The sequence below is a fragment of the Haematobia irritans genome, chromosome 4, assembly GCF_050003625.1.
Source record: "Haematobia irritans isolate KBUSLIRL chromosome 4, ASM5000362v1, whole genome shotgun sequence".
NCBI classification, from domain to species: Eukaryota; Metazoa; Arthropoda; class Insecta; order Diptera; family Muscidae; genus Haematobia; species Haematobia irritans.
In genome coordinates, this window is record NC_134400.1 from 81,882,603 (window position 1) to 82,011,596 (window position 128,994).

The 128,994-nt window shown below is 34.7% G+C and overlaps 2 protein-coding genes across 4 annotated transcripts; both read right to left on the minus strand.

The window, feature by feature from the left end:
* Positions 1 to 14,060: 14,060 nt before the first annotated feature.
* Positions 14,061 to 118,251, minus strand: Ank2 (Ankyrin 2). 3 transcript variants are annotated; one of them, XM_075303920.1, is made up of 10 exons: positions 118,093 to 118,251; positions 117,167 to 118,008; positions 114,959 to 117,100; positions 113,878 to 113,985; positions 105,380 to 105,460; positions 45,165 to 45,227; positions 39,787 to 40,380; positions 32,252 to 32,560; positions 19,307 to 24,568; positions 14,061 to 15,256 (listed from the first exon to the last, which is right to left on the minus strand). In XM_075303920.1, exons 1-9 carry the CDS (start codon positions 118,143 to 118,145, stop codon positions 19,398 to 19,400), a joined length of 9,363 nt encoding a protein of 3,120 aa, XP_075160035.1. In that variant the 5' UTR covers positions 118,146 to 118,251; the 3' UTR covers positions 14,061 to 15,256; positions 19,307 to 19,397. The 3 variants fall into 3 exon arrangements, with proteins under 3 accessions (XP_075160035.1, XP_075160036.1, XP_075160037.1); XM_075303921.1 differs by lacking the exon at positions 32,252 to 32,560; XM_075303922.1 differs by lacking the exons at positions 32,252 to 32,560; positions 39,787 to 40,380.
* On the minus strand, positions 45,753 to 48,458 carry LOC142233127 (uncharacterized). Its single transcript, XM_075303923.1, has 2 exons — positions 48,329 to 48,458; positions 45,753 to 48,011 (listed from the first exon to the last, which is right to left on the minus strand). The coding sequence occupies exon 2, from the start codon at positions 47,954 to 47,956 to the stop codon at positions 45,836 to 45,838; it is 2,121 nt and encodes a 706-aa protein (XP_075160038.1). The 5' UTR covers positions 47,957 to 48,011; positions 48,329 to 48,458; the 3' UTR covers positions 45,753 to 45,835.
* Positions 118,252 to 128,994: the final 10,743 nt, after the last annotated feature.

A 128,994-nucleotide genomic window follows, 5' to 3' on the forward strand; every position in this document is an offset into this window, starting at 1 on the left:
TTAGCGGTAAGTAGCATAGAAATGCATAATTCAAACTCAATTTAATAATTAAACTTTCCTTATTTCCACTAGAACCCATCATTATCAGTGAAGGAATAAATGGAAACTTGGAATAAAAGTGTTAAATGGCTGTTTGAGGACGAAGATATTGGGAAATACACTTAAGCCTTTTGGACTTCCTTGACGAATGTCACTTCCATTCAGTGTGCGTCATTACAAAAGTACACCCTCAAAAAAAAAAATAGCTTCTCTAACATATGTTCCAAACATATTTTGCAGGAAGCACATATATTATTGGATACTGCCGAAACATTAATATGTTTGTTTTATGTGAGCATATTATATGTTTGGAAGCATTTTGAATCCAAAAATAGTATATGCTTGGAAGAATTCCTCAAAGAAGATTGTGCTCATTTCCTCAGATAATTTTCACTTCCACGAAATTTTTGAGTTCTTCGCATCTTTTTCTGTAATACAAATATGCTGTTTTTTTCAAATGTCTATTCTCTTGGTTCCGAATGCCTATTCTCTTTATTCCGAATACTCATTCTAATATTCAAATTAAATAATATTTAGACTTAAGCATATTACATTTTTGGCCTTATCATGAAACAGTTTTCCGAAACTACATACAAGCGGTTTCACAGAAATTGCTCTCATTTCATTCTCGCTGTGTTATGTTGATATCTTTTTATTCAACCCTCCTGGCTTACATCTCTATTTCTTTCTCTATACTAACTCTCTCTCTCTCTGTCGCTCTCTGAATAAAGTATCACAACATATATATGTTTACTCGAAATTTGTAAATTTATATATGTATACATTCACACATATTATTTTTATGAAACATTCATGCCCCAAACATAATATATTCTAACATATTAACATATGTGTCCCAAACATTTTGTCTTAGTTTAGGAACATTACATGTTTGCACTTAAATATATTGTGTTTAAAAATTGTGCCCGAAACACATTTTGTTTATATCGGAACATATGAAAAACATATTTTTCTAACAGTGTAGGTACAACTCTCTCTGAGTTAAACGAGAAAATTAACACAACACTCAAACTCAAGACAAGATGAACTCAACTAATATTTTCCGAATTTTTACTTACGTTATATTTTATTTATTGTAAAATAATTTAAAAAAAAACTGAATTGTTATTATTTTTTAATTAATTCAAAATAAAATGAATCAAAAATAATAAAACAAAAAAAAAAATTATTATCCACAAAGAACTCACCATAATCTAATCAGTTAAGAGCTAACTCATAGTATGCTCATATATTATCAGCCTAAAGCTAACTCACTTTGAGCTAACTTTTGGTTAGCTGAAGTTTATGCAGGTTTGAGTGAGGACTGACTCGTTCCAATGACAACACGTGTTAAAACTGAATAGGATTTTACATGGAAAATGAGTTAGGTTTTGAGTCACCTGTGACTCAGTTATGGCTAACAATTTATTAACTTAAAGTCACCTCAATTTCCTACACACCCTCAACAAAATCGCTTCTTTAACATATGTTCCAAACATATTTTGCAGGAAGAACATATATTACTGGATACTTCCGAAACATTAATATGTTTGTTTTATGTGAACATATTATATGTTTGGAAGCATTTTGAGCCCAAAAATAGTATATGCTTGGAAGAATTTTTCCCAAAGACGATTGTGCTCATTCCCTAACATACTCGTTATTTTCACTTCCACGAAATATTATAATTTTTGGTACCTTTTTCTGTAATACAAATAATGTTGAAGAAATTATTCACTTTTATAAATTTTTTAAATTTTACCTTTTGCCTGCACGGAGAATCGAACCGAGTACCATACAATTTGTAAGCCAACACACTATCCACTGGGCTACGTAGCTGTTATGGTCACCAGCAGATAATTATCGTTATAAGTTACATTTATATAGCATAGTTTGCAGCGCCCACGAGCCCATGCAAACATAACACTATTTAACAGAAACATACATTTGTTTGCCACGTGGAGCAGTGGTTAGCATGTCTGCCTTGCATGCAAAGGGTCGTGGGTTCAATCCCTGCTCCGACCGAAAACTTGTTTTTTTTTTAAATTTGCACATTTATATTTATACTATATTAAATTTTTATAATGAAACTTCGATTTCATTCAAATTTTTGGCCTTATCATACAACAGTTTTCCGAAACAACATACCAGCGGTTTCACAGAAATTGTTGTCTTTTGATTCTTTCGCTGTGTTATGTTGATATCTTTCGTCAACTCTCCCGGTTTCCATCTCTATTTCTTTCTCTATACTCTGTCGCTTTGGATAAAATATCACAACATATGTATGTTTAGTCGAAATTTGTAAATTTATATATGTTTGCATTCACACATATGATTTTTATGAAACATTTATGCCCCAAACATAATATATTCTAACATATTGACATAGATGTCCCAAACATTTAGTGTTAGTTTAGGAACATTACATGTTTGCACTTAAATATATTGTGTTTTAAAATTGTGCCCGAAACACACTTTGTTTATATCGGAACATATGAAAAACATATTTTTCTAAGAGTGCAGGGTTATGATATCTTGTAAGTGTTTTTGTTCTGTAAGTTTGGGTATGTAGGGAATCCCAAAATATTTGATGTTGCCAGATTGGTTCTTTTCTGTTTGTTTTGTTGGATTTATATTAAGTTTTCGGTCAATTAGATTATTTGTAATGTTTATAGGGAAACAATTATTAGTTAATATATTCCTAATTATCTTAACATTTTTGTGTAGAAATTTTTTATCACTCAGAGTGATAACTTTGGACATTAGTTGATTTGCTGTGTTTATTTTTTGCCTTATAGGCTGAGTTGAATGAAAATTGATTAAACGACCAGATGCAATGGGTTTTGCGTACCAATCCGTTATTATTTTGTTTTTCTCTCTATAAATTTTTATATCCAAATATGGAATGCATTGATTTTCTTCCTTTTCAAGTGTGAATTGTATTTTTTGTGATAGTTGTTGAATGTTTTTAGTATTTTATGCTCATCCTTCTTCTTTATTATGGCAAATAGATCATCTACATATTTTGTGATCATTTTTATGTGTATATTTTGTTGATCCAATTCTGCCAAACACGATTCCAATAAAGTGTCGAGGATAATATCGGCTATCGTAGAAGTTTCTACACCAATTACGAAAGTAATTGGTTCACATCGGTCCATAATTATATATAGCCCCCATATAAACCGATCCCCAGATTTGGCTTGCGGAGCCTCAAAGAGAAGCAAATTTCATCCGATCCGGCTGAAATTTGGTACATGATGTTGGTATATGGTCTCTAACAACCATGCAAAAATTGGTCCACATCGGTTCATAATTATATATAGCCCCCATATAAACCGATCCCCAGATTTGGCTTGCGAAGTCTCCAAGAAAAGCAAATTTCATCCAATCCGGTTGTAATTTGGAACATGGTGTTAGTATATGATCTTTAACAACAGTGCCAGAATTGGTCCATATCGGTCCATAATTATATATAGCCCCCATATAAAACATTCTCCAGATTTGACCTCCGGAGCCTCTTGGAGGAGCAAAATTCATCCGATCCGGTTCAAATTAGGCACGTGGTGTAATTATATATTTGCTAACAACCATACCAAAATTGGTCCAATCACACAAAAATTGGTCCATATCGGTTCATAATCATGGTTGCCACTAGAGCCAAAAATAATCTACAAAAATTTTATTTCTATAGAAAATTTTGTCAACATTTTATTTCTAGACAAAATTTTGTTAAAATTTTATTCGGTTCATAATAAAATTTTCATCATTGTCAAAATTTTATTTCTATAGAAAATTTTGTCAAAATTTTATTTCTATAGAAAATTTTGTTAAAATTTTATTCGGTTCATAATCATGGTTGCCACTCGAGTCAAAAGTAATCTACCAAGATTTTATTTCTATAGAAAATTTTGTCAAAAGTTTATTTCTATAGAAAATTTTGTTAAAATTTTATTTCTGTAGAAATTTTTGTCAAAATTTTCTTTCTATAGAAAATTTTGTGAAAATTTTATTTCTATAGAAAATTTTGTTAAAATTTTATTTCTGTAGAAAATTTTGTCAAAATTGTATGTCTACTTTGTCAAACTGAATTATATACGTATTGGATCGATCTTTTTTGATTTAATATATACCACGTATGGACTTACATACAATTTAGAAGATGGTGTTAGAAGGTTTTAAGATACATTGCCATCGGCAAGCGTTACCGCAACTTAAGTAATTCGATTGTGGATGGCAGTGTTTAGATGAAGTTTCTACGCAATCCATGATGGAGGGTACATAAGCTTCGACCGCTCAGGGATCCGGAGCGGTCCATTTTTTCGCTCCGCTCCGGAGAAAAAAAAACCGCTCCGCTCCTCGCTTCGCTCCGAGAAAAAATAATCGCTCCTCTTCGAGAAAATTATAGTACAAACATTGTATTATTTGTTCAATTGAGCTTTATTTTATTTAGAAAAATCGGGCGGTACATATATGGGAGCTATAGCTAAATCTGAACCGATTTCGATGAGTTTTTGCACATATAGTTAGTGCTATAGAAGATTACATTTCGCCAACTTTGAGTAAGATCGGTTGATAAATAAAGGTTTATGACCTAATTTGACAAAATCGGGCGATACATATATATGGGACCTATATCTAAATCTGAACCGATTTCGATGAAATTTTCAGACTTAAAGGGTGATACAGAAGATTATTTTGTGCTAAATTTGACGACGATCGGTTAGTAAAAAAAGTGCAACGTGACCCCAAAACTCCCTGTGCCAAATTTCATCAAAATCGGTTAATAATTGCGACCGAAATTCTGTGAACAACAAATACATGGACAGACGGACGGATGGACGGACGGACGCCAAGCGCTAGATCGACTCAGGAGGTGATTCTGAGTCGATCGGTATATATTTTATGGGGTCTAAAATCAATATTTCTTATTATTATTATTATAATTATTATTATTATTATTATTATTATTATTATTATTATTATTATTATTATTATTATTATTATTATTATTATTATTATTATTATTATTATTATTATTATTATTATTATTATTATTATTATTATTATTATTATTATTATTATTATTATTATTATTATTATTATTATTATTATTATTATTATTATTATTATTATTATTATTATTATTATTATTATTATTATTATTATTATTATTATTATTATTATTATTATTATTATTATTATTATTATTATTATTATTATTATTATTATTATTATTATTATTATTATTATTATTATTATTATTATTATTATTATTATTATTATTATTATTATTATTATTATTATTATTATTATTATTATTATTATTATTATTATTATTATTATTATTATTATTATTATTATTATTATTATTATTATTATTATTATTATTATTATTATTATTATTATTATTATTATTATTATTATTATTATTATTATTATTATTATTATTATTATTATTATTATTATTATTATTATTATTATTATTATTATTATTATTATTATTATTATTATTATTATTATTATTATTATTATTATTATTATTATTATTATTATTATTATTATTATTATTATTATTATTATTATTATTATTATTATTATTATTATTATTATTATTATTATTATTATTATTATTATTATTATTATTATTATTATTATTATTATTATTATTATTATTATTATTATTATTATTATTATTATTATTATTATTATTATTATTATTATTATTATTATTATTATTATTATTATTATTATTATTATTATTATTATTATTATTATTATTATTATTATTATTATTATTATTATTATTATTATTATTATTATTATTATTATTATTATTATTATTATTATTATTATTATTATTATTATTATTATTATTATTATTATTATTATTATTATTATTATTATTATTATTATTATTATTATTATTATTATTATTATTATTATTATTATTATTATTATTATTATTATTATTATTATTATTATTATTATTATTATTATTATTATTATTATTATTATTATTATTATTATTATTATTATTATTATTATTATTATTATTATTATTATTATTATTATTATTATTATTATTATTATTATTATTATTATTATTATTATTATTATTATTATTATTATTATTATTATTATTATTATTATTATTATTATTATTATTATTATTATTATTATTATTATTATTATTATTATTATTATTATTATTATTATTATTATTATTATTATTATTATTATTATTATTATTATTATTATTATTATTATTATTATTATTATTATTATTATTATTATTATTATTATTATTATTATTATTATTATTATTATTATTATTATTATTATTATTATTATTATTATTATTATTATTATTATTATTATTATTATTATTATTATTATTATTATTATTATTATTATTATTATTATTATTATTATTATTATTATTATTATTATTATTATTATTATTATTATTATTATTATTATTATTATTATTATTATTATTATTATTATTATTATTATTATTATTATTATTATTATTATTATTATTATTATTATTATTATTATTATTATTATTATTATTATTATTATTATTATTATTATTATTATTATTATTATTATTATTATTATTATTATTATTATTATTATTATTATTATTATTATTATTATTATTATTATTATTATTATTATTATTATTATTATTATTATTATTATTATTATTATTATTATTATTATTATTATTATTATTATTATTATTATTATTATTATTATTATTATTATTATTATTATTATTATTATTATTATTATTATTATTATTATTATTATTATTATTATTATTATTATTATTATTATTATTATTATTATTATTATTATTATTATTATTATTATTATTATTATTATTATTATTATTATTATTATTATTATTATTATTATTATTATTATTATTATTATTATTATTATTATTATTATTATTATTATTATTATTATTATTATTATTATTATTATTATTATTATTATTATTATTATTATTATTATTATTATTATTATTATTATTATTATTATTATTATTATTATTATTATTATTATTATTATTATTATTATTATTATTATTATTATTATTATTATTATTATTATTATTATTATTATTATTATTATTATTATTATTATTATTATTATTATTATTATTATTATTATTATTATTATTATTATTATTATTATTATTATTATTATTATTATTATTATTATTATTATTATTATTATTATTATTATTATTATTATTATTATTATTATTATTATTATTATTATTATTATTATTATTATTATTATTATTATTATTATTATTATTATTATTATTATTATTATTATTATTATTATTATTATTATTATTATTATTATTATTATTATTATTATTATTATTATTATTATTATTATTATTATTATTATTATTATTATTATTATTATTATTATTATTTTTTTCTTTAGTTTAGAAGGCACTTTTTTAAATTTTTGCTCCTCAGAAAAGAAAAAATTTGCATATACAATGCACCGACATCTACCATCAGTAGATGTCGGTATATTCAACGTCAAGTTTCATAAACAAATAAACGAAAACGAAGTACCTTATCGGCATTAAATTTTTCTATCGCACAGGAAGTACAGCAAGATTTAATCGTTAGTTTCTTTTAAAATGTTCATTTTATTCTAATGTATTGGTAATTCTTTATTTGTTAGAATAAAATGTTTGTTTAAAACTCATGTTAACCAAAATATGTTTTTTGCAATGGCTGGATTTGTTTTGAGCGTGCTTCCTCTTTCTCCAATAGTTTTGTTTTGTTATTGATGATTTCTTCTTCAATCATTATTGTTTGGATTTCAGCTTAAAATCATGCGTTGACTAAACTAGCAGAGAAAAATAATATATAAGACGATTCATGATTAAATTAAAAACCAAACTGGATATGTTTAGCAGTGAAACCATAGACCAAGAAAATATAGAGACATACCTTGATAATTCACCATGGTTTGGTTTATTTGCAGTGCGCAGTCATTCCACTCAATTGCGCAGTCAAGTGACTCAATTTCTTTTTGGAAAACGAGAATAACCATATAAATTAGTCAATTTGCATTACAAACCAGTAAGGAAAGTCTAAAGTCGGGCGGGGCCGACTATATTATACCCTGCACCACTTTGTAGATCTAAATTTTCGATACCATATCACATCCGTCAAATGTGTTTGGGGCTATATATAAAGGTTTGTCCCAAATACATACATTTAAATATCACTCGATCTGGAAGAATTTGATAGACTTCTACAAAATCTACAGACTCAAAATTTAAGTCGGCTAATGCACTAGGGTGGAACACAATGTTAGTAAAAAACCAGTAAGGAAAGTCTAAAGTCGGGCGGGGCCGACTATATTATACCCTGCACCACTTTGTAGATCTAAATTTTCGATACCATATCACATCCGTCAAATGTGTTTGGGGCTATATATAAAGGTTTGTCCCAAATACATACATTTAAATATCACTCGATCTGGAAGAATTTGATAGATTTCTACAAAATCTACAGACTCAAAATTTAAGTCGGCTAATGCACTAGGGTGGAACACAATGTTAGTAAAAAAATATGGGAAACATTTAAATCTGAAGCAATTTTAAGGAAACTTTGCAAAAGTTTATTTATGATTTATCGCTCGATATATATGTATTAGAAGTTTAGAAAATTAGAGTCATTTTTACAACTTTGCGACTAAGCAGTGGCGATTTTACAAGGAAATTGTTGGTATTTTGACCATTTTTGTCGAAATCAGAAAAACATATATATGGGAGATATATCTAAATCTGAACCGTTTTCAACCAAATTTGGCACGCATAGCTACAATGCTAATTCTACTCGCTGTGCAAAATTTCAACTAAATCGGAGCAAAAAATTGGCCGCTGTGGTCATATGAGTGTAAATCGGGCGAAAGCTATATATGGGAGATATATCCAAATCTGAACCGATTTCAACAAAATTTGGCACGCATAGTTTCAATGCTAATTCTACTTCCTGTGCAAAATTTCAACTAAATCGGAGTTAAAAATTGACCTCTGTGGTCATATGAGTGTAAATCGGGCGAAAGCTATATATGGGAGATATATCCAAATCTGAACCGATTTCAACCAAATTTGGCATGCATAGTTACAATGCTAATTCTACTCCCTGTGCAAAATTTCAACCAAATCGGAGTTAAAAATTGGCCTCGTTGGGCAAATGAGTGTAAATCGGGCGAAAGCTATATATGAGAGCTATATCTAAATCTGAACCGATTTGGCTGGTATTTTGCAAGTTTTTCGAGACCCATAAAATATTCGGATGTACGGAATTTGAGGAAGATCGGTTGATATACACGCCAATTATGACCAGATCGGCGAAAAATATATATGGCAGCTATATCTAAATCTGAACCGATTTTTTCCAAAATCAATAGGGATCGTCTTTGAGCCGAAACAGAATCCTATACCAAATTTTAGGACAATCGGACTAAAACTGCGAGCTGTACTTTGCACACAAAAATACATCAACAGACAGACAGACGGACAGACAGACGGACAGACAGACAGACGGACATCGCTAAATCGACTCAGAATTTAATTCTAAGTCGATCCGTATACTAAAAGGTTGGTCTATGATTACTCCTTCTTGGCGTTACATACAAATGCACAAACTTATTATACCCTGTACCACAGTAGTGGTGAAGGGTATAAATATGGGAAACATTTAAATCTGAAGCAATTTTAAGGAAACTTTGCAAAACTTTATTTATGATTTATCGCTCGATATATATGTATTAGAAGTTTAGAAAATTAGAGTCATTTTTACAACTTTGCGACTAAGCAGTGGCGATTTTACAAGGAAATTGTTGGTATTTTGACCATTTTTGTCGAAATCAGAAAAACATATATATGGGAGCTATATCTAAATCTGAACCGATTTCAACCAAATTTGGCACGCATAGCAACAATGCTAATTCTACTCTCTGTGCAAAATTTCAACTAAATCGGAGTTAAAAATTTGCCTCTGTGGTCATATGAGTGTAAATCGGGCGAAAGATATATATGGGAGATATATCTAAATCTGAACCGATTTCAACCAAATTTGGCACGCATAGCTACAATGCTAATTCTACTCGCTGTGCAAAATTTCAACTAAATCGGAGCAAAAAATTGGCCTCTGTGGTCATATGAGTGTAAATCGGGCGAAAGCTATATATGGGAGATATATCCAAATCTGAACCGATTTCAACAAAATTTGGCACGCATAGTTTCAATGCTAATTCTACTTCCTGTGCAAAATTTCAACTAAATCGGAGTTAAAAATTGACCTCTGTGGTCATATGAGTGTAAATCGGGCGAAAGCTATATATGGGAGATATATCCAAATCTGAACCGATTTCAACCAAATTTGGCATGCATAGTTACAATGCTAATTCTACTCCCTGTGCAAAATTTCAACCAAATCGGAGTTAAAAATTGGCCTCTTTGGGCAAATGAGTGTAAATCGGGCGAAAGCTATATATGAGAGCTATATCTAAATCTGAACCGATTTGGCTGGTATTTTGCAAGTTTTTCGAGACCCATAAAATATTCGGATGTACGGAATTTGAGGAAGATCGGTTGATATACACGCCAATTATGACCAGATCGGCGAAAAATATATATGGCAGCTATATCTAAATCTGAACCGATTTTTTCCAAAATCAATAGGGATCGTCTTTGAGCCGAAACAGAATCCTATACCAAATTTTAGGACAATCGGACTAAAACTGCGAGCTGTACTTTGCACACAAAAATACATCAACAGACAGACAGACGGACAGACAGACGGACAGACAGACGGACAGACAGACAGACGGACATCGCTAAATCGACTCAGAATTTAATTCTAAGTCGATCCGTATACTAAAAGGTTGGTCTATGATTACTCCTTCTTGGCGTTACATACAAATGCACAAACTTATTATACCCTGTACCACAGTAGTGGTGAAGGGTATAAATATGGGAAACATTTAAATCTGAAGCAATTTTAAGGAAACTTTGCAAAACTTTATTTATGATTTATCGCTCGATATATATGTATTAGAAGTTTAGAAAATTAGAGTCATTTTTACAACTTTGCGACTAAGCAGTGGCGATTTTACAAGGAAATTGTTGGTATTTTGACCATTTTTGTCGAAATCAGAAAAACATATATATGGGAGCTATATCTAAATCTGAACCGATTTCAACCAAATTTGGCACGCATAGCAACAATGCTAATTCTACTCTCTGTGCAAAATTTCAACTAAATCGGAGTTAAAAATTTGCCTCTGTGGTCATATGAGTGTAAATCGGGCGAAAGATATATATGGGAGATATATCTAAATCTGAACCGATTTCAACCAAATTTGGCACGCATAGCTACAATGCTAATTCTACTCGCTGTGCAAAATTTCAACTAAATCGGAGCAAAAAATTGGCCTCTGTGGTCATATGAGTGTAAATCGGGCGAAAGCTATATATGGGAGATATATCCAAATCTGAACCGATTTCAACAAAATTTGGCACGCATAGTTTCAATGCTAATTCTACTTCCTGTGCAAAATTTCAACTAAATCGGAGTTAAAAATTGACCTCTGTGGTCATATGAGTGTAAATCGGGCGAAAGCTATATATGGGAGATATATCCAAATCTGAACCGATTTCAACCAAATTTGGCATGCATAGTTACAATGCTAATTCTACTCCCTGTGCAAAATTTCAACCAAATCGGAGTTAAAAATTGGCCTCTTTGGGCAAATGAGTGTAAATCGGGCGAAAGCTATATATGAGAGCTATATCTAAATCTGAACCGATTTGGCTGGTATTTTGCAAGTTTTTCGAGACCCATAAAATATTCGGATGTACGGAATTTGAGGAAGATCGGTTGATATACACGCCAATTATGACCAGATCGGCGAAAAATATATATGGCAGCTATATCTAAATCTGAACCGATTTTTTCCAAAATCAATAGGGATCGTCTTTGAGCCGAAACAGAATCCTATACCAAATTTTAGGACAATCGGACTAAAACTGCGAGCTGTACTTTGCACACAAAAATACATCAACAGACAGACAGACGGACAGACAGACGGACAGACAGACAGACGGACAGACAGACGGACAGACAGACAGACGGACATCGCTAAATCGACTCAGAATTTAATTCTAAGCCGATCCGTATACTAAAAGGTTGGTCTATGATTACTCCTTCTTGGCGTTACATACAAATGCACAAACTTATTATACCCTGTACCACAGTAGTGGTGAAGGGTATAAAAAGGTGTGGATGAATAGTATTTTATAAACTTTCACAATATTTGGTGTTTCAACGAGAGCATAAAGGAAAGAAAACAAATTAAAGCCAAATTAAAAAATCACTCAATTGCAGACGAAAAAGAGCCATCTACAGTGTGCAGACAAACTACAGCGCTGTGAATTCACTTGAGATGTCTATACCTTCCTTGGTCTATGGTGAAACCATAGACCAAGAAAATATAGAGACATACCTTGATAATTCACCATGATTTTGTTTATTTGCAGTGCGCAGTCATTCCACTCAATTGCGCAGTCAAGTGACTCAATTTCTTTTTTAAAAACGAGAATTACCGTACAAATCAGTGAATTTGCATTACAAAAAAGGTGTGGATGTATAGAATTTTATATGCTTTTACAATATTTGGTGTTTCATCAAGAAAACAAAGGAAAAACAACAAATTAAAGCCAAATTAAAAAATCACTCAATTGCAGACGAAAAAGAGCCATCTACGGTGTGCAGACAAACTACAGCGCTGTGAATCATAGACCAAAAAATATAGAGACATACCTTGATAATTCACCATGATTTTGTTTATTTGCAGTGCGCAGTCATTCCACTCAATTGCGCAGTCAAGTGACTCAATTTCTTTTTTAAAAACGAGAATTACCGTACAAATCAGTGAATTTGCATTACAAAAAAGGTGTGGATGTATAGAATTTTATATGCTTTTACAATATTTGGTGTGTGAAGTTCTTTCATCAACATGCAGGGTGCTAATAACGATTATATTGCTTTAGGTTTAAACCAAATTTGAATTGACAAGAAATTAAATTTTCTTTTTCCACTGTTGTTTGTTTGGTTTTCACTCGATCTTGTGTTGTTCCGGAACGATTTTTCAAATGGAATAACCGGTACTAGTTCCATCATTTTCGCTCCTATAGTTCTCCACTTCCTTTTCTTATTTCATATCTCTTTCCATTAGCATAGACTAAGAAAATGTATAGACGTCTTATGTTAATTCACAGCGTTGTGGTTTGTCTGCACACCGTAGATGACACTTTTCCTCTGCAAATGAGTGGTTTTTTAATTTGGTTTTCTTTCCTTTGTTCTTTTGATGAAACACCAAATATTGTAAAAACATATAAAATTCTGTACGTCCATAATTTTTTGGAGTGCAAATTGACTGTTTTTTTTCAAAAAGAAATTGATTCACGTGACTGCGCAATTGAGTGCGATGACTGCGCAGTGCAAACATAGACCAAGAAAATATAGAGACATACCTTGATAATTCACCATGGTTTTGTTTATTTGCAGTGCGCAGTCATTTCACTCAATTGCGCAGTCAAGTGACTCAATTTCTTTTTTAAAAACGAGAATTACCGTACAAATCAGTGAATTTGCATTACAAAAAAGGTGTGGATGTATAGAATTTTATATGCTTTTACAATATTTGGTGTTTTATCAAGAAAACAAAGGAAAAACAACAAATTAAAGCCAAATTAAAAAATCACTCAATTGCAGACGAAAAAGAGCCATCTACGGTGTGCAGACAAACTACAGCGCTGTGAATTCACTTTCGTTGTCTATACCTTCCTTGGTCTATGCAGTGTTGCCAAAAAGTTAATATATAAAAATCACTCTTTTTATGAACATTGTCCATTCCATCTCGTTGATTGAAATAATGTGAATAAATAAAAGTCATTATTTATTATTTTTATTCAAGCATTTATTTGATTAATTAAATATGCGTGGCTATCATTACATTTAATTTTTGTTGTTAAATGTTTGTGTATGAATTAATTGTAGTTTATTTTTTTCTTAAATAATTTCAAATGTAGTACATCTAATAAAAATGGAATATTTTTTATTTCCTCATCTGTTTCATTTGTTAATATTATTATTATTATATTGAGTATAATGAAAATAATTTTCATTCTGGTTTATTTATTATTATTATTAATTTGAATGTGCCTGTGAGAAGAATATGAAATGAAGCATGTCCACGTTTGTGTACGTTCCATATGCTTATTACGATTCTCTGAGGATACTACCCTACGTCGGGAGCAATACCCTGCGACGGCTTATCTTGGAATTTTAAAAGATTTATTGTTTATTGGTATAAAAGAAAACAAAAAATTATTTTAAAAACATGTTTTGTTTTTGTTTTTTTTTCCTTAATATAGCATAAATGTGAAAGAGTTTACATCTGTGAAGTCATTATTTATTCATGTGGTTCCTTGTGGGATGTATAAGAGATACACTTCTCTAAGTATTTCACTGATGAAAGCTACAAGTGATGTGACTTTTCTTCTGTATGTGCATGCTTTTGAAGACCCATTCAATGTTCTCGCCTGAGGAGAAAATAATACTGGCGACGCCTCCTCAACTGGATGTAAGCGCAGTGGTATGACAGTAAATTAAGCGAAATGATTTCAATATTTTTCCGTAGCTATCCTGAGGGGATTTTTTTTGCTTTTTTTTATCCATATTTAAAACATCTAAGATATCGAATATGGAAAAATAGATCACATAAACATACACTTAAATATTTTATATGAGTACTAGTGAATGTGAATCCGTGTCTGATTGCGAATAATTTTCGCTTTTTGTTTGGCAAGATTTGTTTAGCTTGCTTCTTCCGAGTCGATGTTACAAAAATTCTCAATTGCATTAGAATATGTCTCGTAGATATTTGAAAATTTAATAGGGTGAGTAGTTAAAACTCTTTGTAATGTCAATGTTTCAGCTACACTTCCGATGGTGAACCACCCAGTGGTTTTGAGAGTCTCCAGCTATGTTGGAGACAACTTCAGCATCGGTTTTCGGCAGTTCCATTGTCTAAATTACTATTAGGAAAAATGATCAGGGATTTCATTGTAATTCCTAATTTTTGAAATCTGAAAAGAAAGGAGAATACCATTTTCAAGATTATTCCATCGTTGCATGTGATTTGTGTTATTTATCTAATAAAGAGTGTATAATTCTACGGATGACGATTAATATACATTAAAATCCAATACTAAAGATATTTTGCAATCACATCTGACTTATGCTCCGTTGAAATTTTTATTTTATCCGTACGAAATTTCTGTGTTTGTACAAAACCTTACAGTGTGGTCATACGCTAAGAACTTTCGGCGATAAATAATAAATCGATTAATATGTAATCGATCACATTAATAAAGGGCACCTTATACGGTCGGATAAACCCTGCGACACAACACGTTGCGGCGACAAATCCGATTGTATAAGGTCGTGTTCGGCTGTCGCGGGGACGTGTTGGCATAAAATCAAAACAACTTTGATTTTTTCTGGTTGGGTGGTACAAATCATTGAGTGTAAGGGGATGTTCGGCGAACATTATCAAAGACAAATTTATTATTGCAATGTATTTATTTATGCAATGAAATTAATGATGGATCGCCACTTCTGGTTGAAAATTAAAGACATATATAAATCTAAACCAGTATTGTGGCAAAAACGTGGAAAAATTCCACTTCCAATCAATGGGAAACCAGGCGACAAGTATTTTGAAATTCAAGTAATTTGTAATATATTAAATGTGGATTACTTCAGGAATCATTGTTTTGACACATATACCAGGATTTTTTTTTATTATCTTCTTCCAGTTTTTCAGTAAAAAATGGTTTCACCCATAAATCTTCGTACAACTTCATTGTTTGTTTATGCTTCTTCTTATTTTTTCATGTTGTCATCACATTTGTTCGTGCAGTGTAAGTGCAAAACTTGAACGAACACACAACAAATAGACGAACCTCTGTCGGAGTGTTTATCCGACCGTCTAAGGTCCGCTTAAGCTGCAGTATCGAACATAAACACTTTTGCCACCATATTCATAAAAGTTAAAGTAAACTTTAATACTAAACAATTGAAATGCTTCTTCTTGGTAAATTAATCAGCTGTGGTGAAGAAATTGAAAAGCTTCCACAATACACGTGTCATACACTTTCTTTTGTATTTTCAACAACGCTATTATTTTGGTCGACGAATAAAAGTAGTTTGAAATTGTAACCACCTGCACCGTAGACTAGCTACAGTGCAAAATCGGTTACACTTTTAGTCTTGCGATGGGTAACACCCAGTCAATTGAAAGTGAACATTATTGGTAGGCTGCACTGGATTTTCCAAACGAACAAAAGTTTTCGTTTAATGGGGGTAAGGTGTAAAATAAACAACACATTTTTTAACAATCGAAATCGCTATAAGCTTTACGATAAAATACCTGTTTCCCGTACTCAACGATGAATAAATCGTTTTCTTCTACAGTAGATAATGGATATAAGCACATATAATAAAATACGCATACAATAGAATCTGGGAAAACACCATGTATTTTTGGTGATTTATGGTAGGAGAAAAAGTTTCGTTTAAGAAACACGTTTATAAGAAAACAAATATATACGGCCGTAAGTTCGACCAGGCCGAATCTTATGTACCCTCCACCATGGATTGCGTAGAATCTTCTACGAAAGACTATCATCCACAATCGAATTACTTGGGTTGTGGTATCTTAAAACTTCTTAACATCGTTTTCTAAATTGTGAGTTAGTCCATACGTGGTATATATTAGACAAAAAAGGTATCTATAGATAAGTCTGCAAATAATTACGAATCGACATGGAAATTGAAATATGGGGGCCGCTTATATGTGGGCTATATAGAATTATGAACTTGATATGGACCAATTTTTGTGTGATTGGGGATCGATTTATCTGAGGGCTATATATAAGTACAGACCGATATGGACCTAGCTAGGCATGGTTGTTAACGGTCATATACTAGCACAATGTACCAAATTTCAACTCGGATGAAATTTGCTCCTCCAAGAGGCTCCAAACCCAAATCTCGGGATCGGTTTATATGGGGGCTATATATGATTGTGGACTGATATGGACCACTTTTAGAATGGTTGTTAAATATCATATACTACCACCACGTACCAAATTTCAACCAGATCGGATGAATTTTGCTTCTCCAAAAGGCACAGGAGGTCAAATCTGGGGATCGGTTTATATGGGGGCTATATATAATTATAAATTGATATGAACCAAATCCTGCATGGTTGGTGGATACCATATACTAACATCACGTACCAAATTTCAACCGTAGCGGATGAATTTTGGTCTTCCAAGAGGCTCCGGAGGTCAAATCTGGTGATCGGTTTATATGGGGGATATATATAATTATGGACCGATGTGGACCAATTTTTGCATGGTTGTTAGAGACCATACACTAACACCATGTACCAAATTTCAGCCGGATCGGATGAAATTTGCTTTTGTTAGAGCAATCGCAAGCCAAATTTGGGGGTCACGCCAGACTACAATCCCATTACAAATATATTGCCTATAAGAAAATTAGGTTGTGCTACGACAACTAATCAGTGCTCGTTTTGAAAGACAAGATTATAAAACACCTATATTAATTTTCATTGAGGTAAAACGAAGTTATTATATTTTCATTATGTTAATATATAATTGTTATATAGTTTAAATATTTTAAACCTATAAAAGTAGATTTTTATTTCTCTTTCAAAAAACGATCTTTTATGACATATATGAATTTTCTAATAAATACATGCTTATAAGACACTTTTTCTTATAAACAATAATTGTCTATAGAAAAAAATGATATCCGTTTCCTATATCCGTTTTCTATTGTAGTTGAAGAAACATGCTTCAACATAAGTATTTTTTGTTTAAGAAAATGTTTATGTTTTTAAAATTATTTAAGCCAAGTTGACTTTCATCTAACAATATTTTCTTTCATGTAAAGATACCCATTTTTAAATCGAATACTTAATCTAATCTAATCAAAACTCGCATTCGTATTTTAAGGACAAGAAATCGTTGGCCTAACGACAACATTTTTTCAGTGTACATTGGTTTTTAAAATCAGTCTATTAGATTGATTTTCATTTATGCCTGCGAATCTTTATAGAAATAAAATAAGATGTTATTTTTAATATCGATTTTCGCTATAGTCCTATGGCAACGAGTAACTGCCAAAACATACATGCATATATAAAAGTCGATTTTTAATATCATTTAAAATCTCCAATAAACGAAAAAAGTGATTTTCGAAATATCGACATGGTGTTTTAGAGCCATATATAGGAATAGCGAAAATGTGATATAGTTTCGGAACAAGTTTTGTATTCAGAGCTCTGGTTTCTTATTATTCTGATAATTGATTATTATTCAAAAAAAGTTTTTCTAATGTCATGAACAAATTAAAATTTGGACCACAGTGGGGAGAAGATAGCAGGTTCGCATCGCCATCAGTTCTCTTTGGTGGACAAACCACTGGTTAAAAATACTAGACATATATAGTTTCATAAATACAATGAAATTTTGGTTTGTGTAATTTTTTTTATTAATCAGCAGTCTCAGTGACCATTTTTCGTTTTGCCAATGTATGTACATTTTGTAGGCTCAACTTTTAATGGATTTCATTTTTGGTGTAGTCACTACTAATTACTGGAATCGAGCTTCGAAATATATGACTGTAAAAATTTTAATGTTTATCAAGAGTTGGCTTTTGAAAATTTATTAAGCCATGAAAAATGTTCTTTTCTATCGTCGTTCAAAACAAAATTCGTTACAACAATGAACAAATTCGTTATATTTGGTCTATATGGCCTGCCACATAAATTACTGAATGAATATGTCATAGAAACGAATATGTATGAAATTCGATTCAAAAATATAGTAAAATATATATATTTTTTTATAACTTAATAAAAAGAATTATAAGAGGTTTTGGTGCACGCACAGTGTTCTCAATTGGGAATTTCGTGGAAGGATTGACAAATATATGTATATGAAAAATGCTTGATAACGAATTGGATGTTAGCGATACTTAAATGCATACATATCTTGCTATATATAAATTTAAATAGATCTTAAGAAGGGAAACTAGCTTACCTAATTGTGTTTATCAAAGTATAAAAACTAAAATAAATTATTTGGAATCAAATAATCAATCCTGTGATCATTTTCTAGGTTTTGGTTTCTTTTAGCGTTTAGACTCGTCTCGTTTATGGAGGCCATCATCGGCATGAGTGGATGGTGATTGGTGATCAGATGTATATTGTATAACGGTTACATTTGATGTGGTAATGCTGGTGGTGGAGTCTTCCATTAGGGTACTCGATGCACAACTTGTGATACTGCCAGACATTTGTGAATTTCCACCACTGGTTTGGTATGTAGCTGTGGTACCCGCAGAGCTGGTCGTGGTCGGGTCCATGGCACTGATCTGATTCAATGAGTCAGCCGAAATATCTTTGGGCATTGGCTGAGGGAGATGCTGTTCGAGTGATGTTGAGCTGGGCCCGCTCCCTGTTAATGTGGTTGTGGTTACGACTCTTTTGGTAACGGTTGTATGCTCATGACCATCGGCATCGGTACTGGTGGTGGTGGTTGTAGTGGTAGTTGTAAGACCATCGCCGATTGTAACTCCAAATTTAGATATGAGGTCATCCATTTGTTGCATATCGGTTGACTCGATGCTTTCCTCGCGAGTTGTATGAGGTCTATCCACTTCCAATGAATCAATATCGGATTTAGTGGCATCTTTGGAGATGTCGAAACTTTCATCAGCGCTACTGGACGCCAGGTCTAGACTCCTATTCATTTCGAAGCTATCTATACTGCCACGATCAGAGTCAGTTTTGAATTGTGTGTCTAGGATCTGGGTTATTTTGGAACTAGCTTGACCTCGTTCACATTCCTGAAGCTTTTGTTTTAGCAGGGCCTCGATGTCTGGAGATTGTTGGCCCGTAAGTACTTCGGTATGAGTTACAGTTCGTGTCACTTTTGAGACGACAACGTTGCTGGGATCTCCAGATGACTCGCGATCACTACCATTTGATTTATTCGATTCATCTGAGCGGGATAAAAGAGCTGCTTCTTCTTTGGCCTTGATTTCGATAAGATGTGCTTCAATACACGCGTTTTCTAGGCCCTCAAATTCTTTCAGACTTGAAATTGAGATATCGTCTCCGGGGGCAGTTCCACTGCCACTGTATCGAACCTGATATCGCCTTTGGAAACTACCATTGCTAGAATCGGTAGATCCTTGGTGCGTCCGATTACGATTTTCTAATGAAATGGCCTGTTCCAAGGATTCAAATTCCTGCAGACTGCTCATGGATACATCGTCATGTTCTCCACGATTATAATAGCGACGAGCAGCCATAACATCATATTCTGGCGTACTTGAAAATGAATCTTTAAAGCTGCTTATGCGGCTACTGCCTACTTCGAATTCACCATCTTCCTCTTTGATGTCTTCCAACACACCACCAGTTAGTTCATAGGGGTAGCGTAGTTGGTTGTCGGTCAATTGCATTTCTACCCACCGCTTGTTGGTCGCTGCCAAATCAGAGCCCGAATCGCTTTCTTCATGTGCCTCACTGCCGGTACCACCACTGCTTGCAGTAGGTGGACTTTCTTCAAATTCAAAGTTCAAATCGTCCCTGAAAATTTGGGAACCTAACATTGGGTCGGCAGGAGCAGATTTGATTATCATTTTTTCAACTTCTTCATCGTGTTTCGGTTCGTACTTTGTAGGCTGTATACGTATACTCTTGCCACCCAATTCATCTTCGTTGGCCTCTTTTGCCACCTCCTCTATAATTACAAAATCATCTGAGATGTCCGGTTGATCTACCATTTCGAATGAATCCGGCGAATCAGGAGCTTTGTTTTCGTCATAATCAGAGTCTCCAATTTCGGCCTTTTTCAGTTCGGCCAGCTTCTGTTTATACTGCTCTTGAACAAGTTTCTGGAAGTTTTCCTCTTTAGCATCGGTTTTTGGTTCTTGATAAATGGGTCGGTCATCAGTTACCTTATGCAATTCTTCCTGAGTTTTTACTTTATAGAGGATTTTTTCTTCAAATGTGTCTGTTTCTTCCTCTAATATGGGTGACTTATGCTGAATATCCTCAGTTACTGTGATGTCTGGAATATTTGAATAGTCCAACATATTTTGTGAGGGCCGTCGATCTTCTATCATACATGCTTCAGCCTCTAGCTCTTCGGTTGCAACATCTTCTACTATGACCTCTGCCACCAATTGTGATGGCGTAAACGGACGCTTTTCAGTTTCAAAACTATGGTCCATTTCTGCAGCGGCTTGTTTCTTTTTCTTAGATTTTCTGTCTGTTGGTGAACGGAATTGTCTGGCATATTCTGTTTCATAAGGGTCAGTGTCTGATTCGCTTCCAGATTCCTTTCCCTCTCCTACAATGGGAATGCCTTCCTTCTCGGGAGTCTGTTTAATTTCATCGGCTGAAGGGGCACTGCTTTCAGAACGCTTATGGCAGCGGTTAATACTGGGATCGTCTGTGAGTGAACTACCTTCGGTCTCTTGAGGTGACTGGTCCCTACTCCCGTCCATATCTAAAACGAAGGTTGTCTCCTCAGGTAAGGAGGAGGCACCAAAACCTTCTATGCCTGCCAAAGAAGAAGCACCAAACGATCCCGCCACATCATCGACATTTTCAACTACGGTATCAATATTCGATGCACTTGACATACTAACAGACAATATGCTGCCGTCATCCAAACTGGATGCGTATTTGGATTCATCAATGGAACGTCTGACATCTCCATGATATAAGAGTATGTCGTCATTTTCCTTCATCTCATCAGGTTTGCTATCCTCTATGGGATACGTCAATCCCCATGTCCTCTCCGCCTCTTTAGGTTTTGCATATTCCTCAATTTGCACATTTTCAATGCGAATTTCTTTAGGTTTTTCTTCCTCATTCTCTCTAGTTGCTATGGCCTCATCCGATTTTGGCTTAAATATCATTTCTTGTGACCGTTTCATCATGGACTGTTGCTGAATTTTGCTGTCAGTAGCTGCATAATCAGCAGCTTCCAAATCGAGGCTTTCTTCACTATCATCTTCGTCGAGTAAATCACGTAGATGATCATCGACATCGTCCGTAGAAGAAGCGACCAAGGTTTCGGTTAACTCTGAACTGTCCATGCTAATCAAATTTGCCGATGTCTCTGAGTGGGAATCAAAACTGCGCATGCTATCATGGGAACTTATGGTCTTTCCGGATAGACTGTCCAAAGTGCTTGCAGCACTCATGTACTCGGTGGTTTCGCGGTAAGTGGAGGATCCTTCTGCAGCTGTTTTGTACTCTGATGTTCCTTGAGTAGTTAGATTGTCAACATCGGTGGACAAGGGTCGACTTCCGCTTCTTTCGAGGCTTTTATAGTAGCTTTCACTGGAGCTAGATTGATCGACATCGGGTACAGACCAACGGTTGGTCGTTACATCACCTCCATTATCCGGCTTCACTCGATGAATTACGTCATCGAAAGGTTTCATTGTTCGTTCCGATGATATCTCGTCGAAAGAAGCGGATGTATCAGTGATCGGGTTATCTCTATCTTCAGATGATTTAGCACCAACAATTTCCGATTTTGCCAATTTTTCTTGAAAATAGTCCTCCATTGAGCTAAATTCTTCTACAGTTTCATTGGAAACAAAGCCCAACGAAATTTGTTCTCGTTTTGGAGCATTTTCTTCAAGAAATTCTTCGGCTCCTGTTGATACGAAACCCAGAGAAGCCCGATCGTCTCTCTCAATATCAACTTTAATATCCTTTACGTCTTGCTGGGCATAATGCATCATAATGGCTTCCCGATCTAGACTTTCGGGAACTCTACTCTCCCATACACCTTCGACTAGTGGTGCTTGGTGTTGTATAGCTTCAGGTATGCCAATGAACGTTGAAATATCTTGGGTTTCCACCATTTCTAAGCATTCTTCAATAATTTTTCCAGTTTTAATGCCGCTTTCTGCAATATCGCTTACTCCACTAGTTGCAAGAGTTTGCGAAAATGATCGGAACTCGAATTCTGATGGAGATTCCTTAATGGATTTTCCATCTCTTAACACCGATTTAAGTTCATTTTTCGCAGCTTCCAGAGATTCTTGGACTTCATCTAGGGTTTGAGCCACTAGCTCTTTTGTAATTGTTTCCTTGGTCAAGACAGTGTGTGTAGGTTGTTGGGGAGAATGTTCAACTTTACTCTTCCCGATCGGAGGAATTTCCTTTTCTGTTGTTTCCCATTCACTTTTCTCCAGCGAAAGATCCAATTCTGTTGGTCTTTCATTTGATACCTCCTCAGATGGTAGATCCCTTTTGCATATGGACTCATCTTCTTGCAATTTCTTCGCCGGTGCTGGTGTTGTACTTGTTATCACCTCACTTTGGTCTATACTTTTTGCGCTGGGCGTCTCGTTTTCAGCTTCACGTGGGAGCACTGATTTCTCAGTAACAGATGCGCTGCTTTCAAGGGCTACTTCTTTAGAGACTGCATCTTCCTCCAAAAGATCGTTCCGAGTCTCTGAACTCTGTCGCCGAATTCTTGTGCCACCCTGTTCTTCGGCAGATTTTATAGTTACATACTCCTTGAACACATCATTATCTTCTTCTGAATCTACAGAAAACTCCTTCATTAATGATATATCAGTAGCAGCAATTAGATCAGAGTTATTGCCGGGCAATGAACCCTCAATATTGTCAATATCCTCGTCATCATCACTAACACTAAGTTTAGTTGGAGTTGTTTTCACAATTATGTTCTGACTGGACTCGCCAATGTAGAAACTTGTTTTGCGTTCACCTGTACTGGCACCATTTCCACTATCTATGGGCAATTCACTGGCCGGATCTAGCGATTCCGTTTGTGGATCTTCCGATGTAGTCGTTGTGGTAGCATTGTCAAAATTCTGTGACCTGACAGACATTTCTATCGAGGTTTCATCAGTGTTCGATGTCTCCTCAGTGCAGTCGAAATTACGTACAGTAGCACTGTCCAATTGTGGCATTCGGATCTGTTCGGATTTCTGCTCAATTGGTTCGTCTAAAATTGTAAGGTTTTTATACGATTCGGAAGGTTTCATTTGGGAGCGGGGCTTGGGAACAGGGATTAAATCTTCATTCCCTTTGAGTTCATGTTGATCTACTATTGGGGGTACTTCAGTTCCAGGCGAAGAGGCAATCACAGAACGAGGCTTAGGCTTCGGAGTATCATCGGTTATCTCACTAACGACTGTTGTGCTTGATGTTGTCATCGTCGTGGTCTCTGTTGTGGCTGTGACCGAGGGCGGCACGGGTGTGATTTCTGTTGATTTCAAAAAATCACCACCTGTTTCTATAAAAAAACAATGATTGTGAGAACAAAAGAAAAGCATCGTAAAAAGTGTCGTAGTGATGGGAAACAAGTTGTTGAAGAAGGACAAGAAGAGAATGAAAAAAGTAAATCATATAAAAATAATATAGATAGTGATAGAAAGGACAGCATATAAGTCGACTATGCGTATGTGATAGAGAGGATGCAATTAATAGCAAACCAAAAAAACAAAAAAAAAAAACATTACATTATGTCAAAGGTACCAACATTGAGATCAAATAAACCATGATTAAACATACATGTGATTGACGTAGCGAATGATTACTATGAGGATTTGTTCATGCAGGTTTGAATGTATATGTGTGATGTGAATTACATTTAGATAACTTGGGAAACAGACTCATAGGCTTTAAAAGAAGGTTTCGGGGTATTTTAACACCTTAAATTGATTCACACAATTGTTTTTCTGTAAAATTCATTGGTTACTCATCTGAAGGAATGTTTTCGAAAAACAAAACAATTTCTTAAATTTAATGGTTATTAAAAGAGTGATTTTTTAGCTAATAACTTCTTGGTAACACTGGTTTAAATAGCTGACGCACGTTTCACATCAAACATCTTCAGTTTGGTCTATAATTTAACCAGGCTTCGTCTTACAAACCAGCAATTCTGGCAACGAAGCTCATTTTTTGCTTAAAGGGTACGTACATAAGTGAAGATCAGCCAGCAACATGGCAAAAGCTACCAATGCATCTACAAAAAGTCATAATTTGGCACGGTTTATAGACTGGTGACATAATTGGACCGTACTTCTACAGAGATGGGAATCGCAACTTAACTGTGAATTGTGGGCTCTACCGTGAGAAGATACCCAACAGCACGCATAACAATGGACATATTCTAGTTCGGTGAACATTTTATTTCATGTTCGGAAACGGTCATTTGGCCGCGTAGATCGTGTGATTTAACGCTTTTCGACTAGTTTTTGTTGGTCTATGTTAATACTCTATACAGACACGCCCCATTCAATTGACGCATTGGAAGACAGTATTGAAGAATTTATTTGTAAGATACCGGTCGAAGTGTACGCCAAAATTTAACTAAGCGGACTAAAAATTTAATTATATGGACCTTACTGTCGATTTAAATAAAAACTTCATGCATTTTTCTGAATTTTACGTGTTTCTTTTTCTTTTCGCGTACTTTTTCGCTAATTTTAGCAAAGATAGTAAATTCAAATGTTACTCTCTTGCAAGTTTTTACTGGAAAACCTATTATGGATGTGACCAGTGTTAACATTGCGGCACTTTACATTTTTGTGCCACATTTGTGCCTCTTTTTATTTAATCACCTTTAGTTGTAACATTTCTTTGTAAATACATATAATAGAACTTATTCGTCAAATATAAAATGGCATTTACCTTGAAGATGCTGTATCCTCGTAAAGGGTGATACGGTCAAAATTGGGTCAATATAAACTTGACGTATTTCTTCCAATTTTGCATTTAAAAACCCTGAACACCCCTCATTTTGAAGGTGTGTGTGTGTAGAATGTTGCTCCTATTTTGATTTTGGAATTCACTCTTCAGTTGTCAAAATGCCGTCCAAGCAAGAAGAGCAGCGTATCAAAATTTTGCTCGCGCATCGCGAAAATCCGAGCTACTCGCACGCAAAGCTGGCAAAATCGCTAAGAGTTGCCAAATCAACCGTTACAAATGCAATTAAAGTGTTTGGGGAACGTTTGTCGACAGCCAGGAAGTCTGGATCGGGGGGAAATCGAAAACCGGAAGCCGCTGAGACGACAAAGAGAGTTGCCGGTAGTTTCAAGCGAAACCCTAACCTCTCTCTCCGAGATGCCGCAAATAAGCTGGGTGCATCGTCTACAACCGTGCATCGAGCCGAACTATCGACTTACAAGAAGGTAGTGACTCCAAATCGCGATGATATACAAAATATGACGGCCAAAGCGCGATCCCGGAGGCTGTACACGACGATGTTGACGAAGTTTGACTGCGTGGTAATGGACGACGAAACTTACGTCAAAGCCGACTACAAGCAGCTTCCGGGACAGGAGTTTTATAAGGCAAAAGGAAGGGGAAAGGTAGCAGATATTTTCAAGCACATAAAACTGTCAAAGTTCGCAAAGAAATATCTGGTTTGGCAAACCATCTGTACCTGTGGCTTGAAAAGCAGCATGTGTTTGAATAAACGTCTGCTGCCTTTCCTGAAGGAACACGGTTGTTCCGTACTGTTTTGGCCGGATTTCGCATCTTGCCATTACGGTAAAAAGGCCATGGTGGTACGCCGCCAACAACGTGCAGGTGGTTCCCAAGGACAAGAACCCTCCCAACACGCCAGAGCTCCGCCCAATTGAGAAATACTGGGCTATTATCAAGCGGAACCTAAAGAAGACTAAAAAAACTGCTAAGGACGAGCATCAGTTCAAGGCAAACTGGCTTTCTGCGGCGAAGAAGGTGGACAAGGTGGCTGTACAAAATCTGATGGCAGGTGTCAAGCGTGAGGCCCGGCAATACGGATTTGGAAAAGCGAAAGCCTAACTGAATATTTATAAAGGGTGATTCTTTTGAGGTTAGGATTTTCATGCATTAGTATTTGACAGATCACGTGGGATTTCAGACATGGTGTCAAAGAGAAAGATGCTCAGTATGCTTTGACATTTCATCATGAATAGACTTACTAACGAGCCAAAACGTCGAATTTTCAGTGAATGGGCCCTAGAAAAGTTGGCAGAAAATCCGCTTTTTTATCGACAAATTTTGTTCAGCGATAAGGCTCATTTCTGGTTGAATGGCTACGTAAATAAGCAAAATTGCCGCATTTGGAGTGAAGAGCAACCAGAAGCCGTTCAAGAACTGCCCATGCATCCCGAAAAATGCACTGTTTGGTGTGGTTTGTACGCTGGTGGAATCATTGGACCGTATTTTTTCAAAGATGCTGTTGGACGCAACGTTACGGTGAATGGCGATCGCTATCGTTCGATGCTAACAAACTTTTTGTTGCCAAAAATGGAAGAACTGAACTTGGTTGACATGTGGTTTCAACAAGATGGCGCTACATGCCACACAGCTCGCGATTCTATGGCCATTTTGAGGGAAAACTTCGGAGAACAATTCATCTCAAGAAATGGACCGGTAAGTTGGCCACCAAGATCATGCGATTTGACGCCTTTAGACTATTATTATTGAACTTGAAAAAGAAATTTAATTTGATTTATTAAATAAACGATTTCACCGATTTACACGCGTTTTCCCTTGACCAAATTTTGATCGTATCACCCTTTATTAACGTTTTATGTTTGTGAAATGCTTTTCAATTTGTTTGTAAAATATTATGTACAGATCTGTATAAGCTATTGATTTAAGTTTCGCTGCTTGAAATAGGTTTATATAAAAGAGAATGGGTCTTTTTGGTATCAATACCAAAATGCCTCATTTAAAAAAATATTAAAATACTTCCTTCGAATATGTCTTAAGAAATTCGAATCACAGAGGAATTTCTATATGTATGTAACATAGTTTGGATAAAAATTGTCCAGGTTAGCGCAATAGAGTATGATGAATACGTGAATGTGTACAGATGCAAAGTCTTGCGTGTATATATATATATATAGATATATAGAAATAATCAATGCAACCATGCCATTAATAAAATCTACCAGAACATTTGTGTAGGAGAACTCGCACTCGATTGTAAGCAAACTAAAGATAAAAAGGATCCTTCAAAATAAATATATGTGTTATTTTTGTTGTTTTTTTTTTTTTTTTTTGTTTACGTACATTAAACAGGTCGAAAACAAGTTTGTAATCCTGAACGAAAGTTGATATATTTTAAGATTTTTTCTGAGTTAATGACTTAATAATGAGACATTGCTTGAATCGAATATGTAGAGAGGCTTTATTTTGGAAGTTGAAACGATTAGAAATCGAAGAACAGCATCTCAAAACTCAAGGTCACATCCGAAGATTCCCAGCAAATATTACACCTGAAAGCGTATATATCGAAACTTCCTAATCAGTGAAATTAATCTTGTAAATTGAGGATAAAATATATCATAAAATGATAAAAAAAAAAACTAACAAAAATTTGTATGGCAAAATGTTGTATATTTTTTACGTTTTGTTACAATCTAAGTATTTGTATTGCGACGTATTTGACATATAGTAAGATACGTGGTATATGTATGTCAAATGCGTCGTAGTTTTGGCAGGCCATCTCGGTCATGAACAACTGGAAAAACATGTTCAACACTAATATCAGCTGGTTAGGTTAGGTTAGGTGGCAGCCCGATGTATCAGGCTCACTTAGACTATTCAGTCCATTGTGATACCACATTGGTGAACTTCTCTCTTATCACTGAGTGCTGCCCGATTCCATGTTAAGCTCAATGACAAGGGACCTCCTTTTTATAGCCGAGTCCGAACGGCGTTCCACATTGCAGTGAAACCACTTACAGAAACTTTGAAACCCTCAGAAATGTCACCAGCATTACTGAGGTGGGATAATCCACCGCTGAAAAACTTTTTGATGTTCGGTCGAAGCACGAATCGAACCCACGACCTTGTGTATGCAAGGCGGTCATGCTAACCATTGCACCACGCTGGTTAAATATAATCACAGGAAGTAAATGAAATCGAAACTTCTATATGCCATAGATTAGGGTGACTTTGTGTTTCATGGAAAAAACTAGTCTTGGGCAAAATTGTCATCCATAATGAACTTATATATTTTCAGAATTTGTTCAAACAAAAAATTGTTTGTACTGTGCAAACATATTATATTTCACCCGAAGCATATCTTTATTTTAAGGCCCATATAATTAATTCCAGTTTCAAAACGAAAATGTTTGTAATTAATTTGAATATTACACCCCAAGCATTTGAAGACAAAATATGTAAGACGATATGTTAATCAGCAACCTACTTTTTTATTTGTTGTAATTAAACTGCAGGTTTAGGTATCTTTACATGTCTTTCGTTATCTATATCCGTCTCCGCCTTTATCTGTTTTTTATATTCTCTGACATTTCTAAACATTTGTATGTTTATACGAAATTTCTTAATTAATATATGTTTGAATCCAGAGACATTATTTTCAGAAAAATGTAATATATGTTTGGGATGCTCTAACATATACACAAAAAAAAAAGTCTGTTGTAAAACTGATGCTAAAATGAACTGCAAAAAAATTATTTTGTTTTAGTTTATTTTTAAAATTTTGTAAGAAATTTTCCTCAGCCCAACCATTTTTTCTTTTTTCAAAGTATGTCTCAAAAATGTTATGAACTAAATGGCAATTCTAACTAAAACAGAAGAAGCTTTTCGTATACTTCTCAAAAATAGTAAGAATGAACTACTGCGTGGTTAAAGTGGAAATAATTTGGCGCCTAAGATTTTTTATTTTTTTTAGTTCATTTTTTCTTTGAATTTCGTAAGTGGTAATTAAAAATCCAAAAATGTCGGAAAATTTTCGTTAATTTAATTAATCTCAAAATTATATTCCAAAATTTATTTCAGTTTTCGCACGAGATGGTTCATTTTTCCCATAATGTAGTTTACTTTTTTTCTGTGTATGTTCTAAACATGATATACTAGTTTATGAACATTATATAGGCAGCCCGATTTATTTTCAGGATAACTTAGACTATTCAGTCCATTGTGATGACATTAACATTGTGTGAACATTATATGCTTGCACTTAAAAATTATGTGCTAAAAATTTGAGTTTCAAACATATAATTTTTACAAAACTAGCTAAATTCTGTAAAAAAAATAGCCAAATGAAATTTAGAAGTCATTGTTGTTTCAACAGACCGACATGGCTCGATCGATTCGGAATTTCACTATGACCCAAAATATACTATACTTATGTTATATTTTATAGGGTCTTTCAGCGACACTTTTTACTAACTATGTATATTGATGCAAATATTGCTTATATGGAAATCATAGTGCCAGTAATTTGCGGTAAGCGGTAAACACACTCGATATATAATGGCCGGTAATCGATATTCTAAATAAAGCAAAAATTGCAGAATTGAAATCAAAAATAGCAAGATTTATAGCTAATAGCAAATTTTACAAATTTTCTAGCAACCCAACATAAAAATAGCCGGATCTAGCTATAAAATATCTAAAATGACAGCTGATGGCATTGACCGAGAAAATGTATAGGCGTCTTATGTCAATTCACAATGATTTTGTTTATTTGCACCATAGACCAAGGAAGGTATAGACAACGAAAGTGAATTCACAGCGCTGTAGTTTGTCTGCACACCGTATATGGCTCTTTTTCGTCTGCAATTGAGTGATTTTTTAATTTGGCTTTAATTTGTTGTTTTTCCTTTGTTTTCTTGATAAAACACCAAATATTGTAAAAGCATATAAAATTCTATACATCCACACCTTTTTTGTAATGCAAATTCACTGATTTGTACGGTAATTCTCGTTTTTAAAAAAGAAATTGAGTCACTTGACTGCGCAATTGAGTGGAATGACTGCGCACTGCAAATAAACAAAACCATGGTGAATTATCAAGGTATGTCTCTATATTTTCTTGGTCTATGTTTGCACTGCGCAGTCATCGCACTCAATTGCGCAGTCACGTGAATCAATTTCTTTTTGAAAAAAACCAGTCAATTTGCACTCCAAAAAATTATGGACGTACAGAATTTTATATGTTTTTACAATATTTGGTGTTTCATCAAAAGAACAAAGGAAAGAAAACCAAATTAAAAAACCACTCATTTGCAGAGGAAAAGTGTCATCTACGGTGTGCAGACAAACCACAACGCTGTGAATTAACATAAGACGTCTATACATTTTCTTAGTCTATGCTGATGGAAAGAGATAAGAAATAAGAAAAGGAAGTGGAGAACTATAGGAGCGAAAATGATGGAACTAGTACCGGTTATTCCATTTGAAAAATCGTTCCGGAACAACACAAGATCGAGTGAAAACCAAACAAACAACAGTGGAAAAAGAAAATTTAATTTCTTGTCAATTCAAATTTGGTTTAAACCTAAAGCAATATAATCGTTATTAGCACCCTGCATGTTGATGAAAGAACTTCATTAAATTGTATAAACATGAATGCTATGAAATACGTAAATGTATTTTGCAGCAAAAATTGTTACTACAAAATCAAAAATTAGTGTGCACTTTGCACTCTGTAAAATTGTAAAATATTCTGGATATACATTAGCAACTTGTTTCGACGTCTTTTGATGTACATATACACAAAAAATTCTTTTCTCCGGAACGAAATTCAACTTCGTTATAAAGTATTTTCTTTCTTATAAGCCCAACTCTTTAAAACAAAATGGTTAGCGTCAAAAGAAAACAATTGTTTGTTTGAAATTTCGTTCCTCAGAAAAAAAACCTCATCTCTCAGTAAAATGTCAATGTGTCTAGAACTCAACGCCTTATCAATTGATAGTCAACAGAAATATATAAAGATATATATAAGATAAAAAGATATTTAAGTTTACAATTTAAATGGAATTAACAAATGGAGCTTGAGAAATAATCGTCCTTGTTAAGTGAACAGTATTACTGAATTGTTACACTACATTGTACGTTAATTGTAGCTGGTTCATCACATACGCGTTAATTTGTTATTAAAAGTATGTATGTGTTAGGCATTTTATGATTAGAATAACAGATGTTTGGATGGAGTTTGGAATACCTGTAACAATGTCTAGTATATCATTGTCTGGCGTACTTTGACCAATGTCAGCCAATGTATTGGTTGTGGGCGATAAACTATCATCCCAGCTTAATTTGGAAAATTCTCCTTGCAAATTACTTATTTCGTCATCTGCCACAACAGATCCAAATTGCTCATCAAATTTGTCCGCTTCTACGTTTATATCATCGACCTTCGATGATAACTTCTCAAATTTATGGTCAATACGACGACTTTGTACTGCAGTTCGTTCTTCCATTGCATCGCATTGTTGTGTAGAATTGTCGACATTTTTTGTAAGACTACTCACTACAGGATGATTTCGATACATAGGTTTTTGTTTTGATTGCGAAATAATTATATTCGTATAATATAAAGATAATAATAGTAAGTAATTAAGAAATATTTATTGGCATATATACATTTTAATTGTTGTTCTTTGTGAATAGCTCTATATGGGTATATGTACGTAAACTCAACTACTGCTTTTGTACTCTAACGCCTGCTATGTAAAATCGCATGTCGACGAGATTACATGTTTGCATAGGACAAATGTGGGTTCTAAACCTATAAAGCTTTTCATCGACTAAATCTATTCACTTTGAACAATTTATATATCGCCAAAAACTCGTGGGTATCGTTTTTACTCAATCATTCGCCGAATTCTTGAAATTATTCATAATTTCTCTTTCATTGACGAACATTTTGTCTCTTCGTAATTTACACAAAATTTATAAAGTTAATTTGATTAATCAAAAATTCAAACGGGTTTTAATAGAAATTCAAAAACTACGGTACATTATTATTTTGGTGTATTGTTATTCCATTTGTTTCTTATCTATCCAATATTGCACAGGTTACATTAAATTGTTTTCAGAGGAGTAATTGAACCATTAAACCTTTTGATACGAAATTTCTAAAATAGTAAAATATCAAAATTATAATTTTTATTTAAAGGTGAGTATTATGTTCGAGTTTAGCCGCTAAAATCGCTAAAGTGAAAAAAAAAAATCAGTAAGAAAAATGCATGAAATTATACATATTTGGTGCAAATTTTATTATAACTTGATGGGGAAAAGCCCAAAGCAAATTTTCACAAAGTTTGTATTCCTTAAAATGGATTACTAAAGAAAAGTAATCGTGAAAAAATTACGTTTTTAGCGGCTAAACTCGAACTTAATACCCACCTTAAGGGATGACTAAAAGTAGAACTAGTTCTTATTTCACAGGTGAAAAATAAAAATTATCGCTGTTTTCTTTGCTGTGTTACCTTAAGAGGGTAACATTTGAATATATACCGAGCGAAAAAAAGTTATAAAAATTAGATACTAAGAAAATAAAAGTTTTTATTTTTTAACCTTATCATCCATAGTTCCGCTTTAAGACAAGCCCATTGGAGATGATCAAAATTGGTAGTAAATCTTTCTTGACTTAGAAAGTTGATACAATAACTTTTGGTTGGAGTTAGTACACACTTATACATTTTAACTCTTAACTTCCGATATTTCAGGCTCACTTAGACTATTCAGTCCATTGTGATACCCCAGTGGTGAACTTCTTTCTTATCAGTGAGTACTGCCCGATTCTATGTTAAGCTCAATGACAAGGGACCTCCTTTTTATAGCCGAGTCCGAACGGCGTTCTATTTAGAGAAGCTTTGAAACATTCAGAAATGTCACCAGCATTACTGAGGTGGGATAATCCACCGCTGAAAAACTTGTTGGTGTTTGGTCGAAACTGGGGTTGAACCCACGACCCTGTGCTAACGATTGCACCGCGGTGGCTCCCAACTTCCATGAGTTATAAAGGAATTTTTCCTTGTATAAAATGGTTGTACATTAAGATCAATACATACATATTTTAGATTTCACAAAATAAGAACAGGAAAGTTGAATTTCTAAATAAAACACAAATTAGTACAATAAACAAGATGAGATTATGAGCGAAGTTGACGCGCCTTCAATAAAAATAATCTGTGTGTCTGTTGTGGTTTTTGCGTTATATTTAATTTGAAGTACACTTGGATTCAAAGATTTTGACATTCGATTAGGGGTATTTAGGGAGTTATCTAGCCTTAAATCTAGACTGTATAAAATTAAAATTAGGATTCCAATCTCATTCATCAAATTTTCATTCACTTGTTCCCAGATTATATATTGTACTAATCTCCAAATTAAATGAAAAAACAAATTAAGCAAAATTTCTATTAATTAAGTTTTTTTTTTATTTTAAAGTAATTTGTCCTTAGTGTTGCGTAAAGTGTGTGTCCTAAAATTTAGGTTGCAGAATCCTTCATATTAGGTTAGGTTATGTTAAAGTGGCAGCCCCTATTCAGTCCATTGTGATACCACATTTAACTAAAAGTACCTATTACATATGGGCACTTCTAGTCTTAACCACTGAACCTTCTCTATTATTTACTTTTGTGGAACCAACCAGATTGCTCCAAAAACATTAACAAACTGCTTAAGTTAACGTTTTCCAGTTCAGCCAGTAATCTAAAGCTATATGCTTACGCCTTACACAAAAAGCAGGACACTCACACAAGAGGTGTTTAATTGATTCCTCTTCCTCCACATCATGACAGCTTATACAATAGTCATTATACTTCGCACCTATAGTTTTTGCAAATTCGCCTATCAGGCAGCGACCCGTTAGGTTAGGTTAGGTTATGTGGCAGCCCGATGTATCAGGCTCACCCTCAGAAATGTCACCAGCATTACTGAGGTGGGATAATCCACCGCTGAAAAACTTTTTGGTGTTCGGTCGTAGCAGGAATCGATCCCACGACCTTGTATATGCAAGGCGGGCATGCTAACCATTGCACCACGGTGGCTCCCGACCCGTTATAGCAGATATCAGGAGCGCTATCTGACGCCTTGAGAACACTAGCATATCTAGTGTGCGGTTTAAGTTTAAATGGGGCCATATTTGCTTGGTGTCGTTACAACCCTTGCAATTCTCCCATCGAATATTTGCCATCATAACAGCCTCCTCACGCAGTAAGAGCTTGCAGGTGGCCAGAGGCATACCAACAGATTCTAGTTCCCCTGGAATATGTAAGGTACTTCCTAGCCTTGCTAACACATTTTCTTCGCAGTTCCCCGGTATGTTCCTATGGCCAGGCACCCATATTAGGTGAATATTGTACTGCTCGGCCATCTCTTTGAGAGATTTGCGGTAGTCTATGGCCGTTTTCGAGTTAAGGAACACAGAGTCCAAGGGTTTTATTGCAGGTTGACTGTCTGAGTATATATTAATGCCAATATTTGTTGGAACATTACTTCTCAGCCAATTCGCCACCTCTCTTATTGCTAATATTTCAGCCTGAAAAACACTACAGTGATTAGGTAATCTTTTCGCTATTCGAAGTTCCAGATCATTAGAATATACTCCGAAACCCACTTGTCCATCCAATTTGGAGCCATCAGTGTAGAAATCTATATATTCTTTATTCCCCGGGGTCTGTGTGCACCACGCCTCACTGTTGGGGATTAGAGTCTCAAACTTTTTGTCGAAAAGTGGACTCGCCAAAGTGTAATCCACTACGTTAGGCACATCTGACATTATTTTGAGGACAGAACTGTGACCGTAACCTTTTTCCGACCACAGCGATAGTTCGCGCAACCGCACAGCCGTTGTTGCAGCTGACTGTTTGGCCAAAATGTCTAAAGGCAATAGATGTAGCATGACATTAAGGGAGTCTGTTCCTGTCTTAGTAAATGCGCCTGAGATACATAAGCTCGCCATACGCTGAACTTTATCTAAACAAGTCGGTTTCTGAAGTGCCGGCCACCAGACTACAACACCATATAGCATTATAGGTCTAACTACTGCCGTGTATAGCCAATGCACAATTTTTGGTTTTAGTTCCCACTTTTTCCCTATTGCCTTTTTGCACGAGTACAAAGCTACCGTGGCTTTTCTCGCCCTCTCTTCAATATTAAGCCTAAAATTCAGCTTCCTGTCCAAAATAACGCCAAGGTATTTGGCACACTCACCAAAGGGAATTTCAGTACCCCCTAAGGAAATGGGCCAAACCGTGGGAGTTTTGCGATCTTTGCAGTACATGACTAGTTCTGTCTTTGCTGGATTTACACCAAGACCATTATCTTTCGCCCATTTCTCAGTCATCCGGAGAGCTCTCTGTATAATATCTGTGGATGGGAATTTTCCCCTGACTGCTAGCGCCACATCATCTGCGTATGCCACCACTTTTATCCTTTCTTTTTCTAGGGAAACCAGAAGGGAGTGCCTCTGTTCACATACCTTTATATGTTTGCTTGCCCTAGTGTGGCTCAAATACGTCTCTTTATTAGAAGTTCGTCTAACAGCCTAAGTATACCTGGATCAACATTCAGAGTTGTCAGTCTATTTAATATCGAGCTCGGATGGACATTATTGAACGCCCCTTCGATGTCTAGAAACGCCACGATTGTGTATTCTTTGACAGATAGTAAGCTTTCAATAAAGCTGACTAGTTCATGCAATGCGGTCTCAGTAGACCTGCCCTTCGAGTATGCATGCTGTCGTTTCGAGAGCAAACTTGAATTAGCGCTAGTTCTAAGATACATGTCTATCATCCTCTCGAGGGTCTTGAGTAGGAATGAGGATAAGCTGATTGGTCGGAAATCCTTCGCACTCGAGTGAGAGGCTTTTCCTGCTTTAGGTATGAAGACAACTTTAGTCTCCCTCCACTTTTCTGGAATATATGCTAAGTTTACACCTCGTTTATATATCACCGTCAACCAGGGGATAATTCTTTCAGCCACTGCTTGTAATTCCGCCGGAGTAATTCCATCAGGTCCGGGGGATTTGAATGGTCCAAAGCGATTTAAAGCCCATTTTATTCTAGATTCCGACACAATTTCCTCGATAGGAAATTAAATCCTTCATATTAGGTCAATGTTTTTATACCCTCCACCATAGGATGGGGGTATATTAACTTTGCCGTTCCGTTTGTAACACATCGAAATATTGCTCTAAGACCCCATAAAGTATATATATTCTGGGTCGTCGTGAAATTCTGAGTTGATCTGAGCATGTCCGTCCGTCCGTCTGTTGAAATCACACTAACTTCCGAACAAAACAAGCTATCGACTTGAAACTTGGCACAAGTAGTTGTTATTGATGTAGATCGGATGGTATTGCAAATGGGCCATATCGGTCCACTTTTACGTATAGCCCCCATATATACGGACCCCCAAATTTGGCTTGCGATTGCTCTAAGTGAAGCAACTTTCATCCGATATGGGTGAAATTTGGTACATGGTGTTAGTATATGGTCTCTAACAACCGTGCAAAAATTGGTCCATATCGGTCCACTTTTACGTATAGCCCCCATATAAACGGACCCCCAAATTTGGCTTGCGATTGCTCTAAGAGAAGCACATTTCATCCGATCCGGCTGAAATTTGGTACATGGTGTTAGTATATGGTCTCTAACAACTACGCAAAAATTGGTCCACATCGGTCCATAATTATATATAGCCCCTGTATAAACCGATCCCCCGATTTGGCTTGCGGAGCCTCTAAGAGAAGCAAATTTCATCCGATCTGGCTGAAATTTAGTACATGGTGTTATTATATGGTCTCTAACAACCATGCAAAAAATGGTCCATATCGGTTCACTTTTACGTATAGCTCCCATATAAACGGGGGGCGATTGCTCTAAGAGAAGCAAATTTCATCCGATCCGGCTGAAATTTTGTACATGGTGTTAATATATGGTCTCTAACAACCATGCAAAATTTGGTCCACATCGGTTCATAATTATATATAGCCCCCATATAAACCGATCCCCTGATTTGGCTTGCGGAGCCTCTAAGAGAAGCAAATTTCATCCGATCTGGCTGAAATTTAGTACATGGTGTTAGTATATGGTCTCTAACAACCATGCAAAATTTGGTCCACATCGGTTCATAATTATATATAGCCCCCATATAAACCGATCCCCCGATTTGGCTTGCGGAGCCTCTAAGAGAAGCAAATTTCATCCGATCCGGCTGAAATTTGGTACATGGTGTTAGTATATGGTCTCTAGCTACCATGAAAAATATGGTCCACATCGGTCCATAATTAAATATAGCCCCCATATAAACCGATCCCCAGATTTGACCTCCGGAGCCCCTTGGAAGAGCAAAATTCATCGGATTCGGTTGAAATTTGGTACGTGATGTTAGTGTATGGTATCTAACAACCATGCATGAATTGGTTCATATCAGTCCATAATTATATATAGCCCCCATATAAACCGGTCCCCAGATTTGACCTCCGGTGCCTTGTGGAGAAGCAAAATTCATCCGATCTGGTTGAAATTTGGTATATATAAACCGACCCCGAGATTTGGTTTTGGAGCCTCTTGGAGGAGCAAGTTTCATCCGAGTCAGTTGAAATTTGGTACATTGTGCTAGTATATGGCCGTTAACAACCATGCCTAACTAGGTCCATATCGGTCTATAGTTATATAGCTCTCAGATAAATCGATCCCCAATCACACAAAAATTGGTCCATATCAAGTTTATAATTGTATATAGCCCCCATATAAGCGACCCCCATTTTTCAATTCTGGCTCCCTACGTACCGTGCAAAAGTCCATATCGATTCGTAATTATTTGTAGACTTACATGCCTTTTTGTCTAATATATACCACGTGTGGACTAACTCACAATTTAGAAAACGATTTAAGATACAACAACCCAAGTAATTCGATTGTGTATAACAGTCTTTCGTAGAAGTTTCTACGCAATCCATGGTGGAGGGTACATAAGATTAGGCCTGGCCGAACTTACGGCCGTTTATACTTGTTATATTTTGTGTTCTCCCGACTGTTTATATTTTATTGATTTTTATTAATTTAATTAATTTGTATCAAAATTGGCATTGGGTAAATCGGCCAGGACTAGGGCGTAGCTTCCACGTGGAACATATGTATATTATACAAATCATGATACAACTTAGACGTGAAAATATTGGACATATTGATTGTCTACAATTACGAAAGTAATTGATCCAATTAATTTTAAATTAAAAATTCTTCAATCAATTAAAAAATTAATAGATCCAATGAAACAAATTTATTGACATTATTTTTGAGATTGGTTTTTGTTTTAATTGTTTTTTTTTAGTTTTAATGAAATTAAAATTTTAATTGGAAAAATTCTCTCCTAAGTATATGCTCTTAACGCATGTGATCGATGTGATTCATATACATATTTTTAATTACCATATATATATTGTTTACAACACGATAAAGTTCTCCCATTCGGTGAATTCAGCAACTGCTTCTAAATATAAAGTGCTCTTAAGAGCAGCATAGTCACAAAAAATTTAATACAACTTTCTTTAGGTTCTGAGAAAAATTATACCAATTTTTTTGAAAGGATTAAATTCTTTGTATCAGTACTGATCTCCATTTCTAAAATCTATGAAGTTTAAAATTGAGATTCTAACACAATAGAGTAACAAAGATTGCGAGAAATTGACGAATTGTTCAAAATGAATACGATTGCTACCATGACAATTATAAAATTTACCTTTAGTTTGAGATGTTTGTATTGTAATTTTAGAGCCACGCATATCATCACAACTCCGTGATGGTGTTTCATGAGGACCAACTGGTTGATGTAGCTGCTGCTGTTCGTCAGAAGAGCTTAAATTATCATCGAATGATTTGCCCGACATGGACTCAATTGTAGGGGACTTAACAACGTCAATGCCTCCAACTACATCACAGGTTATGGCATAATTTTCGCTTTCCGAATTATATTCCTGCCGGTTGGGAACGTCGCTCAAAGAGGCTGATGTTATGCCTAAAGCGACATTGGAATCGGCATTATCAATATTGCGAGCTACACTGCCATTGAGATCTTCCTGTTCATTCACAATGTACATACTCTCCTCAAGGACACGATCGACCAACACTGTGGCCTCACGTCGTACGCTCTCCAACTGATAGGTATTTTCAATATCTTTGACTAACTTGGAATCTGTGTCAATAACTGATCCATTGCGCTCATCACCACTTTGTTCATCGTCATCATCATCATCATAATCATCGTCCTCATCACCACCCTTGTCGCCGTCTTCTCTTCGATATTTCTCATTGATTGTGTCATATGTAATAGTGCCTGAAAAATAATCGCACATTTTATGGCATTTTATTGCGCGATGAAAATTCTTTTACAATAACATGAAAAAAGCATTACCACTTGGTCTTCATCAAGTCTCGGAACGCTTAGATGTACATTTAATGCATAGTAATGGCAAATGAGAGTGGTGCAAGTGAGAAAAAAATCCAAAAATAAGTTCGCGAGTATTTATTTGATACCAACTTTTGATTTTCGTTTTAAAATTGAACATCGAAATCTATCATGAATTTATGTATATCCAAATGGTGAGACGTCCAATTTAATCCTTTTAAAAGTCTTCAATAAAACTTGGCTATTTAGATCGTTGAGCTTTTTAACGGCTAAGCTAACACAAATTTATCAAGTCGATGGCTGGCCAAGTCTATGAATTGGTATTCTGAATGATTGTAAAATTAGTTGAACATGCAAATGTTCTTCTAGCAACAAGAAGTGGTGCAAAATTGGATTTGAAGCCATGAATTTTATATGGGTTTGTGATAGTGCGGAAGTCATATTTTTAAGCATCCACTACGTTAAATTCGCATTAGTTCTTCAGATGTAGTACCATTTCTGGATTTCGGATTTATTTGAAGAAATTATAAACTTTTTCGATTTCTATCACTATGTAAACAACTTTTGAACAATGCAGTCATATCATATCGCAAATTCCAAAATCGGCAAAAGTAGGCCGAGAAATAGATCGGCATACTATCACATATGTTTTAGAATTTTACAGTTCCTTACTGTATTGTACATACATACATTTAAATTTAGTGCGAAACTCCTCAAAGGAACTTATTGTGAATTAAGCCTATTTTATAGCCTATAATCATTAATATTATTTACTTTAAGTATTTTTTTAATTTACTATTAGATTTACTATTTTTGTTGAAAATTTTATAATTATATCGCAGTACGCATACAGTTTGGATGTTGGCATTTGTTCCTAGGAGAAAACAACGAGTTTTTATATCGCAATTATGAGTAATATACTCATAGAAACAAACCAAAATCTTTCTACAATGGATGATATGTCTGCATATCATTTTCAGCATATAAAAACTAAATTTTACTCTCCGAAATTCACACTTTTCATACTTTACTCATTTTGAAACGGAAAGGATGCTAAAGCAACAACAAACAATTGATGCTAAAACAGCAAAAAATAAAAAAAAATGTTTTTTCAAAAATTTATTTAATTTTAGCAGTTATAATTACAAAACGAGTAAATATGCTTTCTTTTGCGAGAGAGAAAGAGAGGACAGATCTTACAATAAACTAAACTAAACTAAGCAGTGATTAAAAAGATTAATTGGATCAATGTTGTTTGTTTTCAATTGACACATTTATATATATGAAAAGCCAAATCTTTATTTTGCCATGTATACTATATGATTAATATCAATCTAAATTTAACAATCTGAAGTTTTTTCCGCGACTTAAAAAAATAAAATAATTACTGAAGAATTTGATTGAACTTTGCTATTCAAAATAATTTTAGGGTTGCAGTGGTATCAAATAACGTGAAGATGAGATGATTGGTGATGGGTAGAGGTGACGGACAATGTATCTGTATCAGTGTAATTATATAAACGAAACTTTTCAATTAAAGTCGTACATAAAAATTAAGCAAGTGTATAATTTTCGAATTTTCATATTTGCCTAAAGCAAAGTTTTCGTCTTTACCAAGAACTTGTTTCTTCTACATCATTTATTATTTCTGTAAGGTACTATTTGAGCCCAAAATGCCCATTATGTCGTTCGTACATTTGGAAAAATTGCCTTTTTATTCAAAGAAACTTCGCTAACCTCTTTTTCATACATATCCTGTTTTCGTTATTTATTGATTCCTTTACAGAAGCGAGTTCAGAAGCTTGAGCAGTTTAAAATCTTACTAAGGAGATCTTTTCTCTCACTGTGAAGAATATTTCCCAAGTTGAGTTGATTGTTCCACAATTTCATTTGGAGCAAGGAATTCAAATTATCACTTAAAGATGCGGTTAGGTAAATTGGTAGTATGGCGTATGATCAATAAATTATTTATATTAAGTATACGTGTATTGCGTTACAGATAAATCTCGTAAGTGTGGTAGGTAAAACAGAACTTTGTTGGTGTCACAAATATTCTCACGCTTATGAAAAAAATACGTTCTTTTGTGACACAATACTTCAAATGAAAAATGTTTGATGTGTACAATACTTCAAATGAAAAATGTATTTCCAAGATGCAATGAAGGCCACCGTGGTGCAATAGTTAATATGCCCGTCTTATATGCAAAGGATGTTGCATAGTAAAATCGTTCACCGTAGTGATTCGGACTTATCGTTCCTTTTTAGAAAGGAACAAGTTCCTTTAAATCGTTCCATCACGTTCTAATAATTCGTAGGGGTGTTAATATTTGTCATCACTGTCGTCTACTACCATCAGAGGAACGGGAGTCTTTATATCGTTCCTTCGTTCCATTGACTCTCTTTCACAAGAAAGTAGTGGAAGTAGAACAAGTAAGTTTATATGAATAAATATAAAAGTTTTGTTTAATATTTCGTATTCGATGTATTTTTAAAGCGTTTTATTAGCATTTTTGAAATTTTCTCTCTAACCTTCTCTCAGAGAGTGTTTACATACGATAGCATAGACGAAGAAAAGGTATAGACCTCTTTTGATAATTCACAATGATTTTGTTTATTTGCAGTGCGCAGTCATTGCACTCAATTGCGCAGTCAAGTCACTCAATTTTTTTGGGAAACGGGAATTACCGTACAAATCAGTCAATTTGCATTAAGAAACAAGTGTGGATGTACAGAATTGTATATGCTTTTACAATACCTGGTGTTTCATCAAGACAACAAAGGAAAGAAAACAAATTAAAGCCAAATTAAAAAGTCACTCATTTGCAGACGAAAAAGTGCCATCTACGGTGTGCAGACAAACCACAGCGCTGTGAATTCACATAAGACGTCTATACCTTCCTTGGTCTATGACGATAGCGTCAAACAGTTGACCAAAGTGGAATGATACATTAAATAAGAAAAGGAACTATGTATGGAACTATAGGAGAGAAATTGACGGAAGTAGTACCGGTCGTTCCATTTGGCGAACCGGTTATTGTAACTAGGTCATTCCGGAATGACACAAGACTAATGTTGCGTTCAATCCCAGTTTCGGCCGAGCACCAAAACGTTTATCAGCGGTGGTTTATATCGTCGCAGCTTCACATATTCTCTAAGTGGTTTGGGCTCGGCTATAAAATGAAGGTTCCTTTTCATTGAGCATAACATAGAAGCCGGCAGTATTCATTGATTAGAGAGAAGTCCACCACGTGGGCCCCCCAATGAATTCCTTTAGATTGAGCCAAAAACGGGCTGCCGCTTTACCTAACCTAATATGATAAAGAGTATGAACTTAAATTTGGGAGATCGATTTATATAACCGCTATATGGAGATCGTTGTTATACCGATTTAAGGGACTGTCGGAGGCATCTTAGGAACGAAATTTTTGAAAAAAGAAATTCTCTTTTGTGGTTATATGGTGACGCACATTAGACGTTAGTAAATCTTCTCGTGTTGATCGCTGATAAACGTACCATTGACATTTCAAAATTCGAAAGAAATAATTACAGCAAATTTTGGGTTAAAAAGTTAATTAAGCTGAATTTAGCGTTGCAAAAAAAAACTTTGCAAACGTTTGCCTTACGAAGATCTAAATGCTTATTTCCCGTTAAATTATATGAAACATTTTATCCCAGGGAACACGCCAAATCGGCGTGGCTGGATTTTTAATTTACCAATTAAAAATCCAGTCACTTAATTATTATGTTCTCTTTTCATCCATGAGATGATTGAATAACCGATTTAATGGGTGCGACTTGATCTTACACTGAAAAAAAAAGCTTGCCGGTTCCAAAGTCTTTGTAATTGCCCTAACGATTTTGGTATTGATTCCCACCCAAAGATGTCGAGAATTGAAGTAAAGATACCTTTAGGACAAATTCTCTTTTAGATTTGAGTTTTGCGTACCTGACACTAGGAAACGAATTTTAATTTATTGTTTTATTCTTCATGTGCTCTTTAAATACAACTTAAATTTCCAAATTCAGACTCGACTTCAGAATTATTAAAGCCAAGTTGACTTTAGTCAATATTTTTTTCATGGAAGGAAACTCATTTTTACGTCGAATCACTTAACTATAAGGACAAAACGACGACTTAAAAAGTTGGTCAACTTTTGGACAAGGAAAAAACTTAATATCAAAGAAATGCGTCTTCTACGCTAAGCAAAATTCAATTTCGGATTTTGAGGACAAGAAATCTATGCCTTTTTCAGTGTAAGACGTTTGTTTTCATTATGAAAACAAGCATTTTCAACAATAGAGTTAACGTTCTCCAATATTTCAACTAAAACTTCTACTTCTATTCGATGAAAGCATTCGAACCTCTGTCTATCCGACCGAGTTAACGCTTACTTTATAATTTCATTTCTCATTTCGTGGCCCTTAGAGCTCACTTTCATCATTTCCGCCATCTGTATGTATTGGACAAACTACGTTAGCTAGAAAACTATGATTACACAAAGTTCACTCAGATTCCAAAAATTGTTTGTCAGAATATAACTATAATGTCGTCCTTTATAATGTGCAGTATAACATACTATATGAGGAAATTATAAAGCAATAGCCGGGTATGGAAAGCAAATAAAAGTGAAAAGCAATACAATATGGATAACAAGAATGATAACAAGAATGATGACTTAATTGTGTATTCTGTGCTATTTACTACTACGTACCTTGTCGTGTAACCGAGTCGATCGATACAATCTGGTTCTCTGGTATGTATTCTTGAATTGTTTCTGTAATGGTGAGGTGATAAACGTAAGAAAGAGAGAGAGAAATAATTACTTAGTTATGTTTCGTCACAGGAGATTTTTCTAAAACACAGAAAATACATGATATATGCATACAAAGATATACATTAATTACAAACGATTAAAATAAAAAGTAACTAATAGAATGAAATTTAATTATGTTGGATTTATATATGTATATGTAGTACAGAAAGAGAATACGATATAGTATTCCGTTATAATTCTTTTGAATATCCAAAGACATTTTATGTGTATTTTATTGTATAGCAAACTAGCTGTGGGGAGAAGGTATATTAGTAGGATAGTTCTAGTTAGTAACAAACCGCGCATTGAATGTGTGTGATGTTAATAGATGTGTGGTTAGTAAAATATGAACGTAACGCAACGCAACACTTTACGAACGGGACACTTGCGAGTGGTGGAGAGACTCTGATGCAATGTGTTAATTAATTTTGTTTTTGGTGAGAGGAGTGGGGAAGTTGGATTTTTTTTTCGTTGTTGATTACTTACAAATTTGTTTGATGTGTATTTGATTGATTGGGCAAATGATTTTAAATTTGAACTTTTGGAAATAGTAGATGTTGCATAATGCTTTATTTGCTGCCTCTAGCGGCGGACTCATCAGATTCTACATATTCAATGTCTGTATGAGCTTCACGGAGCATACCCTTGATTTGTAATTTCTCAACATCAACATTGAAACTGTTTTGACACTTTTCGTGCACGGTTGTGCATGCGCCATTGAGCATCTCAGTCAACTCACTGGAGAGACAAGTGGAGGGCAATTCTCGTGCACAAAAGTCTTCATTGTCGGAAGGTAATTGTACATCTTCAGTGTCTGTTTGTTGTTGTTGATGAATGTTGCATACTTGCTGGACAATAGTTTTCTTTATGTGTATTGACCTGGATGGTACTGAAGGATGTGTTTCCATGGCTGTCACAATATTGGAACTGCTATTGTCATAGTCTTTCAAATTTGAAGAATTTCTATTAATCTGTGGAAAATCGGTTTCAGAAGTGGATGACAGATCATCGGTTGTGAGATCTTCAACATCGGTTGCTTTGTCAATTTGAGTGGGCGAATTATTATCACTGAGATTAGGTATTGGTTGAGGCTTCAAATCAGAAGGCAAATCAGCTTCAGAAAGATCCATTTCTTCAACGTCAGTGTTGCCATCCTCGGTTGGCTTGGGAAGATCTAAATATTTGACTTTGTTCTTTCCGATGGTGCGAGATTTTTGTTTCTTTTTGCGTGTGTTAGTACCATCCACATAGAATTCTTCAACGTCTGTTACCGATTCCGTGTTGGATTGGATCTCGAGCCGTTTGCTTAATTGGGGTTTCATTTGTTCATTCGACACCGTTATATCAGACTCCATCAAATCATTGGATGATGGAAGAGGTGCTTCTGCGACGGACAAATCTGCTAGATCATCGCCCTCAACAAACGAATATTCCTCACAATCTGTAACACATTCCTCCATGGAACAAGTACTGATTCCAAACTTGTGTTGTTGATCCATAGGCATGACACTGGTAATTGTATCACCGTATTTGTTCTCCTGTAACAGCACCACTTCTCGTTGTGGTTGAGGTAAATTCTTTAAATCAACCGTAAATTGATTTGGGGGTCCAGATGTTTCGAAACTTCCTATTTCATCGCACGATATATCTTCGCAATCAGTTTGACTATCACCATTATTGTCTGGTGTCAAGATAACCGCTTGGGGTATTGGCTTGTCATCGTCATCAAAACTATCATCGTCCTCGTCTAGATTTTCGATATCGGTTAGAACTTCTTCTTTTTCCCGCTGCACGGCCAAGAACACTCCATGACTAGTCCGATTGGAAACAGATACACGTGTTAACTTCTCTTTCGTACTCTTTATTGTTTCCAAAGGAGCTATGAATTTAACATTTAGAGGGGCAGCGGATGAAAGACTCAGCGGATCATCATCAGATGCCTTATCATCCAGGTGTGTAGACTCCGAGTCGGAAATTGGAATGTTACAAATTTCCTCGTCTCCCGAAATTTCCAAAAGTTCATCTTCAGATAAAACTTGTCCCGGCAGTGCGCATGCTCCTGTTGCATCGGAAACTAGATCGCTAATGTTACTCGCAATTGAGACATCTTCGTTGCTGTCATCAATACTATAAGGTGTACCCGAAGCGTCGACTATATTCATTTCTCCATGTTCAACGAACTCCTCATTCAAGTCAACACACACCGATTTGACCACATCGATTTCAACCTCCGAATCGGTATTGTAGTCTTCACAATCAGTTAAGTAATCATTAGCGTTATTAAGATTCTGGGCTTTTAAAAAGTTGCCGGATCGTCTCTCAACTCTTTCGTTCGTGCCATTGGTTACGGTTTGATGGCCCTGTATGCCTTGCGTTAAGAACTCTTCCAGTGAAAGCTTTATCTCTGGAAATACACCCACATCAAATTCCGAATCCGAGGCTTCATAATCTTCAACATCGGTTAGATCGTTGTTAGTTTGTGTTCGACCATTTATTGAAGCCCTTCGCGATGAAGCATTTGATACATCGGCCTGACTATCGAAATCCTCCACGTCCGTTAAGTTCCCCAATCTCTTAGAATAGTTCATGTCATTGTCATGAGAGTTCGATGTATCTGAATCCGAATCAGACGATGATGATGTAGAATGATGATGAGATGTAATTGATATCGTTGGTACATTCGTGGACATAGTGAATCTCTTGAAAATTTTTAAAATTGCTGTGTTTTAGTGTGAATATGTGTTTCTGTGTGTGTTTTGGAAAAAAATCAAGCATTAAAAACTTATTATTGATTGTAGTAGGTAAAAAAATAATTAGAGTATGGGAGACGTAGCTTTCGTCTATCCCTACCCGATTGAAATTCTATATAACCAATGTGTTTCATAGCAATCATAAAAGAACCCATTTCAAAGAAAACTCTTAGTTTTAAGAAGTTCTATATGTATCAATTTCCCCTTAGTTAAATGAAAGTATACTACAATATTTTACCAATACTTACGCAAATAAAACTATCGATTTTTTTTCTTTCTAAACGAAAAAAGTGCAAATGATTTTTTGTTTACCTTTTTTGGTACTTTCATCTAAGCCAGTTGACAGTGGACTTCCCGAAGCTGATGCCAGCAAGTCAGCGGCCTCAAATTGCCTTTGTATAGTGGGATCCAACGAAAAACCACCGGCTTGTTGTCTTCTTAAGGTTTCCTCAATTAAGGCAAATGGACTTCTAGTTGGTTTTGGCGAACCCGGACTAGCCATGCATAGACGATCTTGGTCGGAACTGAATATGGGTAGGGCGACAGAGTCAGATAAACTCGAATCGGTGGTATCAATAAAGCTCACGTCGTGCTCGTAAACACATCTCTGCTCCACAGATTGTGGTCGCATCATACTCATGTAGTCTACATCAGGCTGGCGGTATATTACTTCGAGTGGCTTATCGGGACCGCATGTCTTAGTAAATACTTCACTGGTCAATATTTTGCGACTTCCGGCCGATGAGCTGGAACTTTTAGTGCTATCATTTGATTGTAGCGAACGTGCATTGCTTTCGGAGTCGTTATCATCATTTACCAAGACAGTACTAACTAAGGTGGTTGCAATCGGTTCTCGATGCAACCTGACGGTGGAAACTCTGGTGGTGGTAGCTTGAGCTACAGATTTTTTCTCAGCCAGTCTTGTATTTAAAAGCTCTTTTTCACTTTTATTTGCACTTTGATTGTCTCTTCTAGTAGTCTTAGTTACAGTGGTTGGAACTTTTTTGGTATGCATTACCTTCGTAGGAGGCACAGGTGGTGAGTTTTTACTTGTGCTGGACTGGTTTACTGTATTTTTTAACTTCTTCTGAACCTTAACATCTGCAGTTTTGCTTGTTTTCTCCTTGAGCTCGTTTAACTTTTTTACTTTTCCGCTCTACCCTTGACGCAAGTCGTTTGAGGAAGGGGCTTTGGTTGTTGTTTTTACTCTTTTGTTATCTTCAGAAGGTGAAGTTTTTGAAGTACCCGCCCTTACGGGTACATTAGAGAACGTACTTTTCGTTGCCCTCCTAGGTATTGTTTCGCTTTCCTTTAATCGATTGGTGTCTTCTGTGGACTTAATTTTTTGTTTTGATGTGAGAGATTTTTTCTCCGAGCTCAATTTTTCATTTGACACCTGTTTAACGTATTTAACGGAGGATTTTAAAATGGCCGAGGAGATGCTTACTTGCTCTAGTTTTTCAGAGCTTTTTATTGATTTGCTCTTACTCTTTTGTGAGGATACTGCTGGTTTGATTATATTTGAGGAATTATTTTTCTCATCTCTAGGCTTAGAGATTGTGCTTTGAATTGACTCCTTACTTGAGCTATATCTACTGGACTGAAAGTAAACTCTATCAGATTTAGATTTCATGCGAGAAATTGTTTTTGGCGATGGAGTTTCTGCTGATGACTTTGTATTGGATTTGTCATCCAAACTAATGTTGCTTTCAGTTCGATTAAGATTTGCATATCTTCTGTTATGAGCTATAGTGGGCTGCATATAGTGGTGCTTTGATGTCGATGGAATGGGTGTTTTTAGGCGTCTTCTTTGCGAATCATCATTGGGAGTTGAACTTCTGGAACTTATGGTCTCGGTAGTCTTCTTGCTGGCAATTGATGTCGTTTGTGTTTTTCTAGTGCTTGCATATACACTAGTTACAGATGCATAGTTCGATTTAGGATGATTTGGCGGCGGGCTGAATGTGCGTAACGTTTGGTTCTGTGGAACTCTAGTAATGTCTGTTCTAATACGTGGCCTTGGAGTTGTGCTTCGACTGTTGGAATCAATCGAATCAGTAAAGGAGTGCTTAGGTTGCGGACTTAATGTTCTCTCTAACCTAATTTGATTGTTCAGAGCGGACATACTGGTAACATCTGTAATAACTCTTTCCTGAGTTTTAGTGGAAGTTTTGCTTTCTCTGACAGTTTTTATTTGTATTTGTGGTTGGATCCTATCGTTGGCGAGTTTTTTTGTGGGTCTTTTAGCACGCTGTTTTGTATTAGTATTAGTCGTATTAGAGGAGCCAACTTTTAATTTAGTCGATCTAGACTCTTGAGATGCTAATTTCACGTGTATCTTACTAGTTTGCCTAATTTCTACGTCAGATTTTTTTGTTGTCTTGGAGATAATATCTTTCCTATTCATACGTAACGTAGGTGAATGAGTTTTAACATTGCTATTTTCTTGTAAGTTAACGAAATATGCAACTGCACGAAAATCGGTAGATGGTTTGTCTTCTAATGGGGAAAGTTCCATTGTGTCAGTTTTCAAAGACGGAGACCCCACAACATTTTCATTTTTGACAACGTGTAGAATTTCTTCCCTATTTTCAGGATAAGATTCACGATCAGAAATAGAGTGTTTAATATCTGACTGTTTAAAAGCAGTCTCATTACTATCGGTTTTCAGTTCCCTTGGCACAAAATAAACCTCGTGGATCTGATCCGAAGGTTTACTCTCAGATGTCATTTTACCTTTAACTTCAGAAAGTTCGGACGAGAGTAGTTTTTGTCCGTCAGAAAGTTGGCTATCAGAAATGAGTGAAGGCTTCAAACTGCATAAGTCCTCTATTTCTGTCCTCGCGTCAAATGGCGACTCAGGCGTCAACGCTTGTTTGTCCGACAGTGTCGAGTCAGAGGTTATAGGTGCGGATGGTTCGTGTCTCTGAAAAGATTTGGCGTCAGAAATATCAGAAGGAACCAAATGGAATGTAACTGTGGAGGGAGATATTTTTCTATCTCCCGGACTACCCTCCATATAAGATTCATCACGGAATGCCAACAATGTCTTTGGATCAAGGGGTGATCTAGTCACTTTTTGTTCGTCAGAAATCTCCTCTGTTGGTTTAAGTGTTGTTGGTTCTTGTTTGTCTGAAGGTTTGTGCTCGAAAATATTCTCATCAGAAATTTCACCCGGTTTTTCTGAAACAGGTTCAAATGATTTTATATCCAAAGATTGTGCCTGTTTCGAAGGAGATTTGTCTGGAGTTTTGCTAGGTGAAATATCAGTGGGATTTAGGGGCAATAGATTCGAGGGAGAAGATTTTTTGTGATCTCTTGGAAGTATAGAAGATCGTATATCAGAGGGAACCGAATGGAATGTATCAGTCGAGGGAGATATTTTTTTGTCCGTGGGACTCTCCTCCACGTCAGATTCGTCAGAGGATACCAACACTTCTTGTTTTTTGAGATCAAGTAGCGCACTAGTGGGCTTCAAAGGAATCTGTTGGTGTTCGTCAAAAGTATCCTCTATTGGTTTACATGATTCTTGCTTGTCTACGGGTTTTAATGGAGTCAGTTGTTCTTCGTCAGAAGTATCCTCTGTTGGTTTCCGTATTGCTGGTTCTTGTTTGTCTGTGGACTTCAGTGGAGTCTGTTGTTGTACGTCAGAAGTGTCCTCTGTTGGTTTAAGTGTTGTCGGTTCTTGTTTATCTGTAGGTTTGCTGTCAAATATACTCTCATCAGAAATTTCTCTCTCTTTCTGTGAATCAGGTTCAAATGGTTTTATATCCAAAGATTCTGCCTGTTTCAAAGGAGATTTGTCTTTTTGGTCAGAAGTTTTGCTAAATGAAATATCAATTGCTTTTAGGGACAATGAATGTGAGGGAGAAGATTTTTTGGTATCTATTGGAAGTGCTCCGCTATCTTCTTCCTCCGATTCATCAGAGTATTCCTTCCTTTCTGGTGTCTTTGAATCAAACGCTGACTTCGGTGACAATTGTTCGAAGTCAGAGGTATTATCTGACATTTTAGGTTCGGTTGGTTCGTGTTTTTCAGCAGATCGTATATCAGATGGAACCAAATGGAATGTGCCCGTGGAGGGCGATATTTTTTTGTTCATGGAATTATCCTCCACGTCAGATTCGTCAGAGTATACCAACATTTCTGGTTTTTGTGGATCATGTGGAGCCCTAGTGGGTTTTAATGGAGTCAGTTGTTGTTCTTCGGAAGTGTCCTCTATTGGTTTATGTGTTGGTGGTTCTTGTTTGTCTGTGTCCTTTGGTGGAGTCAGTTGTTGTACGTCAGAAGTGTCCTCTGTTGGTTTAAGTGTTGTCGGTTCTTGTTTATCTGTAGGTTTGCTGTCAAATATACTCTCATCAGAAATTTCTCTCTGTTTCTGTGAATCAGGTTCAAATGGTTTTATATTCGAAGATTCTGCCTGTTTCAAAGGAGATTTGTCTTGTTGGTCAGAAGTTTTGCTAAATGAAAAATCAGTGGGTTTTAGAGACAATGGATGAGAGGGAGAAGATTTTATTGTATCCATTTGAAGTGCTCCGCTATCTTCTTCGTCCGACTCAACAGAGTATTGCTTCATTTCTGGTGTCTCTGAATCCAACGGGGACTTCACTGGCAACGTTTGTTTGTCCAATGGTTTGAAGTCAGAGGTCTCGTCTGATCGTATATCAGATTGAACCGAATGGAATATGTCAGTGGAGGGCGAAATTTTTTTGTCCGCGGGACTATCCTCCACTTCAGATTCGTCAGAGTATACCAACATATCTCGTTTTTGTGGATCACGTGGAGATAGTGGTGCACTAATGGGCTTCAATGGAGCCAATTGTTGCGCGACAGAAGTGTCCTCTATTGATTTACGTGTTGATGGTTCTTGCTTGTCTGTGGGATTCAGTGGAGTCAGTTGTTGTACGTCAGAAATGTCCTCTGTTGGTTTAAGTATTATCGGTTTTTGTTTATCTGAAGGTTTGCTGTCAAATATATTCTCATCAGAAATTTCACTCTGTTTCTGTGAATCAGGTTCAAATGGTTTTATATCCAAAGATTCTGCCTGTTTCAAAGGAGATTTGTCTTGTTGGTTAGAAGTTTTGCTAAATGAAATATCAGTGGGTTTTAGAGGCAATGGGTGAGAGGGAGAAGATTTTTTGGTATCTATTGGAAGTGCTCCGCTATCTTCTTCCTCCGATTCATCAGAGCATTCCTTCATTTCTGGTGTCTTTGAATCAAACGCTGACTTCGGTGACAATTGTTTGAGGTCAGAGGTATCATCTGATGTTTTAGGTTCGGTTGGTTCGTGTTTTTCAGCAGATCGTATATCAGATGGAACCAGATGGCATGTGTCCGTGGAGGGCGATATTTTTTTGTTCATGGAATTATCCTCCACGTCAGATTCGTGAGAGTATACCAACATTTCTGGTTTTTGTGGATCATGTGGAGCCCTAGTGGGTTTCAGTGGAGTCAGTTGGTCTTCGTCAGAAGTGTCCTCTGTTGGTATCCGTATTGGTGGTTCTTGTTTGTCTGTGGGCTTCAGTGGAGTCAGTTGTTGTACGTCAGAAGTGTCCTCTGTTGGTTTAAGTGTTGTCGGTTCTTTTTTATCTGTAGGTTTGCTGTCAACTATACTCTCATCAGAAATTTCTCTCTGTTTCTGTGAATCAGGTTCAAATGGTTTTATATTCGAAGATTCTGCCTGTTTCAAAGGAGATTTGTCTTGTTGGTCAGAAGTTTTGCTAAATGAAAAATCAGTGGGTTTTAGAGACAATGGATGAGAGGGAGAAGATTTTATTGTATCCATTTGAAGTGCTCCGCTATCTTCTTCGTCCGACTCAACAGAGTATTGCTTCATTTCTGGTGTCTTTGAATCCAACGGGGACTTCACTGGCAACGTTTGTTTGTCCAATGGTTTGAAGTCAGAGGTCTCGTCTGATCGTATATCAGATTGAACCGAATGGAATATGTCAGTGGAGGGCGAAATTTTTTTGTCCGCGGGACTATCCTCCACTTCAGATTCGTCAGAGTTTACCAACATATCTCGTTTTTGTGGATCACGTGGAGATCGTGGTGCACTAATGGGCTTCAATGGAGCCAATTGTTGCGCAACAGAAGTGTCTTCTATTGGTTTACGTGTTGGTGGTTCTTGCTTGTCTGTGGGCTTCAGTGGAGTCAGTTTTTGTACGTCAGAACTGTCCTTTGCTGGTTTAAGTGTTGTTGGTTCTGGTTTATCTGATGGTTTGCTGTCAAATATATGCTCATCAGAAATTTCACTCTGTTTCTGTGAATCAGGTTCAAATGGTTTTATATCCAAAGATTCTGCCTGTTTCAAAGGAGATTTGTCTTGTTGGTCAGAAGTTTTGCTAAATGAAATATCAGTGGGTTTTAGAGGCAATGGGTGAGAGGGAGAAGATTTTTTGGTATCTATTGGAAGTGCTCCGCTATCTTCTTCCTCCGATTCATCAGAGTATTCCTTCATTTCTGGTGTCTTTGAATCAAACGCTGACTTCGGTGACAATTGTTTGAAGTCAGAGGTATTATCTGACGTTTTAGGTTCGGTTGGTTCGTGTTTTTCAGCAGATCGTATATCAGATGGAACCAAATGGAATGTGTCCGTGGAGGGCGATATTTTTTTGTTCATGGAATTATCCTCCACGTCAGATTCGTCAGAGTATACCAACATTTCTGGTTTTTGTGGATCATGTGGAGCCCTAGTGGGTTTTAATGGAGTCAGTTGTTGTTCTTCGGAAGTGTCCTCTATTGGTTTATGTGTTGGTGGTTCTTGTTTGTCTGTGTCCTTTGGTGGAGTCAGTTGTTGTACGTCAGAAGTGTCCTCTGTTGGTTTAAGTGTTGTCGGTTCTTGTTTATCTGTAGGTTTGCTGTCAAATATTCTCTCATCAGAAATTTCTCTCTGTTTCTGTGAATCAGGTTCAAATGGTTTTATATTCGAAGATTCTGCCTGTTTCAAAGGAGATTTGTCTTGTTGGTCAGAAGTTTTGCTAAATGAAAAATCAGTGGGTTTTAGAGACAATGGATGAGAGGGAGAAGATTTTATTGTATCCATTTGAAGTGCTCCACTATCTTCTTCGTCCGACTCAACAGAGTATTGCTTCATTTCTGGTGTCTTTGAATCCAACGGGGACTTCACTGGCAACGTTTGTTTGTCCAATGGTTTGAAGTCAGAGGTCTCGTCTGATCGTATATCAGATTGAACCGAATGGAATATGTCAGTGGAGGGCGAAATTTTTTTGTCCGCGGGACTATCCTCCACTTCAGATTCGTCAGAGTATACCAACATATCTCGTTTTTGTGGATCACGTGGAGATAGTGGTGCACTAATGGGCTTCAATGGAGCCAATTGTTGCGCGACAGAAGTGTCCTCTATTGATTTACGTGTTGATGGTTCTTGCTTGTCTGTGGGCTTCAGTGGAGTCAGTTGTTGTACGTCAGAAATGTCCTCTGTTGGTATAAGTATTATCGGTTTTTGTTTATCTGAAGGTTTGCTGTCAAATATATTCTCATCAGAAATTTCACTCTGTTTCTGTGAATCAGGTTCAAATGGTTTTATATCCAAAGATTCTGCCTGTTTCAAAGGAGATTTGTCTTGTTGGTCAGAAGTTTTGCTAAATGAAATATCAGTGGGTTTTAGAGGCAATGGATGAGAGGGAGAAGATTTTTTGGTATCTATTGGAAGTGCTCCGCTATCTTCTTCCTCCGATTCAATAGAGTATTCCTTCATTTCTGGTGTCTTTGAATCAAACGCTGACTTCGGTGACAATTGTTTGAGGTCAGAGGTATCATCTGATGTTTTAGGTTCGGTTGGTTCGTGTTTTTCAGCAGATCGTATATCAGATGGAACCAGATGGAATATGTCCGTGGAGGGCGATATTTTTTTGTTCATGGAATTATCCTCCACGTCAGATTCGTCAGAGTATACCAACATTTCTGGTTTTTGTGGATCATGTGGAGCCCTAGTGGGTTTCAATGGAGTCAGTTGGTCTTCGTCAGAAGTGTCCTCTGTTGGTTTCCGTATTGGTGGTTCTTGTTTGTCTGTGTCCTTTGGTGGAGTCAGTTGTTGTACGTCAGAAGTGTCCTCTGTTGGTTTAAGTGTTGTCGGTTCTTGTTTATCTGTAGGTTTGCTGTCAAATATACTCTCATCAGAAATTTCTCTCTGTTTCTGTGAATCAGGTTCAAATGGTTTTATATTCGAAGATTCTGCCTGTTTCAAAGGAGATTTGTCTTGTTGGTCAGAAGTTTTGCTAAATGAAAAATCAGTGGGTTTTAGAGACAATGGATGAGAGGGAGAAGATTTTATTGTATCCATTTGAAGTGCTCCGCTATCTTCTTTGTCCGAATCAACAGAGTATTGCTTCATTTCTGGTGTCTTTGAATCCAACGGGGACTTCACTGGCAACGTTTGTTTGTCCAATGGTTTGAAGTCAGAGGTCTCGTCTGATCGTATATCAGATTGAACCGAATGGAATATGTCAGTGGAGGGCGAAATTTTTTTGTCCGCGGGACTATCCTCCACTTCAGATTCGTCAGAGTATACCAACATATCTCGTTTTTGTGGATCACGTGGAGATAGTGGTGCACTAATGGGCTTCAATGGAGCCAATTGTTGCGCGACAGAAGTGTCCTCTATTGATTTACGTGTTGAAGGTTCTTGCTTGTCTGTGGGCTTCAGTGGAGTCAGTTGTTGTACGTCAGAAATGTCCTCTGTTGGTTTAAGTATTATCGGTTTTTGTTTATCTGAAGGTTTGCTGTCAAATATATTCTCATCAGAAATTTCACTCTGTTTCTGTGAATCAGGTTCAAATGGTTTTATATCCAAAGATTCTGCCTGTTTCAAAGGAGATTTGTCTTGTTGGTCAGAAGTTTTGCTAAATGAAAAATCAGTGGGTTTTAGAGACAATGGATGAGAGGGAGAAGATTTTTTGGTATCTATTGGAAGTGCTCCGCTATCTTCTTCCTCCGATTCATCAGAGTATTCCTTAATTTCTGGTGTCTTTGAATCCAACGGGGACTTCACTGGCAACGTTTGTTTGTCCAATGGTTTGAAGTCAGAGGTCTCGTCTGATCGTATATCAGATGGAACCGAATGGAATGTGTCAGTGGAGGGCGATAGTTTTTTGTCCGTGGGACTATCCTCCACTTCAGATTCGTCAGAGTATACCAACATATCTCGTTTTTGTGGATCACGTGGAGATAGTGGTGCACTAATGGGCTTCAATGGAGCCAATTGTTGCGCGACAGAAGTGTCCTCTATTGATGTACGTGTTGGTGGTTCTTGTTTGTCTGTGGGCTTCAGTGGAGTCAGTTTTTGTACGTCAGAATTGTCCTTTGCTGGTTTAAGTGTTGTTGGTTCTGGTTTATCTGATGGTTTGCTGTCAAATATATTCTCATCAGAAATTTCACTCTGTTTCTGTGAATCAGCTTCAAATGGCTTTATATCCAAAGATTCTGCCAGTTTCAAAGGAGATTTGTCTTGTTGGTCAGAAGTTTTGCTAAATGAAATATCAGTGGGTTTTAGAGGCAATGGGTGAGAGGGAGAAGATTTTTTGGTATCTATTGGAACTGCTCCGCTATCTTCTACCTCCGAATCATCAGAGTATTCCTTCATTTCTGGTGTCCTTGAATCAAACTTCGGCGACAATTGTTTGAAGTCAGAGTTATCATCTGACGTTTTAGGTTCGGTTGGTTCGTGTTTTTCAGCAGATCGTATATCAGATGGAACCAAATGAAATGTGTGCGTGGAGGGCGATATTTTTTTGTTCATGGAATTATCCTCCACGTCAGATTCGTCAGAGTATACCAACACTTCTGGTTCTTGTGAATCATGTTGGTCAGAAGTTTTGCTAAATGAAAAATAAGTGGGTTTTAGAGACAATGGATGAGAGGGAGAAGATTTTTTGGTATCTATTTGAAGTGCTCCGCTATCTTCTTCCTCCGATTCATCAGAGTATTCCTTCATTTCTGGTGTCTTTGAATCAAACGCTGACTTCGGTGGCAATTGTTTGAATTCAGAGGTATCATGTGACGTTTTAGTTGCGGTTGATTCGTGTTTTTCAGCAGATCGTATATCAGATGGAACCAAATGGAATGTATCAGTCGAGGGAGATATTTTTTTGTCCGTGGGACTCTCCTCCACGTCAGATTCTGCAGAGGATACCAACACTTCTTGTTTTTTGGGATCAAGTAGCGCACTAGTGGGCTTCCAAGGAGTCTGTTGTTGTTCATCAAAAGTATCCTCTATTGGTTTACGTGGTTCTTGCTTGTCTGCGGGTTTCAATGGAGTCAGGTGGTCTTCGTCAGAAGTGTCCTCTGTTGGTTTCCGTATTGGTGGTTCTTGTTTGTCTGTGGGCTTCAGTGGAGTGAGCTGTTGTACGTCAGAAGTGTCCTCTGTTGGTTTAAGTGTTGTCGGTTCTTGTTTATTTGTAGGTTTGCCGTCAAATATACTCTCATCAGAAATTTCTCTCTCTTTCTGTGAATCAGGTTCAAATGGTGTTATATCCAAAGATTCTGCCTGTTTCAAAGGAGATTTGTCTTTTTGATCAGAAGTTTTGCTAAATGAAATATCAGTGGATTTTAGAGGCAATGGGTGAGAGGGAGAAGATTTTTTGGTATCTATTGGAAGTGCTCCACTATCTTCTTCCTCCGATTCATCTGAGTATTCCTTCCTTTCTGGTGTCTTTGAATCAAACGCTGACTTCGGTGACAATTGTTTGAAGTCAGAGGTATCATGTGACGTTTTAGTTGCGGGTGATTCGTGTTTTTCAGCAGATCGTATATCAGATGGAACCAAATGGAATGTATCAGTCGAGGGAGATATTTTTTTGTCCGTGGGACTCTCCTCCACGTCAGATTCTGCAGAGGATACCAACACTTCTTGTTTTTTGGGATCAAGTAGCGCACTAGTGGGCTTCAAAGGAGTCTGTTGTTGTTCGTCAAAAGTATCCTCTATTGGTTTACGTGGTTCTTGCTTGTCTGCGGGTTTCAATGGAGTCAGTTGGTCTTCGTCAGAAGTGCCCTCTGTTGGTTTCCGTATTGGTGGTTCTTGTTTGTATGTGGGCTTCAGTGGAGTCAGTTGTTGTACGTCAGAAGTGTCCTCTGTTGGTTTAAGTGTTGTCGGTTCTTGTTTATTTGTAGGTTTGCCGTCAAATATACTCTCATCAGAAATTTCTCTCTCTTTCTGTGAATCAGGTGCAAATGGTGTTATATCCAAAGATTCTGCCTGTTTCAAAGGAGATTTGTCTTTTTGATCAGAAGTTTTGCTAAATGAAATATCAGTAGGTTTTAGGGACAATGAATGTGAGGGAGAAGATTTTTTTGTATCTATTGGAAGTGCTCCGCTATCTTCTACGTCCGACTCATCAGAGTATTGCTTCATTTCTGGTATCTTTGAATCCAACGGGGTCTTCACTGGCAACGTTTTTTTGTCCAATGGTTTGAAGTCAGAGGTCTCGTCAGATCGTATATCAGTTGGAACCGAATGGAATATATCAGTGGAGGGCGATATTTTTTTGTCCGCGGGACTATCCTCCACTTCAGATTCGTCAGATAATACCAACATATCTCTTTTTTGTGGATCACGTGAAGATAGTTGTGCACTAAGCTTCAATGGAGCCAGTTGTTGTTCGACAGAATTGTCCTCTATTGATTTACGTGTTGGTGGTTCTTGTTTGTCTGTGGGCTTCAGTGGAGTCAGTTTTTGTACGTCAGAATTGTCCTTTGCTGGTTTAAATGTTGTTGGTTCTTGTTTATCTGATGGTTTGCTGTCAAATATATTCTCATCAGAAATTTCACTCTGTTTCTGTGAATCAGGTTCAAATGGTTTTATATCCAAAGATTCTGCCTGTTTCAAAGGAGATTTGTCTTGTTGGTCAGAAGTTTTGCTAAATGAAATATCAGTGGGTTTTAGAGGCAATGGATGAGAGGGAGAAATTTTTTTGGTATCTATTGGAAGTGCTCCGCTATCTCCTTCCTCCGATTCATCAGAGTATTCCTTTCTTTCTGGTGTCTTTGAATCGAACGCTGACTTCGGTGGCAATTGTTTGAAGTCAAAGGTATCATCTGACGTTTTAGTTGCGGTTGGTTCGTGTTTTTCAGCAGATCGTATATCAGATGGAACCAAATGGAATGTATCAGTCGAGGGAGATATTCTTTTGTCCGTGGGACTCTCCTCCACGTCAGATTCTGCAGAGGATACCAACACGTCTTGTTTTTTGGGATCAAGTAGCGCACTAGAGGGCTTCAAAGGAGTCTGTTGTTGTTCTTCAAAAGTATCCTCTATTGGTTTACGTGGTTCTTGCTTGTCTGCGGGTTTCAATGGAGTCAGTTGGTCTTCGTCAGAAATGTCCTCTGTTGGTTTCCGTATTGGTGGTTCTTGTTTGTCTGTGGGCTTCAGTGGAGTCAGTTGTTGTACGTCAGAAATGTCCTCTGTTGGTATAAGTATTATCGGTTTTTGTTTATCTGAAGGTTTGCTGTCAAATATATTCTCATCAGAAATTTCACTCTGTTTCTGTGAATCAGGTTCAAATGGTTTTATATCCAAAGATTCTGCCTGTTTCAAAGGAGATTTGTCTTGTTGGTCAGAAGTTTTGCTAAATGAAATATCAGTGGGTTTTAGAGGCAATGGATGAGAGGGAGAAGATTTTTTGGTATCTATTGGAAGTGCTCCGCTATCTTCTTCCTCCGATTCAATAGAGTATTCCTTCATTTCTGGTGTCTTTGAATCAAACGCTGACTTCGGTGACAATTGTTTGAGGTCAGAGGTATCATCTGATGTTTTAGGTTCGGTTGGTTCGTGTTTTTCAGCAGATCGTATATCAGATGGAACCAGATGGAATATGTCCGTGGAGGGCGATATTTTTTTGTTCATGGAATTATCCTCCACGTCAGATTCGTCAGAGTATACCAACATTTCTGGTTTTTGTGGATCATGTGGAGCCCTAGTGGGTTTCAATGGAGTCAGTTGGTCTTCGTCAGAAGTGTCCTCTGTTGGTTTCCGTATTGGTGGTTCTTGTTTGTCTGTGGGCTTCAGTGGAGTCAGTTGTTGTACGTCAGAAGTGTCCTCTGTTGGTTTAAGTGTTGTCGGTAATTGTTTATTTGTAGGTTTGCCGTCAAATATACTCTCATCAGAAATTTCTCTCTCTTTCTGTGAATCAGGTTCTAATGGTTTTATATCCAAAGATTCTGCCTGTTTCAAAGGAGATTTGTCTTTTTGATAAGAAGTTTTGCTAAATGAAATATCAGTAGGTTTTAGGGACAATGAATGTGAGGGAGAAGATTTTTTTGTATCTATTGGAAGTGCTCCGCTATCTTCTACGTCCGACTCATCAGAGTATTGCTTCATTTCTGGTATCTTTGAATCCAACGGGGACTTCACTGGCAACGTTTTTTTGTCCAATGGTTTGAAGTCAGAGGTCTCGTCAGATCGTATATCAGATGGAACCGAATGGAATATATCAGTGGAGGGCGATATTTTTTTGTCCGTGGGACTATCCTCCACTTCAGATTCGTCAGATAATACCAACATATCTCTTTTTTGTGGATCACGTGGAGATAGTGGTGCACTAATGGGCTTCAATGGAGCCAGTTGTTGTTCGACAGAATTGTCCTCTATTGATTTACGTGTTGGTGGTTCTTGTTTGTCTGTGGGCTTCAGTGGAGTCAGTTTTTGTACGTCAGAATTATCCTTTGCTGGTTTAAGTGTTGTTGGTTCTTGTTTATCTGATGGTTTGCTGTCAAATATATTCTCATCAGAAATTTCTCTCTCTTTCTGTGAATCAGGTTCAAATGGTTTTATATCCAAAGATTCTGCCTGTTTCAAAGGAGATTTGTCTTGTTGATCAGAAGTTTTGCTAAATGAAAAATCAGTGGGTTTTAGAGACAATGGATGAGAGGGAGAAGATTTTTTGGTATCTATTGGAAGTGCTCCGCTATCTTCTTCCTCCGATTCATCAGCGTATTCCTTAATTTCTGGTGTCTTTGAATCCAACGGGGACTTCACTGGCAACGTTTGTTTGTCCAATGGTTTGAAGTCAGAGGTCTCGTCTGATCGTATATCAGATGGAACCGAATGGAATGTGTCAGTGGAGGGCGATAGTTTTTTGTCCGTGGGACTATCCTCCACTTCAGATTCGTCAGAGTATACCAACATATCTCGTTTTTGTGGATCACATGGAGATAGTGGTGCACTAATGGGCTTCAATGGAGCCAATTGTTGCGCGACAGAAGTGTCCTCTATTGATTTACGTGTTGGTGGTTCGTGTTTGTCTGTGGGCTTCAGTGGAGTCAGTTTTTGTACGTCAGAATTGTCCTTTGCTGGTTTAAGTGTTGTTGGTTCTGGTTTATCTGATGGTTTGCTGTCAAATATATTCTCATCAGAAATTTCACTCTGTTTCTGTGAATCAGGTTCAAATGGTTTTATATGCGAAGATTCTGCCTGTTTCAAAGGAGATTTGTCTTGTTGGTCAGAAGTTTTGCTAAATGAAATATCAGTGGGTTTTAGGGACAATGAATGTGAGGGAGAAGATTTTTTTTTATCTATTGGAAGTGCTCCGCTATCTTCTACCTCCGAATCATCAGAGTATTCCTTCATTTCTGGTGTCTTTGAATCAAACTGCGGCGACAATTGTTTGAAGTCAGAGTTATCATCTGACGTTTTAGGTTCGGTTGGTTCGTGTTTTTCAGCAGATCGTATATCAGATGGAACCAAATGAAATGTGTCCGTGGAGGGCGATATTTTTTTGTTCATGGAATTATCCTCCACGTCAGATTCGTCAGAGTATACCAACACTTCTGGTTCTTGTGAATCATGTTGGTCAGAAGTTTTGCTAAATGAAAAATCAGTGGGTTTTAGAGACAATGGATGAGAGGGAGAAGATTTTTTGGTATCTATTGGAAGTGCTCCGCTATCTTCTTCCTCCGATTCATCAGAGTATTCCTTCATTTCTGGTGTCTTTGAATCAAACGCTGACTTCGGTGGCAATTGTTTGAATTCAGAGGTATCATGTGACGTTTGAGTTGCGGTTGATTCGTGTTTTTCAGCAGATCGTATATCAGATGGAACCAAATGGAATGTATCAGTCGAGGGAGATATTTTTTTGTCCGTGGGACTCTCCTCCACGTCAGATTCTGCAGAGGATACCAACACTTCTTGTTTTTTGGGATCAAGTAGCGCACTAGTGGGCTTCCAAGGAGTCTGTTGTTGTTCATCAAAAGTATCCTCTATTGGTTTACGTGGTTCTTGCTTGTCTGCGGGTTTCAATGGAGTCAGTTGGTCTTCGTCAGAAGTGTCCTCTGTTGGTTTCCGTATTGGTGGTTCTTGTTTGTCTGTGGGCTTCAGTGGAGTCAGTTGTTGTACGTCAGAAATGTCCTCTGTTGGTTTAAGTATTATCGGTTTTTGTTCATCTGAAGGTTTGCTGTCAAATATATTCTCATCAGAAATTTCACTCTGTTTCTGTGAATCAGGTTCAAATGGTTTTATATCCAAAGATTCTGCCTGTTTCAAAGGTGATTTGTCTTGTTGGTCAGAAGTTTTGCTAAATGAAATATCAGTGGATTTTAGAGGCAATTGGTGAGAGGGAGAAGATTTTTTGGTATCTATTGGAAGTGCTCCGCTATCTTCTTCCTCCGATTCATCTGAGTATTCCTTCCTTTCTGGTGTCTTTGAATCAAACGCTGACTTCGTTGACAATTGTTTGAAGTCAGAGGTATCATGTGACGATTTAGTTGCGGTTGATTCGTGTTTTTCAGCAGATGGTATATCAGATGGAACCAAATGGAATGTATCAGTCGAGGGAGATATTTTTTTGTCCGTGGGACTTTCCTCCACGTCAGATTCTGCAGAGGATACCAACACTTCTTGTTTTTTGGGATCAAGTAGCGCACTAGTGGGCTTCAAAGGAGTCTGTTGTTGTTCGTCAAAAGTATCCTCTATTGGTTTACGTGGTTCTTGCTTGTCTGCGGGTTTCAATGGAGTCAGTTGGTCTTCGTCAGAAGTGTCCTCTGTTGGTTTCCGTATTGGTGGTTCTTGTTTGTCTGTGGGCTTCAGTGGAGTAAGTTGTTGTACGTCAGAAGTGTCCTCTGTTGGTTTAAGTGTTGTCGGTTCTTGTTTATTTGTAGGTTTGCTGTCAAATATACTCTCATCAGAAATTTCACTCTCTTTCTGTGAATCAGGTTCAAATGGTGTTATATCCAAAGATTCTGCCTGTTTCAAAGGAGATTTGTCTTTTTGATCAGAAGTTTTGCTAAATGAAATATCAGTAGGTTTTAGGGACAATGAATGTGAGGGAGAAGATTTTTTTGTATCTATTGGAAGTGCTCCGCTATCTTCTACGTCCGACTCATCAGAGTATTGCTTCATTTCTGGTATCTTTGAATCCAACGGGGACTTCACTGGCAACGTTTTTTTGTCCAATGGTTTGAAGTCAGAGGTCTCATCAGATCGTATATCAGATGGAACCGAATGGAATATATCAGTGGAGGGCGATATTTTTTTGTCCGTGGGACTATCCTCCACTTCAGATTCGTCAGATAATACCAACATATCTCTTTTTTGTGGATCACGTGAAGATAGTGGTGCACTAAGCTTCAATGGAGCCAGTTGTTGTTCGACAGAATTGTCCTCTATTGATTTACGTGTTGGTGGTTCTTGTTTGTCTGTGGGCTTCAGTGGAGTCAGTTTTTGTACGTCAGAATTGTCCTTTGCTGGTTTAAGTGTTGTTGGTTCTTGTTTATCTGATGGTTTGCTGTCAAATATATTCTCATCAGAAATTTCACTCTGTTTCTGTGAATCAGGTTCAAATGGTTTTATATCCAAAGATTCTGCCTGTTTCAAAGGAGATTTGTCTTGTTGGTCAGAAGTTTTGCTAAATGAAATATCAGTGGGTTTTAGAGGCAATGGATGAGAGGGAGAAATTTTTTTGGTATCTATTGGAAGTGCTCCGCTATCTTCTTCCTCCGATTCATCAGAGTATTCCTTCCTTTGTGGTGTCTTTGAATCGAACGCTGACTTCGGTGGCAATTGTTTGAAGTCAAAGGTATCATCTGACGTTTTAGTTGCGGTTGGTTCGTGGTTTTCAGCAGATCGTATATCAGATGGAACCAAATGGAATGTATCAGTCGAGGGAGATATTCTTTTGTCCGTGGGACTCTCCTCCACGTCAGATTCTGCAGAGGATACGTCTTGTTTTTTGGGATCAAGTAGCGCACTAGTGGGCTTCAAAGGAGTCTGTTGTTGTTCGTCAAAAGTATCCTCTATTGGTTTACGTGGTTCTTGCTTGTCTGCGGGTTTCAATGGAGTCAGTTGGTCTTCGTCAGAAATGTCCTCTGTTGGTTTCCGTATTGGTGGTTCTTGTTTGTCTGTGGGCTTCAGTGGAGTCAGTTGTTGTACGTCAGAAATGTCCTCTGTTGGTATAAGTATTATCGGTGTTTGTTTATCTGAAGGTTTGCTGTCAAATATATTCTCATCAGAAATTTCACTCTGTTTCTGTGAATCAGGTTCAAATGGTTTTATATCCAAAGATTCTGCCTGTTTCAAAGGAGATTTGTCTTGTTGGTCAGAAGTTTTGCTAAATGAAATATCAGTGGGTTTTAGAGGCAATGGATGAGAGGGAGAAGATTTTTTGGTATCTATTGGAAGTGCTCCGCTATCTTCTTCCTCCGATTCATCAGAGTATTCCTTCATTTCTGGTGTCTTTGAATCAAACGCTGACTTCGGTGACAATTGTTTGAGGTCAGAGGTATCATCTGATGTTTTAGGTTCGGTTGGTTCGTGTTTTTCAGCAGATCGTATATCAGATGGAACCAGATGGCATGTGTCCGTGGAGGGCGATATTTTTTTGTTCATGGAATTATCCTCCACGTCAGATTCGTCAGAGTATACCAACATTTCTGGTTTTTGTGGATCATGTGGAGCCCTAGTGGGTTTCAATGGAGTCAGTTGGTCTTCGTCAGAAGTGTCCTCTGTTGGTTTCCGTATTGGTGGTTCTTGTTTGTCTGTGGGCTTCAGTGGAGTCAGTTGTTGTACGTCAGAAGTGTCCTCTGTTGGTTTAAGTGTTGTCGGTTCTTGTTTACTTGTAGGTTTGCCGTCAAATATACTCTCATCAGAAATTTCTCTCTCTTTCTGTGAATCAGGTTCAAATGGTTTTATATCCAAAGATTCTGCCTGTTTCAAAGGAGATTTGTCTTTTTGATCAGAAGTTTTGCTAAATGAAATATCAGTAGGTTTTAGGGACAATGAATGTGAGGGAGAAGATTTTTTTGTATCTATTGGAAGTGCTCCGCTATCTTCTACGTCCGACTCATCAGAGTATTGCTTCATTTCTGGTATCTTTGAATCCAACGGGGACTTCACTGGCAACGTTTTTTTGTCCAATGGTTTGAAGTCAGAGGTCTCGTCAGATCGTATATCAGATGGAACCGAATGGAATATATCAGTGGAGGGCGATATTTTTTTGTCCGTGGGACTATCCTCCACTTCAGATTCGTCAGATAATACCAACATATCTCTTTTTTGTGGATCACGTGGAGATAGTGGTGCACTAATGGGCTTCAATGGAGCCAGTTGTTGTTCGACAGAATTGTCCTCTATTGATTTACGTGTTGGTGGTTCTTGTTTGTCTGTGGGCTTCAGTGGAGTCAGTTTTTGTACGTCAGAATTGTCCTTTGCTGGTTTAAGAGTTGTTGGTTCTAGTTTATCTGATGGTTTTCTGTCAAATATATTCTCATCAGAAATTTCACTCTGTTTCTGTGAATCAGGTTCAAATGGTTTTATATCCAAAGATTCTGCCTGTTTCAAAGGAGATTTGTCTTGTTGGTCAGAAGTTTTGCTAAATGAAATATCAGTGGGTTTTAGAGGCAATGGATGAGAGGGAGAAATTTTTTTGGTATCTATTGGAAGTGCTCCGCTATCTTCTTCCTCCGAATCATCAGAGTATTCCTTCATTTCTGGTGTCTTTGAATCAAACGCTGACTTCGGTGGCAATTGTTTGAAGTCAGAGGTATCATCTGACGTTTTAGTTGCGGTTGGTTCGTGTTTTTCAGCAGATCGTATATCAGATGGAACCAAATGGAATGTATCAGTCGAGGGAGATATTCTTTTGTCCGTGGGACTCTCCTCCACGTCAGATTCTGCAGAGGATACCAACACGTCTTGTTTTTTGGGATCAAGTAGCGCACTAGTGGGCTTCAAAGGAGTCTGTTGTTGTTCGTCAAAAGTATCCTCTATTGGTTTACGTGGTTCTTGCTTGTCTGCGGGTTTCAATGGAGTCAGTTGGTCTTCGTCAGAAATGTCCTCTGTTGGTTTCCGTATTGGTGGTTCTTGGTTGTCTGTGGGCTTCAGTGGAGTCAGTTGTTGTACGTCAGAAATGTCCTCTGTTGTTTTAAGTTTTGTCGGTTTTTGTTTATCTGAAGGTTTGCTGTCAAATCTATTCTCATCAGAAATTTCACTCTGTTTCTGTGAATCAGGTTCAAACGGTTTTATATCCAAAGATTCTGCCTGTTTCAAAGGAGATTTGTGTTGTTGGTCAGAAGTTTTGCTAAATGAAATAACAGTGGGTTTTAGAGGCAATGGATGAGAGGGAAAAAATTTTTTGGTATCTATTGGAAGTGTTCCGATATCTTCCTTCGATTCATCAGAGTATTCCTTCCTTTCTGGTGTCTTTGAATCAAACGCTGACTTCGGTGACAATTGTTTGAAGTCAGAGGTATCATCTGACGTTTTAGGTTCGGTTGGTTCGTGTTTTTCAGCAGATCGTATATCAGATGGAACCAAATGGAATGTGTCCGTGGAGGGCGATATTTTTTTGTTCATGGAAATATCCTCCACGTCAGATTCGTCAGAGTATACCAACATTTCTGGTTTTTGTGGATCATGTGGAGCCCTAGTGGGTTTTAATGGAGTAAGTTGTTGTTCTTCGGAAGTGTCCTCTATTGGTTTACGTGTTGGTGGTTCTTGTTTATCTGTGTGCTTTTGTGGAGTCAGTTGTTGTACGTCAGAAGTGTCCTCTGTTGGTTTAAGTGTTGTCGGTTCTTGTTTATCTGTAGGTTTGCTGTCAAATATGCTCTCATCAGAAATTTCTCTCTCTTTCTGTGAATCAGATTCAAATGGTTTTATATCCAACGATTCTGCCTGTTTCAAAGCAGATTTATATTGTTGGTCAGAAGTTTTGCTAAATGAAATATCAGTGGGTTTTAGAGGCAATGGGTGAGAGGGAGAAAATTTTTTGGTATCTATTGGAAGTGCTCCGCTATCTTCTACGTCCGACTCATCAGAGTATTGCTTCATTTCTGGTGTCTTTGAATCCAACGGGGACTTCACTGGCAACGTTTGTTTGTCCAATGGTTTGAAGTCATAGGTCTCGTCTGATCGTATATCAGATGGAACCGAATGGAATATATCAGTGGAGGGCAATATTTTTTTGTCCGTGGGACTATCCTCCGCTTCAGATTCGTCAGATAATACCAACATATCTCTTTTTTGTGGATCACGTGGAGATAGTGGCGCACTAATGGGTTTCATTGGAGCCAGTTGTTTTTCGACAGAATTGTCCTCTATTGATTTACGTGTTGGTTGTTCTTGTTTGTCTGTGGGCTTCAGTGGAGTCAGTTTTTGTACGTCAGAATTGTCCTTTGCTGGTTTAAGTGTTGTTGGTTCTTGTTTATCTGATGGTTTGCTGTCAAATATATTCTCATCAGAAATTTCACTCTGTTTCTGTGAATCAGGTTCAAATGGTTTTATATCCAAAGATTCTGCCTGTTTCAAAGCAGATTTGTCTTGTTGGTCAGAAGTTTTGCTAAATGAAATATCAGTGGGTTTTAGAGGCAATGGGTGAGAGGGAGAAAATTTTTTGATATCTATTGGAAGTGCTCCGCTATCTTCTACCTCCGATTCATCAGAGTATTCCTTCCTTTCTGGTGTCTTTGAATCGAACGCTGACTTCGGTGGCAATTGTTTGAAGTCAAAGGTATCATCTGACGTTTTAGTTGCGGTTGGTTCGTGTTTTTCAGCAGATCGTATATCAGATGGAACCCAATGGAATACATCAGTCGAGGGAGATATTCTTTTGTCCGTGGGACTCTCCTCCACGTCAGATTCTGCAGAGGATACCAACACGTCTTGTTTTTTGGGATCAAGTAGCGCACTAGTGGGCTTCAAAGGAGTCTGTTGTTGTTCGTCAAAAGTATCCTCTATTGGTTTACGTGGTTCTTGCTTGTCTGCGGGTTTCAATGGAGTCAGTTGGTCTTCGTCAGAAGTGTCCTCTGTTGGTTTCCGTATTGGTGGTTCTTGTTTGTCTGTGGGCTTCAGTGGAGTCAGTTGTTGTACGTCAGAAATGTGCGATATTTTTTTGTCCGTGGGACTATCCTCCACTTCAGATTCGTCAGATAATACCAACATATCTCTTTTTTGTGGATCACGTGGAGATAGTGGTGCACTAATGGGCTTCAATGGAGCCAGTTGTTGTTCGACAGAATTGTCCTCTATTGATTTACGTGTTGGTGGTTCTTGTTTGTCTGTGGGCTTCAGTGGAGTCATTTTTTGTATGTCAGAATTGTCCTTTGCTGGTTTAAGTGTTGTTGGTTCTTGTTTATCTGATGGTTTGCTGTCAAATATATTCTCATCAGAAATTTCACTCTGTTTCTGTGAATCAGGTTCAAATGGTTTTATATCCAAAGATTCTGCCTGTTTCAAAGGAGATTTGTCTTGTTGGTTAGAAGTTTTGCTAAATGAAATATCAGTGGGTTTTAGAGGCAATGGGTGAGAGGGAGAAGATTTTTTGGTATCTATTGGAAGTGCTCCGCTATCTTCTTCCTCCGATTCATCAGAGTATTCCTTCATTTCTGGTGTCTTTGAATCAAACGCTGACTTCGGTGACAATTGTTTGAGGTCAGAGGTATCATCTGATGTTTTAGGTTCGGTTGGTTCGTGTTTTTCAGCAGATCGTATATCAGATGGAACCAAATGGAATGTGTCCGTGGAGGGCGATATTTTTTTGTTCATGGAATTATCCTCCACGTCAGATTCGTCAGAGTATACCAACATTTCTGGTTTTTGTGGATCATGTGGAGCCCTAGTGGGTTTTAATGGAGTCAGTTGTTGTTCTTCGGAAGTGTCCTCTATTGGTTTACGTGGTTCTTGCTTGTCTGCGGGTTTCAATGGAGTCAGTTGGTCTTCGTCAGAAATGTCCTCTGTTGGTTTCCGTATTGGTGGTTCTTGTTTGTCTGTGGGCTTCAGTGGAGTCAGTTGTTGTACGTCAGAAATGTCCTCTGTTGGTATAAGTATTATCGGTTTTTGTTTATCTGAAGGTTTGCTGTCAAATATATTCTCATCAGAAATTTCACTCTGTTTCTGTGAATCAGGTTCAAATGGTTTTATATCCAAAGATTCTGCCTGTTTCAAAGGAGATTTGTCTTGTTGGTTAGAAGTTTTTCTAAATGAAATATCAGTGGGTTTTAGAGGCAATGGGTGAGAGGGAGAAGATTTTTTGGTATCTATTGGTGACTTCGGTGACAATTGTTTGATGTCAGAAGTATCATCTGACGTTTTAGGTTCGGTTGGTTCGTGTTTTTCAGCAGATCGTATATCAGATGGAACCAAATGGAATGTGTCCGTGGAGGGCGATATTTTTTTGTTCATGGAATTATCCTCCACGTCAGATTCGTAAGAGTATACCAACATTTCTGGTGCTTGTGGATCATGTGGAGCCCTAGTGGGTTTTAATGGAGTCAGTTGTTGTTCTTCGGAAGTGTCCTCTATTGGTTTACTAGTTGGTGGTTCTTGTTTGTCTGTGTCCTTTGGTGGAGTCAGTTGTTGTACGTCAGAAGTGTCCTCTGTTGGTTTAAGTGTTGTCGGTTCTTGTTTATATGTAGGTTTGCTGTCAAATATACTCCCATCAGAAATTTCTCTCTCTTTCTGTGAATCAGGTTCAAATGGTTTTATAACCAAAGATTCTGCCTGTTTCAAAGGAGATTTGTCTTGTTGATCAGAAGTGTTACTAAATGAAATATCAGTGGGTTTTAGGGACAATGAATGTGAGGGAGAAGATTTTATTGTATCTATTGGAAGTGCTCCGCTATCTTCTTCGTCCGACTCATCAGAGTATTGCTTCATTTCTGGTGTCTTTGAATCCAACGGGGACTTCACTGGCAACGTTTGTTTGTCCAATGGTTTGAAGGCAGAGGTCTCGTCTGATCGTATATCAGATGGAACCGAATGGAATATGTCAGTGGAGGGCGATGTTTTTTTGTCCGTGGGACTATCCTCCACTTCAGATTCGTCAGAGTTTACCAACATATCTTGTTTTTGTGGATCACGTGGAGATAGTGGTGCACTAATGGGCTTCAATGGAGCCAGTTGTTGTTCGACAGAAGTGCCCTCTATTGATTTACGTGTTGGTGGTTCTGGTTTTTCTGTGGGCTTCAGTGGAGTCAGTTGTTGTACGTCAGAAATTTCCTCTGTTGTTTTAAGTTTTGTCGGTTTTTGTTTATCTGAAGGTTTGCTGTCAAATATATTCTCATCAGAAATTTCACTCTGTGTCTGTGAATCAGTTTCAAATGGTTTTATATTCGAAGATTCTGCCTGTTTCAAAGGAGATTTGTCTTGTTGGTCAGAAGTATCTATTGGAAGTGCTCCGCTATCTTCTTCCTCCGATTCATCAGAGTATTCCTTCATTTCTGGTGTCTTTGAATCAAACGCTGACTTCGGTGACAATTGTTTGAGGTCAGAGGTATCATCTGATGTTTTAGGTTCGGTTGGTTCGTGTTTTTCAGCAGATCGTATATCAGATGGAACCAAATGGAATGTGTCCGTGGAGGGCGATATTTTTTTGTTCATGGAATTATCCTCCACGTCAGATTCGTCAGAGTATACCAACATTTCTGGTTTTTGTGGATCATGTGGAGCCCTAGTGGGTTTTAATGGAGTCAGTTGTTGTTCTTCGGAAGTGTCCTCTATTGGTTTACGTGGTTCTTGCTTGTCTGCGGGTTTCAATGGAGTCAGTTGGTCTTCGTCAGAAATGTCCTCTGTTGGTTTCCGTATTGGTGGTTCTTGTTTGTCTGTGGGCTTCAGTGGAGTCAGTTGTTGTACGTCAGAAATGTCCTCTGTTGGTATAAGTATTATCGGTTTTTGTTTATCTGAAGGTTTGCTGTCAAATATATTCTCATCAGAAATTTCACTCTGTTTCTGTGAATCAGGTTCAAATGGTTTTATATCCAAAGATTCTGCCTGTTTCAAAGAAGATTTGTCTTGTTGGTTAGAAGTTTTTCTAAATGAAATATCAGTGGGTTTTAGAGGCAATGGGTGAGAGGGAGAAGATTTTTTGGTATCTATTGGTGGCTTCGGTGACAATTGTTTGAGGTCAGAAGTATCATCTGACGTTTTAGGTTCGGTTGGTTCGTGTTTTTCAGCAGATCGTATATCAGATGGAACCAAATGGAATGTGTCCGTGGAGGGCGATATTTTTTTGTTCATGGAATTATCCTCCACGTCAGATTCGTAAGAGTATACCAACATTTCTGGTGCTTGTGGATCATGTGGAGCCCTAGTGGGTTTTAATGGAGTCAGTTGTTGTTCTTCGGAAGTGTCCTCTATTGGTTTACGAGTTGGTGGTTCTTGTTTGTCTGTGTCCTTTGGTGGAGTCAGTTGTTGTACGTCAGAAGTGTCCTCTGTTGGTTTAAGTGTTGTCGGTTCTTGTTTATATGTAGGTTTGCTGTCAAATATACTCCCATCAGAAATTTCTCTCTCTTTCTGTGAATCAGGTTCAAATGGTTTTATAACCAAAGATTCTGCCTGTTTCAAAGGAGATTTGTCTTGTTGATCAGAAGTGTTGCTAAATGAAATATCAGTGAGTTTTAGGGACAATGAATGTGAGGGAGAAGATTTTATTGTATCTATTGGAAGTGCTCCGCTATCTTCTTCGTCCGACTCATCAGAGTATTGCTTCATTTCTGGTGTCTTTGAATCCAACGGGGACTTCACTGGCAACGTTTGTTTGTCCAATGGTTTGAAGGCAGAGGTCTCGTCTGATCGTATATCAGATGGAACCGAATGGAATATGTCAGTGGAGGGCGATGTTTTTTTGTCCGTGGGACTATCCTCCACTTCAGATTCGTCAGAGTTTACCAACATATCTTGTTTTTGTGGATCACGTGGAGATAGTGGTGCACTAATGGGCTTCAATGGAGCCAGTTGTTGTTCGACAGAAGTGCCCTCTATTGATTTACGTGTTGGTGGTTCTGGTTTTTCTGTGGGCTTCAGTGGAGTCAGTTGTTGTACGTCAGAAATGTCCTCTGTTGTTTTAAGTTTTGTCGGTTTTTGTTTATCTGAAGGTTTGCTGTCAAATATATTCTCATCAGAAATTTCACTCTGTGTCTGTGAATCAGTTTCAAATGGTTTTATATTCGAAGATTCTGCCTGTTTCAAAGGAGATTTGTCTTGTTGGTCAGAAGTTTTGCTAAATGAAATATCAGTGGGTTTTAGAGGCAATGGATGAGAGGGAGAAGATTTTTTGGTATCTATTGGAAGTGCTCCGCTATCTTCTTCCTCCGATTCATCAGAGTATTCCTTCATTTCTGGTGTCTTTGAATCAAACGCTGACTTCGGTGGCGATTGTTTGAAGTCAGAGGTATCATCTGACGTTTTAGTTGCGGTTGGTTCGTGTTTTTCAGCAGATCGTATATCAGATGGAACCAAATGGAATGTATCAGTCGAGGGAGATATTTTTTTGTCCGTGGGACTCTCCTCCACGTCAGATTCTGCAGAGGATACCAACACGTCTTGTTTTTTGGGATCAAGTAGCGCACTAGTGGGCTTAAAAGGAGTCTGTTGTTGTTCGTCAAAAGTATCCTCTATTGGTTTACGTGGTTCTTGCTTGTCTGCGGGTTTCAATGGAGTCAGTTGGTCTTCGTCAGAAGTGTCCTCTGTTGGTTTCCGTATTGGTGGTTCTTGTTTGTCTGTGGGCTTCAGTGGAGTCAGTTGTTGTACGTCAGAAATGTCCTCTGTTGGTTTAAGTATTATCGGTTTTTGATTATCTGAAGGTTTGCTGTCAAATATATTCTCATCAGAAATTTCACTCTGTTTCTGTGAATCAGGTTCAAATGGTTTTATATCCCAAGATTCTGCCTGTTTCAAAGGAGATTTGTCTTGTTGATCAGAAGTTTTGCTAAATGAAATATCAGTGGGTTTTAGAGGCAATGGGTGAGAGGGAGAAGATTTTTTGGTATCTATTGGAAGCGCTCCGCTATCTTCTTCCTCCAATTCATCAGAGTATTCCTTCATTTCTGGTGTATTTGAATTAAACGCTGACTTCGGTGACAATTGTTTGAAGTCAGAGGTATCATCTGACATTTTAGGTTCGGTTGATTCGTGTTTTTCAGCAGATCGTATATCAGATGGAACCAAATGGAATATGTCCGTGGAGGGCGATATTTTTTTGTTCATGGAATTATCCTCCACGTCAGATTCGTAAGAGTATACCAACATTTCTGGTGCTTGTGGATCATGTGGAGCCCTAGTGGGTTTTAATGGAGTCAGTTGTTGTTCTTCGGAAGTGTCCTCTATTGGTTTACGAGTTGGTGGTTCTTGTTTGTCTGTGTCCTTTGGTGGAGTCAGTTGTTGTACGTCAGAAGTGTCCTCTGTTGGTTGAAGTGTTGTCGGTTCTTGTTTATATGTAGGTTTGCTGTCAAATATACTCCCATCAGAAATTTCTCTCTCTTTCTGTGAATCAGGTTCAAATGGTTTTATAACCAAAGATTCTGCCTGTTTCAAAGGAGATTTGTCTTGTTGATCAGAAGTGTTGCTAAATGAAATATCAGTGGGTTTTAGGGACAATGAATGTGAGGGAGAAGATTTTATTGTATCTATTGGAAGTGCTCCGCTATCTTCTTCGTCCGACTCATCAGAGTATTGCTTCATTTCTGGTGTCTTTGAATCCAACGGGGACTTCACTGGCAACGTTTGTTTGTCCAATGGTTTGAAGGCAGAGGTCTCGTCTGATCGTATATCAGATGGAACCGAATGGGATATGTCAGTGGAGGGCGATGTTTTTTTGTCCGTGGGACTATCCTCCACTTCAGATTCGTCAGAGTTTACCAACATATCTTGTTTTTGTGGATCACGTGGAGATAGTGGTGCACTAATGGGCTTCAATGGAGCCAGTTGTTGTTCGACAGAAGTGCCCTCTATTGATTTACGTGTTGGTGGTTCTGGTTTTTCTGTGGGCTTCAGTGGAGTCAGTTGTTGTACGTCAGAAATGTCCTCTGTTGTTTTAAGTTTTGTCGGTTTTTGTTTATCTGAAGGTTTGCTGTCAAATATATTCTCATCAGAAATTTCACTCTGTGTCTGTGAATCAGTTTCAAATGGTTTTATATTCGAAGATTCTGCCTGTTTCAAAGGAGATTTGTCTTGTTGGTCAGAAGTTTTGCTAAATGAAATATCAGTGGGTTTTAGAGGCAATGGATGAGAGGGAGAAGATTTTTTGGTATCTATTGGAAGTGCTCCGCTATCTTCTTCCTCCGATTCATCAGAGTATTCCTTCATTTCTGGTGTCTTTGAATCAAACGCTGACTTCGGTGGCGATTGTTTGAAGTCAGAGGTATCATCTGACGTTTTAGTTGCGGTTGGTTCGTGTTTTTCAGCAGATCGTATATCAGATGGAACCAAATGGAATGTATCAGTCGAGGGAGATATTTTTTTGTCCGTGGGACTCTCCTCCACGTCAGATTCTGCAGAGGATACCAACACGTCTTGTTTTTTGGGATCAAGTAGCGCACTAGTGGGCTTAAAAGGAGTCTGTTGTTGTTCGTCAAAAGTATCCTCTATTGGTTTACGTGGTTCTTGCTTGTCTGCGGGTTTCAATGGAGTCAGTTGGTCTTCGTCAGAAGTGTCCTCTGTTGGTTTCCGTATTGGTGGTTCTTGTTTGTCTGTGGGCTTCAGTGGAGTCAGTTGTTGTACGTCAGAAATGTCCTCTGTTGGTTTAAGTATTATCGGTTTTTGATTATCTGAAGGTTTGCTGTCAAATATATTCTCATCAGAAATTTCACTCTGTTTCTGTGAATCAGGTTCAAATGGTTTTATATCCCAAGATTCTGCCTGTTTCAAAGGAGATTTGTCTTGTTGATCAGAAGTTTTGCTAAATGAAATATCAGTGGGTTTTAGAGGCAATGGGTGAGAGGGAGAAGATTTTTTGGTATCTATTGGAAGCGCTCCGCTATCTTCTTCCTCCAATTCATCAGAGTATTCCTTCATTTCTGGTGTCTTTGAATTAAACGCTGACTTCGGGGACAATTGTTTGAAGTCAGAGGTATCATCTGACATTTTAGGTTCGGTTGATTCGTGTTTTTCAGCAGATCGTATATCAGATGGAACCAAATGGAATGTGTCCGTGGAGGGCGATATTTTTTTGTTCATGGAATTATCCTCCACGTCAGATTCGTCAGAGTACACCAACATTTCTGGTTTTTGTGGATCATGTGGAGCCCTAGTGGGATTTAATGGAGTCAGTTGTTGTTCTTCGGAAGTGTCCTCTATTGGTTTACGTGTTGGTGGTTCTTGTTTATCTGTGTGCTTTTGTGGAGTCTGTTGTTGTACGTCAGAAGTGTCCTCTGTTGGTTTAAGTGTTGTCGGTTCTTGTTTATCTGTAGGTTTGCTGTCAAATATACTCCCATCACAAATTTCTCTCTGTTTCTGTGAATCAGGTTCAAATGGTTTTATATCCAAAGATTCTGCCTGTTTCAAAGGAGATTTGTCTTCTTGATCAGAAGTTTTGCTAAATGAAATATCAGTGGGTTTTAGGGACAATGAATGTGAGGGAGAAAATTTTTTTGTATCTATTGGAAGTGCTCCGCTATCTTCTACGTCCGACTCATCAGAGTATTGCTTCATTTCTGGTGTCTTTGAATCCAACGGGGACTTCACTGGAAACGTTTGTTTGTCCAATGGTTTGAAGTCAGAGGTCTCGTCTGATCGTATATCAGATGGAACCGAATGGAATATGTCAGTGGAGGGCGATATTTTTTTGTCCGTGGGACTATCCTCCACTTCAGATTCGTCAGATAATACCAACATATGTCGTTTTTGTGGATCACGTGGAGATAGTGGTGCACTAATGGGCTTCAATGGAGCCAGTTGTTGTTCGACAGAAGTGCCCTCTATTGATTTACGTGTTGGTGGTTCTGGTTTGTCTGTGGGCTTCAGTGGAGTCAGTTTTTGTACGTCAGAAGTGTCCTCTGTTGGTTTAAGTGTTGTCGGTTCTTGTTTATCTGTAGGTTTGCTGTCAAATATACTCTCATCAGAAATTTCTCTCTCTTTCTGTGAATCAGATTCAAATTTGTCTTGTTGATCAGAAGTTTTGCTAAATGAAATATCAGTGGGTTTTAGGGACAATGAATGTGAGGGAGAAGATTTTTTTGTATCTATTGGAAGTGCTCCGCTATCTTCTTCGTCCGACTCATCAGAGTATTGCTTCATTTCTGGTATCTTTGAATCCAACGGGGACTTCACTGGCAACGTTTGTTTGTCCAATGGTTTGAAGTCAGAGGTCTCGTCTGATCGTATATCAGATGGAACCGAATGGAATATGTCAGTGGAGGGCGATATTTTTTTGTCCGTGGGACTATCCTCCACTTCAGATTCGTCAGAGTTTACCAACATCTCTCGTTTTTGTGGATCACGTGGATATAGTGGTGCACTAATGGGCTTCAATGGAGCCAGTTGTTGTTCGACAGAAGTGTCTTCTATTGATTTACGTGTTGGTGGTTCTTGTTTGTCTGTGGGCTTCAGTGGAGTCAGTTGTTGTACGTCAGAAATGTCCTCTGTTGGTTTAAGTTTTGTCGGTTTTAGTTTATCTGAAGGTTTGCTGTCAAATATATTCTCATCAGAAATTCCACTCTGTTTCTGTAAATCAGTTTCAAATGGTTTTATATCCAAAAATACTGACTGTTTCAAAGGAAATTTGTCTTGTTGGTCAGAAGTTTTGCTAAATGAAATATCAGTGGGTTTTAGAGGCAATGGATGAGAGGGAGAAGATTTTTTGGTATCTATTGGAAGTGACCCGCTATCTTCTTCCTCCGATTCAACAGAGTATTCCTTCATTTCTGATGTCTTTGAATCAAACGCTGACTTCGGTGGCGATTGTTTGAAGTCAGAGGTATCATCTGACGTTTTAGGTGCGGTTGGTTCGTGTTTTTCAGCAGATCGTATATCAGATGGAACCAAATGGATTGTATCGGTCGAGGGAGAGATTTTTTTGTCCGTGGGACTCTCGTCCACATCAGTTTCGTCAGAGGATACCAACACTTCTTGTTTTTTGGGATCAAGTAGCGCACTAGTGGGCTTCAAAAGAGTCTGTTGTTGTTCGCCAAAAGTATCCTCTATTGGTTTACGTGGTTCTTGCTTGTCTGCGGGTTTCAATGGAGTCAGTTGTACTTCGTCAGAAGTGTCCTCTGTTGGTTCCTGTATTGGTGGTTCTTGTTTGTCTGTGGGCTTCAGTGGAGTCAGTTGTTGTACGTCAGAAATGTCCTCTGGTGGTTTAAGTATTGTCGGTGTTTGTTTATCTGAATGTTTGCTGTCAAATATATTCTCTTCAGAAATTGCAACCTTTTTCTTTGAGTCAGGTTCAAATGGTTTTATATCCGAAGATTCTGCCTGTTTCAAAGGTGATTTGTCTTGTTGGTCAGAAGTTTTGCTAAATGAAATATCAGTGGGTTTTTGAGGCAATGGGTGAGAGGGAGAAGATTTTTTGGTATCTATTGGAAGTGCTCCGCTATCTTCTTCGTCCGATTCATCAGAGTATTGCTTCTTTTCTGGTGTCTTTGAATCCAACGGAGACTTCACTGGCAACGTTTGTTTGTCCAATGGTTTGAAGTCAGAGGTCTCGTCTGATCGTATATCAAATGGAACCGAATGGAATATGTCAGTGGAGGGCGATATTTTTTTGTGCGTGGGACTATCCTCCACTTCAGATTCGTCAGAGTATACCAACATATCTCGTTTTTGTGGATCATGTGGAGATAGTGGTGCACTAATGGACTTCAATGGAGTCAGTTGGTCTTCGTCAGAAGTGTCCTCTATTGGTTTCCGTATTGGTGGTTCTTGTTTGTCTGTGGGCTTCAGTGGAGTCTGTTGTTGTACGTCAGAAATGTCCTCTGTTGGTTTAAGTATTGTCGGTTTTTGTTTATCTGAAGGTTCGCTGTCAAATATATACTCATCAGAAATTTCACTCTGTTTCTGTGAATCAGGTTCAAATGGTTTTATATCCAAAGATTCTGCCTGTTTCAAAGGTGATTTGTCTTGTTGGTCAGAAGTTTTGCTAAATGAAATATCAGTGGGTTTTTGAGGCAATGGGTGAGAGGGAGAAGATTTTTTGGTATCTATTGGAAGTGCTCCGCTATCTTCTTCCTCCGATTCATCAGAGTATTCCTTCATTTCTGGTGTCTTTGAATCAAACGCTGACTTCGGTGACAATTGTTTGAAGTCAGAGGTATCATCTGACGTTTTCAGTTCGGTTGGAGTCAGTTTTTGTACATCAGAATTGTCCTTTGCTGGTATAAGTGTTGTTGGCTCTTGTTTATCTGATGTTTTGCTGTCAAATATATTCTCATCAGAAATTTCACTCTGTTTCTGTGAATCAGGTTCAAATGGTTTTATATCCAAAGATTCTGCCTGTTTCAAAGGAGATTTGTCTTGTTGGTCAGAAGTTTTGCTAAATGAAATATCAGTGGGTTTTAGAGGCAATGGGTGAGAGAGAAAAGATTTTTTGGTATATATTGGAAGTGCTCCGCTATCTTCTTCCTCCGATTCATCAGAGTATTCCTTAATTTCTGGTGTCTTTGAATCAAACGCTGACTTCGGTGACAATTGTTTGAAGTCAGAGGTATCATCTGAAATTTTAGGTTCGGTTGGTTCGTGTTTTTCAGCAGATCGTATATCAGATGGAACCACATGGAATGTGGCCGTGGAGGGCGATATTTTTTTGTTCATGGAATTATCCTCCACGTGAGATTCGTCAGAGTATACCAACATTTCTGGTTTTTGTCGATCATGTGGTGCCCTAGTGTGTTTTAATGGAGTCAGTTGTTGTTCTTCGGAAGTGTCCTCTACTGGTTTACGTGTTGCTGGTTCTTGTTTATCTGTGTGCTTGTGTGGAGTCAGTTGTTGTACGTCAGAAGTGTCCTCTGTTGGTTTAAGTGTTGTCGGTTCTTGTTTATCTGTAGGTTTGCTGTCAAATATACTCTCATCAGAAATTTCTCTCTCTTTCTGTGAATCAGATTCAAATGGTTTTATATCCGAAGATTCTGCCTGTTTCAAAGGATATTTGTCTTGTTGATCAGAAGTTTTGCTAAATGAAATATCAGTGGGTTTTAGGGGCAATGGATGTGAGGGAGAAGATTTTTTGGTATCTATTGGAAGTACTCCGCTATCTTCTTCCCCCGACTCATCAGAGTATTCCTTCATTTCTGGTGTCTTTGAATCAAACGGTGACTTCGGTGGCAATGTTTGTTTGTCCATTTGTTTGAAATCAGAGGTCTTGTCTGACGTTTTAGGTGCGAGTGGTTCGTGTTTTTCAGAATATCGTATATTAGAGTGAACCGAATGGAATGTATCAGTGAATGGCGATATTGGTTTATCCGTGGGACTATTCTCCACGTCATATTCGTCAGAGTATACGAACATTTCTTGTTTTTGTGGATCACGTGGCGATAGTGGTGCACTAGTGGGCTTTAATGGAGTCAGTTGTTGTTCGTCAGAAATGTCCTCTGATGGTTTACCTATTGGTGGTTCTTGTTTATCAGTGGGCTTCAGTGGAGTCAGTTGTTGTACGTCAGAAGGGTCCTCTGTTGGTTTAAGTATTGTTGGTTCTTGTTTATCTGAAGGTTTGCTGTCAAATTTATTCTCATCAGAAATTTCACTATGTTTCTGTGAACCAGGTTGGAATGGTTTTATATCCGAAGATTCCGCCTGTTTCCAAGGAGATTGGTCTTGTTGGTCTGGAGTTTTGCTAAGTGAAATATCTGTGGGTTTTAGGGGCAATGGATGTAAGGGAGGAGATTTTTTGGAATCTATTGAAAGTGCTTCGCTATCTTCTTCCTCAGACTCATCAGTGTATCGCTTCATTTCTGGTGTCTTTGAATCAAACGTTGACTTCGGTGGCAATGTTTGTTTGTCCAATGGTTTGAAATCAGTGGTCTCGTCTGATGTTTTAGGTGCGGGTGGTTCGTATCTCTCATAGGATTTGGGATCAGAGGGAACTAGTTTGAATGTGTCAGTGCGAGATATTTTTCTCTCTGTTGGACTATCATCTACGTTATCAGAAATATCAGTGGAAACAATATGAAATGTATGAGTTGTGGAAAATATTTTCCTGTTTTTGGTACTATCCTCTTTCTCACATTCATTAGAGTATGCCATTATATCAAATCTCTTTGATTCGGAAGGTTTTTTGTCAAAATAATTTTTATCAGATATTTCAACCTGTTTCTTTAAAAGGGGTTCAAGTGATTTTATATCTGAAGTTTCTATCTGTTGTGACATTGGTTCTTGCTTTTCGGAAGTTTTTGAACCATGTATCTTTTTGTCGGAAAGTTCAGTCGTCTCCTGTAGAGGTGTTTCAAACGATTTCATGGCCGAAATTTCTGTCCGTATCAAGAGGGATGTCTCCTCTTTCTCAAAAAGATTGCTATGAGGTATTCCAAAAAACTTGTTATTCTCAGTTAAACGTGCTTCAGTACCTTCAGTGTCTGACACATCTGAATTCCCCTGTACTTCCAGTTTCTTTAAATCAATTGGTAAATTTGGTTTGTCAATGGAATCTGAATGAACGAGTGGTTTCAATAGCTTCTCTAAAGTCCTTGAATCAGTAATTTCAGTCAATGTCACAGTAGAGGGTTCCAGTTTGTCTTGTTTTATTCTGTCAGTAATATCAGAAGACATCGAATGAAAAATTTCTGTGGACGAAGATATTTTGCTGCCTTTAACAGGCGATTCAATAACTTCTTCGTCAGAAATACTTAAATCATCCTTCATTTTCAATTTTTTTGGATCAAATTTCAACTTTATTGCATCAGTGTGCTTTGAATCTGAACCTCCACTTAGATCCAATGAAGTTTTTTGTATTTTGTCTAAAGTATGTGTGAAAAATGTGTCTATTGTATGCATATTTGATTTTTCTGTATCTCCGATCTTAGTATCTGTATCGAGATTTAATGTCTGAATATGTTCTAAGGTTTCCTTGGTTGTTGTGATATCTTGCATTACATATGCGACTCTTTGATTGAATTCTAATTTGTCTCCAAAGGACACAATTTGTGAAGATGATTGAGCCTCTGTTGATGAATGATTGTTACCTATTGATCCCGTTAGTTCAATAGATGGCTTTTGGAGTTCTGAGTTAAAGTCAATACTCTTGCCACCACTGTGTATAGTTTGAAATTTATTTAAACTGTCAGTAGCGTGTATGATTGAATCATTTTGTGTCTCTATTGTCATTATTATTTTGTTGTCCAAGTCAATGATTTCATTATTAGAACTATATTCAGTAGTACCTGAAGAAACTTTAATTGGTATTGTTTCTGGAATTTCTTGGGCTTCTGAGAAACGAATTTGTTCGGTTAGGTCAGATACTTCGGAACCTTCTACAAAGGAAAACGTTTCAACCTTTGTTTTACTTAATGTTGAACAATCCTTTGTTGTAGTTGTTCTCTCGCCAAGGGTTTGATGGGAGCGAACGTTTCCGAATCCGTCAGTTGTTATTTCGCAAACTTCTAGAAACTCATATGGGCCACTATCCGGTGCAAGGGTTTTATTGCTCCAAGTGTCCTTACTTACTGTAAATTTGTTTATGTTATCAGTCTCTTTCTGACCATATATAATTGGGGAAATATATTTAATTGTACTTGTCCTATCATCTAATGACTTCTTAATACTAATAGTTGAAGTTAAAGTCTCCTTTAATTGACTCTCTTGAGCAGTCTTCTCTGTTACTGTTTCTTTGGTATCACTATGTTTCCTATCAACCCTAGCATCACTATCGTATTCCTGAGTTTGGTTTTCACTTTCAAAAAGCTTCGCTAGTTCGCTTATTCTACGTTTGGAACAAATAACTTCACACGCTTCTTCTACAGGAGTAGCATTGCCCTCCTGAGGGCTTTGCAATGTTGGAACCTTATGCACCATCTCTTTGGAATGGTGTATTGTTAACCCTTCCAAAACTACATCAGTTTCAGTTAAAATACTTTTCTCTACCGCAGCCAAGTCTACATCACCACTAAGCCGTTTCTCTCTCTTTCGAGGACTAAAAGGTGTTGCTTCTACAATGTGTACACCAGATTGTTTCTTCTTTTCGAAATTTTCAACAACATCTTTTACTTTAAGCATTCCTTCCGTCTCGATTGCTCCATGTTCTTTTGCACTTTTCTCCAGTTCACCTAAAGATGCAGATACCAGTTTATGTCCCGGTTGCTCTGCAACTTCAAATGCCTTTTTCTTTTGTATTACTTTCTCACAAACGGCTTCGTCGATATTTTTTAAATCTTCAATCTGTTTCTCAGCTGCCTCGATAGGCGATTGCCTTACAACCACTACTGGAGGTTCCGCTGACGTCAGCTGAGTCAAATGCACATCGACCTCACTGAGTATTAGTTTTTCCAATGATGGCAAATCACATTCGGTTCGCAGCGAATCCCTTTTCCGTACTGCAAATGGTATTGCTTCCACACTTGTGGAACAGATCTTTTCTTCCATTGCATGGATGACATCTTTCACTGAGGCACCTGTATCGCTTTCTGAACTAATTTGTTCTACTTTTTGTGTAGTCGACATATCAATATCTTTGTCTAGACCCTGTGATTCTAGTTCCTTGATTTTTCTCTTAACATCGCCGCATTTCATTATTTGTTCCAAATAATCCCTATCACTTATAGCCACCTCTCTGGTTGTCCCGTCTTTAAAATTCGGTGATGTAGTTACACTCTTAGTTGTTGCCCCCAATGGTGGAGTTACGTCTGGCGATTTTATTTGACTACTTTCACTCATTTCTGTAAATGAGGGAGTGTCTTTAGTGGTCTTATAAAAGACTGGGGGCATTCTCTGCTTATTATCTAACATTTCTTCTGGCAACTTTTTAGATTCAATAAAATTCTTTGTAATACTTGTGTACGTATAAGGCTTTACATTATGAATGCTCAAGTGCTCTATTAGAGTATCGCGTATTTTTTTTACGATAAAAGGCAACACACAGATGGTTAGTAACGGAAGTAGCAGAAGTTACCAACACAATAATATCGAGATTACCATACACAATAATCACAAAGACCACCAGAATGTAGCAGTTGAAGTAATGGCAGCGTTGTAGCAGTTTTGGATGGTCAGGTTTGGTCAGTAGCAGTAGATATGTGGTTATAGACAAAAACAGAACGGCGAGCATTACACGGAGTAGAATAGGTTCATTAGAGTTTTACATACATACAACCAGCTTAGTCTATTTCTAGGAACTATGCATATTTTGTATTCGTTTGAGACTAAAATATTTTATATACTTTCATACTTATACTTCTTATCGTATATTATAAAAAATATGTTAATATGTGTATCTACATATGTGTGCATGTGTATGTCTTGAGTATTGCAATGGTTCTTCAAACAGCATCTTTTAGTTAGAGAAAAGTACTTTAGATCTTTAGCAACAGCAAATAAAAAGAAATTTAAAAGAGGTAGGGTCCGGCGGAGTGGACTATGTAACCAACCTACACCGTCTAGACGGCAATTATATTGTTGTGCATTCGAGTTTGGCTAAAAGTAGGCTTGCCAGATGGTCCCGGAATTTCGTCTCCAGGAAGTGTCCCGAATCTTTCACAAAATTTACAATGGAAAGTCGAAATTCCCATTTACGCTAAATTCAAATATACGCACCGTTTGTTCAAAGTTATTTTCACATCCCTATGTTTTTGATAGCCTTTGTTTTTTCGTTTTTTTCTGTGAAATTTATTTTAATAATTTGAAAGAGAAAGAGTCAGAACATATTACAAATTAGGGGCGTTTACATTATAAAATTAAAGTGAGAACGCCATATTAAAAAATAAAACGATTTGAAATTAAATCACTTTCAAAAATATTTTTGGTTTTGGATTTTCATACTTTTTAAAGTACACCCAGAAAAAAGTGCCTTCGAAACTAAAGGAAAAAATGTTCATCAATTTAGTTTAGCCATTTTATTTCCATTAAGTTAAATTTTTGTTTGAAATAATAAAATTTACTTGTTTCAGTAAAAAAAATCCTAAACCGAAAGCAGTTAGGAATAGTTCATTAACTAGAATAAGGCATGGAATTTTACTAATACTGTTTTCTTCGCTGGGTATAAGAATTTACTACTGAACAAGTAGTAATTTTTATTCACTAATAACAAAGCATTCGTAAAAATAAACAAAAGCCGAACTAAAACCAAGTTTCCTCTAATTTAGTAAAATTTCTTATAAAATGATAATTCTGAATTCCTTTATTAGAAAAAGCTTATCATACATACGAATAACACTTGGCATAGAAAAATATTTTAGTTCATTCGTACTAAGAAGTATTCAATCCTTTCAAAACTTAAGGAAATTTTCCTATATTTCTTTTATCTACCTGTAATCGATACCTGTCATCGATGTAATCGATATGTTTGCGCGTGGCTTGTTTTTTAGTTGGAATCGCGTTGTTATGGTATTCGGAGTGATTGTTAAAAAATAATATAGTAAAATAATACAATAAATAACAAATAAAATATTTGTTATTTTAAATTAGTGAGAAAATTATTAGTTTTTTCAAAATTATTGAACATAAATAACAAACAGTAAGTCTATCAATGTTCGTGATGGTGTATAAAGAAAGAAAACAGCAACAGAATAACAACCCCTTCATTCGTCTTCATTTTGGAATCTTCGATTATCAGGTAACATTTATACAGTGACGCTAACCTTTTGTGAAAAAATTGGTTTATGATTTTTTACATTTTTAGGTATTGAAATTGTAAAATTGTTATGCAGCATCTTATTAAAAGTGAAAGGAACAACAAGAAGAAAAGAATTACGTTTTACAGTTAGTAACTTTACATGGAAATTGGAAATAGTGGAATAATAAACTGATATTTCAAGGCCAGTCGATGCTGATAATCCTTAATAAATATATTTAATATATTAATAAAACATGTCTTTTATTGAAGAAAAAATGCCGCAGTTCTAATTTTGAAGTAAAAGGTTTACCACAAATATGTAAGATTTGTCGAAATGAATGAAAAATTTTCAATAAAATCATTCCATATATGAATTCAATTCAGTTAAATTTTTTCATTCTGTAGTATAGTGGTACATAAATATAGGAAAATGTTAACTAATATATGGAATGCATTCTACCTAATTTATACGAAAATCACATCGTTCAAACAAATAAAAGTGTCTTTGGCGCTATATGAAGTTCAACTTTCTTCACAATGAGTTCATTTTAACTTAAAGAAGTGGTCACTTTTTTCTGGGTGTACATTTGTCTATTAGAACCATTTCATTCAATCTCATCACTATGAGCAACAAATCAAATCACTGTCTTTCGAATATTCAGCTGTCACTTGAGCAGTAAATGTAAAAAATATACGCAAATATCTAATTTTATTTCAAATTCACGTTTTTCTGTGAAATGCATTTTTGCATTTCTCCTGCCAACATTTCAAAGTTTGATTTTATCTATATCACTGCCAACTCTGATGCGAAATATACCCAAACCATGTCTATGGCGATATCTAAATTCCCAGTATCGAAAGGCACTACAACAGAAGCAGCGATTGTCATCTCAGACCTTAAGTTTGTTTGCCTAAACCGAAAGTAATAAGCCAGCCAGTAAATATGAGTTTAGGTTTCCGTGTTTATAAAACAAATTTTTTCCAAATATGTTTACGTTTGATATAAAATCATCGCAGTCACCTTGGGAGAAAGTTTCAGAGGCTCCAATATTTTTAGGAACTATTTTTGCAAAATATTCAATAACTATCAAGTCTAAAAGTTCAAGATGAAAGAATATGTAAAACTACTAGTTTAATTGCTCCAAATAAAAGTGTATGTTGCTGCGTAACTATTAATGATTGGTTATCGGCTTACATATTTTATATATAAATAAATTATTGGGATGTAATATTCAAATGAATTACAAACATATACTTTATTTGTATACCAATAAAATTATATTTAGGACATTTTTCTGCAAGCAAAGAAACTGGAATTAACTATTTGGGACCTTAAAAAGGTATGCTTTGGGTGAAACATAATATGTTTGCACAGTACAAACAATACTTTGTTTAAACAAATTCTAAAAATATATATGCTCGACGCAGAATATCTTTAGAAGTATATGTTACAGACGCGATTTTTAAGTGTGTAACAACAATGGTAAAATTCAACAATGGTAAAATATAAAATGGGTTATTTGTAAAGCTATATCATTTTTCCCGATAGAGGATTAATAAATATTTTGTTTGCATCCAAAACCCTGGTAGTTTTTACTTTAATAAATTATTTATTTATTGTATGAAAACTGTCTTCCACTTCCACAAAGAAAAAACGAAATGACTTTCCTAATAACCCAATATTTAGGAGTTATATCCAGTTCTATAGTGTAAAAAGACTTTAATGATTTTGATTTTCCTAACCAACTACCATTGTACATCTTTGAACGTAAAACATAATAGTTTTGTGAAAACTGTTGCGGTATTCTGGAGGAAGCTAACAAAACTTGCTGTAAGCAATCATTTGAATGTCTATACCTCACCGAAACATTGACACCATAATTACCTAATTTTGTACGCGAATCGTTAATAAAAAAGTTTTACACAACAGAAAAAAATTGGTTACAAACATTAGACTGTTTCTCTCTTTTAAACGATGCAACTTTCGGGTCATACAAAAACAATTTTATATTTAATAGTTTTATATATTCCAAAACTTTAGAAAGACTTCGAAAGGATCAATTCAGAATTTATAGATTTCCACTGTACTTCATAGTACAGAAAACAAATTTATTTTTTGAGTTTATTGAGCTATGATTTCTATTTACATATCCTCATATCTCGTATGGCTACATAGATCTTGTGGTTTTATACATTCCTTTGGGGCCACGTGAAGGATAAAGTTTACGCCTAAGCATAAGATGATTTATCTCGTTGAATACTGCAAACAGTAAGTTGCAAACGACGATATTTTGTATAAAATTTCACTTGAAAGAATTATTTTTGGCATACAAAAGCGTTTCCTCAGTTTTGATGCATTTTTTGAAAATTTCCTTGACACAAGTACTATTTGATCGGATTTAAAAAATGTGTGAACTAAATATTTTCGTACAAATCAATATTCCTCTTTTTAGTCTTTTATTTCTTTACCGAAATTACAATATCGTACAATTTTAAATTAATTGATTTATATAATTTAAATGAAGTTGTTAATTGAACTTGGAATATTGAGATTAAAAAAATCAAGTAAACAAGCAAATAAAATTGTAACAGATTGCTATGTTCAAGAATGCGCATAAGAAAAAACCTTATGGGTTTGAACAGTTGTGGAGCATCGCTGAATGTTAAAAATTATTTCGACTTATACACAACCAAAGAAAAAATGCTTTACTCCGAAACGAAATTTTAATCAAACGACATTCACCTTTGTTGTAAAATATTTTCTTTGAAAGCAATTAAACCCAAATTTTAGGAAGGACATGCGCCGATTATCTCTAAACTTTTTAATTCCCTTTCAAAAATTTTTTGTATCAAAATTTTTTTCCTCAGAAAAGAAAACTCATCCTTCAGTAAGTACTTTTTCGACATAACTTTTGACATCTACACAAGTTCTATGACATACACTTATAAATACACACAATCATATTTATTACTACTTGCAAATAAAAATTAATTTTCCATAAAATCATTGAAAAAGGCAACTCGAAGGAAATGCGAACACCGACATGTAGTACATACGAGATTGTGCTTGAGTTAGAAAAGAAGTCTCATAGATGTTTAAGATATTCTGTACTACTGATTATTATTTGCTTTGCAGAAACATTTTTTCGCGTGAAAGGAAAACTTTCATTCCTTAGAAAAGAAACCTCTTCTTTGAATGTAGTCTCCCATATTTACTTTGTTACTCGTGTCTCATAGAGTGCAATCTGTTTATTTAAAAGTAGTTCAAAATGGATATATACTTTATAGTTTTCATTGAAACAATAATCGAATTTGTCAACTCTACATGCGAAAAACCATTATTTTCTCTCAAACAAAATAGATATACGATGCAGCAAAAAAAAAAAATTTACTTGGAAAATTTTAAAATTTTTTTGGTTTATCATCTCCGAATTGTCCATAAAAAATCTTCATTCACCGGATCCAAAAATTACCACGCCTTCCGAAGAGTCAAGTTCGGCGTACAACAAAGAGTATAAATAAGTAAAGAGGGTCGAAATCGCTCATTTACGATACGTTCAAAAACCACAGTGTCAAACACGCAACATGTTTTGTTTGAAATAATATAAGGAGTGTTCTGCAATGCCAGTTAGATTTTAATTATTTTGAAACTAACTTCTTCGATTAAAATCAGAGAGAAGTTCACCACTGTGGTATCATAATGGACTGAATAGTCTAAGTGAGCCTGAAATATCGGGCTGCCACTATACCTAACCTAAAATAAAAAAGAAAAATGCCAAAAAGGACCAAAAAATACTTTTGTTTGCTATATCTACGAGGACGAAAAAGACTGTTTTTCATATGTTTGGGTGTAAAAATCATATATTTGGAACTCAAAATTTTTAACACAATATTTTTAAGTGTAGGCATATAATGTTCATAAACTAGCATAACATGTTTAGGACATATATGTTAATATTATGTTATGTAATTATGTTTGGGACATAAAATTTTTGCAAATATAATATATTTGGATGAAAACAAATATTAATTTAGAAATAGCCTATAAACATAGACCTCGAGAGAATGCTACAAGTAAAAGAATGGAAGAAGCCAATTGGCGCCTTAATAATATATGTACACAAAGAAAATTTCATTAATTTTTTTTTCTACCAGTATATGCCTAAGGTGAAACATAACATGTTTGAAGAATACAAACAATATTTTGTTTGGATCAATACTGAAAATATATATGCTTGAAGCCGAATGTGTTTGGGATATATGTTACAGAAGCGATTTTTTTAGGGTGTACGAAATCTATGTTCCAAAGCATTCATTTGACAAGTTTTCTTCTTTTGGACAATATATTAAAGATCGTCACATAAAATTTCGGCTGGAGACGAATACCAGACTTAAGGTAAAATATTCCAGAAAACGTTCACTAGATGTTCGCGTGAAGTTACTTTTTAGCATTTATGAAAATTATAAGAATACAGTGTTTATGGTAAATTAAAAAAAATGGATTACAAAAAGAATAATTTAATTTATAAAAATCGATACGATGCCAATAATACATTCCATCACAATGTATGTGAAATTCACTATCATATACATGTGGTGACAAAACACTGTGCCGTCTATTGTGTATTGATGTTCAATTAAAAAAAATTTTTGAATTACAAAAGGAATAATTTAATTTATAAAAAATCGAATCGCAATTCACCGAATCAAAACCATGTGAAATGCTGTAGATAACAAAAAGAAATACGAATAAAATGTTCGTATCGTTTTTCAACATGTTTGACCCTAGACCATGGCATTTCAAAAGAGAGGGACCCTCTTTATTTATTTATACTCTTTGGCGTACATTATCTTAAGATAAAAATTTAACGATAATTTCGAGCACGAACTTTTAAGTAAGCAAATATCACCAATTTTTTATTACTTTTCATGTTAGCCTGATTCCGAAACAGGCGATTAACGTTTAAATGCATGATTTTTATTTACCATTAATTAGAGCTTTATGGACAAAGAAGATTAAGGAACTTGATCAACAGAGTCATTGAAAAGAAAACGCAATTTTTTCCAATTAAAATTTTAATTGAACTTCTAAAAAACAAACAAAAGTTACACGCAAATATTATTTGTATCAATTAATTTTTTAATTGAATCAATTAATTTAGTTTTCGAAGGAAAAATTATTTTTTTCCATGTATACAAACAACAAACAATTATTATTACGAGGGTTTCATTTACTTCTGAAAAATCAACTAAATATTTGTACGTGTGATTAACTACTTCAATCAATTTTTTATTACACTTTCATTTTATTTTTATCCAGGCTTTTTTGAACGACACTGAACATGATGCATCAATACGCCAAATCACATATTTGTAATATGATCGTTATGTGACACCAAGGTACACCCAAAGAAATAATAAAAATTATTAGGACCATAGCCATATTTTATATGTACACATTTTTATGTCACAACAATTATTTGAATACCAAATAGAAAAGTATTTTGAAGCTTGATATCGTTTTAATATTATAATATAATTTTCCTTATTGTTAAATATTTTGCAATTTCGTTCAACTGTTTCATCGGGAATAGATGTATAGGTAAATAAAAAGTATGTAATCATACTTCGCTCATCTACATATTATTATAAATAATAAAAAAACGATTTGAAGGTTGAAGATCCTTACATAAATATTTTGTTATATCTTGCAGTAGAATCCAAAACCACCGTCGAATTAGCTTATATGAATCGCTTTGTTTCTCTAATTTTTGTGGTAGAAATGTATTTCAGTATTGTGGAATTCCACACATTCTCAATTAAGCCTTTCAAAATCTCTGGGAAACGAAAAGAAACTTCCAACAGAAAGAGACTTTACAGAGAAAGGAGAAACGCTGTTGCTTGATCTAAAATTGTTTTGTTTTGGAAAAAAGAATTATTTTTTGCGTGTAACCTCTTTTTGGAAAATTTTCCCAGCACAAGTTTATTTTTTGCCGTCAATAACGTTAACAACTACAACATAAATCAATTCCGCTAAATCGGGTTAAAAATTAATAGGAAAGCTTCGAGAGAAGTATGTAAAGTAAAGTTTAGCGCTTAGGACTTTTTAATTCCAAAAATAATTTATATGCTTCAACTCGAATATTCAGTTTGCCTAGAGTATAGTTTGCTTTTTCGGTTTATGCTCAAGAGTGTACAATTAAAAATATATATGTTTGAAATATGGACTATTCACATTTACAAATAAATCTCTCAAGCCATTGCATTTCTCTGTTCATAAAAACCTTGAATTTTTATAAGATTTTGTCTGAAACAATGTGAGTTGAAAAATATGCGCAGAAAACCTGAAGAATCATGTGCTGATATGAACGTCCCATTTGAAATCTAAAAGACTGTGCTTCGTTTTAGTGCAATCACAACTTCATATAAAATACATCTCGACATTTTACTATCCATCGAGTTTGTTTAATATTAGTTTCTTCAAGCCATTCAAATCTAAGAGACAAAGAAGAACAGAATAACAGAAAAAAAGCTTCCAAAGTGTTAAACCATACAAAAAAGGCCAATTGCACGAAAACGAAACTAAAACAAACAAATATAAATCGAATGCAGCTGCAAAATATGAAATGAAAATTGACGATTAAGTTATTATGTTCACTCCATTAATGGTTGTAGAATCGATCGATTCATTGCCTAAGAACAAGGGTTGCATCATTATGACCACAACTTTTTATCGAAATACTGAATTTGTATATTATTATTTTTAAATTATAAACCAATAGTCAAGTACTTTGTATTAAAAAAGAAATTTGAACAAATACGATCAATCCAAGCCGACTTAAAAGTCATTTAGTTATTTGACACATTAATTTTTGCAGAATAAATCTGTAAAACCAATATGAAATTATGAATTTTGGTTATAAATTTTATTGTAATTTGGTGGGGGGATGACCCAGGCACACAATTTAAAAAGTTTATGTTCAATAAATTGAACCGATATTGAAAGAAAAGTAACCGTGAAAAGCTGACAATGATGTTCGATAATGTGAACTTAACACCGACCTTAACATAGGATATGAAATCGCTTCTACAACCAATTTGATAATATGGGAAAAAAATAACTAAACGTATTATTCAATGATGCCAATAATAAATTCCATCACAATGTATATGGAATTCACTGACATATATTCTGGTGACAAAACACTGTGCCGTCTATTGTATATTAAGGTTGAACTATATGAAATAATATTTCAATCATATCGAAAGCAGCTTATTTCCAAACATGCAATGGATGCATATATTAATAATATATATTATTCGATATACACATTGACATAAAAGTAAAGTCCATATATATACCACGACTCACAGTAGTATACTCAGTCGAATTATTTTGTGATATAATGAATAGTATCGAAAGACTTTGTTATTGGAAAGCATAACATGATTCTCGACTTAGTATACTATGAAATCTAGGAATAACAATTTTAGAAACGACACAGTGTTTAATTTCAATAACATCATCAATAATTAAAGTGTTTATCTTAATTAAATTTGTTGTCAAACATAAATATTTCAATTGTACACACTCAATCATTTAAAAGATAACGTCTACATCAAATTTCTTCCGCAAATCATAATCTCAAGAAATGACCTTGACCAATTAGACACATAGAATGTAGCGAATGCATTTTTGTCAACAGGGCCTGCCACTATATTCTATAAATAGACCAGAGTAATACAATGTCCTCACGAAATCCTGATTTCCAAGATCTCGTTACAAATCTCAAGTATGCAAGCATTGAGATATAGTTTATTTGCGGAACAGAAAAAGTGAAGATTGGAACATTTTTAGTTTACGATGTATAATACTATTTTAATATAAAATTAACTGTTTGTGCTGTGGATTTAACTTAAAATTGGAGCAAACAACTGAGAGCCATTCGTTTACGGCCAACATAAAGATTGACCTACCATCTGAAATCACTGGGTAGCAAAAAGTGAAGTGTTAGTGTAGTGTAAGTGTGTTTTAAATAAAAATCATGTTGAAATCCACTGCAACACAGTTGATATTCTCCATTGAAAATCTACTGAAATCTAACGAGATTTCAGACGACATCCACATTGGACAGATTTCAGACATAGTGTTAAGTATTATAAAAAAGGGGGAAATAGAAAGTATAAAAATGGTTCGCGCGGAGTAACTGCGAATTTTCACACAGAAAAATAGACAGGCATATTATTTCGTACAACTAGGTTAACAACCCTATGATTGGGATCCCATTCACGGTGATAAAATCTGATATAAGTTTTTCACAGAAACGAACTTAGCATCAAGAAAATGGTTCACAATACACGGTGAGCCTCTAGTGGAGAATAGAGACACCCATACCCCTTCTTCACTTAATAGTAATTGTTAACTTAAACTCGTAACAAAATAAGCAGTGATAAATAAACGAAGATCGGCTGGGCTAAAAGCCTGTATGCACCTCTTGCGAAAAATGTCCTTCCCATAGAAATGCATTGCCATTTATGCTAACGAAATTGAACCAATGACCTTTTGTATGACCATAGTGGATTCTATACTTGATACTAAGAAACGAATCTCTATTAATTCGATTTGTAGGTTTTTTTATTAGTAAAAGCAAAACCTTATATTTTGTGTAAATTTTAAACGTAAATAATGCGATGTTTCAGATTTATTTGCGACAAATTAATTTCAGTCCAAGGGATATTATTTTTTTGTACAGCAAATCTCAGTGATTACTGCAATAAGTTGTTATCATTTGTACTTAAAGAGCGCTTATATTATTTTTATTTACTACACACAAAAAATAATTCTTCCGAACCAAAATTCTAGGCCAATGAAGTCTTGTTAAAGTTGTTTACTTAAAGACAAAAACTCTCTATTTAAACAAAATGTTGGAGCTTATAACATCGGATCTTTGGAACGGGAAAAACTAACATTACAGCGAAAATTTCTATACTTGGACACTCCCAAAAACGGACACGTCTCAAAGTTAACAATTTTAATGAAACGTTTGATGTATTATCTGATTAAAACTAACCTCTCATAAGTGGATACCAACCAAACGTTACTTGCCATGTAAATTGCTATTTATCCAATTTTTTGTTGCCCGTGAAATATGTCCACACGCGAATACATTTCGTCTTTGTGTGTAGTCTGTTTTCGATCTGAAGAATATTCTTTCCACCTACTCATTGGATACCGATTAAAATAATCGGAGTACAAGTCCAAGGGTCGTCCATGTCCATATCATCTACCTTGCTACCAAACCAACTCGAACAAATTTTTTTATTGTCCATATTATATGATATATGAATTTAAAATAATCTAAAGAATAAACAAATTCATCCACTTCATGTCAAAAAGTTCGACTTATTTAATTAAAAATGGTTTATACATTTAATTAATATACTTATGCATATATGAGTATGAATGATAATTCTTAATTAAAATAGAACATTGTTTATGGAATATTAATTTTTATAAAAAGAAATAAGGAAGACAAACAAGAATGATATATATATATATATATATATATATATATATATATATATATATATATATATATATATATATATATATATATATATATATATATATATATATATATATATATATATATATATATATATATATATATATATATATATATATATATATATATATATATATATATATATATATATATATATATATATATATATATATATATATATATATATATATATATATATATATATATAAATATATATATATATATATATAAATATATTATTTTTTTTTTTTTTTTGAGGGGGGAGGGAGAAATTGATACATGTCATAAAATCTTCTTCGAATTACAATTTATGTTTTATTTCCATTGGTTATACTATAATCTTCAAACGAATGTTTTACGCATTTGCAATACCACTTACCGTTACTTTTTTTTCAAATCTATTCTACTACAAATTATTGTTGGTGTATCACTACTATCACGAATTTTACACGCAGTATTCGCTAAATTTGTCAATATTCACACATTTGTAGTATAATCGCATATATTACTTGAAACTATTAAAACTGCTTTTTATAGCTATGTGTTCAATCCGATTTGTAAAACATTAAATGACAAACATACAAAATATTGTAAATTCCTGAAGACACTGGCACTAAGTTTCAACCAGATAAGCAACCGACCGAGTAGAGTACAAAACAAAAATTCAAAAGACAATGAATACAATGGCTAGTGGCTACGGGAAAGGCTCGTTGGCCAACAAATTAAATTAAGTCTAAGGGTATAAGACATGACCCTGAAGTCGATTTGTGTTGTCTGTTGCTGTTTTTGTGTTTATGCACTTGTTGGCGCTTAGGGGTGGATTTACATTTTTGTTCATGGGGGTGTGTATTATGACGAATGGAAAATCTAAGAACCTATGCGCCGAAGCTTTAAAATAATTTTTTTTTATTAAAGTAACCATGAATTTCAATGCAAACATAGTACCGGCATCAGTAATTTAGGGATGACAAATATTTGATCTTACGACTATATATTTTCTAATGCTACTGAGAGATACTTATATTTTCATCTCGTAGTGTATGTGTTTAACGATTGAAAATAGTTTTTCTGTTCAATTTAGGTCATATAATCGCAGCTTGGCCCATCTATCGTAATTACAATTAGCAACGCCAAATAGACATAAGAAGAAATTAGCTATTTGGTCGCAAGGATTTTGAACTATGCTCCTCTATCCAATTTCCCACTTTGAATGCTCATGTATCAATGTATCCTGATTGATATACAAGGAAAACTTTATATCAATCAGGAGGATTGTTTCTCAAATATTGAAAGGATGCGTTTATGCTCGCCAAGTCATCTCACTTGTTCATCTGTTAAAATTTACCAGTTCTAAGGAAACCCTATGTCTGTCAATAGGATTGACATCGTAATAAAAACTATTAAAAAATTCTAGACTTCCACAAATATTAAAAAATTTGAGTTTTCACATTTGTGGAAATTAATATAATAAATAACTTTTTCGATTTTTGGCCTTATACACTCAAAGAAATAACAAGTTTTTGGAATTGATTCAGAGTTAAATTGCGGACAACATGAAGAAGTTTTGCGTAAGCAATTCAACTTTACCTCAAGAATTTATAAAATTGCAAAATCGTTCGGGATTTATTACAGGTAAATATAAGTTATTTTATAACATGGCCTTCAAAGTGAAAGGAGACTTTAAATCAAGGACGCAAGACCCTCGAAATAAATCGTAGTCTATATTTGAACTTATTATCTTTAATCTGAAGATGCAAAATCTCATTTAGCTTCAAGATTTAATTTAATGATTATCAAAGAAAATATATACCTTACTTTAAAAACAGACGTCTCTAACGAAGGGACCTAAATTTAAAAACGTATTACCATAAATATAAAGCACAGTATTAGAACTACACTAATAGGAAAAGTTTCGTTATATTAACGAAATGAGTCGTTAAAAGTCAGTCAATGAAACAAATTCGTTAAAACAACGAATATTTTCGTTAATATAACGAATCTTCTGTCAATCAACGTAACGTTTCGTACTATTAACGAATATTTTCATTGTATTAATGACAAAACAACTGACTTTTAATGAAATTTTCTATGTGTGTAAGATTATAAATTTTCGGTCAATTAAAATTGCTTTATTATAAAAGACCTGGCCCTGAATGTTTTGTAAATTTAGTGTCCCACAATTTAGGGTACTTAATCGTTTTTACTGGACCAATACATTTCGACTAGGTCGACATTTCGATTTTTATGATAAAAGTCGAATTATGGAGTTTAGCCAACAAGGAAAATAGTTTAGTCTATTTAAATAAAAACACCAAAAGTCCAAATCGATTTTTTTATACCCTCCACCATAGGATGGGGGTATATTAACTTTGTCATTCCGTTTGCAACACATCGAAATATTGCTCTAAGACCCCATAAAGTATATATTCTAGGTCGTGGTGAAATTCTGAGTCGATCTGAGCATGTCCGTCCGTCCGTCCGTCTGTTGAAATCACGCTAACTTCCGAACGAAACAAGCTATCGACTTGAAACTTGGCACAAGTAATTGTTATTGATGTAGGTCGGATGGTATTGCAAATGGGCCATATCGGTCCACTTTTACGTATAGCCCACATATAAACGGACCCCCAAATTTGGCTTGCAGACCCTCTAAGAGAAGCAAATTTCATCCGATCCGGCTGAAATTTCGGTCCATAATTATATATAGCCCCCATATAAACCGATCCCTCGATTTGGTTTTCGGAGCCTCTAAGAGAAGCAAATTTCATCCGATCCGGTTGAAATTTAGTACATGGTGTTAGTATATGGTCTTTAACAACCATGCAAAAAATGGTCCACATCGGTCGATAATTATATATAGCCCCCATATAAACCGATCCTCAGATTTGGCTTGCGGAGCCTCTAAGAGAAGAAAATTTCATCCGATTCGGCTGAAATTTGTTACATGGTGTTAGTATATGGTCTCTAACAACTATGCAAAAATTGGTCCACATCGGTCAATAATTATATATAGCCCCCATATAAACCGATCCCCCGATTTGGCTTGCAGAGCCTCTAAGAGAAGCAAATTTCATCCGATCCGGCTGAAATTTGGTACATGGTGTTAGTATATGGTCTCTAATGACCATGCAAAAATTGGTCCACATCGGTGCATACATATAAAGCCCCATATAAACCGATCACCAGATTTGAACTCCGGAGCCCCTTGGAAGAGCAAAATTCATCCGATTCGGTTAAAATTTGGTACGTGATGTTAGTATATGGTATCCAACAACCATGCATGAATTGGTTCATATCAGTCCATAATTATATATATCCCCCATATAAACCGATCCCCAGATTTGACCTCCGGTGCCTTTTGGAGAAGCAAAATTCATCCGATCTGATTGAAATTTGGTACGTGGTTTTACTATATGATATTTAACAACCATTCCAAAAGTGGTCCATATCAGTCCATAATCATATATAGCCCCCATATAAATTTTGGTTTTGGAGCCTCTTGGAGGAGCAAATTTCATCCGAGTCAGTTGAAATTTGGTACATTGTGCTAGTATATGACCGTTAACAACCATGCCTAACTAGGTCCATATCGGTCTATAGTTATATATAGCCCTCAGATAAATCGATCCCCAATCACATAAATATTGGTCCATATCAAGTTCATAATTGTATATAGCCCCCATATAAGCGACCCCCATATTTCAATTCTGGCTCCCTACGAACCGTGCAAAAGTCCATATGGATTCGTAGTTATTTGTAGACTTACCTACACATACCTATTTTGTCTAATATATACCACGTATGGACTAACTCACAATCTAGAAAACGATTTAAGATACCACAACCCAAGTAATTCGATTGTGCATGACAGTCTTTCGTAGAAGTTTCTACGCAATCCATGGTGGAGGGTACATAAGATTCGGCCTGACTGAACTTACGGCCATATATACTTGTTAAACACTAAATTGGGCTAGCTTAGGTTGCCTAATAGCGACAAAAGTACATTAACTGAATGAACTAGCGGTATATAGTACAAAACAAAAGTTTTTTGAAAGTATAATTATGTAAACATGGATGTAGTAAGATGTCCTCCTATTTGGACATTGGTAGTCAATGTACCTAAATATATTTTTTTATATTCTTTGTTTTGTTTATTAGTATGAAAATAATAGTATGTAAAAACTGTTTGGAAATTAAGTAACATTATCGAAAAATATTTTTGGGATATTTTTTCAAAATATTAATAAGAACAAGTTGAAACCGCGACTCGCATAATCAATCTGATTTAAAAAATGTTATCCATGTTTTCCAGATTTTTTTAGTTTATATGCTATGTGCTATGTTCTCAACATTTACCCAGCAAAAAAGCGTCACCAAAAAAGTAATGAAAATGTTATTTTTGGATCCGGAAGTGGTGCGGCCATTTCAACAGCCGTTGCACTGACTTTTCATCACTTCTTTAGGTGTGATCCGAATTCAATCCTTTGGATGTAAATTAAAAAATTCTGTGATATTTTCTCAAATAAATATTTTTTATAGTTTTTTATAATTTTCAATGGATTCTAACGCTTGTCGGAAACGTTTGACCTCAAATATTTTCAAAAATTCACAATTTTTTCAGATTGGATTTAGCATTTTTTCGAAAAAATTTAAATGATTTGTACCATTTTGTGAATTCTTACTCTGTTTGCGACCTATTTGAAACAAAAAAAGTTAAAATTACCCATTAAAAGTATGAAAACACCAAGTTATAAAAAATTGAATTAAAAGAACTGGGTAGTTCAAATAAAGAACATCATTGGGAGAACTTCCAAATTTTGTTGCTGGGTACTCAATCTCCATCTCTTTAAACGATACACGATCTGATATGTAACCATTGATTGAATTGGTTGATTTCTAAATACAGCAATCCCTCGATTTACGTCGCCTCGGTTTACGTTGTTTCGATTTACGTCGTCAAATTTTTTGTTCCATCTAACTTTGATTTACGTCGCCATTCGATTTACGTCGTCGATTTTTTGCCAACTTTATCAGAAACGCCTTCCATAAGTGAAATAAGTACCAACGATGATGACATCGAAACATTTATTTCTGACATCGAAACATTTATTTCTGAAATTCGTCAAATTCTAATTAATATTGCACATATAACGCAATTGTCGAAGTGGCGAAGTATATTTTTATATGTGTACAACGTAACGGGGTTTCATTTGTTTATGAACTTAATTTTTAAACCCTGCTTATTTTTGATAACTTTTTATAAGGGATCTTGGGTATTAGATTGCTTATTATAACTCCTTGCGGTTTGAATTTGATGGAGTATGTATATTGTGCTTTCCAATCCGTTAACAAAAAATTACGATTTTCAGTCGAGTTCTTTAAAATCTCAAAGTCGTCGAAATATCCTATGGGATTTTCATGACCCTACACTGAAAAAACGGTAAACCCACCAGGAAGAAAACTTTTGGTTTATTTTAGAAATTTTAACAAAACAGTATTACAAACACTGGCATGACGTCGGTATCACAAAAATAAGTAAATATTTTTCGACAAATTCAAGAAAATGTATTAGTCATAATTATTTGTTTTTTTTTTCATTTTTTAAAGAAAATTTTGTACTTTGAAGGAAAAAATTGGAGTTCTAAATTGCAAGAATGTCTTTAGTGACATATGAAGTTCATGATGGACGCATTTGTAGTAAAAATTACTAATTTAAAGAAATAATGAACCATTTTGTGAGAAATACGAATTTAGTCAATCTTTATGCTTAATTTGTGTATAATTTTTTCCTGTTCATTTATGTTAACTAACGTACGCAAAAAATTATTAGAGTAAAGGAAACTTTCTCCAAACATAATAATTGCATGAACTAAAATAAAGTTAAATTGACTTTAGTGAAATAGAGAGTTCACTTTTGTTTGAGTGTATACAATTCCCTATAATTTCGTATTTTGCCATTCCATGTCAAAAAGAAACTTTGCAACCTTTAGCTACCTAGCAAAAAAAGCGTCGCTAAAAATGTAGTCAAAATGTTCCTGTTAGATCCGGAATGGGTGCAAAATTGGCGCAGAAGCTATGAATTCAACATGGGCTTATCATATGCGGATGTCCACCAACAACCCCCGCTGCACTGAATTTGCATCACTTCTTAAGGTGTGATCTGAATTAAAAATGTTTGTGATATTTTGCTAAATAAATAATTTTTATGATTTTTAAGCGCTTGCCTGAAACGTTTGACCCCAAATATTTTCAAAAATTCGCAATTTTTATACCCACCACCATAGAATGGTGATGGGGGTATAATAAGTTTGTCATTCCGTTTGTAACACATCGAAATATCGATTTCCGACTATATAAAGTATATATATTCTTGATCAGGGAGAAATTCTAAGACGATATAACGATGTCCGTCTGTCCGTCTGTCTGTCTGTTGTAATCACGCTACAGTCTTCAATAATGAAGCAATCGTGCTGAAATTTTGCACAAACTCGTCTTTTGTCTGCAGGCAGGTCAAGTTCGAAGATGGGCTATATCGGTCCAGGTTTTTATATAGTCCCCATATAAACCGACCTCCCGATTTGGGGTCTTGGGCTTATAGAAATCGTAGTTTTTATCCAATTTGCCTGAAATCTAGAGGTATTTTATGACCATAAAGAGGTGTGCCAAAAATGGTGAGTATCGGTCCATATTTTGGTATAGCCCCCATATAGACCGATCTCCCGATTTTACCTTGGGCTTATAGAAACCGCAGTTTTTATTCAATTTACCTGAAATTGGAAATCTAGAGGTATTGTAGGACCACAAATACGTGTGCCAAAAATTGTGAGTATCGGTCCATGTTTTGGTATAGCCCCCATATAAAACGACCTCCCGATTTTGGGTCTTGGGCTTATAGAAACCGTAGTTTCTATCCAATTTGTCTGAAATTGGATATCTAGAGGTATTTTAGGACCATAAGAGGTGTGCCGAAAATGGTGAGTATCGGTCCATATTTTGGAATAGCCCTCATATAGACCGATTTCCCGATTTTACTTCTTAGGCTTCTAGAATCCGAAGTTTTTATTTTATTTGCCTGAAATTGGAAATCTAGAGGTATTTTCGGGTCATAAAGAGGTGTGCCGAAAACGGTGAGTATCGGTCCATATTTTAGTATAGCCCCCATAAGAACGATCTCCCGATTTAACTCCTTGGGTTTCTAAAAACCGTAGTTTTTATCTGATTTGCCTGAAATTGTAAATATTCTGGTATTTTAGACTCACAAAAACGTGTATCGGATTAAGTTTTTATCGGTCCATTTGATAATGCCTCCATATAGACCGACTTCACTTCTTGACGGTGTAGAAGGCGCACTGATCATGAAAATTGCTTGAAACTCAATGTAAAATTTCCAGATTTTACTTCCACAGATTTAAGATTTCAAATTAAGACGTTATTTTATAATTTTCTTGCACACTTACAAGAGATGTTAATGATTCCTCTAAAACTCAAACAAAAATGGTTCTTATAAATCCAGAATCTGATATAGTCCTCATAGGTGAAATCTTTAAATTTATCTTCGGGAAGTGTCCTCAAGTCCTCAAGCCCTCCTGAAATTTCAAAGGAAACCCTAATATTTGGTTCATGGTGGTACACCCTTCTCTGGGTGTACTTTCAATAGTTTTATGTGCAAAGTGATCTAAAATCTATAATTCTTCGCATATAATATCTCGATTGTGTGTAGATAAAACTGTTAAGTCTTATTTTACAATTATTAATCGAGCTTTATGGACAGATTTAGATTAAGAAACATGATTAATAGAGTCATTGAAAAGAAAACGCCAGATACAATCTATACACTCCTGGACTGTACATGTTTCGATTCGGGCGAATGAATCTTTCCACAGCCTTTAGTATAGATCTGGCTGGGAGAGATAACTCAATTTTGGGCTCTTTATGCTAACTCCTTATGGAGAAAACATTTGGGAATTTTCCTTTTACAAATTGAATCATTTTTTCTCCCACTGTACATCATCTTTTGTCAAAATATCACAAAATTTCTTAATTCTCATCCAAAACTCTGAATTCGCATCACTCCTTAAGAAGTAATGCGAATTTAGTGCACCGGCTGTTGAAATGGTGGACATCCGTCCACCTGCGCCAATTTTGCACCACTTCCGGATCCAAAAAGATCATTTTCCACTTGTTTAGCGACGATTTTTTTGCTGGGAACTTCCATACAACATACAGTGAGAAAAAATACTGTACAAAGGATTTGTTTCAATTAAGAGTTATGCAGTTTTTCATTTTTGATTTTTTACCTTTAAATAGAATCTTAAATAGTTTATAGCAAAACCAAATAATGTTTAATAAAATCTTAGTTATAAAGGCTTAAATTTATTTACTGTCTATTTTATTGCTCACTGTATATTAAACAAACTTCAGCTTCAATCCTACTACTTATTTGTTTAAAGTTAATATAGCTTTTAAAAATTGTGATATTCCCCAAATTATAATTTTAAGGCCGGTACTATGCTTGGTGTTCTCAGCGATAATTAGCTTAATTTGGAGGTTATTTTTCTATAGTTTCTTTCGAACAAAAAATGTTCAATCAAATAGTAAGTAGAACCTTTTCCATCCAGTTTTTGATAAGATTCGACAAAAATAGGCTTGTCTTCATTCACTATTTATATTCACTGTCAACATCGAATATATTTTCGGAAATTTTGCATATTAATTGAATTATCTTGCAACAGACATAGGCGAAACGCTACTAAAACAGAATTGTTTTTGTTTTACAATTTTTTGAGTTTGACTATTTTCAGTCATTGTATTATAGTGTTATACGACACCATTTCCGACATTTTAACAAATCCCTCTTATGCCCATACCATGTTCCTCCCCTACGCACTATACTCCTTAACTATGATGTAATGCCGTCTTGACAGCGTAAAATTATTGTCTCTTTAGTAACTTCTCAATCCAATTATGAAATAGCATATGTATTGTTACGAAATAAGACAATGCTAATGGTAAATAGTAAGTTAATAACAAAACTAGCAAATTTTCATGTCACTATATAATTCATAATTTCCTATACTATATGGATAGTAAAAAAAATGGAATTATTAAGATTTTTTACAAGAATATTTGGGGGTAGTCACAACGTTCATGATCACTTATCCCTCAATACGATTAATATTCGGCGTTCAGTGTCATCTCAAACAGGCAGTGGTAAACAAAAATTATATTTACATCCTTCAGATCAGAATATAAAAATACCAGTATTTAAACAAATAAAAAAATAATTCTAATAGTTTTTGTAAAAATTAGTTATCGTTGTTTGGCAATTTTATTTAACGCCGTTGGTCAACTTCATTCGTTTCATCGTCAAAATGTCATTTAACTCAGAAAACTGACAGATCACCATCGTAAGCTTTCGATATACACACACCCATATTTAAGTTTAACGCAAAATTTTATTAAGATATACACAAGAACATATAGTTCTGTTTAATTTTTGATGTTTATGTTGTTAACTTTATTCTTCTATTTAGGGTTGTCTTTATGATATCATGGATGTTTGCAAATACACATAAAAAAGCCTTTGGACATTTCTGTTTAAAAAAACAAAATCCATAACAAATGAATAATCGAACAGAAAATATTATATTAAATAATCATATAAATTCAAAAAAAAAAAAAAACAACAACACTAAAATCAAACAACTGAAACCAAGTTAAAACTGATTAATCTTCTACATATAGCCAAAACTAAAATAATAATGTGATATTTTTAATTCTTTGAATAGGATTTATAAAAGTGGCAAACATAAATATGTATTTAAGTAGCTTTTCATATACATTTACTATATAGTAGGTAAAAAGGGGATAAAAGGAAAATATTTACTTACCAATTGTTGAAATGGTAGATATACGTTCAAATGTTGACTCGGTTGTTTTGTGTAGAGTTTTCACTGTATCTATCAGATTATCTGTAATGGGAAATATACAATGTGTGAGATGAGAGATAATAATGTTATGCAATGATGTTATATGGTAGAGCTCGACCGAAGCCGATTATTTTCCTCCAATTTGTAATTAAAGAAATTTGGTGTGTTTTAGTTCAATATTAGAATATTTTTTCAACAAATGCATAAATACAACAATAAAAGGTAATTCAGTCCAGTGGTTTGATACTATAATGACAAAAAATGATTTTTTATAATTTTTTTTTGTACTGGGAGTTTTGACCGAGACAAATTCAACACTTGGACAAATCAAAATCAAATAAATTATTCAAAAAGCTTCGGCTTCGGTTAATCGGCCTCTTGACGCCAAAGGCCGATTATCGATTTTTGGCCGAATGTCGAAGCCGAAGCCGATGCTTCGGTTGAGCTCTATTGTATGGTCACCCCAATGTAAATTTTAGATGCTGCAATGAATTAACGGAGTATGTATAAGAGAGCAAGCAAAAACACATTGACCAAATCGACCAATTTGTTAATGCAATTAAATTAACTTTAATTATCTTAATTAAGTTCAATTTAATTTATCTGAGTTCATCTCAATTAAATAAGATTAAACTAATTTATACTTTGCTTTGTATTAAATTATACTTGTTTCAACTTTATTTGGGTTTGTTTTCATATATGTATTTTTTTAAATTAATTTGACTTAATTTAGTTCAATTAAATGAGGTTAATTATTTTTAATCATTTAGTTTTATTACATTTTTTATTTAAACGATCTACGACCATTTCATGTAGCTCCGTTAGGCTTTAACTGCCAGTAAACACAAATTAAATTGCAAATATCTTCTTGCCCGTTAACTTTAACTGAAAATTTTTCAACAGTTAAGTTCCCAACTGGCATATGGAATATATATATATAGGGAAGATGACAGATATGTTCATAGAGCAGTTTAAAAGTTCATTAGCTAACGTAGCACTAATGGAGCTTCATGAATGGGGGTTAGTCCAATATAAATAATTTTTAAGCTAAAATTATTGTGATTTATTTACTACATTTTTGTATGGTCGAATTTATAATAGTTTAGATGAATTTAGTTTTGGTTTTAATTAGCTTTGTCCTATTTAGAATTTTTATGATAATTGCATTAGGTTTGGTTTACTTTAAGTTATTTTTATAAACTGTAAGTCCTAAATCAATAAAAGAATTTAACCCTCCAATGCCCACTCCCTCATTTTGGCGGCCTTCGTTAAAACGGGAAATTTTTAGTAAAACGCAACTAAAGAAACAACGGACAAAATAAAAACAAAGTTAAAACTTTGCAAAGGTTTTGCAGCATACACTGGATTTTACCGTAGAGATTTTTCTTGTTTACATTTCTTATTTTTGTATGGTAAACCTTGAATATTTTGTCCGCTACGAAAAATGGGGAATTGGATGGTTAATTTAAAATTTCAGTATTATTTACCCTTATCAATTAATTTACTTTTTAGTTATTTTAATTAATATTGATTTTAATGTAATTATTTCATATAACTAACTTATATTATTCAACCTTATTTGATTATTTTTTATATTGATTAACTAATTAGATAGATATTTTTTTGTATTATTTTAATCATTTTCATTTAATTCATGTTAACTGCAGTAATAGTAGTAATTTTTAAAAGTTTTTTTAATAATTATTGTTGTTTTTTATCTCAGCTTAAACTACAAGTGTAGCTTAGCCAACAGAGGAAAAGTATGCTTGTCAAATTTATTTGGACAAAGCCCTATAGACTGCAAGATGGTTGGATGTACAGCTGTTTCGGAATTACCACATTCCTCATCAGCATCCTCTACTTGCAGCAAAACTATCAACCAATTATCAGAATAAATTCGGGTAATTCACTCAACCCAAAGTGAACTACACTTGAACCCTCCGAAAAAAAGGTTTGATAGTTTTTTTAATAATTTAAATAATAATTTAGTATGAGAAACAAGTTAAAATAATTTAATTAATTGTTTTAAGACAATAGCTTTAGTTTCCTGTGCTTAATTTTATTTATTGTAATTATAATAAATTTGTAAATTAAATAAAAATAAATAAATTCAAGTAATTTTGTTTATCTTATGTTTTTTAGATTTTTTTTTTAATTTTATTTCTTTACTACTACATTCACATTAGTGTAATATCTTATTATTCGTTGAATTATGTGCTGATAAAACAATGGCCACGTGGCCTGGCAACGACAATGCCCAGTGACTAATTAAACAATTTGATAAACGATGGCAACACTATCCAATTTTCCGTCAAGGAATTTAATTTGGCGGGAGTTTTTCATCTGTTTTCTTCATGTCTTACCAAAGTCACTGTTGTGTTAACGAAAACTTAAATTTCCAAATTCAGACTAGACTTAAAGTAGAAATTATGATATTCCGAGTAAAACCCGTCTTTAAAATAAAGTATTGAAAGACATGTCCTATTTTTGAAAGCGTTTTCGCATACGTATTTTAAGGACATGCAAGTTTTCACTACAATATTTTTTCAGTGCAATTATAACTTAATTTTATTTCATTTTGACTTATAAAAGTAAGTAACAATTTGTAGTCAGGCTATATAACCAATGGTACATGAAACTATGATAACCAGAATTATTGGTTGTAGACTCCACATTATTACCGGTGTACAATCCTGTTTGTTTTTGTAATAAAGCATTCCCGGCAAAAAATGACTCATTCCTCAACAAGCTTTTGTAAATTTAACTACATTGCTAATTTTTGGTATTGTGTTGCTTACACACAGAAAGAGAGTAAACTGTTTTATGAGAAAAATAAACTACCTCGTACAAAAAATTGTGTTCCATTTTACGACAATTAAAAGCAAAAATGAACTAAAAATAAAAAAAACACACACACACACAAATAATTGGCTGCAACTCATTACCATACCACGCTTTAGTTCATTCTTACTATTTTTGCTTTAGTTAGCATATAACATTTTGTACGATCATTGAAATTTATACCCATGTTTAGTTCAAAAATTTTTGAGACATAAAGAAAATTTCATGAAGCTAAGAAAAGTTGCATAAAAAAATTTAAGATAAACTAAAACAAAATATTTTGTTTGCTATAAACTAAGTTAATTTAAGCATTCTTTTAAAAACAAATGCCCATATTCATAATAATTTACTGACAGTTTATCGAAGGAATTTCATAAAAAAATTTAAGATAAACTAAAACAAAATATTTTGTTTGCTATAAACTAAGTTAATTTAAGCATTCTTTTAAAAACAAATGCCCATATTCATAATAATTTACTGACAGTTTATCGAAGGAATTTGTATGGTACTAGTAGGTTTAAGGTTTACGTTAACTTTTATGAATATGGGGGAAATATTACGACGAACATTTTTCTCGGATTGCATTGTGGATTGAATTGTTCTCGATAGTAAATTGCTTTTTGACCATTACATATCTTGTTTTAGAAGACTCATCTCGTATAATAATGGGCATAATATAATTAATTAAATTAACAACAGCACTTTTCTTTGTTGTTTTTCGAAGCATTTGATGTTGGTTGCAGAGTTGTTATCAAAGATGCGATCCACAAGAAATTAAAACACAAGCCTAAATGCATGCTACTAAATTTGTCAGTAAAAAAACTACCGTAATAGTTAAAAATTCAAATGCGCCAAAATTTTATTATATTTTAAGCCGTCATATAAAAGCACACGACCCTGCTATGATAAATCCGATTGTCATTCATCTCACAGGCAAACACAGACATTCCCTTCGGACGACGCATTACCATGGAAACTAGAAATTCCCATGTACTGTAAATTCAAGTATATGCAACGTTTGTTCACATAAATAACGCGAACGGTATTTTAATCATATATCATGGAAAATCGGAGGAGAATTTTGAAAACTGTTTAGAAAATTGGAATTGTCTTCATTATACAGGCGAGCACGTTTATAACGTACCCCACGGGAGCCACCGTGGTGCAATGATTAGTATGCCCGCCTTGCATAAACAAGGTCGTGGGTTCGATTCCGAACACCAAAAAGTTTTTCAGCGGTGGATTATCCCACCTCAGTAATGCTGGTGACATTTCTGAAGGTTTCAAAGCTTCTCTAAGTGGTTTCACTGGAATGTGGAACGCCGTTCGGACTCGGCTATAAAAAGGAGGTCCCTTGTCATTGAGCTTAAGATGGAATCGGGCAGCACTCAGTGATAAGAGAGTAGTTCACCACTGTGGTATCACAATGGACTGAATAGTCTAAGTGAGCCTGATACATCGGGCTGCCACCTAACCTAACCTAACCTAACGTAACGCAGATACAAGAAAACACCGATTATAACGAAAAGTTTTTCAGGTCGAAAGGATTTTTCTAGAATTTCCCACATTTAAAATATGTGTAGTCCTTTTAACACATTTTAATTACCATATTTATAATACCAGATCTAGAGAAAACTAAACGGAAGTCTTTCAATTTCAAATGAATAACATATTATTAATGTCATCGAAATAAAGGAAGAGAAAATTGTGATTTGTGAATTTTAGATACCAAAGGCATTCAGTATGCACGTATATAAATATAGTACCATTATCCATTACTGTACTTATGAAGAACTAAAAATCCCGGTCCCTGGGAGTTCTTTATAACAATGTTCGAATATCTATATTCTTAAATTTACATAATTTTGCTTAACTCTCAATACAATTTAGTAGATACAAATGTAACAGAAAAATGCTAAATATGTACGATTATTTCACTACAAAAACCATGTTTTTGTTATACGTTAAACGAACGTCCACAAGGTAATATATGTAACGTTTCTTAAAATTATTTAATTTCGCTTAGGTCGCCATACAAATTAAAGGATTATAGCGTAACCGAAACACAACACAGAAAAAATGGAAAAAAGAATAATAAACAAGTATAGAAAGCCAAATGTGTTTTTTAGTGTGGATGTAAGAATGAATCTTTCGCTTTTCTTATACGAAATATTTTTCACTACCTACTGTAGTAATTCGCTATTAAGATTTAATTGCTTTAAAGTTTAATCTGCTTTTAAGTTTGAACTGTCACATACGCGAATGAAATATATTGATCTTGTGCTTGTTAAAGACATAAAAGTTGAATATGTTCATGTATTTTAGCAGTCATATGCAATGAAAAGGTTATTAACCTTTCGCGAATGATTATCAAGACGGGCGATGAATATATTAATGTTTCCGGGCAAATAACAAAAATAAAAACTGAAATATATATCAAATTTAATCTTCTAAAAAATGACGGAATTATGTAATTGCAATATGCCGCAGAGAGTTTCAATTAGCTGTATTAAAAAATTGCTGTTTTTCATATGTTTCGGTGGTAAAATTATATGTATGTTTAAAACTCAACATTTTAGCATATTATCTTTAAGTGTTAGCATATTATGTTCATAGGATAACATGTTTGGCACATTACATATTCCCAGCAAAAAAAGCGTCGCTAAAAAAGTAATGAAAATGTTCTTTTTGGATCCGGAAGTGGTGCAAAATTGACGCAGAAGCGATGAATTGAACGTGGGCTTGTCATAGGACGGAATTCCTCCATTTTAAAAGCCGTTGCACTAAATTTGCATCATTTCTTTAGGTGTGATCCGAATTCAATGTTTTGGATGTAAATTAAAAAATTCTGTGATATTTTGTCAACTAAATAATTTTTATAATTTTTAATGGATTCTAACGCTTGTCGAAAACGTTTGACCTCAAATATTTTAAAAAATTCACAATTTTTTCAGATTGGATTTAGCACTTTTTTCGACAAAATTTAAATGATTTGTACCATTTTATGAATTCTTACTCTTTTTTTATCCTATTTGAAACAAAAAAAGTTAAAATTAACCATTAAGAGTATGAAAAACCAAGTTAAAAAAATTTGACTTAAAAGAACTTCCTGGGTAGTTAAAATAAAGAACATCATTGGGAGTGCATCTTCTGGAAGTGCTTTTAAAGTTGTGCCTTTGGAAGAACTTCCAAATTTTTTTGCTGGGATTCTTAAATATGTGTCTGGATGCAACCATACATATGTTAATTTACAAATTTCGTATAAACATGCATATATACAGTATAAACATATATATCGGTAAACATATATAATTAAAACCAAGAGAGTTCACGTTAGCGAACTTTGAATTTCAGAACAAAAAATAGCCATATTCAAGAGTTTTACGCGTTTTACAGACGCTTCTCGAATAGATATATCTATGAAAGTTCAAATATCGCTCGATATTTGCACCTTACACCATTAGGCATAAATTTAACAATGGATCTGATTAATTTTGTCCTCATTTTTATACACAAGTTATAAGAAGTGCATGGGGGATAACAAACGTTCCCTAGAATACATCTATGGTTTGAATTTGGAAATTAATTTTTAGTAGTTACGCTAGACGTGGACTGTGTTCTAGATCATTGCATTTCTGCATTGATTTTGGACTGGGTCCATAACTAGCAACGCTTAGTAATTTAAGTACTAATTGTAAGAATAACATATTTGAGGCATGCTCTCATAATATGGAAGTGTCGGGAGCAAACACGAAAGCACATATGATAATAACATGAACATTTAAAAATGAAACCTGATGTTGTATAATACTCTATGTATAATATAATATAATAGTCTTAAGAATTTCCTGCTAACCTTTGATTGTATCATTTACATAAAAAAGACTAAATAAATACAATTTATAAATTTGTACAAGAGCGCCTAATCATATACTATATAAGAAAACTACCTCAATGATGTATTGTGCTGCCATCTATAATTTTAAAAATACCTCCGTCACTATACTATTGGATACTTTTAGGATTTAAAATGTTCGTACATCGAAACACGCCCTAAAAGTATTCTTTGTTTATTGATTATAATTGAATTGGTAGATACAAATATTTATTGTGAATGAAATGAAAGATCACCATCATAGACCAAGAAAATATAGAGACATACCTTGATAATTCACCATGATTTTGTTTATTTGCAGTGCGCAGTCATTCCACTCAATTGCGCAGTCAAGTGACTCAATTTCTTTTTTAAAAACGAGAATTACCGTACAAATCAGTGAATTTGCATTACAGAAAAGGTGTGGATGTATAGAATTTTATATGCTTTTACAATATTTGGTGTTTTATCAAGAAAACAAAGGAAAAACAACAAATTAAAGCCAAATTAAAAAATCACTCAATTGCAGACGAAAAAGAGCCATCTACGGTGTGCAGACAAACTACAGCGCTGTGAATTCACTTTCGTTGTCTATACCTTCCTTGGTCTATGTCACCATAGACAAAGAAATGTAGACATCATAGACCAAGAAAGTCATCTTGAGACGTGTATACACAATCGACCAATATACATAAGCATAGACCAAGATATGTATATACGTTCAAATCCATTCACAATTATTTTGTTTGTTTTCCGTGAACATCCGAAACATTGAATTCGTCTATACATTTTCTTGGTCTATGCATTTACAAAATTTGGTATTTACATAGACCATAGACCAAGAAAATATAAAGACATCGCTTGATAATTCACAATGATTTTGTTTATTTGCAGTGCGCAGTCATTCCACTCAATTGCGCAGTCAAGGGACTCAATTTATTTTTGGAAAACGAGAATTAGCGTACAAATCAGTCAATTTGCATTACAAAAAAGGTGTGGATGTATAGAATTTTATATGCTTATATTGTATATTTTATGTTCAAAAGAATAAAGGAAAGAAAACAAATTAAAGAAAAATTTAAAAATCACTCATTTGCAGACGAAATAGTGCCATCTACGGTGTGCAGACAAACTACAGCGCTGCGAATGGACTTGAGACGTCTATATCATTCTTGGTCTGTGCTATTTCCTGCTCCTCATTTATTTTTATTTTAATAAAACAACCTAGTGCCGTCAATGGTATGGTCTCACTACACCCTGGGCGCAACGATGTTTTGGATAGTTTATACAAATATAGAAAACACGCCTACCATGGATTTAAGAATTGAGTATCGTTGGGTTAATTTTTATGATTGATGTGTTAGAAGATTTATTGGAAAGCGAACGATGAATGTAAAGGAATTGTGAAGAAATCAGTTTACTTCGACATTTTTGTTTGAATATTTATTTCGATACTTTATTATTCACAATTATCTCGGCAATCTATAAAAGGAGTTCACGATGTTTGAATGTGCTTCATTGGCAACGTAGCTTTCGCCCCTCGCCCTCCCGTTTGTTTATACGAATACTGCTATTGTAAATTTTAAAATAATTCAAATTTCAACAACCATACTAACGATGCCTCTTTAATCCAAAGAGGTGTAGCATATGTATCATCGAGAATTCCCTTAATTGCGTATGTTGTATTTAGCTAATAAAGGTGGGTGACACACAAAAGAAAAGCACGTATTTTACTTATGTTCACCTTCGTCAATTGTTGGTTTTTGTGTTCCTTCGGTATATTCACGTTTGTCCTGCTGTTTCGTATCGATTGGTGTTGGTGGCGGCGTCTGGGAATGGGGAATATCGCTCTCTAGACACGAGTAAAAATAGAATAGAAAAAAATAATAAGTTAAGATGAGATTATTTGTAATTAGTTAGGAGTCGGTTACACTTTCGCATAATTGGAGCTAAATGTCGATGTGACATGCAATGTTGCCATGTTGGGGATTTCCCCCAAAATATACCTATGACTTTTTATGGGGGTATTTTTGGGGAGAAAAAATAAATTTTATGTTTCAATTATTTAACAATTTTTTTTTTGAATTGTTTTTCTATTACGACTTGGTGGTGGTAAAGATTTTATCTGGCTATCTTTATACATTTCTATTAGAATTACAGAAAAACATTAACTGGTAAGTATAATTATTCTCGCTGTTCTGGTTTACGAATTCGCAGAAGTCAAAATTTTACTCAACCTTTACTTTCCCATGAAGTTTTTACACATAGGTCTTAAATAACGAATTTAATTGAAAACATTGTTGGTAAAAAAAAGTTGTTGACAATTCAAAATGCCTTCTATTTCCGGCAGACTGTTTATATATGTACAAACCATGACGTACATTGGAGTAAAAATCATATTCTTTATGTATTATCTACTCTATTTTTATAACGAAATGTGAAAATAAAAAAAATATTGAATTTAATTCTGAGATAACATTACCATCCAATAAATCTTGCGAATTGTTAGTATTATAATATTAGCGAGATTGGATTATACTTTTTGATGACCAGGTTTTTTACCCAAATTTTACTTTCAAACTTTGAAATATATATTTCAATAAAAACCACACAAAGTAAAAATTCGAAAGTTAACTAAACAACAACATCTGGAAGTATTTTATGAGTTTGATATTCATTTAGAGAAATAATAAACATGCAATTGCATTGGAATAAGATCGGCCTATAAATTAAATCAATTATAGATTAGTAGTTTGTGAAATACTATAACGACCGACTCCATGTTTTTAAACGATATTTTTAAGTCACTTATCTATTCTTTTTACCTTTCAATTTAATTTCCTCTGATATTTCAATCAAGCCTTCACTCATTTTCTTGGTAATGGTATCTTCAAGCGATTTGCAAAACTCGGCGTCCGTCAGCGATGCGCGGGGATCGGTAGAAAATTCTGTAACAGTAGTTTTTACGTGAATTGGGCCAGATTGTTCGAAACCGAGAAATTCTTGAGTAAGATTTTTCACAGTAGTAGGGGTAATATCGGACTTTGTTATAGGGGCAGCAATTTCAATACCATCGCCTAAAATCCGCTTGCCCTCGTCGTTAATGGCATGCTTCGCAGATGATAATGTATCGCTAGAACTCGATATGACAGATTCGACAACCGGCGGGAATGTAATGGTCTCAACTGTCGTTTTTTCAATAGATTTCGTTTCTTCCTGCAAACCGGTTCGAGGCATGGGTTGTTGTGATCCTTGTTCCATTGATAAGAAGTCTTTTGTTACTTTTCTTGCATCGGCCACAATGGATTTCATTTCTTCCAATTTATCTAATGAATCATTGAATGTTTGCTCACTAGTTGATACCGATTTCCTAGGTGCAGCTTCCGGAGCTTTGGCATCCTCTATATCAACTGCTTGTTTTGTAGACATTACTTTTGGCTCAAGACCGTATGTTACTTTTTTGGCTTCAAAATTGGCAATTGTTTCATCAATATTCTCTGAAACAATAGCACGTTCCTTGTCAATCTTGGATTGGATATCGTCAAGTTTGGCTTCAGATCTGTCGGAGAATGATTTTATAGTTTCGGCTACATTGCTGGCTCCCGTTTTTATGGCTGTCTTTGCGTCATCGACTTTTAATGGTTCCGAAAAGGTTTTTATAGACTCAGAGACTGATTTTGTCTCAGTGATTATGAAATCCTGAACATCGCCAATTTTTTCTTTGGTTTCAGATTTTATATCCATAGCGATTTTTTCTATGTCTTCCGATTTATCTTTAACTTCTGTAGTCACTGTTTCTTTCGCGCTTCCGAACATACCTCCCAATTTACCTAGTCCAGTGACTAATTCGTCTTGAACTTTGGCAGAAACACTTTTCACAGAGTCAGCTGTTCTGGAAGACTCTCTGTCAAATGTTTCTTTCGCTTGGTCAATCCCATCGTTAGCTTCATTTAATTTGGGGTCCGCGAAAGTTTTGATTTTGTCTTTCACAGATTCACTTTCAGTTATTATAAATTGTTTTGTTTCGTCAGCTTTGGTGTCGGAGAAAGACTTGAATGAATCGACAGCCGCTCTTTTATCTGCTAGCATAGCATCTTGTATGTGAATTGCGGAATCATGTATATCATGGGAAAGTGTCTTCGCCGATTCGGAAACAAAGCCATTTTCAGATTTTGGTTTTTCAAATGACGAAATTATGCTTTCGACCTTTTTCGAAGCGGTATCGACAGTCTCGCTAACTATTCCTTGAGCAGCCTCCACTAACTGTTCGCTCATCTTGCTGTCGTCATGTTTCTCTTTCATTTCTCCCATAAATTTTTCAGGCACTGCGGTGGTGGTGGTTGTTTGTGATGGCAATTGTGTATATTTTTCAAATGCTAAAAAGTCTTGTGTTAATTGTTTGGTACCGGACGCCAATGAAGGCTTTTCAAATTTCAACGAGTCGATAATTTTGCTTGGCATCTCAACACTGCTTAAATCTTTGACAATTTTCGAGTTGTCTACTTCTTCGGAACTCAACGACTTCTGTTGGCTGGAAGTGTCGTCATCTTCTTCCGAACTTCGACTCGAAGTTTTAAATTTATGCGTTAGCTCTTTATCGAAATCACTTTTACTTATTTCGCTGGAATCCATTTTTCCCATTTTCATTTTAATAACTTGCTCGGGAACTACGGCAGACTTAACAATGTTATCTGCCGGCAACTGCATCATGATTTCCGACTCGTGAATGGCTTTCTTGTCATCAATCAAACTTTTTCGCTTGATCTCGGTTATTTCGCGGGAGATTTCCTTTTTTTGCGATGAAGCAGGTATTTGACGTTCCACAGAGAGCCGTTTCACAATTTTTTCACGCCTCTCCGCTACAGAGCGCTTGGCACACTCTTCATCGGATTCGGACTCCTCGATTTCTTTTTCTTCAGCCGAATATTTCACCTCTTCGCGCTCATGAATTTGTTGTATACGTTTGCCTTAGGATGAATAAATAAGAACATGATAAAGTAAATGAATTTTTTAATGTTAAAAAAAAAACTTACTTTCTTGGCGCACAAGCTCTTCTACGGATTCTGAGTTTTTCATGATGTCCGTGTCATCGAAATCGCGAGAATGCGACAACCTTCCACTTTTACACTTGCTCATTATGTCATCGCGACCAATATTCTTAAGAGCTTGCTCCAGGGATGGTAAATCATAATTTGGTTTATCCTTATAGAGGCGAATCATACTTTGTGCTTGACGGGCAATACTATCGCTATTTTGGTTTATAATTTCATCGATTTCCTCGGTCGATATACCGATTTCCGTGGCCAATTGGATCCAGTCTTTGCCTAAGAGATTCGAAAGATCCACAATTCTAATATCTCCAATATAATGGTCATTCTGATGTTTGCTGAAGTTCAAGAGGGAACTGCGGTATGTTGTCGGCGTTATCTTATCGGAGAACGCTGTTATGGAATCAGGGATGACAGTTTCCGGCAATACAATATTCAATATGCAGATTGGCTGCTGCGGCGGTTCACCTTTGGCTACCTTGGGCTCCTTCATAAACAGGGTGCGTCCCACAATATCAGCATGCTGATCTTTAACACGCACCGTAAATGGAAGTCGATTTTCCCTGAATGCCTTAAATGGTAATTGCAGCTGTTCACCCGATTTTGTTACGGGTACCAAATTACCAGCCATTTCGATGTACTGGGGTTTCCCCTCTAGCACTTCGACATCTCGGCTTTTTGCCACTTGTGTATACAATTCCATCTTCTCCAGCGTTTTATCTTCGCGATCGTCGGTCATGCAGAATACTCGCAGGCGGGCTTCATATGGTTCGACTTTTTTGGCAAACACTACAAATTTAGCTATGAAAGGTACATGAATGACTTCCCTATTAAGATGCAATATGGGAGAAGGGGAGTTATGTTAAATGAACTTGTCTTACTATTATGTATTTGTATAAAATGTTGCATACTTGTATAATTCAGTAGCCATCTTTGTGGCATCACTAATGTTACGACAATCCATAAGCCAAAATCTAGCCGATACGGTGGTGGTGAACGAAACGCAATCGTTGACAAATGTTAATGGGGTAGAGCCAGTTACGTCTTCCCATTGAGCCCGCGAAGGACCACCTGTTTAAAGAGGAACATTATAAAAATACAATTACATTATTCTTACAATGGTTACTACTTTAGTTTAGTTTAATAGTGTTTTTTAAGTATGTAATTGCATATAGGTTTATATATATTTTGATTTTATAAAATAAAAATAATAATAATAAAAAAAAAAATAATAAATACGATTTAATGATTTTTTTTTGGGGGTTCTTAACGTGTGTGGTCAGATCGAAACCAATTTACATAAAATAATTAGAACTAATTTTCGGCAAAAAACAATATACAACTAAAGAAAGTCCAAGCAAAATAAAACTATTTTCTAAAAAATAATGAAAAACGAAACATTTTCTAGAAAAACACAGGAAAAAACTATGTAAAAAATAAATTAATATATAAATAATCTACTCTATGTCGATATTGATTATGAAATTTGTGGCGATTATGTGTATATCTAATTATGGTTACTTGCATTATTGTGTCTTTCTACTTGAATTTTGACAAAAATTAAAATAAATTCAAAGGCAAATAAAAATAAATGATGACCTATCCAGCAAACAATTTCCTATGAGTTGTGACTTTTTATGCATCTTCAGTAATGCGATATTATATAACGTTCCTAGGAGGTAAACAGTGCTATTTTAGCCTTTTAATAAAATGGTGTCAAATAGTAGAAAAACAATAACAAATACGAAGAACGTAAAATTATAAAGCTACCAAAAGCCCTTTGGCTTTTTAGCTTCTAAATCAGCAAAAATATTTTACCTAAAAACGATTATCATCTAGAGGCTATTGGGAATCTAGAAAAATATTGTAGTTTGCAATTCATAATTAAATTTTAACTGCAGTTTAGTTCATCGGCTTTACAGCAGTTCAGTTCAATTCTGGAGAAATAAATCGATTTGAAGTCCATGGTACTATTTCAAAATAAATAGCAATTTTACTAAACAATGTTATCTACTATTGTAGAAAATTTCTATTAACGTTTATCACAAACAATTTACATACCATTTTGTTCTAATTTATAAAAGTGTATGGTGTTTTCGTACAGTGTAGGCAAATGTCAAGTTTTACTACCAAAAAGTTTATTTTTGTTTGATACCGAATAGACAAATGTTCCTTAATTATAAACTCGCCTGGTTTAGTAGAAACTTAAACTTTGTGAAATTATAGAATTGCTCCTTTAGAGTTCATGGAACTACGATTGGAACGGCATGGTGATCAGCATTGAAAAACTGAATTTGATAACTGTTACAAGCACATACTTTTTGCAAGTATTTGTCATTTTACCAAAAAAAAAAAAATAATCCTGTTTTTTTATTACTACAGTACATAGTTGTATTTGCTACATAACAGTTATATAGAATTTTCAAGTAAAACTAAATTAATGAAAAAAACTGCATATTTTTAATTGAACTAAAAAATAGTATTTGTCCACATTGAAAGAAGTTTTCTTTTCACAGGAACGAAATTTTAGACAAGCAAAGTTTTTTTACGCTTAATTTTTTCTTTAACGGCAAATAAAAAGCATTAAAGATAATCGTTGAGTCGTTTGTCATAAATTCGGATATATTTTCTCTTACAGAAAATATGTACTTTACCTTAAAAGGGAATTTCGTTTGTCTAAAATTTCATCTGGAGAAAAGTATTTTTTCTTCGGGTGCACGATCTCAAAATTTACAATATTTTTCTGCGTAATTTTAAAAAGTATTCAATTCCATATTGAAAATAATTTAACGGTTTATCAATGGAATTCATAGAGGAAAAATAGGTTTTATTTTTTTTTATTTGAACTTGTTTGAATATAGAGGTGCCACTGTATTGACATTTCAAATACACAAAAGCAAGCAAAAAGGTATATTCGTTCGTCGTGGGGAAATGTTTTTCATATAAGAGCTTAACATGGTTATGGCTACACCACTAAATCACTCAAATACATTTAGTCGTTTAGTGTAAACATGATAATCTTTTAGATTTTTAAATATACGAGGGCAGTTCGGAAACGTCTTAGCCTAGCACAAAAATCGCGGTATAAACAGAAAAAAGTTAAGTGTTTTGGAAACTTCCATATCTGTTATGAACACATGTTAAATTTTGTTTCGATCTGGCAATTCCTTCATATAGAAACAGGTGTTCAAAAAAGACGCATCCGCAATTTTTTACAATGGAAAAATTGGAAATGCGTGCTGTCATTAAATATTTACATAAAAAGGTTTATCGGGACAAGAAATTCATAATGATATGGTGAATGTGTGATGTGAAAGTGCTCCTTCATATGCAACAGTAAAAAATTGGGTTGCTGAATTTAAACGTGGTCGTACAAGCAAGATGAACCACGTAGTGGACGTCCAAAAACAGCAACAACAACAGAAATTGTAGCCAAAGTGCATGATATGGTATTAAATGATCGACGAATAAAAGTGCGTGAAATTGCTAATATCATGGGCATCTCAAATGATCGAGTCCATTTAATTTTGCATGAAGAACTACAGATGAAAAAGCCTTCTGCAAGATGGGTGCCGGATTTGTTAACAGTCGATCAAAAACGCATAAGAATGAACAAGCTTGTTTGGATCGCTTTAAGCGAAATAAAATGGATTTTAAGCGTCGTTTCATAACTGTTGGTGAGACATGGATCCACCACTATACTCCAGAGACAAAATAACAATCCAAACAATGGACTGAAGCTGGAGGAAGTGCCCCAAAGAAGGCATAAACAATTAAATCGGCTGGTAAGGTTATGGCAACGGTTTTTTGGGACTTCAAATGTATTTTATCTGCAAAAGGGTAAAACAATAAATTCAGAGTACTATTTCAACCTTTTGGATCAATTAAATGTACAAATTCGAGAAAAACGTCCTGGCTTACAACACAAAAAATAATTTTTCATCAAGACAACGCACCAGCGCACAAGAGTGTTTTAACAATGGCTAAAATCAACGAATTAAAGTACGAGTTGCTTGACCACCCACTTTATTCTCCTGATTTAGCTCCCAGTGACTTTTACTTGTTCCCAAATCTAAAAACATTGCTTGCTGGCAAGCGTTTTACCTCAAATGAAGATGCAATTACAGTTGTAAACCACTATTTTGAAGACCTTGAAGAAAACTATTTTAGTTAGAATTGTTAGAAAAGAGTTGGACTAAGTGTATTGAAGTTTCAGGAGATTATATTGAAAAATAAAAACATTTTTGAAAAAATAACTATTCCCTTTCATTGATAGCCTAAGAAGTTTCCGAACCGCCATCGTAGTACACATCTACACAAAAAAAATACTTTCTTCCGGAACAAAATTTTAAACCAACAAAATTCATTTTTCTCAAAAAGCATTTCTTTTACACGCAAAACAAAAAACAAAACGTTTGGAAGACGCGTACCGAAAACGTTTTTCTTTTGTTAGAGTTTTTTGAATTTCTTCGAAAATTTTAAACTTTTGTCACCAAAAAAATCGTTTGTTACAACATTTTTTTTTTTCAAAAAAAAAAATTATTTTTGAACCTGTGTTGTTGGTCCATTTCGTTTATATCAAGTACTGTTCTTTTCTGACTTGAAGTCTTTAACATTTTACACATTTTACAGTTTCATAGTAAAAATTTAATCTAGTAGTATGTAATGTGGAACATCTTTTCGGAGTCTTCCGAACATATCTGGAATATATTAAAAAAAAAAAATTTTTAGGTGTTCGGTCGAAGCAGGGATCGAACCCAGGACCATTGGTATGCAAGGCGGACGTACAAACCACTGCTCCACTGTGCCCAACTAAATGTATGTTCCTGTTAAATAATATTTGTTTAATTTAATTTGTTGTTAAATAAAATTTGTTTGTGGGCACCGCAAACTATGCTTTAAAAAATAAAATATATATCAATAATTGCCTATGGATGACAATAACAGCTACGTATCCGAGTGGAGTGTTGGCTTACAAATTGCATGGTCCGCGGTTCGATTTTCCGTCCAGGCGAAAGGTAAAATTTAAAAAATTTATAAAATCGAATAATTTCTTCTACATTGTTTGTATTACACAAAAATGTGCTAAGAACTTCCTCTTGGAAGTGAGAATGATGCGAGGGAAAATGCAATTAGCAAGAAAACAATGTTTTTTTAGTTAGTCTTTATGAAATTGTTTTTACATCCTGGAAAATAATAAACGTTTATCACAAAAAGTAAATACTTTTCTTCCAAATAAAAAGCAAATAAGAAACGATCATTGTTTGTCTAATATTTCGTTTGGGAGGGAAGAATTATATTTTGCGTGTAGAGCAAATTTATCGCATTTTATGATTTTACGATTCTCTCTGATTTCTCTAATTTGCAGTTAAATAATATTTTTTTATAGACAAAAGAAAACTGTGTTGGTCTAAAATTGTGTTCCTGAGAAAAGAAATCTCTTCTTTCAGTGTACAAAAAGTTTTAAATCATATAAAATTGCTCATACTATGAAGACATTGGGAGCCACCGTGGTGCAATGGTTAGCATGCCCGCTTTGCTTACACAAGGTCGTGGGTTCGATTCCTGCTTCGACCGAACACCAAAATGTTTTTCAGCGGTGGATTATCCCACCTCAGTAATGCTAGTGCCATTTCTGAGGGTTTCAAAGCTTCTCTAAGTGGTTTCACTGCAATGTGGAACGCCGTTTGGACTTGGCTATAAAAAGGAGGTCCCTTGTCATAGAGCTTAACATGGAATCGGGCAGCACTAAGTGATAAGAGAGAAGTTCACCAATGTGGTATCAAAATGGACTGAATAGTCTAAGTGAGCCTGATACATCGGGCTGCCACCTAACCTAACCTACTATGAAGACATTTTCACAAAATCGAAAAATGTACGATGCTAAAATTATGCGACTCGGATGCCTTATATTATGTTTTATATTAAAAAAATATATAATTCTTTCAACTAAACAAAGAATTCTTTTATTGGTAAAGTTGTCTTTTTAAAACAAATAAATCTTTGTTTATGTGTACGCGTTGCAACGTTTTTCTCAACGAACTTTGTGTAGCCAGAAAGTATCGACCTACATATCAATTATCCATATACTTATGATGTAGTCTATATATAAAGTGTTTCGAAAAGATGACGAGAAAAACATAAAATTCGACATGTAAACAGATTACAAGCGTTTTTTTAAATTTGTGTTACTGAAAGAATATTTTTTTTTTTGAGGAAAGAAAATTGACACGAACGAAGAATTCTTTTAACACTATTTTTTTTTTTAATTATATAAAACATAATTTAAACCAATTTTCGTATGGTTTTATCGATTGTTATAAATTCGGGTTTATTTGCTTTTAAAGAAAATACTTTGTCAAAGGGGAATTTCGTTGGTCTCGAATTTCGTTTCGGAGGAAATTATGTTTTCTTTGCGGTGAATCCACTCAGAGAAGTATTGAAACCCTCAGAAAATTAACCAGCATTACTGAGAGGGGATAATCCACCGCTGAAAACATTTTGGTGTTTGGTCGAAGTTGGAATTGAATCCAGGACCCTATGTATACGAGCTTTCTAACCATCGCACCGTGGCTCCCTTCAATTTTACATTATTCAATTCTAATCTTAATAGATTAGAATTGAATAATTATTGTATGCAGGCAAGTTTTTTTACGTGAAGTCGTTGGCAATACTGCGGATACAAAAGTCGAAAAGCTACTCTTCATCTAATCGAAAAAAAAGTTTTATTTTTGAGTTGTTTGTTTATATCAGGAAAAATAAAAACCAAATAGACCAAATGTTGACCAAAAATAACTAATCCGATTCGACATGAAAGTACTTTGAAGTACTTTCCTAGAATTATTCGTTATTGATTCTTTCATATATCACATAACTAAGTGAATCGGTTAAGGCAGTGCCCTTCGGGTTTATAAGCAGAAAAAATTTCCAATGTTAAACTGAATTTCACATATTAAAAAAATATATATTTTTTTATTTAAGTACAAATTGAATTGTTTTTATTTTGTGATACAAGACAAGTAGTTGTGGCAACCAATTGTCTCTTGTATGAAAAGCTTTGGTTGACGTCTTCTCAAATATAGACTGCAAACGATGATGTATCGATGCCATTAGATGCTTATTGCTTATGAACAATTCAAAGGGGGCCAATTATACACAAATGAAGCATAATGATTTACTAAATTCGTGTTTCCTTCCAAAATAGTTAAGATTTTCTTAAAATTTTTGAAGTTTACCACAAATGCGCCCATCTTGAACTTCATATTGCGCTAAAGCATTTTTGCAATTTTTAATTCCTTTTTTTCCTTCGAACTGCGAATTTTTTTAACAAGTGAACTTAATTAATTGCGGACGTCACATTCGCAGAAAAAATATCACCAAAACATTTCTAGTTGGTAGATATTGAAAACGCAATCCATTAAAAAACTAACTGATACAATTAACTATTTAAGCTAATTAAAAAATAAAGTCAGTTAAGATTCACTGAAACTTTTACGTTTTCAATTAAAATGTTAATTATTCCTATTAACATTTTAATTAACAAACAATTATTTCCAATTAAATATATAATTGAAGTTTTATTCGCAAATAATTACTTTCTATATAAATACTATTTATTGGTTCATAAAATTTGTACTCAAATCTATAGACAAATCCATAATTATAATGAGAAAATTCACAAAAAAGTATAAACTCCTATAAAATTACAAGAAAATTGTTTAATCTAAAGGTAAACTAATAATAAATAAATGAATACATTGTTGATTACCCCGATTAAAAGATTAATTGAGTTTTGGGATTAATTAATTTCGTGATTGAATTTGAATTGAATCATTGAACTAATGACGACTATTCTTGTACCCAATTCTAGGAAAATTTTTCTATTAGCATAAACCAACTAGCTTTCTACATTTTTATTTTAAATTACTTAGAACTTTCTTGTAGCAATATCTATAAAATTATGCTTAAATTATACTATTTATCAAAACTAAATATATTTAAATTAAAAAAAAGCTCCACATTTCGGGCAAATACGCCCAACAAAAACTCGCATTACCAATAATAATCTTGGAGTTAACATAAGTACAAAATTGGTAAACAATTACTATTAAATGAAAATCTTGTAAACTTTTTCAAGGGAAATTATTTTTCTGCAGCATTACCAAGAGCAAAATTGTTATCGTACGCGAGATATAACCAAACAATGTAGTTTGCGAGATATAAACAACAAATCTATTTGGTAGGTGGTAGTATTCATGAAAATGTGATGTGTGCACGTACACAGAAACAAAATATTTAATTGATTCAACAAATTTTTTATTTGAAACAAAAATCTATCACAAAAATTAATAGTATCAATTAATTTTTTAATTGGATCAATTAATTTTTTAATTGATACTATCATTTCTGCGATTGAAGACATTTCAATTAAAAATTATTCAAATCAATTAATTTCGTGATTGAAGACAAAAAATGTGTAGAGAAGAAATGTGCTTGTCATAATCACATTCAATGAGGAAACCAAATGATAGGAGCTTTTTTTGTGGCGACCATGTGCGACATTTTCACCTGCAACCATGTTGCTTCAGTGAACATAAGAAAAATTACATAAACGAATTCTTATAGAAAGAATTTTGTTTGAATTAAAAGTAAATGGTCACCACATAAAATGTTATGGTATTCGGTAAAAATGTTTTCTCCCAGTTCACCTTTCACTTTGATTTCCCCAAAACATTTTTTATTATTGTTGGTTTTCCGTGAAACAAAATTTTTCGAATTCGCCTGCCGAAAAATGAAAATCTTCAAATCATATACTAGACTAACGCGCAAAATGAAAATTGTGTGTATTTTTTTTTGTAATGTATTTCGCCGCAAACAAGTTAAAAAATTAAATAATCACAAAAAAGTTATATTTATGATATGTTTTCGCGGCAAAAAAAGTAAAAAAAAAATAATGGTCACCAAAAGTAGGTAAATGGTTTTACCGACCATGTACAAATTCTATCACTTAAATAATAGAACATGTTATGTTAGAATTAAACTTTTTTGCGGTTGTGGAGTATGGGGATACAACAAATTGTTGAAGGTAAAGCCAACCTATTTAAGCGGCTGATGCCGCCAATATCAATTGGTCGAGCCGACCGAATTAGTCTGGTGTCGCTAAAAAGCAGTGGGCAATAATCAGAAAAATTTTTGATTCAATCGATCAAATTAATGTTTAAAGTGAAATTTCTCCAATAGCGAAAATGTTATTGTGAGTCACAGAGTTGATTAGACATCAAGAGTATGCTTGAATTGATTTCTTTAGTTCAATCAATTTTTAAATTGATCCAATTAAATATTTAATTGATTTGGATGGGAACTTTATTATTTTTTGTTTGTTTTTGGAATAATTAATATTTTAATTAAAAATGAAAACATTTTCCAAAATTTTCCTTATCCCAGAGAAGGAATATGATCACCTCAAACATGTTTCAAGAACAAAATGTTATTTTTGGACGGTGAGCATGGAACATTTTTTATTTATTTATTTTTTTATTTATTTTCATCATGTAATTTGAAGCCACTTAGCGGCCAATTTATATAAATTACAACGGACTACTAACTGTCGCAAAAATATTCTTTTCTCAGCAAACATATACAAGGTTGCCGAAATCAGATACGTAATATCATAGACCAAGGAAGGTATAGACAACGAAAGTGAATTCACAGCGCTGTAGTTTGTCTGCACACCGTAGAGGCTCTTTTTCGTCTGCAATTGAGTGATTTTTTAATTTGGCTTTAATTTGTTGTTTTTCCTTTGTTTTCTTGATGAAACACCAAATATTGTAAAAGCATATAAAATTCTATACATCCACACCTTTTTTGTAATGCAAATTCACTGATTTGTACGGTAATTCTCGTTTTTAAAAAAGAAATTGAGTCACTTGACTGCGCAATTGAGTGGAATGACTGCGCACTGCAAATAAACAAAATCATGGTGAATTATCAAGGTATCTCTCTATATTTTCTTGGTCTATGGTAATATCATAGACCAAGGAAGGTAGTGAATTATCAAGGTATGTCTCTATATTTTCTTGGTCTATGATTATATTCACCTTGTATTAGCAAATGGAATACAATTTTTACAAATTTTCATTTCACTCAAAAAATAGTGAACGCAATAGGAAGGAATATTTTAATACATATCTACATTTTTTGATCGAAATCTACATTTGGCGAGCCATCGTGGTGCATACCCGCCTTGCATACACAAGGTCGTGGGTTAGATTCCTGCTTCGACCTAACACCAAAAAGTTTTCAGCGGTGGATTATCCCACCTCAGTAATGCTGGTGACATTTGAGTGTTTCAAAGCTTCTCTAAGTGGTTTCACTGCAATGTGAAACGCCATTTCAGACTCGCCTATAAAAAGTTGGTCCCTTGTCATTGAGCTTAACATGGAATCGGGCAGCACTCAGTGATAAGAGAGAAGAAGTGGTATCACAATGGACTGAATAGTCTAAGTGAGCCTGATACATCGGGCTGACCTAACCTACATTTGTCGAATGATGGGAGTCAAAATCAAGTTTTATTGATTAAACTTTTTTTCGATCGGTAAATTGCACTCGTAAAACATTTACAGTGAAACCTCTCAGAAGTGGATAGCCAATTTTGTTCACATTTGGGAGGTTATAAAAACATTACATCTTACTTAGTCTTGCGAGTTCGGTTAAAAAGTTAATTGTTTCAATTAATTTTTTAATTAAAAATGTTCTATCATTGACTTAATTAACTTAATGTTTATATCTTGATCAAAAAGTTAATTGTATCAAATATTTTAATAAATGGAAAATTTTTCAACTTCAATATATAATTAAAAATGTTCTATCATAGACTTAATTAACTTAATGTTTATATCTTGATCAAAAAGTTAATTGTATCTAATATTTTAATAAATGGAAAATTTTTCAACTTCAATATATATATATATATATATATATATATATATATATATATATATATATATATATATATATATATATATATATATATATATATATATATATATATATATATATATATATATATATATATATATATATATATATATATATATATATATAATATATATATATATATATATATATATATTATATATATATATATATATATATATATATATATATATATATATATATATATATATATATATATATATATATATATATATATATATATATAATATATATATATATATATATATATATATATATATATATATATATATATATATATATATATATATATATATATATATATATATATATATATATATATATATATATATATATATATATATATATATATATATATATATATATATATATATATATATATATATATATATATATATATATATATATATATATATATATATATATATATATATATATATATATATATATATATATATATATATATATATATATATATATATATATATATATATATATATATATATATATATATATATATATATATATATATATATATGCACTTTGTAATATACTTTGTATATATATATATGCACTTTGTTATGCACTTTGTAAGCCAACACATTAACCACTGAGCTATGTGACTGTTATGGTAATCAATAGATAATTATCCATATAAGTTATATTTATATAGCATAGCTTGCGGCGCCCACCAACCTAATAAACAAAGTTTATTTAACAGAAACAAACATTAAGTTTGGCACCGTGGAGCAGTGGTTGCTCCGCCCGACTTGCATGTCAAGGGTCGTGGGTTCGATCCCTGCTTCGACCAATTTTTT

Bases quoted from the DNA above. Each gene is read 5' to 3' on its own strand.
- LOC142233127 (XM_075303923.1), bottom strand. From the start codon at position 47,956: ATGTCCACGAATGTACCAACGATATCAATTACATCTCATCATCATTCT.
- Ank2 (XM_075303920.1), bottom strand. From the start codon at position 118,145: ATGGATTGTCGTAACATTAGTGATGCCACAAAGATGGCTACTGAATTA. The intron at 117,101-117,166 runs GTAAGTTTTTTT...ATTCATCCTAAG, and splicing joins AGAGCTTGTGCGCCAAGAAA to GCAAACGTATACAACAAATT. The intron at 105,461-113,877 runs GTGAACATAAGT...TTCCCATTACAG, and splicing joins AAAACCAACAATTGACGAAG to ATAATCTGATAGATACAGTG.